This window comes from Oenanthe melanoleuca, chromosome 24 (assembly GCF_029582105.1).
Source record: "Oenanthe melanoleuca isolate GR-GAL-2019-014 chromosome 24, OMel1.0, whole genome shotgun sequence".
Taxonomy (NCBI): Eukaryota; Metazoa; Chordata; class Aves; order Passeriformes; family Muscicapidae; genus Oenanthe; species Oenanthe melanoleuca.
Genome location: NC_079357.1, coordinates 3,505,332 through 3,647,374, shown reverse-complemented (window position 1 = coordinate 3,647,374; position 142,043 = coordinate 3,505,332). Strand labels below are relative to the sequence as shown.

The 142,043-nt window shown below is 47.7% G+C and overlaps 3 protein-coding genes across 10 annotated transcripts in view; 1 reads left to right on the top strand and 2 right to left on the bottom strand.

Moving 5' to 3' along the window:
• Nucleotides 1–9,106, bottom strand: part of ATP12A (ATPase H+/K+ transporting non-gastric alpha2 subunit) — a 19,975-nt gene extending 10,869 nt beyond the window's left edge. The window contains exons 1-10 of the mRNA XM_056509562.1: nt 8,859–9,106; nt 7,041–7,187; nt 5,663–5,722; nt 4,661–4,864; nt 3,989–4,102; nt 3,343–3,477; nt 2,711–2,828; nt 1,948–2,216; nt 789–987; nt 280–389 (exon numbers count right to left, since the gene is read on the bottom strand). Coding sequence (XP_056365537.1) covers nt 280–389; nt 789–987; nt 1,948–2,216; nt 2,711–2,828; nt 3,343–3,477; nt 3,989–4,102; nt 4,661–4,864; nt 5,663–5,722; nt 7,041–7,187; nt 8,859–8,867 — 1,365 coding nt within the window. The 5' untranslated portion in view covers nt 8,868–9,106. The remainder of the gene's footprint in view (nt 1–279; nt 390–788; nt 988–1,947; nt 2,217–2,710; nt 2,829–3,342; nt 3,478–3,988; nt 4,103–4,660; nt 4,865–5,662; nt 5,723–7,040; nt 7,188–8,858) is intronic.
• A 25,254-nt stretch (nt 9,107–34,360) lies between these two features.
• Nucleotides 34,361–48,026, top strand: SCN3B (sodium voltage-gated channel beta subunit 3). The gene is made up of 6 exons (XM_056509532.1): nt 34,361–34,793; nt 36,205–36,368; nt 37,517–37,742; nt 38,847–38,985; nt 39,535–39,622; nt 40,032–48,026. The coding sequence occupies exons 1-5, from the start codon at nt 34,739–34,741 to the stop codon at nt 39,596–39,598; spliced, it is 648 nt and encodes a 215-aa protein (XP_056365507.1). The 5' UTR covers nt 34,361–34,738; the 3' UTR covers nt 39,599–39,622; nt 40,032–48,026.
• On the bottom strand, nt 42,470–141,025 carry GRAMD1B (GRAM domain containing 1B). 8 transcript variants are annotated; one of them, XM_056509524.1, is made up of 20 exons: nt 140,037–141,025; nt 128,563–128,640; nt 82,354–82,564; nt 74,232–74,252; nt 66,456–66,540; nt 64,697–64,800; nt 64,469–64,564; nt 64,077–64,157; nt 61,476–61,591; nt 60,211–60,367; nt 58,731–58,920; nt 58,125–58,268; nt 57,450–57,568; nt 56,030–56,172; nt 55,411–55,514; nt 54,496–54,699; nt 53,542–53,632; nt 51,601–51,708; nt 49,201–49,318; nt 42,470–48,567 (listed from the first exon to the last, which is right to left on the bottom strand). In XM_056509524.1, the coding sequence occupies exons 1-20, from the start codon at nt 140,396–140,398 to the stop codon at nt 48,478–48,480; spliced, it is 2,622 nt and encodes an 873-aa protein (XP_056365499.1). In that variant the 5' UTR covers nt 140,399–141,025; the 3' UTR covers nt 42,470–48,477. The 8 variants fall into 8 exon arrangements, with proteins under 8 accessions (XP_056365499.1, XP_056365500.1, XP_056365502.1 ...); XM_056509525.1 differs by having other exon boundaries at nt 128,563–128,637; XM_056509527.1 differs by lacking the exon at nt 140,037–141,025 and adding an exon at nt 137,100–137,119.
• Nucleotides 141,026–142,043: the final 1,018 nt, after the last annotated feature.

Sequence of the window (142,043 nt, the reverse complement as noted above, 5' to 3'; positions counted from 1 at the left end):
TTGGACAATGCTCTCAGGCACGGGGATTCTTGGGGCTGTCCTGTGCAGAGCCAGGAGCTGGGATTGTGGATCTCCTCCAATTCAGGATAATCTGCATTTCTGTGCTCCTGGCTGTGCGGTTTTTTATCCTGTGTTAAATTTTGTGTGAGTGTATAGCAATAAAACCACAATCAGTAGGAACTTAGAGGGCTGGAACAGGAAATGGAGATTGTTTAAGACAGACAGAAAAAATTGCTTTTTCAGAGGAAGGGAACTAAGCTGATGTGGAGTCAGCAGTACCTTCATGATGGGGAGATTTTCCTGTCCTGGCCGGAATTCTGCCCGGTTGCAGAGAGTGACAATTTTTGATAACGCTGTCCATGAGGGGGAACTTTGATCAAAGGGCTGGGCTGAGAGAAGCAAAGCACACATTGCATCAGACAAGTGAAAGCTTAAGAGTGAAAAAATTGAATTATTTGCAGAAAAAAAATTATTATTTTGACAGCTTCTTTTATAGAAAAAAATATTGATACAAATTTTCCCTCTAGCATTGCTGGCAAAGGGGTTTGGGTGATGCTTCTCTGCTTAATTCCCTACTAAATGTACTTTTGGCAAAAGGCTCTGGAGTAGAACCTCCTCCAGGTTTACTTCCTGTGAGGAATTCAAATATTAATTCTACTTTTTCCACATCTCCACATGGCTAAGGAGGGATTTCCGTGTGTAGAAGGAAAATATGTCTGATTTAGCCATCAAACGTTTACATTGCTCCAAGGATCTGCCCCTTCCCACACCCCCATTTTCCCATTTACTTGTCTGATCTTCACTGGTGTCAGCTGAGTAGATCTGGTTGTCAAACCAGAGGTGGGCAACAGTCATCCTGTTCTGGGTGAGGGTTCCTGTCTTGTCAGAGCAGATGATGGAGGTGGAGCCGAGGGTTTCCACGGCCTCCAGGTTCTTCACCAAGCAGTTCTTCTTGGCCATGCGCTTGGCTGTGAGGGACAGGCTCACCTGCAGGAGGGAAGGGGTCCAGCTCTCACCAAGGTGTGGCTACACTGAGATTGCATTCTCCTGAGAGATCTTTTCTGGGCTTTGTTGCTTACTTGGCTGGGTTTTTTTAAGAGAATATTTTAAATTTCTCATTTTTGTTGGCCACTGTGTGTTTTTTTTCTCCCTATTTTAATTTAGAATCTGAGGTTTGGCCGTAACTAGCACAGGTAGATTTGCAGCTGATAGAAACAAGGATGTCTTATTTCTAAGAGAAAATAATTCTATCATTTTAATAATTCTATTATAATTCTATTATTTCTTAGAAAATAATTCTAAGATGTCTTATTTCTAAACTGTCTGAGATAGAAACACCTGCAAATGGCAGGGAGCTCCATGCATCCTGCAATGATTCCCTTCATTGTTTGTCAGCAGTGCTTAGCAGGTATGCTGCTCCTCAGGCAGGGATTTCAGTGTTGGACATGTGGTAATAAGTGGAGTTTTCATGTGACTTTCAGGGTACAATGTCCCCACTTCCAAGTGGGAATGAGTGGTGGGGAAATGAATCACGTCATTGTACTCAGCAGCCGTTGAGCAGTACTTGAACTTAAACCCAAATTGGGTTTGAGATGGATGACTCTGTTACACCAGAATTCCCAAATTGCAGTGTTGGACAGGGATTTCAGGGATTGGATTTGTAGAGGGAGTTTCAGTGTTGGCCATGTGGAAGTAAGCGGAGTTTTCATGTGACTTTCAGTGTACAATATCCCCCTTTCCAAGTGGGAATGAGTGGTGGGAAAATGAATCACGTCATTGTACTCAGCAGCCATTGAGCAGTACTTGAACTTAAACCCAAACTGGGTTTGAGAAGAACAACTCAGTTACACCAGAATTCCCAAATGAAGGATTTATCCTTGGAATAAGAACCCCCACCCCTCTCCAAACCCAGCCCAGCTCAAGCAGAGACTCCCAGCCCAGACTCACCGTCACCGTGGCCAGCAGCCCCTCGGGCACGTTAGCCACAATGATGCCGATGAGGAATATGATGGAGTCCAGGATCTTGTAGTGCATGGAGACGGAGATGATGAAGAAGAGGACACCGATGGAGATGGCCACTCCTGCCACCAGGTACACAAAGTGCTCGATCTCGATGGCGATGGGCGTCTTCTCGTTGCCCACGCCCGAGGCGAGGGAGGCGATGCGGCCAATGATAGTGCGGTCCCCGGTGTTGATGACAATGCCAGTGGCAGTGCCTGCAGGGACAAAAACTGTCACCTCTGGGGCACACAAACACTCAGGGGCAGCTGCAGCCTGACATTCCAACAGGTATCTACCAGTCAATTCAAATCCAGATCAATTCATTGGTGCAGCCATTACCACGCTGTGCGTTGGAACAAACGCTAAATGTGACCGACCCCAAGGTCACACTTTTATCTGCTCAGGTCACAGTTCTTGTGAACAGTTAAACCTCTCTGAAGTTCCTCAAAGCAGAATTGTTCAAATGAGTTAGCAGGACCAAGCAAAGTGCCTTTTTGGGGGCCCTTCTCTCTGTAAGCTGGTAAATAATAGAAATTAGAAATGTTCCGTTCCCCTGAAGTTGGTGAATAGAGGTCAAAGACTAGCTAGAAAAAACGATAAAAGGATGTAAAGATGTGCACACAGGATGATAAACGTGGCTGGAGCCAGCAGAGAAACAGATAAAGAGGATAAAATGGGATTTCCTTGCCCAGTTTCAAGGTCAGCTCACCTTCCACACAGGTGGTGGAGTAGAAGGCAATGTTCCTGGTCTCCAGGGGGTTCTCATGGGTGAAGTCACAGGAGCGGGACTGTGGCTCTGACTCCCCTGTGAGTGAAGAATTGTCCACCTTTAATGAAAGGGAGATGTGCTCAGATTAAAGTCAGCAGTACACAGTGGTGTCCAGCCCGTGGTGAGGTGGCTTCTTCCATAATCAGACATCAACATCTCTCAGTGCCTCTTCTCTGAGCTGCTGCTGACCCTGAGAGAACCTTTTCTGTGGGAATTCACTTCAGCCAATGCTGTGTGTCTGTCAGTGGCATTTTCAGCAGCAGGCTGAGGAAACCCCACAATTTTGAAGATTTGCCTCCAGTGGAAACTCACAAATTTGTATTGGTGCATCTGCCCTGTCCTGGCAAAGAGCAGAGCCAGAACATGGCATGGATTTTTGGGTTTTCAGGGAGGGAGGTGTCAGTCCCAGAGGAGCTCAGCGTCACATTCCAGCTTCTGCTCTCTGACTTCACTAATTATGTCAAATCAAAGCTCTAATAACTCATATTGGCTATATAGTAATTATTTCTATGTAATAAACCACTCCAAACTCTGTTTTCCCTCTTTCCTTTTCTCTTCCAAGCCCTGTTTACCTTGCAGCCCTGAGTGAAGATGAGGCGAATGTCTGCAGGGATCCTGTCCCCACCCTTGATCTCCACAATGTCCCCAACCACCAGCTGGTGTGCTGGCAGCTCCTTCTTCTCGGCATCCCTGAGGACAAGAGCTTGCTGGAAGACAGAAATGGGACAAAAATCAGCTTTGTGCCACTCCCTAAAGTGAGATCCTCCTCTCTGTTCTGGGAATGGTCCAGGGCAGGGTGATGGAGAAGAAGTGTTAGCATATTTGACATCCAGCTGGACTGCTCAGGCTGGAAGTTGGGGGATTTCAGAAGGGAAATGGGCTTGGAGATGGGGAAATGTCTTCCAGGGATGTGCTCACATGACACCAGCTCTGTGGGTAAAAGCAGTGGGCTGCAAAGTGTGAAACCCAGCACGTCACCCTTTTCCAGGTTTGAACTGGGCACTGAGATCTCTAACCCAGAGCTGGATGGAAAACAAGGATGTGCATCCTACAATCCACAGCTCCATCAAAACAACCACCATGTGCTTTTCTGCAACACTTTGTGATTCCGGACGTTTATCTGGGTCATTTGCCAAGAGATAAATTCAAGCTTGGCTTGCTGGGCTTCCTTCATATTGGGATGAATTTTCAACTTTCAGTTGAAAGGTTGGTTCTCACCTGTGGGATCATCTTGCTGAAGCTGGCCATGATGTTTGTGCTTTTGGCTTCTTGATAATAAGCAAAGATACCAGTGAGGATGACAACCAGAGCCAGGACAACTCCGAGGTAGAGCTGATTGATAAAAGATACAATCTGGTTAATTTAACACAAGTGCTCAGCAATTCCTCTGTTAGAATAAATCTGCGTTGTTTTAAAATGAAGTGTTGGCCAGGTTAAAAGACAGGTTAAGAAAAGAACTTTTGGGTGTTGGCCTGCAAATGATCAATTAGGTTTTTTGTGTGTGTGTGTATAAAAAAAGGTTTTTAATAGTGATTTTCCCATCTGAAATTCTTCTCTAAACTAGCACAGTGTCAAACAAATTAGAGTGTAAGAAACAAATATAATTTAAAAATAGTATAATTAAAAAAGGGAATTAGTCAGAGACTCTTTAATCAGAGTCCAAAGCCTTGAGACTTCTTTCCTGCTCTCAGAGTACTCCAGAATTGTGATTGTGCCCAGTGGCTATAAAACCTTTGCCCAGGCACTCTTTAAGCTCGAGGTGTTTGAGTTTTTATCAGAAGTGCTCAGCAGCAGTAGAGTCCCGTGAGAACGAGAGGCCCCCCGGTAGTTACTGAGTAACCCTGCAGTATTGCCAACAGCCGGACCCTGCTGGGCTCCTCATGCACTCACATTGTCAAAGGCTGAATCCACCCCCTGTGCCAGCTGGATGCCGAAGGAGATCCAGGAGAAGGCAGCCCCGATCCACAGCAGGATGGAGAAGCCCCCGATCATCTGCTTGAGGAACTTGACGATTTCGGGGGTGGCTTTGGGAGGGGTGAGAGCGTTGGGGCCGTCCCGAGCCAAAATCTCTGCTGCTCTGGCACTCGAGAGACCCTGCAGAAGGAGGGGACAGGTTCACAATGAAATCACAGGCAAGCAGGCTTTTACCCCAGCTCAGAACCAAATGCACATGCTGCTGCTCCTTTAAAGGTTGTGTGTGTCACAAACGAGCTGCAGCTCTGATTTCCAAACCTCCTGATTTCAGAGTGGCTGCTATTACTTATCTGCTATGGAGAAACAGCTCTTTCTTTACTGGAGCACTGAATTTGGGAGCACATCCATCCATTCTGCTGGTTATCAATCAAATATACCTGGACTAAGTGTTTGGAGCCAGGGAAAAACTGACTTTCTTTTGCTGCTTTTTCTGCATTTCCACGAGGTGTTTGCAGCTTAGGGGGTTCTTGAAATTCTTGTCTGTGCTCTGGCCATGCTCAGTGCTTTGATATTCAAATGTCAGGTGTCAGAGGGACTCAGGTGTAGTTTCTTAAATCTAGATTTTCCTTTAAAATTAGCTCAATCCACACAGTCTTTGGCTGTAAATTGTGAAAAGTGAATTGTGGTGAAATCAAAAGATCAGAAAACAGCTTTAGAGAAAAAGAGATCCTGGTGCAAAAGCCTGAGGTCCCATTTTAGATTTCAAAGCAGCAGCTCAGCCTCCCTCCTCCAGGCTGGAGGTAAACTCCACTTTCAATCCAGGCCAGTGCTCGTTGTCTTGCTGGTTTAGGCTTTACTGGGAGCATCACTGCAGGCACCCACACACATCAAATAATGCAATTCCTGCTCCTGGGGAGCTCTGGGGAGGCCAGAGGTGCCTGATTGAGGCAGCTCCTTAAGGAAGCCCTGTGGACTTACTTTGTCAATGCTGGTACCATACTTCTTCTCCAGCTCTGAGGTGCTGAGTCTGTGGTCATCCTGCAATCCAAGATACAGAAAATTACAGTGAGCAGAGCATCAGACTGCTGGCATTTTTATTTCCAACCTGTCTGGATCTGGGAGCATGGGTGAAGTTGCTTGCATGACACCCCACTTTCATTAATTAGACAAATCTGCACATTGATAAGCAAAATATCTTCCACTGGAAGATGATATTTTTTTCCTTTTGATTTGCAGAGTGCTTTTGTAAATAGCTCCCTCCTCCAGCAAATCTGTCACAAGAACAGGGTGGTGTGTTCGTGTTTTTGCTGCTTGCCACGAGGGGCTGTGCTTCTTGTGGATAAATCATTTCCCTCTGCATGCTGCAGGGCTCAGAGTGTGTGTGACAACAACCTCTGCCCTCGATTGCCAGGGCAGGGAATGTGAATTATCCTTCTCAGTCTAATGGAAAGAGGCAACAGGTTCTAAGCACAGTTAAAAAGGGTGTGGGAGAGGGAAATCTCAAAGCTCTTCTCCTTGGCCTGCACTGACACCTCTGTGGTGTCATTGGCCTAATTATATCTTGTGCTGAACAGGGATTTAGAAGCCAAGAATTTGAGAGATCTCCCAATTGTTTTCTCAGAGTGATTCATGGGTACTTGGGTGAGTCAATTCTCCTGTCTGTGCTTTGGTTTCTCTTTAGAAACACAGGAGTGGAGTTACATCCCAAAGACAGCACGGGCTGAGAAATATTTACCTGCTGCTGGGCAGATCTGAGAGAAACATGGAATCAAAGCTTATTTTGGTGCTCTTTGGGCTCTGAAATGCCATCCAGCCTGTAAATAGCCTCTCCTCTGAGCTGCTCTCACAGCCATCCCAAAAAGAGGTCAGCATAATTACCCTCCTGTCCAGATTGGGAAACTGGAATGTGTGGAGAGGAAGCAACATTTCCAAGAGCAGCCAGCAGGTCAGTGGAGAGCCAGGAGTAAAACACAGATTTCTTGAAGGCCAGAGCAGTTAGTTTGGGTGAAAACCCCTGTGTTTAAAGCTGAGAAATGCTCTCAGCTCTGGAATCTCTGGAGCACAATGCTCTGGTTCTGCCTCTCCTCTGACTCCTGGCTGTGCAAGCTGTCAGGAAATACTGATGGCAGTGATTCCATCTGGGGAACGGTTCCTTTTTGGGCAGATAATGTTCTGTACCACTGGTGGCTTAATCATCCCAGAATCATCCCCTCACTTTAAATATTCATCTTGCACAGCATTTTTCTGGCACACTCCAGGAGTGTGAGGAAGTAAATCCTCCCCTGTGCCAGGATTTTCAGTGCTGGACATCCCCTGGATTTCACAGAATGTGTAATGGAAGATCAGCAACACTCACCAGGTCCAGTTCCTTCTTAAGATCTTCTGTCTTCTTTTTCTTCTTGTTGCCTTTTAAGTCTTTGTGCTTCTCCTCTTCGTCTTCAGTCTCTGTTTTATGCAGATCTTTTGTCCCGTAGATCTCAACTGAGTAAACAGCAGACTTTTTCTGTAAAACACCACAAAAAAAGTCAAAATTTTGCAGATCTACTTTTTTAGATAAGCTACAGATTTCTGCTGTTTCTTTCTCCTGGCTACTTAAGGTGTTTTTTCCATCTTATCCAGAAATCCATCCAGTTTGTGTTACTGTGATTGTGGTCAGGACTTCATCAGGTGCAAATTACAGGGATTCCTTTAGGGATGTGCAACACTTCCAGCAGTTTATGATCTAAAACAAGTGTAGGAAAATACTGTCCAGGACCTCAGCAGTGAAAATTATTAATTATTTATCAGCTCCAAGAAGAGATCAGTGGAAAAGCAAAATATTCATGAAAGGAAAAGGGAGGGGAAAATTATCCAGTGAGAACTTGCTTGTTCCTGGAGCTTTTCAGATCCATAACTCCAATATTTAAATTTGAATTACAACTAACACCTACAAATACATATTTGCACTGAATCAAAGTCAGGCTTGAGGCAAACACTGGACTGAAAGGCAAGTAGGAGCTGCTCTGATTCTGCTCACACAGAGCTCAGGGCTGGCAGGGATTTACCACCAATTCCCTGGTTTTGCCAGTGGAATCTCAGGCCCAGGGAGCTGTTGACCCAGGGAGGCTGCTGCACCTCAGGGAATGTTTTGTTTTCAGTGATATCTCAGGAGTTGTGCTGTTTCCAAACCCAGGGTTAACTCTGAGCAGGGCAAACTTCCCTCCCGTGCTGCTGATTAGCAGCTGCACAACCACAGCTCCCAATTATCCAGGAAACCACGTGCCAGAGCCACTGGGTGACCCCATTCCAGAGCTTTCCTGATGGATTAAACCCCAGAGGTTCAGCAGAGCCCCCCTGGATGTTCCCTGGTGGGACAAAGCACAAAGGGGCTCTGCCAGTGCTTGGCCTCCTGTGAGATCTCATGGATGAAGGAAGATCTCTCCATAATATAAAGAAAGCTCAAATAGTGGAAACAACAAGAAAAAAATTGTATAAATAAATATCCTATTATTTCACATTGTTCTGAATTCAAAACTGGCATCTTATCTTCAGCTGTCCTGTACATAAAGGAGGATTTAAATCTTGATGTTGTCTCTTGATGAAGGGGAAAGCAAAGAGCTGCTGAGCAGTTTGGGGACTTTAAAGACTGAAATCCTCTTCCTAAATTGATTTTACTTGGTGGTGCACACCCAGAGACAGAGCATGCCTGTTGTAAGTTCTGATTGTTTTTCTGCCATGCTGAAGATTCAAGATCTGTTTTATTATTGGGATTTTTTCTCTTCACGTTCCTCCTCCTTCTCTCTTTAACTCCCCCACCCAAAAAAATCTGTTCAGCTTTTCAAATCCTTATAGGGCACAGAAACCAGGAGAGAAAGGCAACAGCTCTCTGCTGGGAGAACTTAGCAGATGGGAGAGAAAAATAAAGACAATTAGAAAATAAACAAATAGAAAAATCTATTGCTCACTTGTAAGCAAGTCCTATGTTAACCTTTAACCTTCAGAGTTTCAGAAAATCTCAGAATTTGGCTCAGATTTTTGGCTCAGCCAGTCCAAGAATCTTTCCCAATCCAAACTGTCCATGCTCAAGAGTGTCTGGTATTAATTCAATTTTCCACTTTGCCTGTACTTTTAGTATAGATTCACAAAATAAAGCTTAAGAAGAAACACAAGGACAGTTCCTTGGGCTTGTACCCACCTTGACCATCTTGGTGAATTTATTCCTTTCCTGATGGAGAGAAGCAGCCAAGTCAAAGCCTCTGGATCAGAAGCCAAAATCTGTAGATGGAAAGCCCAAGGCCAGCTGGGGCTGTGGTGGCTCAGAGCAGTGCAGAAGCTCCCCGAGGTGCTGCTCCCTCTCCTGTGGCCAGCAGGCGTTAGCTGCAGTGCTGCTCCCACCTCAGCATCCTCCAGGCAGGACCAGCTCCCTGTCCCAAGCCTGTGGAGAAAGAGCTCTGCTTGCTGCAGCTTTATAAATCAGCATCTTGTGCAGCCACTCCACCCCTCCCCTTCCAGGTCCAGCCCATCTTCTGTTTCACCTGGAGGAGGTGGAAAAATACCACAGTAATGGGCATGTGGGTTTCAGGTCAGATAGGTTCTAATTATTTCTTTGTAGTGTTTGCTCACAAGTAGGGAACAGGTGTATTATTCATCTTGCTGGAAGCAAGGAGTTTCCTCCAGAGACTTTCCAGCTCTGGGCTCCCCTGGGGATCCCAGCTGTGCTGGGCTAAAGGAGGGCTCTGCACATTGTCTCACCTGCCCAGGTGAAGTTCTCTTTGCTGAGGTCCCTCACAGTCAAATCCCTGCCTCATCTGCCTGCTGGCAGGGATTTAATGCAGTGGTTCTCTTTGAAACTTCATAGCTTGGACTTCACTCTTAATCCTTGCATTGTACTTTGTGTGTTTTCCACTTCAATGCTGAGCTGGAGAACTGAACTTCCTGGTGCTTTTCCAGCAAGGCTTTTACCTGAACTGTTCTTGGTTTGTCTTGCAACAATTACCAGCTTGCAGGTAGGAGTGATAATGAGATTTGTGACACTTTTGGTATCTGTCTGGTCTCATCACTGAGGAGCAAAGCTGCTTCTTCACCTCTGAGACTGAACTGATGAAAAGTGAAACACGGGGAATGGTTTTCTGTAGTTTAACATTATTTGGGGAAAGCCTTGTCTGCCATCCATCTGACCTGCTGTTCAACAGCATTTGGTCTTTAATATTACAATCTTTAATCTTTGCTATTATACAAAATCTTTAGTACTATGCAATCCATAAACTTTAAATCTATTTGAGATACTGTGTGGTGCCACCAATAAATGACTCAATTTGTGGTCAGAGATATGACGTGTTAATGGAGATAATCAATGCCGACTTTATCAAATCATAGGTAGAGGTTATTAGCAGAAGGAAAATCCAGGGGACATCTATTACCTCAACAGGAGCAGGAGTTATTTATACTCAAATCAATTTCACAGAAATGTGAGTGTCAGCCCTCCTCAAGCTGCTCCCACTTCACAGTTTGTGTGTGTTGGGCTTTTCCCACAGCATTCCTCAACCCTGGAACATTGTGCAAGGTGCAGGAGTGGGTCTGGAAAGGTTTCATGTTTGGTTTCTGCTGCTTGATGTACTCAAAGCTGGGGTTTTGTCCTGGAATATCAACTTTTCCCAGTGTGAGCAAGAGCAGGGATGTATTATCTGTATCCAGGGAATCTGTGTTGTGTGACCCCAGCACTGAGATCGTCCTCTGTGTTCTGGGAATGATCCAGAGCAGGGTGATGGAGAGGCAATGTGAGCATATTTGGCATCCAGCTGGTCTGCTCAGGCTGGAAGTTGGGGGATTTGAGATGAGAAATGGGCTTGGAGATGGGGAAATGTCTTCCAGGGATGTGCTCACATGACACCAGCTCTGTGGGTAAAAGCAGTGGGCTGCAAAGTGTGAAACCCAGCACATGTCACCCTTTTCCAGGTTTGAACTGGGCACTGAGATCTCTAACCCAGAGCTGGATGGAAAACAAGGATGTGCATCCTACAATCCACAGCTCCATCAAAACAACCACCATGTGCTTTTCTGCAATGCTTTATGATCCAGGACGTTTATCTGGGTCATTTGGGCAGTTTTTGTATTTGCCTTCTACAAACCTCGATGACTTTTGCCTGGGGACGAATGTTAGAAATGCAAATGAGAGAAGTGTTTGGCAACAGAGCAGCAGGTAACCCTGCTGCACACGGGATATTTACCCTGACACCTCTGCCTGCTGAAGGATGAGCTCTGTGACCAAGGAACCCAGCTGGGAAAGTCTCTGTGGACAGTTCCATGGCTCAGGATTTACAGAGAACTTGCTGCTGGCAAAGCCCCTGTGTGGAGCTGCCAAGTTCAAAGGGCAAATTGGATGTTTGAGTTCTGTGGCCAAAATTCCATTAAGTCTGTCAGCTGAAGGACTTTTTTCCAGCTAGTTACAAAGCAGGGATGAGGAGCACTGTAAAAAAGATAAATCTTTTGTTTTTCATGAGCCAGCACAAGGTGTCTGGACAGCTGGAATCCTCCTTGTCAGCTGGAGTCACTTGTCATGACAAAATTTGTGTTTTGTCACCTGGCTGTGCTGATGAGGTCCCAGGAACAGAACCCAGATGTGAACCCAGGATGAATTTTTGGGGAAGAGCTTCTCCACAACCAAATCCTGCTTGGCAAGACGTGGCATGTCCTGAGAGGAACATAGCTGAGGGCTGGGATTGTCACGTGTGCTCCTGGTGTGGCACAACAGGCACAGCTGGGCCCTGCTGAGGGACAGAACGAGTTTTTGCACTGTTCTAGTTCCTAAAGATCAGCCTAGAAAAATAACGTGGCCCTTCTGGATTATTATGTCTCACATTTATTCATTGGAATTAAGAACTGTTTGGATCCTGTATGATAAAAAGACAGCCAGGAAAGTGTTTGGATGTTATTTAGCACAGAGATGCCACATTTCTTAACTTACAGGAGCTGATCCCAGTGCTCAGATTGTCAAATTCCTTCAGGTTTCAGAAGTGTGAATGTTTGGGAAGCATTTTGTGGTAAGGGGAATGCACTGCCTCTGCCTGATGAACTTTGCTGTGTTGTTTACGTGTCTTTGGTAAAGCAGGACTTGCATGAGCGGTGGAGGGACCTGAAGCCGCGGTAAATCGATGCCAAATTTTGCTAAATTTTGCTTTAATTTGCTCAAATTTTGTAAATTTGCTCAGATTTGTGTAAATTTGCTTTCCGCAGGGGTGGTGCGCGCAGGCTGCAATTCCCGGGCTGGCCAGCAGAGGGCGCAGGACTCCCTACGCTCAGCGATTCCCACGGTAATTCCCAAAAAATTCACCAAAAATTCCCCAGATTCCCCAGAAATGAGCGCGACTCTGCCTTGGTGTCCCGGCACATCCCTGCCACCTCCCTGCACTGCTGCCCCAGCGCAGGAGGGATGTGGGGGAGCCAGAGGAGGCTCCAGGATGATGAGAAAATGAGGATTACTCAGCCTTTCTGGAGAAGAGAGCGGGAGTGACATCACTGTGACATTCCTGTGCATGAAGTGAGCCCGCAGGAGGATTCCTGCAATGGTCTGGAGTGACAGGACACGGGGGAGTGGCTTCAAGCTGAAAGAGAGAAGGTTTAGATGGGATATTGGGAAGAAATTATTGCCTGTGAGGGTGGCAGAGGGTGCCCAGTGGATCCCTGGCTGTGCCCAAGGCCAGGTTGGACATTGGGGTTTGGAGCAGTCTGGGGCAGTAGGAGTGTCCCTGCCATGGCAGGGGGTGGCACTGGATGGGATTGAAGGTTCCTCCCAACCCAAACCACCCTGGGGTTCAGTGATTCTACAAGAAAGGATTTGTTTGGTTTTGTTTGGGGTTTGTTTGTTCATTCCCTCCCTCAAGGCCAAGGGTAAAACTGACCCTGGGCTCTCCAGAGTCAGACAAGTGGAAGACAAGAATTTATTCTGGTGCATCCACTACCCAGGAGAGAAGTTCTGAGTTCCTTGTTTTTCTGCTCAGTGTAGAGCAGAACCGCCCTTCCCTCCAAGTGCTGAGTGCTAAATCCCACCTGTTTTTCTCCTTAATTTAACCCAAAGATGTTAAACTGTAATTCAGAGGCCACAAGTAACGATCCAACCTGTAAAAATCTCCCAGGAGCCAAATTAAGACAAAGCTTAAGTGGTATTTGGACAGTGGTAATTTAGGTATTGGCTGTAAACCACTCCTTGTCTGAGCATTGCACATTCTGCTTTACATGGAGCTCATGAAAACCTCAATTTCTCTGCTTTTCTCCCTCCCAATTCCTCCATTCTTGTTAATCAAAGATAATTAGGGAATGCTGAGGAGCAAAGGGATTCTTTCCCAGTTTTCAGGCTGGCATTTGAAATGCTGAGCTGTGTTATAACCTCACTGTAAATGCCATGGTGGCTTGGTGTCCCTGCAGACCTGGCACAGCCACCACAGCTTTAGGTCATTTCAGGGCAAGATTGATTTTCCAGAAGGATTTGGCCTCTCCCTCAGCCTATTGAGCTGGGGTGGGTTCTGAACACCCACAAAGTGCTGTCACAGCTGGAATTCAGCATTTCACATATTTCCACATATCCTTCGTTTCTTCCCATCACCTGAAGCAGAGCTGGTGGATCCTGGGGGGAGTGACTGGTTCTACATCTCTAGCCCTTGTTTACTGAGGGGTTTTTGGAGTTTTACAGCAATATTGGTCACTTTTTGGTGTGGAAACTGCTCATTCCAAACATTTTCATGTGGGCTATCAAAAAGCCATGTCTGTCTGTAATTTATAGATCAGAGTGTGCTGAGCTCACTGCTGCCAGCCCAAAGAGAGCTCAAAAATCAGAATTTGCACAGTTCCTGTTAAAGGGAATATCACTGAGAATCAATTTTCTGTCAATGTTTTCTGTCTGTGAGGAAGAAAAAACAGATCACAAGGAAGTCACAGCATCTAGGCGTTAAACTTCTTAATATTTTATCTTCCTGCTTCCTCAGGCTCCTAAATATGAACCATTACTGGATTCATATTGGTTTAAAGAACAGCAAAGAAAATTGATTTTCCTCCTTGTAACTTCCTGAGGTTGTCAGGAAGAGCCAGGACTGGAAATTGGTGCAAAAACACAAAACTTCTTTCCTTAAACATGGTGATATTCCCAACATTTCATTATTTCTGAGAATTTGTAAATCCCAGTCTTTCAAACAGCTGCTGTCTTGATGTATTGATCATTTTCAGGTGAAAAAAGAAATAAAATATTTCCTTTTAAAATATATGTGATGTGTAGGATAAGGAGCTCAGGGAGCCAGGCTGTGGTTTGCAGTCAGAATCTGCTGCTCAGAATCTGAGCACACCCAGCCTCATTCCTGAGAGGCATCACAGCCTGGAGAGTGGCAGAGGCAGGAATTCTTTGGGATGCAATCCCAAATGTTCTGGGATGGTTAAAAGAAGGATGTGAGTTTGGGTTTCTGTGCAGCTCAGTCTGGACACACAGGAAGAGAATTATATTTTTTCAGGGGTGTGTTGACCCCAAAACACCTCTGCAAATCCAGGGGAAGAAGTGGCCAGGCCTGTAAAACCCTGGTATGTGTGATGTGTCCTGAGCCATCCCAGCATCACGGAATCCTGGGATCCTTGGGGTTCAAGGGGCCTTAAAGCTGATCCCATTGTCCTGTCCTGGGACACCTCCCTGGGCCAGGCTGCCCCAGGCCCTTGGTGCTGTCTACAAACAGCTGCTGGTGCTCAGCAAATTGTCCATGTCCAGGCTCTGGAAGAGCCACATCCATTTTTCACCAAAAATCACTTTGAGTGATTTTTTTGAGAATTGCTTCCTAATTTCACGTGGAACCAGACTGGGTGTTATTTGGCAAAGATTTGGTTAGGAAATCTCAGTTCTGTGGCTTATTGAGAGTGTTTTTGTGATGGAAAACAGGCAATGTGGCTGCACAAACAATTGGCAAAACTATTGTTAAAACAATTGAACCAAACTGAGCTTTATTTGGAAAGGATCTAGTTAGGAAATCTCAGTTCTGTGGTTTTCTGGGGGTGTTTTTGTGATAGGAAGCAGAACTGTGCAGAAATGTCACTGCACAAAGAATTGGCAAAATGACTGGTAAAACATTGAACCAAACTGAATGTTATTTGGCAAGGATTTGGTTAGAAAATCTCAGTTCTGTGGTTTTTGGGGGTGTTTTTGATAGGGAAAGCAGGTCAGTGGCATTGTGCAGCAATGTGGCTGCATTTGGCAAAACAATTGAACCAGAGTTATTTGGCAAGGATTTGGTTAGGAAATCTCAATTCTGTAGTTTTTTGGGAGTGTTTTTGTGATGGAAAGCAGGTCAGTGCAGCAATTTGGCTGCACACACAATTGCCAAGTGCTTCAGCAGGACGAGACTGGCAGGATAATTCCCCCTGGAAGTGGCTGAGGTGCCAGAGCCAGATGTTTACCAGCTGCCTGACCTGGAAAGGGATTAATCCTGACTCAGTGGGTTGGATGTGGGTCACCCCAGCAGCATCCCCTGCCACCCTGCACTCTCCTGCCCTGTCACCCTGCTGAACTTGTCACTTGGTCAGGGCACAGGTGCCCAGGGTTTCAGTAGGGAATGCCAAAATCCTGGCTCACAGCTTGCAACAGCTGCTGGCAGAGCCAGGCAGGGCTTTAGTCAGGGCTTGCAGGGGCTAGGACTGGCCCAGGGTGGCTCGTGGCTCTGCCAGCCCCAGCCCTGGCACTGCCAGCTCTGCAGGAGGAGGCAAAGTTAAAATGCCAGGGCTTGAAAAGGGTGTTGGGAATGGTGGGTTTCAGTGGGAGAAGGAAGTGAGCCACATTTAGAAATGATTGCTTTAAAGATATTTTTGTGTTTTTACATTCCCAGAAAAGTGGGTGGATTCTGTGGAGCTGCTCCTGGAAGGCATCTATGGAAGCATTTCAAGAGAAGGCTGTTTCCTCCTTTTCTTTAATTTTCCTTTTTTTAATTATTATTTATTTTTCTCATTTCCAAGCATTATCCTCACAGTGGAATTTCTGTTGGCTGCTTCCAAGGAAAGGAAGGAAAACCTTCTCCACTCAGCTCCTCGTACCTTCTGAGAAGGTATTTCAGACAATCTGGATTTTATTTTTCATTTGTATTTCCTCCTGAAACCACATCCTGTAGAAACTCTAGAAATTCTATCTTCTTAAAATTAGTAATGGTCATGTTTGTGCTCTTGAGCAAAATTCAGAGAACGCTTCTGGGGTCAGAGAAAATGATCTTGAAATAGTTCAAGGTGTTGCACAACTGGGCTGTGATCTGAGCTTGCAAACAGCATTTTCCTTGGAATTTGAGGATCACATGGGTTTGTTGCACAGCCCAGTGTGAAATCCTCCCTGCACTTGCACTCTGCCTGCTGCAGAAAATACTTGGGGTCAAGAAAAACTTGTTTCACGTTTGTCCAAGCCATGGAGGGGCTGGGTACATCTCCATGGTGGCTGCCAGGGCATCCAAAGGTGCCAGAGCATCCTTTAACCCAGCTAAAGCTGGCTCGGGTGCCACAGTCTGGGGTGGGACAGAAGAGCTTAAAGGCAAAATGGGGATGTGGAGAAAGGGCTGGAGAAATGAGAGTGAGAGCAAAAAATTCACAGGGAAAATCCTCTCCTGCTTCTGCAAGGCCAAATATTTTTGCTGGGTGCTCCAACTCGTGCAGGAATCACCATGGAACAGCTCCTGGCACTCAGGGAGGGAGGAGGTTTGGGTGCTGTGGGTCCCTACATACAGAGCTGAAGGGGTTGATGCCATTCCGTTGGAGTGCCAGCTCCCTCCCAGTGCCCTGGAAGGTGGCAGAGGCAGAGATGCCCCAGCCCAGTGCTTGAAGAGAAGAGGAGCTCCCAGCCCTGCCCAGCAGTGTCATCCTGAACTGGCGCCATCCAAGGGCAGTTCTCACCTCCCACTTTCAACCCTGAGCCCCTCGTGCTGCAGGAAAATCCAACCTCACCTTTCCCCTGCTTTCCTCCTGGGAAAATGCCCTTGACTGTGATTGACACTGGGCATTGTTTGAGTACTGCTGAGAACCAGTCCAACCACCTGCTCCATGCACACCAGAATAAAGTCACTTAAGTAAGAAATACATAAAGCTGCAGCAAAGAATTCCCTGATTTTCAGTGTGCCTGGCTTTGGAAGTGGCTCAGGATAACATTTTTTAAAACTCTTCTACCCACAGAGAATGCCAAATTTTTAGCTGCAATGTGTTCAGTGTTTCCTAGCCTTGTTTCGGTGAAGCATTTTGTGTCAAGCAGCCCTGAAATGTTAAATAGAAAAGGTTAACTGGGTTTAGATTTTCTCCCTGCAGTTCTTTTTTTTTTAATACATCATGTCTGTGGGATCTGTTTTTACTGTGCTCAGCTCAGGGAAGATCACAGGTTTTTATTGACATGGTTTAAAAGAAGCATGAAAAGAAGTTAAAGAAGTGAGAGGTAATATCTGTGTTAGGATTGGGGTTCTTTTCATCAGTAGAGTGAAGAAGAATTGGCAGAGGGGGTTGGGAGCATCATCTCCACTCTGCAGATAGAGAAGGAGCCATTGAGAGGAGTGACCTGAGCAGGATCAGCCAGGTTGAGAACTGTGTCCCCTCCACATGTGACCCTCAGCAGGTCCCATGAAAGGATGAGCCCTGACTCTCCTCCTTGCCTGATTTCTGTGTGTCCCTTGCCTGCTAAATTTGCTAAAGAGCTGCAAAACAAGAGTCCAGAACCTGGGATGGGATGCAGCTCATCCAATTCAACTCTGCACTCATCACTCAGGTTGTCTTTGCAGGCAAGAGGAAGAAAGCAGCACCTCCAGCCAGAGTTCCAGAGTGGCAGCAGAGATGAAATTATAATTTGCCCTGTGGAGGCATTCTGTGCTCTGCCTGGGTAGAGGGAGAGCACTGCAGCTGAAAGAGCTGCTCTCAGGGCAGGCACACACTCCTGTCCTGAGGAACTAATGCATAGGGATGAGCCCAGATGACATCATTTCAATATTAAAACAGGCTTTGATTTGGTTTTTGTGTTCAGATGGGAGCATGCGAGCTCCTTGGACTTCCTGGGATCACATTTTTCTGGGAATTGAGCTTGTGCTGGTCACACTGATTTGCTGCAGAAATACTTGCAGTTAATGCTGACTTTTACTGAAAGAGGATCTGGCAAATCCCATCAAATTTTGCTCCAAGAGTCAAAATATTTTGAATGCATCAGGGGTGAGATGATTTGTGGAAAAGCTAAGGGTGAATGAAAGTCTCTCTGTGTGTCACCAAATCCATCTCTGTGTGCGAAGTTTTGTGATGAGTAAGTGACTCTGCTGGGAGCTGCGAGCCAAAATAGAATCCCAGGCTGGTTTGGGATGGAAGGAACCTTAAAAATCATCTCATCCCACCCCCTGCCACTATCCCAGGTTGCTCCTACCTGGCCTTGGACACTTCCAGGGATGGGGCAGCCACAGCTTCTCTGGGCACACTGTGCCAGGGCCTCATCACCCTCACAGGGAGGAATTTCTGAATATCTAAAATTAATCTGATCTCCTTCATCTTAAGGCTTTTGACAAGAGGGAAAATAAACAGAGTCCTTTTGGTGGTGGCTCTGGCCTGGGTGGTACCCAGTGTGCAGGAGGCTTTTCCTCTCCTGGGACAAACACTGATGCTCCATGGCTTTGGAGGCGGAAGAGAGAAGCCAAAAGAAAACCAAATTACAGGAGATGCTCTGAGCTTAATAAGGACTGTGAGGTGCAAAAGGTTTTTATGTTGTTGATAACCCTGGGAAAAGATGGAAAAAGCAGGGGGTAACTGAGTGATCCTGTGAAATGAGCTTTGTTGTGTTTCTCTTGCTGCAGAGCTCCCACACAGCCCAGGCATGGGGGTGCTGCAGTGTCCAGCCTGGATGGTTTTTGGCTGCCAGTCTGGATGATTTTTAAGTGACACTGACTGCAGGCCTGTGTTGGGTTGATGTGGCCAGAAATGTGAATTCTGTCCCCAACTGTTGCAGCCGGGTGGGGCAGTGACCCTGATCTCCTGGCACATATTATCTGCTAATGGGCCATCTTTAAACCAGCTGGGCAATCATCTTTATCTTTCCCACAGCCCATCCTCCCTCCAGGAGATATCTCCTGTTAATGGCCATTGAGTCCCAGTGCATGACTGATAAAATTCCATCATCCCACTGGGAGATGCTCCAGCCAGGGGAGGAGCCAAGCCTTTCCTACCCAGATAAAAACTGACATTTTGGACACCAAGGTACCTTCTTTCCACTGGATTCCAGAGGAAAGCCAGACCTTTTCACATCATCCCTGGAGCTTCAGAGGAAACTGCACCTTCTCCAGGAGCACTGCTCCAGCTGAACCACATCTGCCCCTGCAGGAGGATGCAGCCACCATTGAATGGGACTGTGCCAACACCCTGACTGACTGACGGGTGTCAGCTTGGATTCTGACTCTGGCAGGGTTTGGGATTGTTCTTTGTAATACTGCATTTCTATTTTAATTTTCCTAGTAAAGAACTGTTATTCCTAATTCCCATATCTTTGTCTGAGAGCCCCTTAATTTCAAATTTATAATAATTTGGAGGGAGTGAGGGGGTTTCCATTCTCCATTTCAAAGAGAAGCTTCTGCCTTTATTGGCAGACACCTGTCCTTCAAGCAAGGACAAGGCCCTTCCCAGGGCAGTGTGAGGTGCTGGGGTGTCACAGAGCAGGGATGGAGCTGCAGCTGGAGGGGATCTGGTCCCAGCAGTGCTGCTGCCTCCCAGCAATAATTGGTGTTTGCACAGCACTCTGCAAATAGGAGAGCAGTGCTGAAATGCAAATGATGAATTGGCTGGCTCCTAGCCTGCCTCTGGAGCTTGCCCTCCCTGCTAATGAGGCAGGCAGGCATTTGGGATGAGTGGGAAATACGGGATTGGATGAAACATGTGACAGTGGGCTCATTCCCCTTCAAAAGCAGCTGAGCTCAGAAAACTCTGAGGAGAGGAACGTGCAGCATTTTGGGACCCTGATTCCACAAAGTGCCCTAAAAGCCATGGAAACAGCCGTGCCCTTGGTTAATTCTCTGTGAGCTCTTGTGGCATGAGGGTTGCAGTGTTTGAGTTTTCACCCTTGGTGCTGACATCCATTTAATTCTGGGGATGTGCACAGCTCAGTTACTGACCCAGGGATTCATTGGACATGAACCATGTGCTTCTCAGCAATGAGAAACTCCATCTTTATCTCCTTGTGATTGCTTGAAATTGCAGAGCAGCACAGAGAGTGCGGTGGGATGACTAAAACATATCTAAAATGTGTAATATTATTATCATTATTCCTCTGCCCTATGAAAACTGTAATCAGAGCAAATGAAAATACGTGAGGTAGTGCTTTCCTCCTTGGAAGGGAAGTTGGATACTTCAATATTTCATGTGCACAGAATAATACTTTGAATTTAGCTTTTCAGAACCCTGAAAATTTACACTACTTGGCACTGGCTCCCCAACATATAGAAGTTTAGGCTGATGCATCATTTGGAAGCAGATTACTCTTTAACATAATATATTTTAAGATTAATAATTTCAGAAGTTTCCGGGCATCCATTCAAGAGAACAGCTCCTTGGAACAAAGTCTGGTTTTATCAGGTTACTGCACAAAATCAGCATTGCATTCAGATATTGCTGTCTTGCAATATCCCTGAAGGATTTTATTCAGCTACTGATGTGATACTACAAAATGAGCATAATTTTACCACCATGTGAAACCAAACAGCAGAAAGGAGGAATTTATATGCAATGCTAGCAGGAAACAAAAGCTGGAACACAGCAGTGAAACAATTTTGCAAAGTTCAGAAAAAGAAAATTGCATCATAAAGAAAATCAGGCTTAATAAATTACCAGTCCTGTGGGAATTGTCTTGTACTCTGAGAAGTAATTCTGGGTATTTCTTCTCATCAGGATGATGAATGGGCTGGTTCTGCCTAAGGGAGCGTGTTTAAGCACAAGGTAAGCACTAAAAATGAAAGCTCTGTGTTTCTGCAGCTGCCCTTTGTGAAATTGGCTTCTCTGAGGAAGAGGTAGAAATTAGGGTGGTTCTAAAGGGAGTGAAATAAAGCAGTTTCATGTTGATCCATCAGGGACAGAGATTATCCCTGGAGAAGTCCCTGGCTTGTGCCAAATCACCTCAGCCACCTCAGGCATTAGATTGTGGATTAAATTAAAAGCCAGGAGCTCTCCAGCCTCCTGCTGGAGGTGTCAGCAGCAGCCTTTATGTCCACACAGACCCTCCCAACTAGGGAGAGTGAGCTGGAAATCAGTTCCTGGCATCCCTGGTGTTGCTGAGTCCCTTTTCTGCAGCAGCAGGTGGCACCTGCAGGGCTGTCAGCTCCAAGCCTCTGGATCAGCTAGTGATTCCACCTGCCTGGCTTCCTCTGGGGCTGACTCAGAGCCCAAAGAGTTTCAGTCCAGTTTCTATTTTAAGTTGCTACATGCTGCTGGTTCCTCCTGAGAGGGGCTGGATCTCGTAGCTGATATCACTGACACCTCCAGGGCTGATCTGTGGGGTGCAGGGTGGCAGCAGAGTAAAAATCCCCAGCTTGGGCTGCAGCAAATGGGTGAAGGCTGAGCAGTGCCCAGATCCTGGGGGTCAATTCCCATCTTTTTTTGGGGTGTTCTCTTTGACATAATTTTTCTTTTTCAGTTTCTAGGCTGTTGAACACTTTTCAGCTGGAAGAGAAATCACACGTAGGTGCTGTGACCCTACAAATGCTGCAATGAGTTCAGAAATACATTTACAGCCACGGCAAGCCCGAATATGGATTTAATTTTGTGCACTTCCCCTGGATTTTTGCTTCAGCAAAAGCCTGGCTGTGGCACTGGGTGTGCTGTGCAGGAGAGGGAGCTTTCACTTCTGGATGTCACAGCCCTGGTTGTGAAGGATTCCTTTGGTTTTGTGAGTGTGTGGGGTTTGTTGCATTACAGAGCTTGTTTAGGGAGATAATCCACTTATCAGGCCAAGAACACCTTCTCTCCCTACCAGACAACAAATTAGTTCTTCCCTTTCTGAAGGAGATAAAAAGGGATATCCTAACCCAGAGGAGCAGGGCTGTGGCATGGGGCTGGCAGGATCAGAACCAAAAGGAGAAGAAAGAAGAAGAAAAACACATTTGCTGAAGAATGGCTGCAAAATCTGAGTGATTTACTGCAGCAACTCATTCATCAGGGGAATTTGGCCTTGCCTCACTCTAATCTAAATTGAATCTAATTTAGATTCCAAGCAAGGGATGGGAATCCTTTCCTGAACCAAAACAAGCCTTGCCACCTCCTACCTTTTCATTACTCATTCCTTAATTTGTTTGGGTTTGTTATGTAGGACACTCAGGAAGAATAGCTTAAAGCTGTGAGTGCTGGGCTGGATCTGGTGTTATAATCTCTGCTTTGCTGCACACAGGGTTGATTTTTGATTCAGTTTTGATGCAGGGTTGGTTCCATGCCTCTGCCTGGGGCCCCCAGGAAGCAGGGTGTGAATATCTTCCTTTTTTTCTTGGGTGCTGAACTGCCTGGGGGAGAACACTGCAGCCTGGGGCTCAAAGAGTTTCTGTTTTTTCATTAAAAATCAGCTCTGCTCATGCAGAACCATCAATCAGAACCATCAGGCAGAACCTTCCTGGAAGGAGGGACTGGAGGATGGTTCTCTCCACCTTTGGGGTGTCCTGCCCTCTGATCTACTTTTAGTTCTTGCTTTATAAGTCAATAAACAGCAAATCTTGGCCTCCCAGCCCGTGCATGTCTGGGGATGGTATCATCCCTTCCCTGGAGCTTGCCAGGGCTGCCAGCACCTGCACTGGGCTCAGGGCATTGAAAAATCCTGATCCAGGGCTCTCTTGCTGATTAAAGTGTGTGCCACCTTTTTTTCTGAGCCTGCTTCTTGGGGAAAGATGAGATTTGGGCATTTTTTGGGCGTTGATTCCAGCAGAGGCTTCTGTAACCTGCAGTCTGTCAGGGCTGCTTTAGAGCATGGCCCAAACCATGGTGCTGCCTCCTCATTTTTTTATTCCAGGCTGATTCTTTGCTTCTCTGTGCCTTCCCTGCCTCCTTCCTGGAAATTCATCTCAGTTCTGAGGTGTTTGCCTCCCTGGGAATTCTCTGCTGCCTGCAGGGATCTCCTGTGACCCCTTGGGGACTTGCTCCATGCTCTGGTCACTGTCTGAGTGCCATAAATCCTGTCACACCCACAGACATCATTCCCATTAGATTAATTTGTCTCCTACTGGCTCTGAACAAAACCTTGGGCTGTGCAGGTTGTTAAACTTCAAGGATAAAGGGGTGGATTGTAAAGTCAAGACTTGGGAAAAGCCCTGCCTGCAAGCAGTGAGGGAGAAATAGGAAAACGGGAATGGGAAAAATGAGCAGCTCAACAGGGATGTGAGAGTGGCTTGCATTTGGGGGTATCAAGATTCCTCTGGAGAATTTGCTGGAAGAAAAAGAAAATTACCAATTTCCCTGCAGAAATTGATAGAAAGGTTTGGGCACCCCCAGAGCATGCAGGTTCTTGTTTGGAGCCCTGGCTGGAGTGGGGTTTGTGCCATCTCTGCCCTGCTGCTCCTCTCTGTGCCCTGTTTCAGAGCTCTTCACCAGCTGCCTGCTCATGGCAAGTATCCCCAGCCACGTGAGGCAGGTGGGGGATGAATCCCAGCCAGCTGGTGATGGAGCAGGGATTGTGGCAATGCTGCTTCCTGCAGCTGCACCTAAAACAAAAACCTCCAGCACATGTGAGCAGCTCCAAACAAGGCTGGGGAGCTTTGCTGGGGTTCAGGAGGAAATTCCAGTGGAATCAAGGCTGTCTTGACCTCATTAGAGGTGTCCAAACATTTCCTTTAAAACCCAAATATCTTTAAAACCCAAACAGCTCCTTTAAAACCCAAACAGCTCCTTTGCCAAGAAACCTTCCTTGTAGCCAGGTGAGTGTTGGGGTCTGCTGTTCCACGCCTCCAGGCACTTCTCCTGAGCAGAAATTCTCTCTTCTCCCACAGCCTGCTTCAGTCACGCCTCTCTCTCCTGCTTTCCTCCCTTCTGAAGTCTCCTCTCTGCAGCTGCTCAGCTCTTGGATGCAGTTTGGCACATCCAATCTGGTGGCACTGTCATTTGGAGCTGAAGGCAATTTGCATCTTGGTGTTCAGGGAGATTTTTTGGGAATGTAGAGCCACCCCATGAAATATGAGTTGGTGGAATCAAAACTGAATTATGTTTTTCAAATTCTTAATAATTACATTGAAGGGACCTGCTTTTTTTTTTTTTTTTTTTTTTTTTTTTTTTTTTTTTTTTGCAAAAGTGGCTTTAAATTGACTCTAAAAGTGATGGACATTAGGAATTATGAACTAGCAATGCTTTCCTGCTTTGATTTCTGCAGGTACTTTCCATGGTTCAGTCTGAGATCTGCTGGGCCAGACAGGACTGGGGTTTGGGTTGGACCTTTCCAAGTGAGCTGAGCTCTGTTTTCTCTTTTCTGGGACAGATTTTCCATAGGATCAGGAAATGCTGCCACTGCCAGAGTGAGCAGATCCTTTTGGTGGCAATGTCAATACTTGGAGCAAAACCAGGACAAGACAAGGAGGCAGCTCCTCCTCACAGCTTTATCTGTCCTGTGTGAACCTCCTGAGGCAGCATTTTGGTTTTGAGACTAAAATAACCCACAGGAGGATCTATATTCTGCTGGAAATGCTCCTGGCTGCAGCAGGTTTTCCTGAAAAACCTCAGCCTGACTTTGGGATCATGCCATGGATTCCCAGATCTTCCTGAAAAACCTCAGCCTGACTTTGGCATCATTCCATGGATTCCCAGACTTGGGGTCAGCCTTGCTCCATTCCATGCTGAGTGCGAGTCATGGGATGTTTTTCAAGCTGCCTGATGAGCATTTTTTTTTTTTGCTGGAGAATCCTAAATTAGCAGGCCATGGATCCAGCTTATAGGGAGTTGTGGCTATTTGCATATTTAATAACTTGTAAATCATGAAATGCAGGTGATTTGATGCCTCAAGAAGGAAAAACACATGGCAAGAAGATGAAAACCACAATGAAACACACTGCCAAGAGGAAAGCTGATTTCAGTGCTGGAACCCAGCTGGTCAAAGACTCTCTGAAGTTAAAAAAACAAAAGTTTCCAGTACTTTAAAGCACTAAAATGCTCCCTGCTGTGTGCTGGCTCCTGTCTGCTCCAGGAGTGTGTTACAGGGTGGGGAAGAGCCCATAAAGCTCTGCCTAGAAAGGGAAATGAGGTGAGGAGGTTTTGCTGAGCAAGGTGAATGAGGGAAGGGGGAAGATTCCTATTGCTGAAGCAGCCTTGGTGTGGTCATGGGCAGCACTGGAGGAATGGGGTCAGTGTAGGGGTGGAGGTGCCATAAACTGGTCATTACAGCAGGAAATGGGAAGTGCAGGGCCCTCACCCCAAGCCCAGGTTTAATGTGTGGCCTTGAGCAAATCACCTCGCCTGGATTTACCCCACTCTTCCTCCTGGGAGGGAGGGTTTGACACTCTGTGGGTTCAGGAGATAAAGGAATTTATTATTTTATGAATGGATGTGCACCCAGTGCCCACAGAAGGAGGGGCAGCGCTGACCCTGCTTCTCTGTGTTGTCCCTATGTCCCAAATTCAGTATTAATTGGCCCTTCTTGTCTGTGTTGTCCCCTATATCCCAAATTCAGCATTTATTGACCCTCCTTGTCTGTGTTGTCCCTATATCTCAAATTCAAAATTAATTGACCCTTCTTGTCTGTGTTGTCCCTACATCTCAAATTCAATATTTATAGACCCCAGAGTAGCTGGGAAAGGAAAATCATCCTTAATACTCTTAATACTTAATACCCTTTATTCCAGCTGAGGAGCTCTCTGGCATTTTAGTGGAAGCACATTTCCCTGTAAATTGAGATGAGCTCTCAGCTTTTCTTGAGGATGTGTGAAGTTTTATTGCTGCTGTCTCAGAAATGGCTTCAGAGCGTGCACTAATGTGCTCTATTGCCTCAGCTGTCACAGAAACCCCCAGTGTTGATATTTACTTGTGTGCTGCTGCCCTGAGATGCTGGGAAAGGGTGGTGATGCGTGTGGTACGTGAAAAAAAATGCTTTTTATAGAACACTTCATTTCTTGGGAAGTGCCATTCCTTGTCTGATTTGCATCAGGAGGGGAGGGAGGAGGAGGAAGGACTTTTGTCAGGGCAGGGAGTTCCCTCTGTGCTGGAGCATCTGCACAAGGGTTCCTGCAGGAGATGAGAACCTGATCCTGCCAGACAAACAGATCTCACTCAGTGCAGCTGCCTGAGAGCTCTTCTCTCTGGGTCATTGCTTGGCTCTTTTTGGGATGACCCTTCTGCCATAAAGCTTAAGTGTTCTAGAGAAAAAGGTCTTTTTTTTTTTTTTTTTTTTTTTTTTTTTTTTTTCCTCTCCCCTGCCCCAAAGGCTTTGTTCAAACACATTTGTGACAAGAACTGGACACCTCCCCAGGCTTTTCTCACCATCCCTGAGGGTTCTGAGCTCTGCCTCCCTCAGCTTCCCAGTATTGCTCTGCTGATTCTGTGCAGAAAATCCCAATAATATCAAATATCTGGGTTTTTCCAATGAAAACTGCTCTTCCAGAAATCTTTGTAATCAAGATTGTTTGCACTGTGTGAAGGAAGTCTGAATTAGGTGCTGTTGATGTGCTGTGAGCATCCTGAGTGCAGGAATGGTGAGAATCCAGTGACTGCTGGGGCTGGCTGTGTGTAGTGCCATTGGAATGGGAATGGCTGTGCTCAGTGGGTCACACCTGTGACCCTTCACCTCCTTCTTCCTGGGCATTTGTGGCCCTGTGGATGCTCCCAAGATATCCACTTCTATAGAAGAGCTTTTATCAGTGTGAATATATTTCATTGTGCTGTGACTTGGCTCCCTGTCAAAGCCCAGCTGTTATCACTGGCTGATTGTACCTGCACAAGGATCCTCTGGTGCTGAATCTACACAAATAGGGAAGAAAAAGAGATTACAGCCCAAATGGTTTCCATTTTGATTATTCAAATGTATGTGTTAGTATAAAGAAAATGTTATGAAAGTAGCAGAGGAAATTCATTCTTTCAGGACAGCACAAACAAAAACTTTTCTCCCCATTAGTAGGAATTTTTGCTCAAAATAAAATCCTTCTGGGAGCATGGTGCTGATATTCTGCATTTCTGTGTGTGTGGCATGATCAGGACTAACCCTTATAGAGTGCCTTTGTCCTGGAGCATCTCCAGCACCAGAAGGAAACTCCACTTTTCCAAAGTACCACCCAAAAAGCTGCTTTGGGTGCTGTTAATTTTGGGGCAGGGCAGGCAATCACACCATTAGGGTCAGGAAGGCTCCTGAATCCCTTGGTTCATCCCCCACACATCGCTGGCAGCTGGCACCAGTTTTTAGCTGTGCCCAAAACAGCAGCTGGAGCTGCTGCCCTGGTTCCTGCTCCCCTTGAATCAGCAGCCTCGCTGACCTGCAGGCAGGTCCTGAATGTTGAATCTGCCCTGGGGATGCTCTGCTGGGGCAACTGAGCTGTTGCCCAGAAAACCATTCCTGCCGGAGGGAGAGGGGAGGCAGGAGCGAGGCAAACTCTCTGAGTGGGGCAGGGTGGGTGTTGGATGCCAGGGTTAACTGCAGAGGAATTTCTGCATCTTTTATTGTGCCGTGGAAATCTAATCCTGAAGGTTGCTCAGAGATGATGATGCATCACTTAAGTCCTTTATGGCCAGATGCTTTTAGAATGTGTCAGAGCTCTTCTGTTGCAGACATTTCTTGGCTTTGCTAAACCGAGAAGAAGCTCAAATCGTTAGTCTGGAAGGGGACAATTTCTATTTCCTCACCACATATTAATTACTAGAGCTCATTAGTTGTCGTGTAATGTAGATTTGTACCCCCAATTAATTCTTTTTTTAAAGAGAATTGATGTATTTCTGTAGCGTTTCACAGCAGCTGGGGGAAAGGTGTGATGCAGACACCTCAGCTGTTTGCAGATAAATTGAAGAGAGTTTTCCTAGAGAAGAGATTTCCAGCTCCTGATTTGCATCAGGAGGGGAGGGAGGAGGAGGAAGGGCTTTTGTCAGGGCAGGGAGTTCCCTCTGTGCTGGAGCACCTGCACAAGGGTTCCTGCAGGAGATGAGAACCTGATCCTGCCAGACAAACAGATCTCACTCAGTGCAGCTGCCTGAGAGCTCTTCTCTCTGGGTCATTGCTTGGCTCTTTTTGGGATGACCCTTCTGCCATAAAGCTTAAGTGTTCTAGAGAAAAAGGTTGTTTTTTTGTTTTTTGTTTTTTTTTTTCCTCTCCCCTGCCCCAAAGGCTTTGTTCAAACACATTTGTGACAAGAACTGGACACCTCCCCAGGCTTTTCTCACCATCCCTGAGGGTTCTGAGCTCTGCCTCCCTCAGCTTCCCAGTATTGCTCTGCTGATTCTGTGCAGAAAATCCCAATAATATCAAATATCTGGGTTTTTCCGATGAAAACTGCTCTTCCAGAAATCTTCGTCACTGAGATCTCAGTCAGTAAATGCTGGGATTTAGAAAGGCTGCGGTGAGCATTCATCCCGGGGTCTGTAGAGGTTTTTGTGGGGGCTCTCTGGTGAGCAGCAGTGACCCCAGGAGGGGACAGGGAGAGCTCAGGGGTGGCCCCGGGGGCACAGCGCTATCTGCCGGGAATGTGGGAATGCTGCGGGCTCTGCACTGCTCCGGGAACGCCTGCCCTGGGTCTGCAGGGACGGAAAACACACACACGTGCGCTCCTCCCCTTCCACAAGCCACACACAGCATTTCTCCATCAAATGTCTTCCCTGAGAATATTTAGGAATGGAAACATTCGATGGATCTAAATACTTTTATTTATTTTTTTTTTATTTTCCCTAATTGTTTCTTTGTTTAAAGTTAATTAAACAATCACTAAAATAAACAAACTGTAGCAGAATACCCACCCAGGAGGAGGTGCAAAAGTGTCAGCAAGAAATTCCCTTTGGAAAATCAGTGTTTTGGGGAAAGAAAAGGATATTTTAAAGATTCACAGCTCTGGGTAGTGTCTGCTGTTTTACACAGCACCTTTAAATATGACCAGGGAGATGTTCCTCACTGTCAGAAAGCAAAAGACCTTTAAATTCAGTCATGTTTAAGCTGGAAAACGGTTTGTCTTCCTCCTTCCTCCTCCTTCCTCCTCCTTCCTCCTCTTTCCTCCTCCCCCTCTTCTGTGATGTCAAATTTATTACCAATGTGTTTGTCATTTTAGGTGAAAGATGCTGGCCATGTGCTACAAGGAGGACAAAGGTGGGAACCCACAGATGGTGGCAAAACACAGCCAAAACCCCAAAAAAGTTTCTGTTTTATAATGGGGGATTTGACTGCAAAACAATAGGGTGCATCCAACCAAAAATCTCCATTACAAAGTCTCCTGGTCTTTTAAGGGATGTGGGAATGATTAATGGCCGTGTTTATTGACAGCTGGGAATAGATTCAGCTTTATTTCCTTTATTCATGTTTAAGGAAAAGCAGCAGCCAAGGTAAGACAGCAACATTTGCTGAACAAGCTTTCCTCCCCAAAAACACAGTCCTCACACAGAGCTGGAATAATTGATGCACTTGTGTGTTTTACAAGCAGTGAGAATCCCGAAATTAAATGGGCAGCTGTGAATGAATATGTGTGGCAACCTGACACGCTAATGGGTTTTATCCAGCTGAGGTGAACGAGCTGGGGAGAGGCCTAAAAGCAAATCTGTGGAAGTGCCACCTCATTAGGCTGGGATGGGTGAAGCAGCCCTTCAGTTCCAGCACACAAAGGCTTCCCTCTGTGCACAGCCACTGTCTGATTTTCTTGGCATCCAGTCCCAGAAAACAATGCCCAAAAGCACCTGGAGTGACACCAGGGCTTAGAATTTCCAGGATGTTTACAGTAGCACACCTCCAAATATGGCCTGGATTAAAGATCTCGGGGGGGGGGGGGGGAAAAAAAAATTAATTGCTGACCACATGACATTAGCAACGTGCAGGAATGTGCTCCTTGCTTTTATTGGATGTGGAAGGGGAAATTTCAGCCCAGCCTTCAGTGTGGCTGCTGTTCCAAGGAACCCCTGACCCTGCCAGGCTTCTGTGACTGCGCAGGCTCTGCCTGACTGAGGCTGCTCCTGATGGGAGGAGGCATTTCCCTGGCTCTGGAAGGGAATGAATGCTCTGGGAATGCTCACACACAGGGAATGCTCTGGAAGGCAGGAATGCTCTGGGAATGCTCACACACAGGACAGGGAATGCTCTGGAAGGGAATGAATGCTCTGGGAATGTTCACACACAGGGAATGCTCTGGAAGGCAGGAATGCTCTGGGAATGCTCACACACAGGGAATGCTCTGGAAGGCAGGAATGCTCTGGGAATGCTCACACACAGGGAATGCTCTGGGAATGCTCACACACAGGGCAGGCTGCTCACAGGGGCAGCCTCTTCTTGCTCACAGAGGGGAGGGCTCACTGAAATCCAGCCCCTCTTGTTCTCTGTCCTGATGAAAAACCAGCCCTCAGAGCCAAGGATAAATAGAGGAGGTTGAACATGCCTGGGTTTTGTCTGGGAGAGGAGGATGTGACTGGTGGGCCCTCGGGGGAAGCAGGAAGGGAGAACAGTAAATCAAGGACAAGCTCAATCTGTATCTAATGGAGAGAGGTCCTGCAGGGTGTGTGTGACAGAAATCACAGGGGCTGCTCAGGATGGAGCAGAGTTTTTGGGAGTCATGGGGATACTCACATTGTTACACTCCATGGGGCAGTGTATTGGCAAAAAAAACCAGAAGGTGCAACACAAATGCAGGCGAGGTTTTTGTGTGAGAGCACACTGGGCAGCAGAGGCACTCTGGGGACCTGCATCTTAAGGCATTAATGAGGATCTACCCTCTGGAATATTGGCTGGGAGGGGGCTGGGTGCACCTGGGAACTGCAGATCAAGCCCCCAGCATCAACTCTGTGCAGCAGCTGGAAATGAAGGTGCAAAGGTGTGTGAAGAGCAAAGCTGGAGTTGCCTCCAATTTAGAACATTCAGAGGTTCCAGTTGTCGGCAGGTATACGGGGAACTCATTTTAAACCTCGAGTGTGAAAAGAGAAACCTGAATGAGCCTTTCTAACCCCCCCAGGCAACCAGAAAGCAACCAGAGCAGCCCTCCCTTGCCTTGGAATTGTGTCAGACGGATGCTGGAGTGAGTGGGAAGGATGCCTACACCTATTAAATCCAACATCTCTAAATTGGAATCTCTATCCTGTAGGGCTCCTCTGCAAAGCCCTGCTGGTTTCATACAGGCTGGAGGCTGCTCGTGGGGAGCAGAGCAGAGTGAGGAGCACAAGGGGGTCTCTCAGTTTTGGGGCTGGGGGGTGCAGGGGACTGTCAGAGCCCTGCAGGGCTGGGCTGGCAGCAGCTGCTGGTGCTGCTGGCTCTGCTCTGCCCCTGGAGCAGGGAGGGGCTGGGCTGATGTGATGGGGATGGCAGAGCAGCTGCCAGACACGCAGGGCTCTGCTCCCACTGCCCTGTCCCAGCCTCAGGGACCCTGACAGGGAGGGATTAGTGGGGGCAGGGTGCTGAAATTATTTTTATCTCCTCGTCTTGTTGTGCCTTTGCACAAGTGCCAGCCTTTTCAGCCTTTTTTTTTTTTTTTCTTTTTTTTTCCTCCTGTGAAGCATTAACTGGGTGGGTTGCCATAGCAACCCCTGCATGATAAGTTGGGCTGCTTCTTGCAGAGATTTCTCCCTCAACAGTCAAGATTTCTCTTTCTCTCCACATTGCATCCTCTTCCCCATTTCCATTACAGTGCCAGTGCCAAAAAAGCCCCCCTGCCCTCCATCCAGCTGGATCAAGGCAGAGAGGAGCAGCCTGTGCATCATCCTGGTGTGGGATGGGGATGGAAGAATCCCTGCTCTCCATCCCTTGTGCAGGGCTCAGAACTGAAACAGGCTCCCAGTGTGACATCCCAGCTATTTGCAAGTGTTCCTGAAGAGGGCAGGGAGGTGTTTGTTGCTTGTTCTGAGCAGGCACGGGGTGACATTGGACTGGTTCCAAGAGAAGCCCCAATTGTAGCAAGAGTGAAAGGATGTTATCCTTTCATTCAGTCTCTCTGAGCAAGCCCAGAGCAGTTTGCTTTGAAAACAAAACCCAGCACAGCTTGTGGCAGGTTAAGAAACTGGATGGACTACAGGTATTTATTCCTAATCACCTTGGATCATGTCTGTGGTACACAAGGCAGGCTTGAGGTGAAAAATCACAGGTGAAGAATAAATTTATCCAGAGATGGAGAAGAGGGTGTGACCTCCCTTACCTGTAACCTTTCATCTCAAAATCCACCCAAATCCAAGGCCAGTTTCACCAGAGGTTTTCTTCACCTCAGGGCCTCATTTCCCTTCTTTAAATAGCAGCTACAATGCTGGTCTGGAATGAAGTAATTTAGGTTGGTACCTGAGTGATTCTGAGGGAAAACTCATTACTTTTTCAGGATGTTTGTTTGCCACTGTAATTTGAATTGTTGGGCAGGCAGGTTCTGAGGTGCCTGGGGTTAGAGGAGAAAAGGCTTTTGTTTCCACCAGGCAGGAGCAGAAAGGGCTGGGGGGTCAGTCAGTGATTCTGACTGAGTCAGTGTGGTGGAGCTGCTGCTTCCTCTTCATCCTGTTGGCCCCTGAGTCTCATCCCTGGCAGGATTGTCTGCAATAGATGTAATTAGAGCGGCAGCAGCACAAACAGTGCAGCCCTGCTGATCCCTGCTCTGTGTTCTGGCAGGGCACCTGGCTGCCCAGGAATAGCTCTGATTTCCATGGTGCTTTGTGGAACAGGTGGTTGTCAAACGAGAGCCAGGGATGTTGTCCAGCAGCTCCTGTGGCTATAAAAAACCCACCCCAGCACTCTGTGCTGTGCATGGGATGGATTGTTCCAGAAGGGTTAGGAGCAAATCCTTGTGGCTTAACCTGCCCTTCCCTTTGTGCTGTTGTGATGATAACAAGGGGCAATGGGACAGAAGGCTCAGTGTCCTTCATGCAGCTCTTGGTATCACTTTTGCTGTTCTGTCTTCCCAGGGAGAAAATCAGATTTTGAATTTCTATATCCATGATGGATGACTTCTAAGGGGGGGGATTGGAATTGTGGTGCTGGCATCAGCAACCTGCAAACTGTTGGTCTCCCTGGCCACACCTGCCTCCTGCAGGTACATTAAATAGGTTTATTTTCTTTTGGTAGGTTGTTAGAAGAGTGCACAGGAGTCCAGAGAAGCCTGGGAGCAGAGGGGACAGCGAGGACAACCTGACAGCCAGCGTGTGCCTCTGGCCAGTCCCTGCTGGAATACTTCAGGCTGCAAAGATTTGGGGATTGCCAGGCAGCTGTGGGCTGCAGCAGGGCAGAGCAGCCAGCACAGAGGGGCAGGAGGCACAGGAGGGTGTCCTGAGCTGGGAATGACTCGGAGCAGCCCCCAGAGCCCGTGCAGGGTGACGTGCAGGCAGCTGCTGCATGTGGCCGCTGGCAGATGATGGATGCAGCCTGCTGACACAAACACAATTAGGTGATGTCTAGGAAAAGTGTTGGCTTTGTTCTGTGCCTGCTTCACTCCAGCATTGCAGGGACCTGATCTCACGTGTGTGCCCCTGTGGCCACCCCTGGAGCTGTGGCAGTGTGTGCCCAGCTAAGAGCCCAAGTTCTGCTGAAGCTGATTTTTCTGCTGGCTGCAAACATCTCTGGCTGGGTCTGGCCACCTGCACGCTGAGTTTTGGCACTGCCAGTCACTCCTGTGTCATTCTCTGGTGGGCCTGGTTGAATTTACCCCAATGGATTGTGCTGTGTATGGAGCTGCAGGTGCTCTAAAAGGAGCACATGGAACAAATGCTTCATTTTCCCCTTTCTATCCACTGTGACCTTCAAAGCTGGAGGAACCCTCCAGGGCATGGTGGCCTCTGTCCAAGGAGAGAAAGCCCAGCCTGCTGCTGGCATTAAATTCCCTGGAATCAGGCAGGAACATGAGGCAAGAGGATTTCCCAGTATTTCCAACTGTGACCTTCGGAGCTGTGCAAATGTAAGCATTAAACTTATTAGCAGCAGAGGCCTTTCTGTGACCCTGCAGGGATAACTTCCCCCGTTTCCCCCCCGCCCCTTGGCTTTTTCTGGAGGCAGGACAGTGATGCTGATCTGTGGTTGATCTGTAGAGACAGGGCAAGGAGCGAGGGGTACAAATGGAAGGAGGGGAAATTCAGATTTTGGGAAGAAATGCTTTGCTGTGAGAGTGGGGACAACGCGTCCAGAGAGGCTCTGGCTGCCCTGGACATGCTCAAATGTTGGATGTGGCTTGGTGGGAGTTGTCCCCGCACATGTCAGGGGGTGGGACTGGCTGAGCTTTAAGGACCATTCCAACGCCTGAACACTCCCTGATTATGTGACATCCTCTGTGTGATGTCTCCAGCCAAGCTGGGCGCTGCCCGCGGGACCACCGGAGCTCCAGGCTGCTTGTGCTGAGCCGGGAGGAGCCCGGCGCGCCCGGGGCCGGGGGAGGCAGCCGCGCATGTGCCGGCCGTGCCCCCCGCCCGGGCTGCTCCAGCATCCCCGGCATCATCTCCGGCATCCTCCCCGGCATCCTCCCCGCCGAGCGCTGCGCCCCGCAGCCCGCGCAACAAAAGCGCCGCGGCCGCGCCCCGCGGAGCCGCTCCCGGTGCGGGGCACCTGCTGCTGCTGCTGATCCAGCGGTGCTGCTACTGCTGCTGATCCAGCGCTGCTCCCACTTCGCTCCGCCCGCGCCCTGCGCAGCGCCGGCCGCGCCCGCGGAGCCCCGGAGGCGGCGGAGGCGGCGGAGCTGCCCGGGCTCGGGCTGTGCGCTGGCTGGGGCTGTGTCCGGGCTCGGGCTGTGTCCGGGGCTGGGGCTGTGTCCGGGCTCGGGCTCTGTCCGTGGTGCTGCCGCCCCTGCGGCCGAGCGCAGCCCCCGGACCGCGCCCGCCGCCCGGCATCCTGTTGCGCCGAGAGCGCGGCGAGCGGGGAAAGGGCATCCGAGCATCCGAGCATTCCAGCATCAGAGCACCGGAGCATCAGAGCATCTCAGTATCCGAGCACCGGAGCACCCGAGCATCCCAGCATCCTGCCGAGGAGCCCGAGCGCCGGCCCGGCTCGGAACAATGGCTGCGCTGCCGCGGCTGCTCTGCGCGCCCGCGCTCGCCCTGCTGCTCTGGGGTAGGTGCTCCGTTCCCTCTCCCGCCCCAGCCTCCGGGGCTTGCCCGGCAGGAGCAAGAAGGGAGGATGCTCCCTTGGAGCCTGCCCTCCTGATGGGTTTTTTGTTGTCGGGAGAAGGGAATTACGCTCGTGCAGAGTTGGTGTGATTGTGAAGGAGTGAATGCGAGCGGGGAAAGCACCTCAGCGCCGAGCACAAAGCATGTGCTGGTCGGTCACTGTTTGCTGCTGGTTTGGGATTTGCAGTGTAATTTAACATCGAGTTGCCTCGGGGAGGGTGTGCAGCCCATTAAGCGGTGTTTTAGTGCCGATTTCCTGTGCAGTCTGTGTAAACTGGAGTTAATCAATCGATTGCAGCTGCAGTTTGATTCCTGCCACGAGAAGAGGTCGGGTGGCTTCACCACATCTGATGTGCGTGTGTTTTCAGCCCTGTGTGTGGGTGCCTGTCTGTGTGTACAGATCTCAGAGCAAAGCAGGATCCAGGAGCTTTTCCTTATTTCTCCCTGAAAGCTGCTGCTGCCCGTGGAGCTGGTAGTACGGCAGAATTGGGACCAGGCTGCTTCCAGGAACAGTCCCGGCAGAAAATGTTGCTTGAGAGAGTGGGTTAATGGTGCCTCAGAGGCTGGGGAGGAGGGAGCAGCCAGCAGAGTCAGCGTCTGGGCTCTGGAGACAGCCTTGGACAGACAGAGCCCGGGATTGTTTAGCCCAGGGGACAAATGTCAGCAGGGATTTGCTCGGAGATGCAGTGCTGAAACGATCCCTTTCTGCTCGAGCGTGTGGCTTCACATGCAACCATTTCTGCCCTGTTTGCAAGAGCAGTATTTGAGAGTTGCCAGTCTTAGCACAGCTCTGATTGGAAGCGTTTTGAGCAGGAATTTCTGGGAAATCAATAACTCCTTCTGCTGCCAAATTCATTCCTGTCCAAGCCCCTTGGCTCCCAGTAGTGCCCACATAGCCCAGGGACAGGAAGGGGGCTGGACCCTCCCAGTTTTGCTGAATTAAAGCATCCAGACCTTCCAACTGAGCACAAAGAGCGAGCTGTTCCTCCTCTCTGGAATTCTGCGCTTCCCCTCATCCCAGAGTGTAATTGCTGCTCTAACAGGAGCATGCCCAGCATGCATGGGAGAGAATGAACCATGCCTTTAAAGTGGCATTAATTACCAGGGAAAGATGAAAGTTGTGGCAAACCAGATGCTGGAGAGGTGAATCTGTGTGATCACCCTATTAATTATTGTGAATTATTAATATCTCAGGAGAAGAAAGCTTGGTAAAATTTGACATTTGAGACTTAATCTGTTATCAGACAGCATTAGAGTAATAAATCAAACCATTTTCCATTGAGGACATTAATGTCAAGATGTGAATAACTGATTTTTCTCTAACTTCTTCTTCCTCTGCTGCTCCTCTCCCCCAGCTGGACTTTGTTCCTCCGTGTGTGTGGAAGTCCCATCTGAGACAGAGGCTGTCCAAGGCACAGACATGAAGCTGCTCTGCATCTCCTGCATGAAGAGGGAAGAGGTGACAGCCAGCACGGTGGTGGAATGGTTCTACAAGCCCGAGGGGGGAAAGGATGAGCCTGTATGTATGTCTGGGACCTGAGCCCTTTCCACTTCTTTCCTTGCTTATCCCAGTTCCACATCTGGGCACAGCATGAACTCCTGGCAGGAAAAGCTGCAATCAGTTGTTGAGTTCAGACATTTGGGTTGTAGATTCATCAATGCTAATTTCCAGCCCCATTGCCTCAAATATGTCAAATATGACTGACACTTGGTACTCTTGTCTGAATCAGTTCTGAACCCCAAAGCTGTTCTTTCAAATGTGAAATTGGCCTCCAATAAATCTGCAGGGCAGGATTTACTTTTTTATTTCTCAGAGAAAGCAGTGTTATCATCACTGTGGGAGGATCTTTGGGAGTTGCTTTGGATCCCTGTCAGGAAAAGGTAAAATTGATTTTCAGAGTGAATCAAAATGGAAATTGGACAGATGAGGGGCAGCTGGAATTCAAGAGAGAATGGTGAAATGGAGAATGAGATAAAGGCTGAGTGCACATTTCTTTCTAGCTATTTTATCTGAGTCTGAAACATTAAATCAGTGGCTGTGGTTGAGAAGGGCCCAGGCAGGATAACAAATATTCTCCTTCTGTCTGAGAACTAAAGGGACCAGGCTAAGCAATGAGATGGGAATTCACTTCCAGTGCCCTGGGAGATCCATTTGCCAGTGGCAATCCAAAGAACACCAAGGAAAGTGAGCTGGGGAGGGCAGGGTCGTGATGTGGTCAGCCAGAATGTTACACTGCCAGATTTGTCCTGCAGCACTTCCATCCCAACTGAATATCCCAGGGCTTCCCAAAAAGGGCTGTTTGTTGTGAGGATGTTCTGTGGTTCATTCCTCAGGTGATCTCGCATGCACTGACTTGCAGGAGCATTGCAAGGCATGAAGAATCCCAGTTTTCTGTCCCATTGCTGATTTTTTGTGTCCACATGTGTCTGTGTTTTGCTGTGCCTTAGTTTTTCTCCCTCTCTGATGGAGATATCAGATTCCTGATCACTCATTTTCCTGTCTTTTGTAAAGTCACCTGATACTTCGAGGCAAAGGATGATGGAATATGAATAGCTGCTGTTACCAAGAGACCTCAGAACATCCCTGAGTGTAGCTGGAGGGGGATGCTGTGCTGGTGTTGCCCAAGGCAGAGATTAACCAGCACATCCCTTTGTGTTTCCCCACAGATCTACGAGCACAGGAAATCAATCCACGAGTTCCCAAGCCGCTTCAGCGGCCGGATACAGTGGAATGGGAGCAAAGACATGCAGGACGTGTCCATCACCGTGCTGAACGTGACCCTGAACGACTCGGGCGTCTACACCTGCAACATCACCCGCGAGTTCGAGTTCGAGATCCACCGGCCCCTCTTCCAGAGCTCCAGGAAGATCCACCTCACCGTGGTGGAGGAGGGTAGGAGGGGCTGCCAGAGGGGCTGTTTTGTGCTATCACTGGCTGTGGGTGTTGGAGTTTTTCATGGAAAAAGTGATAAAATACTGGGATGGTCTGCCCAGGGAGGTGGTGGAGTCACCATCCCTGATGTGTTTAAAAAAAGTCTGGATGTGGCACTTGGTGCTATGGTCTAGTTGAGATGTTGGGGCATGGGTTGGACTCAATGATCTTGAAGGTCTCTTCCAACCTGGTGATTCTGTGAATTCTGTGAATTCTGTGGATTCTGTGAGTTCTGTGGATTCTGTGAATTCTGTGAGTTCGTCACTGCACAGCAGGAGATGGCTCTGAGCTTGTCAGTGACAAACACGGCTCAGGAGGTAAAGCCTGTCACTGGTTTGATGGCTGGAGGCTCTTTTTAGGCACAGGCAGGTTGTGTGTGAGTGGGGAAGGCAGGATGAGCTGGGCACAGCTGGGCACAGCTGGCACAGCTGGCCATAGGCAGCAGAGGTTTCCAGCTCCTCCCACAGCTGCGCTGGGATGTGACAGCGATGGAGCCGCAGCCTTTCCTTGCTGCCGCCCCCTCCCTCCTGGAACAACCACTCGTTCTCCATTTTGATACCACTCTCCTGCTTCTCGTCCTCCCCTCTGTGATGCTCCTGAGTTCTTCCTCTTCCTCTTCTTCTGTTCCTCTTGCTGTTGCTGGGTTCAGTGCTGATATTGTGGCTTTACAGACCAGTGGGATTCTGCTGCTCTCTTCAAAAAGGGCTGGGAGCTTTTAGCCCTTCTGCCTGCCCTTCCCCTCCCTCTCCCTTACAAACACTCGGTGTTCTGATCCTTTGCAAACCACTGGTGGCTCTGTAACACCAGCGAGGGGAGGAATCAGAGCATGAAGATGAGATAGGTGAGCAGTGGTGAGGGCGTGGGGGTGGCACAGCATGCGAGGCACAGACTGAGCTGTGTGTGCTGGATCCCGCTGGGATCTCTGCCTGTTGCAGACCCCTCTGTTCTGCCCCCTCCCAGCACCTGGAGATTCTGGCAATGTGGGTTAGGAAAGATGACACAAGGCTGGAAAATGTCCATGGAGCTGCATGGAAATGATCAGGGGTTATTTCATTTTATTCACAGCTGGAGAAGACTTCACCTCTGTCATCTCAGAAATTATGATGTACATTCTGCTGGTCTTCCTCACGCTCTGGCTGCTGATTGAAATGGTCTATTGCTACAGGAAGGTCTCCAAGGCAGAGGAGGCTGCCCAGGAAAATGCGTAAGTGTGGAACCCCTGGAGATGAGATTTGTTCTGCAGCAGCTCTTCACATGTCCCAGAGAAGATTGCAGCAGTCCTGAGATTTGCTATGGCATGGGCTGGTTGGTGTTTCCTCCAGAGCAGACTGCAGCACTGAGATTTGCTATGGTATGGGCTGGTTGGTGTTTGCTCTGTCCAAAGTGCTTGCAGTGTTTAGAGCACCAAGATTCACCACACACCAGGCAGGGAGTGAGCAATATTCCTGGGTGGCCTGGTTTGGACTGTGTGGAAATGCTCTCCTTGAAGGTCTGGTTTCATCCTGGCCCATTCTCATCTTTCCACACACTTGGCTTGGTTAGAGCACTCTTTGTATAGAGGAAGGCTGGCTGTGCAGGATTTTAGAGCAGGGTAGACTTGATGTTTGCTCCTGCCAGTGCCAAGGAATTTCCTACTCTGAGCATCTACAGGTGACGTTTGTTACCTCAGAGATGCTCCCAGGCATTCAGCAGAGGTGAGTTTGCCCAAACTGGGCTTTACACTGTGTGCTTTCCTCCTTCTCTCCACCTCCAGGACAGACTACCTGGCAATTCCATCGGAAAACAAAGAGAACTGTGCAGTGCCTGTGGAGGAGTAGCAGGGAGGAGGCAGCGGCACCAAGGTGGGTCATGCAGAAATGGCCACTCCTTGTGTCTGGCCATCCCTCAGCTTCCTTGTGCTGGGGCTGGGGACTTCTGTGCTCCTCTGGAGCTTCCCCAGCGACCTCAGAAGGTGTCTTTGGGTGTGGGGTGTGCTTGCATGTTTTGAACCCCCAAAGCAGCACAGGCCATGATGTATTTATGTCCCCTTTACTTGCTGCTGTGGAGTTGGGAATCTTCACTTTCCCCTGCACAGGGGCAGCTGTGCCTATGAGGACTGTCAGGGCTCTATGTCCAAAGGAAGCACACTCTAGAAAAGAGTTTGTGTGCTAAAGATTAAAATCTGGATTGTTTATTCTCCCATCAGTTCCTGTGCTGACTCTGCTGTGATCCTCACTCCAGTGAGGTCCAGAGGAATTGTCTCCCTTGCAGGGCTCTGAATCCAGAAGGACCATGCCACACCAGCCAGGTTTGAGGGGGAGCTCTGCGCCATCAGGAGGAACACAGGGAAGTGTAAATCCTCTTCCATTTGCCTTGGACTCTGTACAGCCTTGACTCTGGTCCTGTGACCCCTCTGAGCTGCCAGCCCGGTGCTGAAGGACTCCTCAGTGAAAGCATGCTGAGCAAACAGCACGGGCGTGGGCAGCACGGCTCCTTCCCGAGTTCCAGTTCCATCAGCACCTCAATGGCTTTGTAAATGCTACCTGTCACTTCTTAGCTGCTCTCACCACCACCTTTATTTGCTAAATATGCTGCTTCTCCATTGCAGAGGTTAGGGGTATGTGTGGCACACTGCTTTGAGCTGCAGGACTGTGAGCAAGGCTCTCTTAGAGGGTTATTCCACCACATGCTGTGGCCCAAGCAGTTTTCTTGGTGTTAAAACAGGAAGATTTTAATTAGGTAATGAAATCACTCAGAATTTTAGGCTGTCCATGCACAAGCTGAGTAGGGTGAGGGCTGTAATGCAGTAAAATTGGAGATGTATAATAGGAAGGACAGGTCCCTGTGCCATGTTCACACTTTCTTCTGGAGGGAATTGAGAATACAGATCCTGAATTATTCCTGCTTTGGGAAGCACGATGATGTAAGTATAAGAATCCCCTGTGTCCCTCTCATTTATCAAGTGTCAAAACCCTCATCCCCTTCCACCTGCCTGGCACAGCAGGTTTGCTCCTGGAGTTCACAGTGGGAGGAGGAACCTGAAGAGCCAAGTCCTACAACAGCTGGCAAGGCAGCAGGACAAGGCACAGGATCCACCTTTTCCTGGGAAACCCCAAAAAACAAGGCAGCCTCATGCTGGTAGGCAGGAGAAATAAATAAGATGTAAAGCCCTCACAGGATGGCAGCTTAGTAAAATGGTTGTAGTTTTATAATTGGGATGGTTCTCTGCTGCTGTAGCAGCACCATCTAGAGGGACAGACAGAAAACACCCACTTTTCCAGTTAATCCTAATTCTCTCTTGAGGTAATTAATCACCAGTATAAATAGTCTGAATTCACCTGAAATGATCCTCTGTTGTCCAGGAATCACCCTGGAAATTCCATCTTTCCTATGCAAACTTACCTTTTCTGAGGGTTAAGCAGAGTAAAAATTGTTTTCTGCCCTTCAATGCAGATCAGTTGAGCTCAACAAGCTGGGATTGGAAGGGGGAAAGGCAGGAACACTGGCCAGGGTGGAACTGTGCTGTAAAACCAGGTGGGGAAGGTTTGGGTTTGTTGTATGGCAGAGTTGTGACTTCCCTGCTGCAATGGAGCCTGTGCTGCTTTGCCAGAGCTGGCAAGTTCTGCTCCACTGTCCTCTTTGTAAGTAGTTCCCAAGTGCTCGTGACTCCAGGCATGCTCCCACCCACGGGAACCCCTCTGCTTTGTTCTGCTGCTCTTTATGTGCTTGCTAAAATCACAGAAATTACCCCATTTGGAAGTCAGGCCCAGGCCAGATTTCCAACTGGCACTTGCTCAAAACCCTTTTTTTAGAGTGGGTGTCAACTTTAGGAAACTACTCCAGTGCAGGCTTGGTAGTAGGATTGCTCCCAAATGCAGAGCCAAGCCTGGCAAGGGGAGAACATTTTCCAGACAAAGCACACTCATAGTCTGGGCACCAGCTCCCAAAATCCTGATATCCAAAAGGGATATCCAAAGGAATATCCAAGCAGCTCCTCTTTGAATTCAGCTGGATGTCATCTTTTTCCCTATCCCACTTTGCCTGGCAGAATCCTGAACTCAACAAGGGACTGGGTTGTAACTCTGGAGTTTCCAGCACTGCCTGAGGCATTGAGCCCATGGTGAATTTTAGGACACCTCTCTCCCACTCCAGCTCTGCTCCTCAGTCCCTGTGAACCATGGATAACCCTCTGGTGTCACACTGTTAAATCAAAAAAGGAGTGAACCCTTGATGAACTTCTTGAGAGCTACCTCAGGTGGTAAAGAAGGGCCATCCCCTTGTCCTGCACCTCCCTGTATACCACAGGCACCTTCTGCAGATGCTCTTTTTTTGGACAAATCTTTCACTTTTCCAGTTCCTGCAGGCAGAGGTCACCACTGCCACGTGGTGTTCCAAGCAGGAGGAAATGGGGTGCAAAGTTCTGCTCAAGAATCTTGCAGGAAAAAAAATAATAATAATTTAAAAACTGGTGATTTTTCAAGACCTGGAAGAGATGGTCCTGGCAAAGACTCTATGTGTGTTTGGAATGAGAGAGGAGACTCCAGAATAGGCAGGATAATAAAAAGAACAAAGAGCCACGCTGGTTGTTGGATAGATTTTTTAATTGATACCGTACTTCCATGGTACTAACTACTTACAGGGAGTTTGGCTGCAGAGCCTGTACAATTCCTACATCCCAGCACATTCCAGTATCGTTTTTTAACCACGGGTTGGGTTTTTTTGTTTTTGCGTTTTGTTTTGTTTTGTTTTGCGCACAGCGCAAAGTTTCTGACAGTCGGGACAACTCCTAAAACAAACCCACAATCCTTCCCCCACCCACCCCAGAGTCACCTCAGCCATCAGTCCCCTGCTTCCCAGGCTCTGGAGGGGATTTCTGTGGTTGTAGGAGCTGCTGCTGTGCTGAGGAGAGCAGAGCCTCGCTCAGCATCAGCCGTGTACAGGAATTGCAGGATCCAGGTGGGGAGAACACGCCCCAGGGTTTAGCAGCTCCCTCCAGCCCTGGAGCACGAGGTGGGAGATGCAATCCCCCAGGAATGGTGATGTGCCAGAGGTGCCATGGGAGGTTGTGATGCTGCCACTGCTCTGCTGCTCTTCCCTCCCTCCACATCCAGTGGAGCTCCATCCATCCATCCCTGCTCTCCAAGGGCCATTTCCCAGGAGCTGGGAATGTGGAGATGGGGGTGACGTGCATAGCACAGGCTCCACCTCCCTGCTGGATGGAGCTGGAACAGCTGCTGTCCCAAATCTTAATGGATAAGTGGCTCCAGAACCTGGGGTTTGTTCCTTCCCTACTCTTGGGGTTTGGGGCAGGGAAGGTGGCCTTGAAAGTTAGCAATGGAATTGGCCTAAATGAGTGAGGTAACAGAAACGGCCAGAGGAGGAACCTCCCCGAGCCATGTGCAAATATAATTCCTTCAGCAGAAGGAAGTCCTTTTCCCTACTGAAAAATAAAATAAAATAAAATAAAACACATTCACTTGAAGAGCATACAGACTGCAGGAGGGGAAGGCAGGCAGGGACAGCACCAGGTCAGAGCATCTATGACACAGGTAATGATTGTCCAGCAGCAGAGGTGGGAGGGGACAGGGAAAAGCCATAGCCAGCACTGCAAAACATGTGGGAGAGGAGGAGGGCATGGCATGCCATGGATCCATGCTAAGAGAAGCCCAGGCTGTCTGCCTAGATCTGGGAATGCCTTGACCAGCAGTCACCCAAGACACGAGATTATTTGGCCAGTGTGCACATCTAGAAAAAGAGAGGTTTTATGGCACAGAGAGACTCGTGCTGGAGAGACTGCAAAGCACAGAGATCAGAGAGTGTCTGGGGAACAGGCTGGAAAATCAGCACAGGAACCACTGGGGCACAACTGTTCTCTGAGCCACAGAGATCAGAGAGTGTCCAGTGGGGAACAGGCTGGAAAATCAGCACAGGAACCACTGGGGCACAACTATTCTCTGAGCCACAGAGATCAGAGAGTGTCCAGTGGAGAACAGGCTGGAAAATCAGCACAGGAACCACCCTGGCACAGGTGTCCTGTGAGCCACTTCCCTCTGGGGCTTTGGTTCCAGAGTCCCTGTTCTGAGTTGTGTTTTAAGTGAGCCCCTGCCAGGTATTTTGAGTGGTGCTGGGACTGAAAAGATGAAGCAGGGTCCAGTGGCTGTGCCATGGACTATGGCAGTGGCAGCCTGGCAGGGATCTGTGGGAGAGCCCCTTGGAGCTGAGCAGGCAGTGCAGAAAGCACTGATGTGTCAGAGCTGGGGTGCAGCAGCTGCCTGGGCAGACAGCACAGAGCTGCCTCCCCCGAGCCAGGCACTGCTGCTTTCAACAGTGATTTTAAGTCTGATTTTCTGGGTAATGTGGAAGCAGACAGCTCCAGCTGTAAATCAGGCAGGAGTTTGTTTCTGTGCTCGTGGGGAAGAGCAGGTGCTGCCTGACACTGCTTCTGGGGAGAACAGCTGCTGCAGCACACCACAGCAAACCCAAAAGTACCCAGACCAAAAGCGTCTCCAGCCGCTCTCTGGGAAAGAAAACATTCTACCTTCTTGCATAAAGGTAAGAAAAGCTCCTATGTGGCAACCAGGACAGTGCTGAGGAGCCAAGGAGGCTGAAAAGTCTGTCCTTATCTACACCCAGGTGAGCTGCTGAAGCTGTCTGATAAGGACATGGATCAGCATTCCAGGATTAGCATTCCTGGAGGGGATCTCCCAGTACATGCCCTGTTATTTCAGAAGCAGCTTTGTGCCTTCAGGGCTCCAAATCCAGCAAAGCCTTGTGCTTTGAAACCTTTCCTCTTCCAATCCAGGGTCACACTACACTAAAATTGTTTCCTAAGGTCCCTAAAGTTTCTGTTTTTAAGATCAGAAGCATCCAAGCAGGGTCAGGTGTCACCCAGCAGACAAGGGCAGTAGCCAGAGGTGAAAATGCAGCCTGTGTGTCACAGCAGGACAGGCAGCTCAGGGGAGATCAAAGTCATGTGCCCTTCGTCTCTTCTCCCAGAGGACTTGAGGGAGCCAGGAAGGATTTAGACAGAAGCTGGTATCAGTCAGTATGAGTTAATAGCACAGTTTTCTGACTGAAGGGAGAGCCTGAAGTACAGAGAACCCAAAAGCTCGTTGTCCTGTTAATCACAGCTAACACCTTCCCACTGCAAGGGCCTTTCTAGCCTTTATTTCCCCAAATTTACTATCTGGAATGTGCAGGCCCAGCAGTGGGCAGCTCACCACCTGGAATAACCTGGTTTTTGGTCCTTCAGAGACTTCACAGGCAGCTGCTGCAGTAGAAACCTGTGGTGCCTACTCTGGGAATGCCTGGTTGCACAGCAGTTACCCAGGACTCAAACCCATCCCAGCTGCCAGAACTCCCTAAGATTAGCACTGGGAGGTATGTCTTTATCAGAGGTGAGGTTGTGACAAGATCTGATCAGTGAGGATGTCACAAACTGGTGGATCAGAGCCTCCTGCTCCCCCTTCTCCCTCCTCCCAGTAGCAGGCATCTTCCTTGACAGGAATTAGGCTACAAGCTATTGGCATTACTCTTGCATGCTTGGCTGGAGAAATGCCTTTAATTTTTTCTTTTTAAATCCTTGTTTTTGTGGTTGTTCAGATCCTGCAAACCAAAGCCCAGCAGATGTGGAAGGGTCAGGCTGGGAGGGGAAATGCACCTGCTGTAAATAGAATCCAGGGGGATTTCTGGCACAGGTGTGCAGGGGGAAAAGCAAAGCTCTGATGGTGGGAGCCAGGCTTGGCTGAGAGTGCTGAGGGAAGCACCACCCTCTGTAACACTATTCAGGCCTCTCACTCCTAGAAAGTGCTACTGATCCCTCCAGGAAATGTAATCCAAAATTGTCTCTGGCTCCAGAAGGAATTAACCTGTCACCTGGGATGGGGCAGGGATAGCTGATTCCTATCCCAGCTCTCCAGAGGAAGGGAAAACACTCCAAGCTTTTGTTTAAACCCTCACCACCAGTGCATTAAGACCTTGCTTTTCCCCTTTTTATTACTATTGTGAGAGATTAAGAGGCAAAAAAAGATTGTGAATCCCATCCAACTCCAAGCCAGACTGGCTGCCAAGTGGGAAAAAGAAATAACTAGGAAAAAAACCCAACAAACTAAGGCCTCAAAGAGAAACCTCCCTCAGTGTGAAGGACACTGCAGTTCTGCTTGGTGCCCACCACCCTTGTGCTCTTCCTGAAGGATTTCACATTGCTGAGTGCCAGGAGAAGGAGCAAACAGGTTCAAAACCCACTTTAATGTGCAGGTAGCACAAATATTAGTGTTGAGGTTGCTACAGCTGCCTGGCCTGATTGATTAAACAGAGCTTGTGCAGTTCTGTCTCTGGGGCCCAGCCCGAGGCTGCAGCTGGAAATCTGCACAGGAGAAAGGATTCAGGATGAGAAAAAGGGTTCCTAACAGAGAGAATGTGATATTGGTGAGCAACAAATACTGATCAGCAGCATTTATCTGTGAGCCTCTCTGATTTCTCTGTCTCTAGGTGGAAGAGACCCCACTTTCCAGGTTCCTCTTTCACTGTGTTCTTTCTCTCTCCTGGCATGGGCAGGATGAATCCCAGAGCTTCCTCTGTCATCCTGCTTGGTGCTTGAAATTAAATTCTAGAAGAGGGAAATTCCAGCAGTAGGGGAGATTCGTGTGCTTAGTAATTGTCAGAGTGACTACAAGGGGAAAGGGGACTCTGGGGCAGTCTGCTAAGTCACAGTGGGGAAAATGAGCCACAGAAAGCCCTTCCCAGGCCCTAGCACCTCAACTTCATGGTACAGCAGCCATTTCAGCAGCCTCCCTGCAAAAAAATCAGGGAGCAGTACAGTAGTCAGCAGCATTAAATTAAATAAATAGTCATAAATACACTTCACTCTCTGGTTTCCCCCAACTGGACCTTGCTTTCACAGTCTGACATGTCCTTTTGATAGCCTGGCTTCATCCATGCTCCTGCACATGTGAGTTCTGTGTGGGGCATGTGTTCAGCACGTGGTTGTGGGGATTGCAGGCAGGCTGGGAGAAATCACCAGGTTATTCCTGCATCCTTTGGAATGGAAAGTGGAGCTTGAGAGGGTTTTCCTTCAGACTGCACTGGGTGTATTCTGTGCTACTTAATGGTGTGAGACCAAATATTCATCCTGGAGGTAATGCAGGAGGTAAAACTGCACCATTTCCAAACTGGGAATGTGCAGCTGCCTCCCTCCTGCCAGTCAGCAGGTGGAAAAATCCCAGTGTTGGACGAAGTGGGACTCACATTCCCCTAATCTACCTGGCTGGGGAAGAGGCCAAAGCATTTATTAAACACTTCAAGAAGCAGCCTGCATCCCCATGAGTCCCTGTGGAGTTTGTGCATTGCACAGCACAGCCAAGCTGCCCCTCTTCCTCATCTGGCTGCTAATGGAGTCTGGAATTATCGCCCAGAAAAAATGAAAATGCACAGTGCATTTTTTTAGTGCAGTTCTACCACCTGGCTGACTCCCAGCTGAGTCCCAGGGGAGACACCCCTCAGGTGCCTCACACCCAGCTCTGTCCTGCCACCCTCTGCTGGGCCCTTTTTCCTCTCCTCCCTTGGTCCCTGTGACCCTTCCTGACCTCTCCTGGATTTTTGGAAGCTTTGTTGCTCTACAGATGCAATCACATCAATATGCACAGTGATGGCTGTTGCTGCATAGATACAATTATATCAATTTATCCCAGGCAAGGAAAGGAAGCTGCTTTACCCTGTTTTCCCACAGATTTTACAAGACAAGGGCTGAGCAAACAGCAGAGAGATTTGCTAAGCTGGGTGGAAGTGGTTGCAAATCAATCCTAATTTTGGTTTTCTGCTTAAATGTGGGTCCTCCCAGTGTGGTGATTCCAGCAGCAATGCAGACCTGCCGCACAGGGGTGGCTCAGTGGCAGGGCCAAACACAGAGAAAGCAGAGAACAGCTAAAGGGGACACTGGCACAGGAGTGGCTCTGCCCTCCCACAGCCCCTGCAGGGAGACGCTCCCCTGCTCTCACTGCAGCATCCAGGGCACAAAGAAGCAAATCCAAACTGGGCTTATGGAAGGGATTGCAGCTCGGTCACACTCTGTGCTTTGCTCTCTGAGCCAGCCTGGCTGCCCTGACAGCACATTTCTGCTCCCAGGAGGGGCCTGCCAGGGGGATCTGCCCTCCACAGACCCACAGCAACTCACCCTCCTCTCCAGAGCAGTTCTGCAAGGGGTTGACTGTGATTGCCAAAACCTCTGTGCCCTGAAGCCAGCAAGGTCAGGGAGGTGACAGTGTCCCCTTTAGAGATAAACAGAGTGAAGCAGGGATCTCCATGCACAGGGAGGGGATGGGGACGGGCGGGGGGGCCACTCACGCTGATGCTTCCCTTTGAGACAACAGAAACAGAACAGACAGACAGACAGACAGACAGGAATATTACAGAGGAGCAGTGCACAGGCCCAGGAGCAGAGCTGGGCACAGCCCCAAGCACACCTCAGTGCTGGGAGAGCACAGCCCTCCCATACACACACACCCCAGGGACACTCCAGTTCAGCCAGTGTTGGAGGTCACTCCTTCCCCTCTTTAGGCTTTTTTTTCTGGTTTTTTTTTTTCAGTTTTTTTCTCTTAAAATCTGTATATAATATATATATATTTATATCTGTATATATATATATATATTTATATATATATTTATATATCCTATTTACACATATTGCACACCGTCCTCTGGCCTCCTGCATTCCTGCCTGTCAATGGAAACGTTTCCGTTTCTCCTCTGGATCTGACCCGAAGTCCCGGGACCCGATGCCATTCTGGAGATTTATTAGTGAATCCTTCATCTGCAAGACAAGAGGTTTCTCCACTGTGGTGCAGCCCCAGAGGAGAGGACTTGGGGATTTCCTTTCTCCCCTGTAAAGGGTTGGTGTCATAATTGTGGTTTTGGGAGCAGGGTGTACGAATGGGGACCGGGAATGTGGGGCACCGTTCTCCAAGAGAAGGGGTGAGCAGAGTACAGGGAGGTCTCTCTCCTTAGGGGAAGGCAGCTCACGTTTAGGGACTCATGAGGAGGCAGCTCATTTCTGGGCTGTTCTCAGCAGCCCTGGGTGCTTTTTAGAGAGCACACCCTGAAACTCCTGGCTTTGTGCTACGAGAGCGTGACCCCTTCCTCCCTGAAAGCTGCATGTAAATCCAAGTTCATCTAAAACCAGTTGGCTCTCCAAGCTGGGATGACAGACATGAGATCCCAAATGTGCCAATATGAGATTTTTGGCCCTTTAGGGTTCTGTCCTTGACATGCATGGACCCCTGTGATGGGAAAGTGGCACCCTGTGACAGCCCTTGTGGCACCCACCACCAGCAGGAGCTGATCTGAAGGAGCTGGCACACCTGAGGGGCTGTGGGGGAAGCAGGAGGTGCTGAAGGATGGGGAGCAGGGCTGGGAGGACACAGTGACCCCCTGGGCACAGCCTCACCTGGTCCAGAAGCATCACCGAGGATTTGATGATCTCGCGCCATTTCTGCAGCTCGGAGTCGTGGTACTTCTGCTGGGACTCCAGCAGCTGGGCCCATTCTGTCTGAGACTGGGGTAACCTGCCAGGAAACACAGGCAAGGGTCATAAAGTCACACCATTTGTGCACAGATTTCTCTTCATTGTGAGGAATAGCTGCACTGGCTCTTTTCCCCAAGCCTTTCTCTTCAGGCCCATTGAAACCCCCCAAAGCAGAACTGAGGGGAGTGGAACCAGGATAGATGGGAGCACTCCAGGTGCTTGGATGGATTCAGATGCTTCCACAGAATCGTGGCTGCAGCATAAAAATTACCCATGTGGAGCCACCCACATAATTCCAGTGCTTGCACATCACACTGTGCAACCAAGATGCAACTTCTAGACTTAAATAATATTGTAGTTGTCAAAAAAAAACACCAAGAGCACCAGAGAAAGATAAAATCACTTAAAGTATCTATAATCATTTAAAGTATCTATCTGTAGGGAAGTAGCAGGGGTGGTATAGGGAATATAATAATTCCTTTTCCTAATAAGGAGAAAAGACACAAATAGGGCCAACACAGTGGCAGCACATGGCTTGAAGTTAAACACAGTGTAGCAAAGGGGCAACTGGGACTCCAAAAAAGGGACACAAGGGGACAAAAACACCTCTGAAAAGTGGATGCAGGATGTTCTCAGCCTCTAAAAATAAAACTCTTTTTTTTTTTTTTTTTAAAGACCATAGACCATTAGAAATAGACCATTCAGGCAGGACATGTTGTGACATCTGGATCCACATCCTCCAAAACACAAAGCTAACAGACCCAGTGCTGTGTGTCCCAGGCCCAGATTCTCCTCTGGGTACAGAAGGATCATTCTAAGATGCTGCTTTCCATACGGAGGGAGTTTTGGCCATCAAAGGAGGGAAAGTGACCAGCTCAGCCCAAAATTGCTGAACATGTATTCACAGAGCATCCTCTGTGGCCTTAACTCTGCTCTTCACTGCAGGGAAAACACAGCCTTCAGCTTCAGCTCTTTTACACAAAAGTGAGAGCCCAGAGCTGTGGTGTGATGGGAAAAGCCTCTGACATGCACAAGGAAACAGCAGAGAGCCAGCAGGTGTGGTGTTGGATCCCAGAAACCAGGAAATGTTCAGCTTTCTGTGCTTTCAGGCACAGACCCCTGGAGAACACTGCTTTTGACCTGAGGTCTTGGAGACAGCTTCTAAATGTGAGTGATGAAGTAAAAGTCATGAGTGTGTAGTGAATTAGAAGTGTGTGCTTTCACAGGGTGATGAGTTTTAAATCTGAGGTTTTTACAGTATAGTAATAGGTATGGGACAACATGGAGGTTTTTGGGTGTTGTCTCTTCATCTTCCTTCTTCTTCATGGATTTCAATTTCTGGTTGGTCAGTCAGTGTCACTCTAAAGGGTCATGAGAATCTAATTATTGGGAAAAAAGTATAAATAATATTGGTGTTAATTCCCTATTGAACTGTTTAGTCTTAAAAGACCTTGTAGCAACTGCACTTGTGGCCATTTTTCCTCACTTGTAGCAACTGCACTTGTGGCCATTTTTCCTCACTTGTAGCAAGGAGCTGAAAGTGCTGCTTTACTCTCTGTACTTTCTGATAAGATTTAATAAACATCTAAGCCCCAGCACGTAAAAAAACTGCTTTAGTCGTGTTTTTGTTAATCCTGGCTCTGAAGGAAAATAGATGAGACTAATGACAAAGTACTAATTAAGTGGTGCAAAGTCCCTGAAACACTAATTTTAGAAAATTAGGATTTGAGTTACCTTGCTGAAAATAGTTAAAAGTTAGAAGGGAGTAGTTATCTGAAACTTAAGCAATTGATTGTCATTTCATGTTTGCTCAGCTGTGCTTACAATGGGAAAAGATGAAACTAGTGAGCAGACCCAAAGGAACATAGACAATGAACCAGAAACCCATTCTTTGAAAAATTGGACTGTCCCCAGAAATCATTTGTATTGTCATTGATAGAAAAGGTCAAGAGTTCAGGGTGAGGAAGGCTCGCCTTACTTCCTCCTTTTAAGACCCCTCCCCACGAAAACGACCCCAGACTTAATTTAAGAAGTCAATAAATGCTTAATAGCTATTCAAGCTAATTACCATGGGAAGTGGGGGATGGGAGGGGCTGTTATTATAAATATGTATTTGTTTGATTCCTTTGTCAATAAATAGACTCTGTGATCACCTGTGATTTTGCAGTGTGTATCAGAGGGTTACCTATAATGAATAAACACACACTTTCTAACTTGAAATTGTTAGAAAGTCTTTTGTCTGTCACAGTATGGTATCAGTATTAGACCAATACTCGTATTTTGGTAAATCACCCCCACAGCTCTGCTGCAGTCTGGCTGTACCTCTCCTGCAGCCTCAGGCCCTGCCATGCTGTCAGTGTCTGCGTGGTGTACTCCAACATCCAGAGTTTGTAGAACAGCATCATGTTGAGAATGACAAGCAGCACCAGACTGCAGAGAAAGGGAGAAAACAGCCAGGTTAGGAGCATTTCCCAGCTCACTGCTGTGACATCACCCAGGCCTTTAGGGAGGTGTCTGAGGCCAGTCCATGCTGTGAGTGGGGATTTAATCTGAGTGAGCAACCAAAACTTCACCTCGTGAGAGAAATGTGTGAGCCAAGAGGACAGACAGACAGACAGGAGTGACAGAACAGGCTGGGTGAGTGGATGTGCTGAATGCAGAGAAAGGGAAGGAAATGGGAGAGTAAAGAGGTAAAAAAAGAGAGAGACAGTACCTGAAACAGATCCTAATGGGAGCAGGGAAGAGAAAAGACGGAGCAGCTGCTGGTTAGAAACGGACTGACACAAGCTGGGTTGAGAGGAGGAGGCTCAGACAGTGCAGGAGTGCAGGGGCAGGAGGAAAGGAGCAGAGAGAAGAGAGGCAGGAAGGACAGACAGGGATCCATATGTCTGCACTGGAGGTGAAGCTCCCCCAGCACAGCTGAGCTCCTGGGGCCAGCAGGTGGCCGTGTCTGACACCACATCCAGCCTTCCCCACTGCCACCCTGGCGCTGGGAGCACACCCCAGCCATGCCCTGCCCAGCTCCTCTCACCCTCAGCACACAGGGGCATTCCTGCTCCTCCCCAGGAAGAGATTCCAAAATGCCAGCCTGGTGCCTGGCTCTGAATAGTGCAGTTCTTTTGCTGGAAGAATGGCCCACTATGACCAGTTCAGCCAGGCAATTGGCAGCTGGCCAGAGGAATATTCTGGAAACATCACAGAGGGCTGTGTGACCCAAGTGAAGCTGTCAGGAGGCACTGGCACAAAGCTTTGGTACCTCTGTGCCCTGTTCCCATCACGACAGCACCTCATTCACCTGCCTGGGTGCTGCTGCAAACCTCTGCATCTGCATCCCCTCTGGGACCAGCAAACACAGAAAAAGGCTCAACTGAGCTGTAATTTCAGAGCTGTAATTTCAGCTCTGAAATCCCAGCTTCTCCACACCTCTCTAAAAGCTTGGGTGGAGCTTGAGGAAAAGCTGAGCCTGAGTCAGAAGAGCCTGGATCACTGCTTTAGTGCTGCTGGCAGCACAAAGGCAGAGGAACAGTACAACCAGTGAGTTCAGGTATTAAACTGAGCCACAGGGACGTGAGGGGCCCATTCCCAGCTCACTTGGAGAGCACATCCCAGTCCAACATCACCAATCCTGAAAGGAGTGGCAGGAAAGACACCCAAACCACAGAGTTCCTGCTGCTGAGCTGATGGAATCACACCAACCCCTGGTGCTTCAGGTGTTTCTTTACTTATTGTGCAGCAATCATCTCTAAAGGCTCCAGCTGCCTTCTGGCTGCACCTCTCATCAAAATCATTGCCCAGGACCAGACATGAAAAGGAAAGATGTGACAGACATGTTGTGGTAGCCCAGTGACTCCCAGAGAGCTTTGCACAGCCACTGTCCATGATAGCAGCTCGTGTGGCAGTAATTAAATCACTGTTTTAAATTACCCACACACACAGCTTCTATGTGTCATTAAAAATCTGTAAACTGCGTCCTTGATGTAAAAAATTAAAAATTAAATGCTTATACTTGTTGGATTTCTTCTCTTGTAGGTATTGACCCCTCTCTTCTTGCACAGCTGCCTCTGTCCTGATTGTCACTGCCCCAGACAGGTCCCAAACCTGCCTTCAGGACTCCCAGAGCAGATCTGCAAAGCCCATGTTTGGCTAAAACAAGGGCAAAACCGAGGGGAAAGGAGAGAAGGGAGCACAGAACTCCAGGAACACAGCTAAACCAAAGGTGTTTAACACTGACTGGAAAGGGAACTAGAAAAACTCCTCACTTACACAAAGCTGATGACAAGGAGCAGCTTGGAGACACTCTGCAGGTGGAAGCCACTGGGGCTCTCCTCAGGGATGTGCCGTGTCTGAGTGGAACCTGAGGAGAGGGGATGCATTTGGGATGGGAAACAGGGAAAGATCCTCTACCCACCCCTCCCCCTCACCCAAACAACCCCAGCACATCCTACTGGATGTGGTAAATGTAACTGAGACTGATAGCACTGTAGATTTAATCAGCATATGAAGCTTGATAATCAGGATGTCTTGGCAAGAGCAAACAGAGTTTTGAAGATTTCAAGATTGGATCAAGTCTGGCTGACTTGAAAGATTTTGAAAGAAGATTTTACTAAGTAGAAATGTAAAGTTTGTCTGTGTGATGTTTAACTAAATGAATGTAGTAAAATATTAGTAGCTTTTATAAAATAGTATATAATACATATATATAATATATTTGTATTAGTATATAGTATTAGTATACAGTATTAGTATTAGTGTTAGTGTAGTATTAGTATATAGCATATAATACATATATATAATACATATGTATTAGTATTAGTATATAGTATTACTATTAGTATTAGTGTTAGTATAGTATTAGTATATAGTATATAATACATATATAAATACTAGATTATATACATACACACATATTTTTAAACATAATATAAATATAAATATAATAATATATTTAATAATATAGAAAAAATAGAATAGAATAGAATAGAATAGAATAGAATAGAATAGAATAGAATAGAATAGAATAGAATAGAATAGAATAGAATAGAATAGAATAGAACAGAACAGAAATGTAGCTCCCAGTAAAAGCTGGTTTCTGATCCCCATTCAGCAGTCCCTGTCTCTCTCTCAATCATCGATTGAGAGATTGTCTCCTCCCCACCCCACTGTGACCAAGCCCCTGTCTGTGCCCACCCCCAGGGCTCTGGGGGTGCAGCTGCTCACCTGCCACGTGCTTGATGCGATGGGCCACCTCCTCGTCGGTGGGAGTGGTGACGGGGCTGAGCACCTCCTCCAGGTGCGGCACCCGCAGGTGGGCGTGGCCGCGCTTCCGCCGCCGCACCGTGGATTGCTTGCTCACCTTCTCCTTGGGGGATTGTCTGTGCACCTCAGCCAGGTACGTGCTCTCTGTTTTGGTCAGCTCGCTCTCTGCAGCACCCAGGGGTGCATCAACAGGGAGAGAAAGGTTCAGCCCCTCTGCACAGGATTTTAGCTTTTTTATTTTTTATCTGTTTGTAACCCTGCTGTTCTTTAGTGCAGAACTCTAAACTCCACATCCAGTGGGAGCTGCTGCTCTCCCATTTTGGGCAGACACAACAGTTCCTCTCCAGGCCTGGCAATCAAGGACACCTCACTGCCTCAGGCCTGAGAGATGGAAACAAAAGTGAGTTGGGGGGAGCAAACTTGGAGTAAATGACTTCATTACCTGAAGCTCTAATTGGAAGATTAACCCCCAATATGCAAATAGCCCAAACTTACCAAAGTGTGAAACCTGTGACCCATTGTCCATTTTGGGTGCAGCCCCTGGGGGGCTTTGTCTGCCCTAAATGTACCTGAAGTTCAATACATAGAACTGCTTTTTATTCTTTTAATTTTACTTGCCCTATGTATTTAGATAAGCCCCAAAACAGCATCAGCTGGGCCAAAGAAGCTGGCAGAGTTTGAGAGATTTTTGCTCCACATTCTTCGAGCCTTTTACCAAAATTTGACCCCTAACTCCTGACAGGGAGCAGGATTTGATTCCCTGATTAATTCCAACTGGTAATTTATTCCAGCTGTGACCATATAAACCACCCCAGGGTTGGATCATGCTGCCCACTCCCAGGAAAACACGCGTGCCACTGGCATTGCTACTCTTACCCAAATGACGGAAATAATCTTCCAGGCCACTCCAAAAATTCTTCTCAATGAAGGATTTCACCAGCCCCCAGGGCTGCTTCCTGTAGCGTAATTCTGTGGAAACCCTGTGAGGAGAAAAAGGTCGTCATCCCCTGGTTCTGCTTCCTGGGCTGATGTCAGTTCACAATCTTTGTCAGTGTAAATCCAGGAAATAATCATGTACACTGTTATTTCTGGAATGGTCTCAGACCTTCAGAGGGAAGCCCTTCAAAGGCAGGAAGAGCCTCTCCCAGTGGTGCTCCTGGCAGATATTTGGATTATCATCATTCCCACAGAATCCCATGGATATAGCTTTGCCCAGTACCCAACTGCTCTGCTTCTCGCCCAAGCACAGCCCCAGGAAGTTCATCCTGCAGTGATAACAGGCTCTGCAAGCCCCTGTCTCCAAGAGAGAGGCAAGAAAAATCTGTAAATCTTCTCCTTGATGCACTGATATCAACCCTGCCCCTACTCCTCATGACAGGAATGTCCCAGCAACAGGACAAAGAAACAACCCCCTGAACCCCTCCTAACACTCCCAGACAGCAAACCTCCCTCCCAAAGGAGCCTTTAGCTCCCCATTCCCTCCCAGGAGAGGTACCTGAGTCTGCTCTTGTTCCTGGCCACACGAGTCAGCGTGTAGCGGTTGATGGTGTAGAAATAATCGTGGTAGGGGACGTCGTGAGTGAGCACCTCTGCATCTATGACATAGCACTCGCTCTCCTGGCTGGCTTTGTACATTGTCTGCAGGGAAAACAGCAGGCAGGGCAGCTCTGAGAGTGGCCAGGGCACAGCAGCACTCTGCAAGCAAGAGACACCCCCACGGCCCTGCCCTGCCTCTGCAGCTCTGCTTGAGCAGCTCTCCCTGAAGGGGAGGCAGAGGAACACAAGGGTTTCACCCAGGTGCTGCCCATGGGCACATTTGAAAATGGATTCGGTTCCAGCCTCCAGGATTTTGTAACAGTGGGGACCAGGTCACTGGGACTTTTCCAAGTGGCACCTCTCTTGTGTCTGGCTTCTCAGGGACCCATCTGAGCTAAAACCAGAGGTTTTAGCATAAATTCTAGATAAATTTTCTAGCATAAATTATTCTGTGATTCTAAACACCATAAAAACACACCACTTCCTTCTTTTAAGTGCTTCTGCTGTGTTTTTCCCTTTGCTCCAGAGCATGCCTGACCCAGAGGACAGACAGACAGAGCTCAGCACAGATCCCTGGACAGATCCCTTTTCCTGCAGACCATTCCCACTCAGCTCTGCAGGGAGGACACACAGGGGAGGCCCTGGTGGTTGAGCCAAACTCAGAAATAAATAAGCCATGGCTTGTTTATCTAAGAGTGTGCTGCTCCCTTTGCTCTCCCTTTTCCTTTCTGCTCCCTGCATCTTTCCTCACACCCTCACAAGTCCCACCTTGCTGCTGGCATCCTCCTCTCTGCAATGTGCTGCTCAGACCCCTTTTCCTGCCTCCCTCTAAGCAATCCCTAAAGCTCAGTCTCAGTATTTACCCTTTTGACACTCGAACACATCTCTGGATATGGAAAGGGGCTTTTCCTCCCTCTCCAGCTGCAGGCCCTGCTATATCCAGCCAGCCTGGCTCCTCCCAGTGCAGATTTTCCCTTTTTTACCTTTTTAAACAGATCATTTCACTGTCCTCACCACAATAAAAAACCCATAACATCCTGCAGAGCTGTGAGAAAGACTGCTCAGGCAGTATCTGACTCCTTGAGTAATAATTGCTGGGCTGAGCACAGCTCAAAAAACACCAGTTTGGGTGAGAAAAACAATTATTAAGATGTGCTGCCTTGTTCACAAACTCAGTTGCTTTTGCTGGGAAGTTTGTGGTGTTTCCACTGCAGTGTAAGATTATCTCTTCATGGCTGCAGTGATATTGGGCAGAAAGTTAAATCAAGGAAATGTGAAGAGGAAAATGGGCAGGGGCAATGAAAACATGCTCAGAACAAGAAAATAACTCTCAGAGCAGTTTCTAGCAAGCATCCCAGCCCTGCTCCACTGTCCCTTACCTGAGTCTCAGTGACTGTGGCAGTTTTGGGGGCCAGAGGGTTGGTGAGGGTGATGGTGTACAGGATCACTCTGGTCTGATTGCCATTTTCCTCCTTCTTCCAGGGGTGAAAGATAATATCTGAGAGGACAAAACAACATTCCAGTCAAATAACTGGGGGAGGATCTCTGGTCAGTCCCCTGGGGAAAGGTATAACCATATAACCAATCTGAGGATGGGATTTCCTTCCCCCTGGGGAGCCTGACTGCTGTGTGAAACAAAGGGCTCCTGTGCTAAATGTGAATATTTCCCCCTCTTTCAACTCAGGGAAAGAGGGAGAGGCTGGGGATTTACCTCCTTCAGCAAACCTACAGTTACAGGGAAAGGAGGACTGTGACATGCCAAGGGATTCTCTGCAGACCTGCCTGTGCCAGTGTCAGGTGTGGAGCTGGAACAGCTTTCCCCTCACACTGCTAAGCTTTGAACAGAGGATCAGGCCTTAGGTGATGATAAAACAAATAAGAAAATCTGCTTTTTCCATTAAAAAAGCTGCTAGAAAACGAAACCAGATGGGCACACTGCTTTTGGACACTGGCAGCATGGCCTAAGCTGTCCCAAAATCCACTCAGAATGTCACCCAAGCAGAGAAAATTGAGCCTGCAAGGCAGAGCCCTGCCCCAGCAGCAGCAGAGCTCACCAGAGAAGCGGCGCTGCTCCATGAAGTCCCTCTGGAACTGGGAGTCAGTGAAGAGCAGGTCGTAGAGCTTGTCCACGCTGAAGTTGAACACCTCGTTCACGTACTGGCGCCCGTTCAGGTCCTCGTAGAAGGCCTGGACTTCCCCTGGGGGCAGAGAGACCCTCAGAGCCCAGCCATGACCCCCAGGATGATGAAAAATGGGTTTCCACAGCAGCAGGACCTCCAGGTGCAATCCAGGATATCCACCAGGATATTCCAGAAGGAACCTAAGGAGGGACTTCAACCCTTTTCCTGCACTGATCCCAGGGCAGGAGTTGGGATATCAGAAGGGATAATTAATTACATAGCTGATTTCAGGGACATTCCATTTTTAATATTCTAATTTTAATATTCTTTAATATTCTAATGTTCTTTAATATTCTCTTCTATTTTTAGGCACATCCTAAAATTGAAACACATTTACTTTCTGCAGCCCACAATGAGAATTTTTTGCATCTTCAGGATCCAGAAAAGGATTTCAGTAGTCACCACTCCATTTCCTCACAGGAAAGGATGGGCTAAGGCTGGAAATACCCCTGCTGGAATGGCCTTTCCCCATGTAAATACCTTCATCATGGGTGTCTGAGGAGTCACTGAGCTCAGTGGGAATGTCCTCGTTGTCATTGAAGTCCAGGGAGGGGGAGTTCACAGGGCCAATGATGTCGATTTTCTCTCCCATGATGTTGGCAATGCCAAGGTCTTTCTCCACTGGACTCTCAGCCACTGCCTCCTCCTCTTCTGGGAGCACTCCATCGAACTGCAGCAAGGACAGGCCACAACAAGGGCAAGATCAGAACCTGGAAACGGGCTTCATTTCAAAACTCCCCACATCTGGGGGCCAATTTCTGAATATTGGCCTTGACATGTCCAGAAATTAAATAGAGAGAGGAGGACAATTGCCATACAGTGTTTTTAAAACCTGCTCTCAAAAAATCAGTGTTCAAGCTTTGGACACCATCAGGATTTTTTTTTTGTATAGACAAGAACAATATTATCCAATTCTGGTTTTGCTCCTGAATAAGCTAAAAGAACCTGAGGTGGTATCTAAACAAGGTCTGCTCTACCATGATACCAGGAGGGTACACACTGTTTTCCAGGGAATTACTGAAGGCAAGGAATAAATTATACTCTTTTATGTCCAAGACTTTTCATCTAGAAGTACAGAAAGGAAAATGCTCTTGCTGTTGAGAGTCCCAGCGACAAAATCACTGACCAAGGATTGAAATCAGCAGCAGTGGAAGAGGAGCTGGAAGATGAACAAACCTCACATAATCCAATTTCCCTGGATGTGTTGGGCTGATGTGGCCAGAAATGTGAATTCTGTTCCCATCTGTTGGGCCAGGTGGGGCAGTGACCCTTATCTCTGTGGCACGTATTATCTGCTAATGGGCCATCTTTAAACCAGCTGGGCAATCATCTTTATCTTTCCCACAGCCCATCCTCCCTCCAGGAGATATCTCCTGTTAATGGCCATTGAGTCCCAGTGCATGACTGATAAAATTCCATCATCCCACTGGGAGATGCTCCAGCCAGGGGAGGAGCCAAGCCTTTCCTACCCAGATAAAAACTGACATTTTGGACACAAAGGTACCTTCTTTCCACTGGATTCCAGAGGAAAACCAGACCTTTCCACATCATCCCTGCACCTTCAGAGGAAACTGCACCTTCTCCAGGAGCACTGCTCCAGCTGAACCACATCTGCCACTGCAGGAGGATGCAGCCACCATTGAATGGGACTGTGCCAACACCCTGACTGACTGACGGGTGTCAGCTTGGATTCTGACTCTGGCAGGGTTTGGGATTGTTCTTTGTAATACTGCATTTCTATTTTAATTTTCCTAGTAAAGAACTGTTATTCCTAATTCCCTATATTTGCCTGAGAGCCCCTTAATTTCAAAATTATAATAATAATTTGGAGGGAGGGGGTTTCCATTCTCCATTTCAAAGAGAAGCTTTTGCCTTTATTGGCAGACACCTGTCCTTCAAACCAGGACACTGCATTTCAAGGAAAACAAAACTCCTGCTGCCAGGGGAGGGGAAAACTCACCGAGGCTGGGGCTTCACTGCTGCCTGTGGAGGTCAGGGTACTGGCAGTGACAGATTTCTTTGGCAGCTGAGGGCTGGCTTCTGGCTTGGCCTCCATGCTGCTCTTGGAGGAGCTGTCGTTGACTTCATTCTCCTCCACAGGGATTTCTTCGCAGTAGCTGGGACGCCACAGAGAACAGAGGTTTTTATGGTTACCCCTCTCACAACAGCTACAGCTGCACACACAGAGAATGTTTCTGTGAAGTTTCCAGGCTGTCCAGAAGCAGGAACGGCTCAGTGCAGAGGAGAGCAAGCCCCAAATTTTTGGGTGTTTATACAGGGACTGACAAGCATCAGCATTTTCTGGCCATGCAGCCCTGCCTAGCCTTGTGACTGGGAAGCTTTGGCATTTCTAGAATTGCTCAGCTGGCTCAGCAGGCATTTCAGAGGAAATGTTACACTTCCAGCTTTTTAGGCACCACACACTCAGCAGCAACCACTTGGTCAGAGCCCAGAATATGTCAGGACTGTCACTGTGGGTCAGACATGACACACACACACTTGAAGAGAATAACAACTGTGCCCCCTTTATTCTGTGTGTTCTCCAGTTTATATACTCTTAAGTTATTGACTACAATAACTTATTATATTCATTGATGCAAAGCAATTAGCGTCAATATACTTGGCAAAAGTTTTGAAAAAAGTTCATAAGGCATGTATATGTTGTATTTTAAGGCTGTAAGAGCAGTGAAAAGGATAATGCAACATAGTTCCTCGTGTGATGGAGAAGCAAGAGAGAAAGAGCTTTATTTAAAGAAACACTACACATATATAAAGGGTAGTTTGTGAAAAACAAAATAGAAAAGACTCCCTGGTCAAAGAAGGCAACACCTCAAAAGCACACTGCTGCAAAACATCCCATCTTGCACACACCCTGCAGGTGTTTAATCATGGCTATAACTTCTTGACTTGTAAAGGCCTGAGAAAAGCAAGGCCTCAAGGCTGCTTTTTCCCTGGTTCCCAGTAGTATCCAACAACATGTACACATGTTTACTTTTGTAGTCTAAATACAAAAATCCTTCATGTACCTTTTTTAATTGATTTCCATGCTAACAGCCTTTTCTTCCTGGCTGTGGATACACTGGGAATTCATCAATTGCTGTTTCTTTTACTGACTCAGCTTGGTTTCCAGGCCAGCTGTTGAGCCCCTCCATAGTGGACAAGCAGTTTTTTGGGGCATGCAGCACATCCTGCTCTCCTGGCAGGAGCTCAGCCCTCCCCACTCACCCCATGGTGTTGAAGTCATCATCAGGAGGCACATAGTCTTCATCATCACTGGTGAGCCCCAGCTCGTTCCCATAACACTGGTGGACAAAGTGCCAGAGCTCCTTTGGACACAGAGGCTGAGACAGGGGAGACAGAAATTCACTTATTTGCAGCCAAGAATGCCAAAATACACTCAAAGTTTGGAATTACCATTGCCAGGACATTCCTTGCCCTGAAAGGAGAAGTGAGAGATGCTGATACTTAAGGTGAGAGCCTGTGTGCTTAGCTCTGTGAAATTCCATTTTATGGAGTCTATTATTATTCATTATATATATATAGTTTTATAATTACATCTCATTAATATTAATTATATTTTATTTTATATATATTTATATGTATACATATATATTTATATTAATATATAATTATATATATAATATAGAACTCTATAGATAATATAGAATCCTATATGTAATATAGAATATGTATATATGTATGCATATGTACATACATATATATGTATGAATATGTATATCTAATATAGAACTCTAAAGATAATATTTTATATTTTATATATAATATATAATATTTTATATGTGATAATATATAATGATATGTAATATATGTGATTATATGGAATGTTTTATTATTTTTGTTTTATTATTTAATTTCTGGCTAGAGGTTGCCCCCAATAATCCTCCACCATCAGCCCAGGGTCTGCCCTAAAATCTGACACTGGGATTTTTCCATGCCACAATCTCCTGTTAGTTAAAGAAATCAGAAAGTTACAGCCAGAGCAGCCCATGGGTGAGATTTCCACTGAACAGTGCTGGAATGAACTCATGGAAGCACTAAACCTGCATTTCCCTCCACAGATGTTTTCCCACTACTTCTACTGTGTCTCCATTTAATGTTTGCTGCTCCACCAAACCCCAAGACCTTATGAGTCTTTGGTTGTATCTTTTTCCCTTCAACTTTTAATTTAAATTAAAACTGTCTGAAGAATCCCAGCTGCAGGGACAATGATCTAAAACAGCAACAAAAACATTTCCTGCTGCACTTTGGAATCAAAAGGTGTTTGTGTCACCAGACACCACTGTGAAAAGTAAAAAAATGTAACAAAGAAAAAGTTAATTATCCAGACCATTGAAAAAAGCCCAAATTTTAGGGATGCAGGTCAGTGATCATCACATGACTGTGACATGAGGCTCTGAAAAATGGGGCAGGAAAACTTGTGATTTCAACATGTGGCACAGGCATGAAAGGAGATTTTTACCCATAAGAAACTTATGACCAAGGACAAAGATTTCTTGGTAATGAGGGGAAACAAATCCAGTGAACTTTTTTTTTGAGTTGCTGGCTTGAATTTCTTCCCATAGGAAAGATAAGGGATGAGGGATGGAATGGGATAAGGCAGGAATTTTTTAATGTAGCTCCTCGCAGCAGCAACCAAAAGTTGGGAAAAAATCCTCTAATGAGGAACTTTCATCCAGAAAAATCCAACTGTTCCACCTCCTTCCCACACACACAAACTCACATCCATGTCTTATCAGGAAATTTGGACTCAGCTCATTCTCCCCTTTTCCTGCCAGCCACAGATCCCACATTTGAGCTCTGGAAGTGCTTCCTGTGTTTATCACTCTGTCTCAGCTCCCATCTGCCTCGACCTTGAGCCCAAGTTCCCTGAATTTCCTTGGCTGCTCAGGTTACATGCACAGAACAGGCTGCCCAAGGCAAGGTGATCCCCTCTGCTCCTAAACCCCACCCTGAATTTTGGGACAGGCTATTCCTGGTGCCTCACTCCCCCAGCGTGGTCTGAATTCCAGCCAGGACACCCTGAGATGCTGAAACATCAGCTTAGCTTTGTTAGTTTATTTCTGAGAGCCCAGAAATACCCTCCCCACTGTGGCACAGACCAAATACAGGATTTACAGGCACAGCAGGAGCACATTTATTTCAAAATCCAACCCACTCAACCTCACCCAGTGCACCCTGCACCCACAACAGCTCCCAGTTGCATTTGGGATGCCCTGAACATTCATTTTCTGTCCTGTCTGGAGCTCCACACTTCTGGAACACAGAGTTACTGAGAGCTCTGCCTGCACACTGAGTTATTCCTGCTGCTTTTTGAGCTGCTTCCTTGAGGGCTGCTCCACTGTGGAATTACAAACTTCCAAAAAAACTTCCCTCCTGAGACCCTGATTCCTCAGCAGAGAAGAGTGTGTGTGATTTATCCTAGAAAATTGGTGATTTACCCCAGAATGGGATGATTTAACCCAGAAATGGGTGATTTACCCAGAAATGGGTGATTTATCACAGAAAATGAGTGATTTATCACAGAAATGGGTGATTTATCACAGAAAATGAGTGATTTATCACAGAAATGGGTGATTTACCCCAGAAAATGGGTGATTAACCCCAGCAAAAAATTGCCTGCAAAAAGAGGGAATTACATCTTCAGTCAGGAGCCTGCTCTGCCTAAACACTTGTGTTTAATGTCCCTACTACTTAAACTCTTGTGTTTGCTGTCCCTGGGAGTTTTTTTCAGTCAGAAGTGATGCTCCTGCCCATGCCCATCACCACCACCCTTCCATCCCAGCCCAGCTCTGAAGTTTCTCTCACCTTGTCAAGCAGAGCATTCTGCCAGAGTCTGAACATCATCATGTACGTCCTGTCTCGAGCCCCAAAGGAGGTAAAAAAGTGCTGGATGGGGAGAGAGGGAGAGAAAAATCAGCTCAGAAAAAGCCAAAAATAGGGGAAGAACACAGCAAGCTTGTTTGGAGTGAGCCATCCATACAGCACAGAGTGAAGCTCACGGAGAGGCTCTCACCAGGGAGTGAGCACTGAAACAGCTGTGTTAGAGATGTGCTGCTGTAAAATAATTTATTTTATCTGGCTCTCTGATCTCTCTAAGCTGAGCTCCAGTCTCAGCACAGCCCCCAGCCCTTTTCCCAGTTTGGAAAACCCCCACACACACTCCCAGAGCTCTGCCAGGCACTCAGGGTGGGATGTACCTTTTCAGTGTCAGTGCAAACTTGGATGGCATTGGGAATGAGCCGTGCTGTCTTCTCCTTGGTCATGGAGCAGATGTCCTTCAAGCGAACTGTCAGCTGCAGCAGGCAGGGAAAAAAACCACACAAAAGCACAAAAAGGGAGGAACTGGTGAGAGAGGCAGCAGGAAGAGCCCTCCCAAAGGAAATGGCAGCCCAGTTTGAGGTGCAGGAGCAGTGAGAGAGCCTCACCAGTGTCTCCCAGCGGAAGATGTTGCTGTAGAAGCAGATCCAGTTCTCGGAGAGGTAGAGGCGGCCCTGCAGCAGGATGTCTCTCTGGAGAGCACATGAGTAATCTGTGGGAGCACAGCACGTGGTCAGGGAGGGGCAGAGAAGTCACAGGATGCAACTGATGCCTTTATATTTTAGCCTTTATGATGTTTTAGCCTTTGTATTTTTCAAATCCTGTGCTGCATTAGTGCAGAACTCTAAACTCCATATAAAGTGTCAGCTGCTGTCTTCACACTTTGATCAGACAAAACAATTCCTCTGGGCTGTAACTCAAGGATACCCTACAGCCTCAGAGCCTGAAAATATCAACAAAAGAGAATTGGGGAGAGGAGAAAACTGGGGGTAAATGACTTCATTACCTGAAGCTGTAATTGGAGGATTAACCCCTGATATGCAAATGGACTGAAGTTATAAAAGTGTGAAAAACTTGTGTCAATCATCCATTTGGGTGTAGTCCTTTAGGGAGCCTTCATTTGCCCTCAATGTACTTTCATTAAATATATCCACTTAATAAATATTTGTTTTAAACTTTGTCTGGCCCCTGTTTCTAGGTAAGCAAAGGCATAGGAGAGCCTAAAGGATGAGCAGCAGCAGCAAGAGAAGCCACTGAGCACAGCAAGGCAAAGGCAGGGCCAGCAGGAGATGAGGCCACTGGGCTGTTTCCTCCAGGACTTGTCACAGACAATCTCTGTACCTGACTGATGACCCTCTGCAGCACATCTGCTGTTTCCAGACTTCATCTGTCTTTTCCTTTCTGCCTCCCAGTGTTACTGTGCATTTTCCCCCCAGTTTAAGCATCCCTAATGATTTCCATCCCTCTGCCAGCACAGGCAGCTCTCAGCAGTGTGGGCCACAGGAGGGGATCACCAGTTATGTGAGACACAGGATTTGGGAAGGGCAGTGGTGTGTAAGCAGGGATGTTGGGGAAAAGGGGGGAAAGGGGGGGAAAGGGGGTAAAAAGGGAGGAAAAAGGGAAGGGAAAAGGGAGGAAAAAGGGAAGGGGAAGGGGAGAGAAAAGGGGAAGGAAAAGGGGAATTAAAAGGCAGGGGAAAGGGGAAGGAAAGGAAAGGGGAGGGGAAAGGGAGGGAAGAGGGAGAAAAAAGGGAGGGAAAAGGGAGGGAAAAATGACATCATCCCCCACCAAATGAGGAAAACCCATCAGAAAATGCAAAACCCATTGGCAGTGGGGCTCTGCTCCAGGCTCACAAAACTGGCTTGTCAGTGGCAATGTCTGGAGAATGAAAGGAATGAGAGATTTGTCTTTACAAACTGACTGTGGGTCTGTTGATAAATAAGACTGAATACTGAGAGATCAAAGAAACAATGGGAAGAACCAAAAATTCCAGAGGAATTCCATTGATTGACACGAGGAAAAGAAAAAAAAAAAAAAAAAAAGAGGGGGTATACATTAAAAGGAGGTTTGTAGTAGGTGTGGTTTTGGGAATTCTGGACCCCTTAAATACCTCAGCCAATGGGACAGAGAGAGGGAAATGTGGCAGGGAAATTGGGATAAAAAGGAGGCTGTGTCCTCTAAAGACTTGAGATACCCCAGGAGAAATGCCCCATGGCCTCTCCCTCTAACTGAATAAAGCTACAGAACTGCTGTGTCTCCTTTTTGCAGACAAACCTGTGTTTGTGGATTAATTTTCCTGCCAAGAATTAAGATCTGGATGGGTTTGTGCTGATGTCCCCAGAGCACAGCACAGGGACCTGGCCTTACCCACGATGAGGCGCTCGGTGTCCGGGAGCTGCTTGAAGAGTTTCCTGAAATCCTCATTTCGCTGTTTGTACGTGGGACTCAATACCTGCAAACACAAAAGGGTCTGGTGAAGAGAGAGGCAGACAGAGGAGAGGGAAAAACTGCCAGAAAAACAGGAACACCTTGGGTGCAGGAGGAGAAGGGGGCACAGCTTGAGGCCAGGGTCCCATCACAGCCCAGCCGTGGGAGGGTTTGGGGTTTAGGGCAGGGAGTGAGAGGAAGAGGAGAAGCTGATTTGGAAGAGCAAATCCAGGCTGGAAAGGCTGCAGCCCTCCCTGCAGAGGAATTCTCTCTGCCTGCCATCAAAGCCTGTCTGAGGTACAGCATGTGCTCAGCTTGCATCAGCACCTGCCAACCCCCAGGAATGGCACAGCTACTCCAGAAAATGGGGATTCTGCACAGAAAATGGGGACTCAGCACAGAAAATGGGGACTCAGCACAGAAAGTGGGGATTCTGCACAGAAAATGGGGATTCACCCCAGAAAATGGGGATTCACCCCAGAAAATGGGGAGTCAACACAGAAAGTGGGGATTCAGAACAGAAAATGGGGGATTTACCCCTGAAAACAGGGGATTCAGAAATGAGAGAATTACACTAGAAAATGGACGATTCAACACAAAAAAATCGGGGGATTTATTCAGCCCAGGAAATGGGGGATTTACCCCTGAAAATGGGGGATTTATCCTAGAAAACAGATGATTCAGCACAAAAAATGGGGGATTTGGCCCTGCCAGAGGAGCTTGAGGAATCTGTCACTGAGCGCTCAGGATTCCTCATGCCCACCCCTCTCCCCAGCAAACAAACCCAGCCAGGTGCTGGGATGGTGAGAACACTTGAGTGGGGCCCTAAAAAGGATCTGCCAGGGACTGGAGGGGCACCAGGCTCCTCTCTGGGGTTTTTGGGGTGACTGTCCACACCTCCCACCCTGTGCCAGCTGCTCCCCACAGCCACAACACATCTGAAGGCTTCACAACAGAGGCAGGTGCAAATTCACATCTCCCAGAGAATCTGCAATGTTCTTTCTCCCACAAATGTAGAGAAGAAGCCACCTGTGGCACAACCTTTTCCCTCTTTATCCAACAATCCTCCTCCAGGGGCACGGATCTCCTAGGGCAGAAATGTGAAAATCTCCTAGCAAGAACCCCAAAAATCTGAGATTAGAGAAGGCAGTTTCTGCTTAAGAATGGTGGTGGAGTCACAGGGGTGGGAGGAATATAGAGTTCATTCAGAATTAGCCTCACAGCACTGCCAAATGCTGTCAGATCACAGCAGATTTGATGACAGATTTGGCTGTCAAATCACAGACAAACCCTCACCCCAAAAGCACTCCCTGCTCCTCACAGCAACTCAGTGGACTGAAAACAGAATATTCCAACACTGGCTCCAGCCCTGTGGGCCCAGAGGAAGGGATCTCACTCTGAGTAAAACCTGCCAACCAGCAGATGACAGAAAGATGAATTTTACTCACCAAGTTCCCAGCCTGAACATCTGGAAAAGATCTTGGTCTGAGATGGGCTCCAGCAAGAGCCCAAGGCCAAGATTTCTAGGAACTAGCAGACAGGATGGGGATGGAGTGGGGAACAGGGACTGTAGTCCCTGCAGGCTGAGCTCTGGGCTCAGTGCAGCCCAAGTCAGCAGGAGCTAAACCCTGCCCTAGCAGAGGCTCTGCTCAGCCCCAGCAGCCCTGCCAGGTGCACACAGCTCAGTTCAGGGACACTCACAGCTGGGATTTCATCAGATCCAGGGCTGCCATTTCCTTGAGACAAGTCCACAAGTCCCTCCAGCTCGCAGCGCAGCCACGGCAGCTCTTGGTGCAGGAACAGATCCCAGAGGGAGCCACACTCCAGCAGGGAATCCATCTCCTTCCCCCAGCACTGGCACAGCTCCCCGTGGCCAAACTCTGCTTCTCCTGCTCCCACTGCTCCTTGTTTGTGTCCAAAGTCGAGAGAGCTGCAGCAGCTGGGCAGGGTTCAGGTGCCTTCCCCTGCTCTCCTGCCCACATCCAGCCGGCCTGGGGCAGCCCCTGAGGGTCTGAGCCAGGATTTGCCCTGCAGAGGACTTTTCCCAGGGAGGCTCATGGGGGTGGCAGTGCTGGCAGGCACCCCCTGTGCTCGCTCTCAGTGGGCATCCCCTGCAGGAGCCCCAGCGCAGCCCAGCAGTGCCAGCCCCAGCCCCAGCCAGCTCCGGCCCCGCTGCGACTCACGCGGCTTCCAGGACCCGACAGAAGGCAAAGAGCTCCAGCTCAGCTTCTCCCCTCTTTGGATCAGCAAAGCAGCGATTCTGAGAGCTCAGAGAGCTTCTGGGCTCTCCTGCAGTCCCTCTCTGCTCTCAAAGCCTCTCTCTGAGTGTTTCTCATGGAAGGGGCGGGTGGGGAACATCCCAAAATGACTCGCACATGCCTGGAGTGACTGGAGCTGGGGAATTCTGGCGGCCAATGCCCTGCAGTAACCCAGCCCTGCCTCCCAGCAGATGTTTCCTGTAATGGAAAGTTGCTGGACAGAGTGTGCTGGGGCAGGCAGGCGTGAGGAGACACTGGGATGTGGGGCCCTGCAACCCTCAGTGCAGATTTTGCTCTGCCAAACACAGGTGGGCTCCTGCTGATCTGACTGGGACAGCAAATATTCCTATTCCTATTCCTATTATATATATATATATATATATATATTCCTATTCAATACTATTTCTACTATTCTAATAATTAGTATTCTAATATTTAGGAACACCTGAAAGAGACAATTGGTGTCTTCACTGCTCAGGTCGGTTAAAGGAAGAAGAAAAATGTTCAGGCATGTGATAGATAAAAATAAAGGAGGTGGTTGGAGGAACCAGCTGTGGGAGATACAGGTAGAAATCTGAGGGGCTGCACCACTCCTGGGTGCAACTCTGAGCCCACTCTTGTTCCCCCCAAAAATAGGATTCATTCCTTAGTCAGGCCACTTTGGAAGTTAAGGGAATGAACTCCCTGCATGTCCAGGAGACTGCTGGGGGTGCTGGAATTCCCTGTCCCTCTGCCCTGAGTCCCAGCCTCCCCATCTCCCTGCTCAGGTGTAAAAGTGCCCAGGTAAAAGTAGGGTGCCAGATCTGCTCAGCTGTGAGCAAACACTGAAATAAACTCCTTATTCTTGTAGAACTGGGCACACAGATCTCAGAAAAGCATCAATCAACTAACCCAGCCTCTGCAGAGGTGCAGTTTGTTCCCTGCCAAGCTCTGGCTGCTCAGCTGCACCCCAAAATCATTGCTGCTGCTGGGAGCACAGAGGTCTCTCCACCTACCACTGTAGCAGTGCACCCCAAGATGAAGGATTAAAAAAAAGGCATTCTGTAGCCTGTGAAGGACAAAGAATTGCCATTACAGCCACTTTACTGAGTGACCCTCTTGGCTGGAAACTTCAAATGGGATTGAATTAAAAATAAAAAACCACCCCCAGCCACCTGCCTTTGCAGAGATGAGTGCCAGCAGTGATGGGAAGAGCTGATCTGGAGGCAGCAAACATTAACTCCACTGCAAACAGAGAGACAGGACAGGATGGCACTGCCCAGGTGAGGGACATGGGGACACCAGGGTCACTCCCCGTGGTGGCATCTCGCTGTCACACACAGACAAGTCCCCCATGGGAAACCTCAGGCAAATACTGCTGGGGGATGGGACAGGATACAACAGGAATGTTGAGTCTTGGGCAGCACAGAAAACAGGGAGCAGAGATGGCAGGAGGCACAGAGGAGAGGGGGGAAGGAAAACCCCATCCAATTTTCATGGCTGATGGATTTCTGGGATTTACACTGCTTCTGGAAATTTATTCTGGAATAAACAGAACACGTTCCCTGCTTGTGTGGGAGAGTTTAGACCCCACTGATATGAAAAACCAGCAAAGGAAGTGGCCACCTGTCCCACAGCACCTCCTCTAAACCCATTCTGGTCACTCTGATTTTCCATCTTTTTCCTTTTTCCCCCTTTAAAAGCAAATGAAAAGCAGAGGAAGATGCTTTAAAGCAATCACTTGCCATCTGAGTTCATCATCACATGAGTTTGCACCAAAAGTTCACTGCTAATTTAGTGCCTACAACCCAGCAATTCAGCCAGGCTGGTAATCCACATGTTGAAAATCAAGGAAAATCTGGCAGGATGAAAAGTACCTGAAAGGCAGGGAGTTAACACTGATCCAGAAATAATTTGATGAAATGGTTACTGGGAGTTAAAAGATGATTGTGCTGATTTAAGAGAAAAGGGCTCTTCAACACCTGCTCACCCATCAGGCCTGGATTTTTGAGTTAAACTCTGTTCCCCTGATTGCTGCTGCTGAGGGAGGCTCAGCCTGGGAAAGCTGTTCCTGATGTTCTCCCTAAAGTGAGGCACAATTCCCCTTTGCCTTTATAGGGAACATTTTACTCTGTCCAGTAGCTGAGTTTCCCCTCCACTGTGGTATCCACAAGAAAAAACACAGCACTCTGAGACCAGCCAGGGCTGATTCCTTATCACCCTTGTGATGTCTGGTTATTCTTGAGAAGCTCAAGAGCTGCTCAGAGTTCCCTTTGCAGCACCACAATCCAGGGCAGATCCTCAGCCAGCTCCTCCTGCAGGAGCTTTCCCTGCATTTTCCCAAAGGAGAACTCTGGGCTCTCCCCTTTCCCTGCCTCCCCACTGGCATTTTGGGTTTGTCTTTGTCCTGCCAGGCTGAGGGCTGCCCTGTGTGCACACATTTGTTTGCAGAGCTGCAGGAGCAGGGCTCCTGCCCCACTCCCTGCAATCCTCAGTCCAGACTTTGCTCTCCCAAACACCAGTGGGCTCCTATTGATCTGCCCAGACTGACTGGGACAGAAAGGATTTCTAATATTTAGGAACACCTGAAAGAGACAATTGGTGTCTTTTTCCTGCTCAGGTCAGTTACAGGAAGAAGAAAAATATTCAGGCACGTGATAGATAAAAATAAAGGAATACAGAGCAAGCCAGACCTTGGAGTGTAAATGCTAAAGTGAAAACCTCATGGATTTAATCCTCACCTCTTCCCTGGTGTCAGCTGTGTTTTCTCTAACTTTTCAAGATCATCTTATTCATTCTCATTTCCAGAACATCCTCTGGCTTCTCCTGATGCCTGGTGCTGAATTTAAGAGGCAAGCCTTGCTACAGAGCAGCAGAAATGCTGCAGGATATTGAGACACACACCCTGATTTAGGAACAGGGAAGTGGAAGGATTCACATCCCGAGTGAGACAGAATGAGGCAGGAAAATCATGGCAGATTTGCCAGGCTCAGGCCCTCAATGGTGACACAGAAATGAGAGCGCTCCATGCTCAGAAATGGGGCCCCTTGCACAAAACCCAGAGAAAAGGAGAGAGATTTTATCCCTGGCAGCAAAACATCTCCATTTGTCTCTCACTTTTAATAACATCTGCTGGGTGACAAATGCCTTCTCCCAAGTGTGGAGCTCCTGACACCCACAGACAGAGCAGCTCCTCCTTGGTGTCCTCAGGGAAACAAAACACAAATCTCCCACCTCCCTGAGCACCTCAGGGGTACAGAGTAAGGCATGTCTCTGTTCCAGCATACAAAGCTACAAAGAAAGTTCAGTTTTAAGGTCTGATGTCTATTTTTATAAATTATTTAAAAAGAATTAATTAACAATAATTCACCATGCAGACACACAGCCCAAAGCAAACACAACTGATGGCTAAACCACAAGTGACCAACAGATTTTTTCCCCCTAAAAAACAATATTTCCAAACCAAAGTCTTCAATTCCTCACTAAAAGCATGAGAAGCAACTTAGGAACTCTTCCTTTTCCATTGACTTTCTCCTCTTCCACCAGGAGGACAAGAACACAAAGCAAACCCCAAAAGTCTGAGTGCATTTAGTCCTAAACTGGGGTTCTCTTCTCAGTCTCACAGTGCTCCTGCACCACTTTGCATTTGTCCTCTGCCAAGCCAAGAAGAGAAAGCACAACCAGAGACAGGGGCAGATGTGCCAAACCAATCCATGACCCCACTTCACCCCTTTCCTCCCACTTCTCCACGGGACAGGGATGGCAATCCCAAAAAAACACTGGTGGGATCGAAAGGAGAACACACAAGCCAGGAGGAGTTGGTGGCATCTTAAGAAAAAAAAAAATAAATAACCAAAACAACAGAGAAAAAGGAATCCAGGAGAGGGGAAAGGAAAGGTTGTTCCAACTGGCAAAGAGGAATGAAGTGCTCCAGAGACAAAAAGACCAGTTAAAAGCAGCAGAAAAGTGAAGAAAGCTGGTGATGCCCTGCAGATCTTCGAGGCAGGGATTATCTTTTGGGTTGGGTTTGCACAGTGCCTGGCACCCAGGGCTCCTGAGCTGGCTCTCAGAATGTGGAGGGAGTTTGCTCTGGCATGGTGGGGTTTGTGTAAAATGAGAGTGGGGGAAAGTGAGCAAAGGAAATTGTGAGGCTTCATGAAGCGGCAAGATTCCACAGATTCATTTCTAGAGATGCTCTCAGAGGGGAGAGGAATGGAGGAATCAGAATGTCCAAATGGCAGAAAAATCCTGCCTGGAAGGAGCTGGCAAAGAAGGGAAACTCAATCAGGGGGATGCATTAGCAAATTTTTAATGGAAATGACACTGCCAAGTAGGACTGACTGACTTCCTGGAGTCTGTGGCTCATCCATATTCTCACACTGCTGCTTTTATCTGGCCAGAGTGTCTCTGCTAACTAGAAAATGGGTTTGTTTTGTTTTGTTTACAAAGGAAAATAATGGAGTGGGGTGGGGAAAACCACAAAAAAATGCAGCCAGTGCTTACTCTCCGGATGTACTGTCTCTCATGCTGAAAATATATGGAGGAAAAACAAGAGAACAGAAAGATAAGATAGAGAGGACATGAAAACACAAGAGACCCATAGAAGCAGAGCACAGCAGAGCATCATGCAGCAGGGAATGGAGTCAGCAGCTACAGGCAGAAGCAGTGAGAGCCAAAAAGTCACCTCTAGCCTGGTGACAGAGCCAGGGTTTGGCAGCAGCCAGGTCAGGCTGGGACATCTGCTCACAGTCCTTATCTGCCACACTTTGGCCCACCTTGGTTTGTATTTTATTCTTGAAGCCACTGCCTGTCCCAAATCTCTTCCTGCCCGTGCTACACCCAATGCTGCTCACCCCCAGCAGGTTCCTACCCTGCCTCTCCCCTCTGTCACACCTGACCTCGCTGCTTCAGCCAGAACCACACATCCTGCTGCCCCCACTCTGATTTTGCAGGAGGGCAGGAATTGTGCCTGGCTGGGGATGGCTGCTGCATTTGCCTATGGCTACTTCAGAGCCTGCAGGGTGGGGCCCTGACCGTGCACAGGTGACACAGCTTTGTGCCTGGAGCAGGGAACAAAAAGAACACTGAGGCAGAAGCAAAGGGTGGTTGGTGTTTCTCTGGGGTCGCAGAAAATAATTCCTCTGTTGCCCCCACACCTCCCTGAAAGATGCAAAGGGTTTGCAGGGTGGCAGCTCTGTTTGTCACCAGTGTCACCACATCCCAGCCTCCCTGTGAGAAACCAGGGGTGCAGGATGTGGGGAGCATCACCACAGTGACTCAAAGGACAAAGCTTCTGCTCTCTGACCCTGGCATCCCTCTGCTCAGGATGTCAGCCCTCCTTTGCCAGTGCTGAGCCATTTCCACCTCCTCCTCCTCCTGGAAATGGTCAGAGTGCCCCAGTGCCACTGCAAAGCCCCTTTGCACCTTCCCCCCACCCAGCCCACAGCCACCCAGGGACAAGAGAAACAGGAGTACTTACATTATACCAACTCTGGCTTTTCTGTAAGGACAAAATAAAAGAGAAGCATTAGTTAGCACAGAGATCTTAGGATCAAAAAGAAAGAGGGACAGAGAAAGCAGGTCCAATCTGGTTTGGATCATTAGTGAAGTGAAAGTGGGATTAAACAGAAGATTTCAATGATTTCACAGTGTGGTCTAACACAGTTATCCCCAGTTACAGGAGCAAGGGACAAATCCAGCAGCAGGAGCCTGGAACAGGAGACAGTTCAGGCCAAGGTGTGCATGTCCACATGCACACACACACAGACATGCTGCCACCTTGTCTGCAGACCAGCAGTGCCAGCCAGCAACAGAGGAGCTCATCACCATCATCATCACCATCATCATCACCATCATTGCCAGCCACCTCTTTAGGGGCTTCATTCTTCCAACTCACATTGCCCTGAACAGCCCTTAAAGCACTGCTAAGGGCAGGGACACAGCTTTGCTCACAAAAGGCAAATGTTCCAAGGGTGTTTTGAACTTTAAAAAGGAGGCACACACACACACACAGAGCCAGGAAAAGTGTAGAAAATCGCTAGAGAAGCTAAGCAAGGAAAAAAAAAAGGCTGGGATTTTTTTTTTTTTCAGCATTTCAGTGCACAGTGCTTTGCATCATCTGCACATGTGATTGTGTTTTTTATTTTTTTTTTTTTTGTCCTTATCATGGCATTTCAGATGGTTGGAGAGGACAGGCCACACGTCACACTGGAGCACACAAAAGAGCTGGCTCAGCTTGGAAAGTCACGCTTGGCAATTTTCAGCTGGGGGTGAGATTTATCTGCACAGGGAGAGGAAGAAATGCACCAGGCTGGCTCTCACACACAGGACACTGGGCAGAGCTGCCAGGACACACAGCAATCCCCATTTATGCGGGGATTTGCCTCAAGGCAGTGAAGCCTGGGGCCACTGGAGCTCCAGCTGTGCTGTCCCCCTCTCCCAAACCCATCCATTGGTGGGAGCTGAGGATGACACACAAGGACAGCAGCAATAGTTCACTGCCTTTCCTCCTTTGAAGCCATCTTGCTTCTGACCTTGGAGAATTTTCCAGGCTTTGCAGCCAGTTTGGAATGGGAAGGGAAACATTCTGTGCTGTGGGAGTTTCACTGGGAATTCCCTGGAATATTCACAGGGCCACAGAAGCTGCCTGCCCATCAAGGACACACAGGATGTTCTGCCACAGGAAAGGAGGAGAAGTGTCCATGAGGTCAGATTGGACCAGAGATTTCTGTGAGGACACAGAAAGTGCTCTGTTCCCACCCCTGGATCTTCCTGCTCTGAGCTCCCTGTGAGCCACTCCAGCCACAAAACCTCACTGGATCCCACTTTTGGATCAGGATCCATAGCAGAGCTCCCAGTCTCTAATGAAAAGCCCCACAGTAATACAGCACACAGGCTAAAACACAAAATTTTATTAAAAAGAGGAACACCCCTTTTTCCCACCAAATCCTGGGGAAAGGAGATGAGCTGAGGGACTGAATAGAGTATGGCTCATATCTCACACTCATTCCTCCAACCAGAGGAATTTCCTCTTTCTTCCCACTCTTTTCCATACTTGGCCATACCTGATCCATTCATAAAGGATCTGGTTGAAGTCATCCCTCTCTGCAAGTAGGACGTGGAAAAAAGCCTTACGCAACCCAGTTGACACTAAAAAAAGCAGCAGGGTAATTAATCTGAACCCTGCACACAGCACCTTGTCCTCAGGAGCACAGGGCCTGAGATGGAGTGATTTTCCTGCAGATTTGTTTTGCCATCTGTCTGCCTTAATGAGCAAAAGGCGTAACTCAGAAATTCCTGGGCAAAAAAACCCTCATAATCAAACTAGAATTGGCACAGACACAAGAGAGGCACTGCTGTCACTGTGCCTGCTCAGTCAGGGTGCCCATGCTGTGGTGTCAGCACAGCCCAACAGGGTTTCAGTCCTCTCTGCTGCATTCATTGCAGGAATTACTTTTTTTCTTCCCTCCTCACATTCGAATTTCCCTGAATCAAGAGTCCTTTCTAAAGGAGCTCTGCAGGTTCTTCCTTAAGCTCTCCACACAAAAAAAATTATGCTGACATCCATAATTACACTGATACCTGTAATTTTTACCAACATCCTTAATTATACCACCACTCAAACCTCATCTTTTCCACTAAGTTCAAAATCCAAAACAAAAAAAAAACTCAGTCCTTAAATCTCTCCTCTATTTTTTTTGAACTCACTGAGAGGGAGATGTGAACTGTGAAAATCAAGAGACAGTAAAATGGAGAGGGGGGTGGGGAAAAGAAAGAAAAAGGAAAAACATATTCTTACTTTGAGCAGGTTAAGTCTGTCATACTGGAAAAAGAAACCAAAAGCATTAGAACTGAAAAGAGAAAATAAATAAGTAAGAGAAGGAGAGGGCTGCACACAGACAGGGAGAAGATGGGATTGGTTTGCAGAGATGATGCTACAGGAGCACAGAGCAGAGCTCATGGTTCCAAGGGGGCTGTAATCAGTAAGAGCTTTGGAGGAATGTGAAAAATGGAATATTTTCCCTAAGCTTGTAATTGTTGTCTCTAAGCAGCCATGGTTTAGTGACTCCCATCTGTGTGCATTGCTAGGGAAGGTTACAGCCCTGCAGGGCACTCAGGTCACACAGAACTCCACCCTGACAACTCCACCCAAACTGAGCTTCTGCCTCTCAGCATCACTGGCAGCAGCATCACAACTCACTCCCTGCTGCTCCCAGGGGAACAGAAACCTTTGGCCAGGTGAATGGCATTGCACAGAGCTCCAGGAGCATCCCCAAATCCCTTCCACACCTGGGCAGGCAGAGGCACAGAACCAGAGCTTGGGACAGATTCCAGAGCCCTCTCTCCTGATCTGTGCACCTGCAAAAGCTATGCTGCTTCTAAATGGCCAAAACTCCAGGAAACTGATGGAATTTATTCCCCAAACCCTCACCCCAGCCCCAAATTATCACAATTTCACTACCTACTACCTAAAGGGGGTTTGGGGTGAATGAGAAGACACAGCCAAACTCTTCCCCTTGTGGCACACTGGAAGGACAAGGTGCAACAGTCATGAGCTGCAGTAGGGGACAGTCTATTTGGAGAAGAGGAAGAAGCCTGTTCACAAGAGTGGTTAAGCACTGGAGCAGGGGCCTGGCCAGGCTGTGGCACCTCCAGCCTGGCAAAATGTGGCTGGATGAGGGCTTAGACCAAGCTGATTTAAGCCTGCATTGAGCAGGGGCTTGGGTGAGAAATCTCCTGAGATCCCTCCCAACATAAACTGTTCCACACTCCCCAGGACCTGCGCCAACACTCATATTTTCCCCCTAACTTAATATTAATCCTCAGCATTCACCATTAGCTACAGGCATTGGGAAGAATCTGAAGGAAACCACTTTTATCATCGGGCAAGAGCAAAATAGTTAAAAATATATATATTTCACCATTGACTGCTAGCAAAGAGATGGGTTTTTCCTGAGTTTGGAAAGATGCCCCAGAAAAGCCTAAGGCTGACTCAGCCTTTGGCACAGTGGTGGGGTCAGGGTGGCAAAGAGAGCTCCAGGAAATTCCCTCGGGATGCAATTCCAGTGCTTAAAAACTCCTGGTAGAGCACTCCCTCTGATGGCAGAGCTGCAGCACGACAGAACAGCATGGACAAAAGAGGGCAGGGAACTCAAGCAGATCTGTCAGCCATTGTACCAACACAGCAGCAAACTCATGGGCTCAGGCTGTTCCACCTCATTAGCCAGGTTGGGAAACCAAATTATTCTTCCTGCTGGAGATGGGTGGGGAGGAGAAGAGGCTGAGAAAGGAGAGTTTAAAATTTTTGCCCTCAAGTTGTTTTTGTTCCTAACCTCTCCCTGTATGAGCAGACAACAGAATCATCTGCATGGGGAGGAGCAGGGGGTTTAATGGCTGAAAATTCTTCATTTGTGCCAGAAGGAGCTTGTGGAGCACAGAACAGAGCTCCAGGCTGCACAACCATGATCCTCATGGGTCCAACTCAGAATATTCTGTGTGAGGCTCTGACAGGGGGTCCTGCCTGGGATCCCCTTCCCTCTGAACTCATCTGAGCTCCAGTTTCTCACAGTGGTTGGGTTTTTCCCTCCCACAGAAGCAGGGGCTGGCTGCAGGCACCTCCCAGCACCACTGCACACACATTATGCACAGACATCCCTCTGTTCCAGGCTTCTTCCCACCAATCCCTCTCCTCAAACCCTCTGCACCTCCAGCTCACACAGCCTGTCCTGCCCCACACCTCTACTCACCAGCAATCCTGTCAGGACTCTGCTACTCCAGACCTTCCACAGCACTTCTTTCACACCTCACCTTGAGACTTTAGTCCCACAGTGCTCCTTTGCAGTTATCCCAGCTACAGATACCAAGCACAAGACAATCTGTCTAAAAAAAAGATGTCAAGAAGCTTCCAGCAGACACCAGCAAACCATGCAAGGTCAGGCTGGTCACAGGGACCATGACCAAGGGAAGACAGTGAGCCAGTTTTTCTCTCTGAGAACTTGCCTAGAAGGAAATCTGAGGCATCCACTGGGCAAAGGCCAAGACAAGGATTTTGTGGATTTCTGTCAAGCCATCCAAGCCATTCTGCTTTCATTAAGTGGAAATGCCAACAGCCTGGCACTTTCTCCAGCAACATCCCACCTGTGTTTCTGATTTTTCCACCCTTCTGAGGGTAGCACAAAGGTGTGAGATCAAATCCCAAATGATCTTATCTCCAATTCAAGCACCCACAGAGGGATCTTCCACTTATCACCTCTCAGAGCGAGCCCATGAATTCTCACAATTCATTTGGGACAGGTCTGTTCTACCAGGTTCAAGCTGGGTCCATTTGACATCACGGATCTTTAATATTTACATCACACAGGAGAGCGTGCAAGGGCAGTAAGCTGAGATCACTGGCCACAAAAATGCTATTCATAATGAAAAGCTGGGAAGAAATAATGGAGAACAATTCTTGTTTCTGATATCATGGAGGAAGAAGACAGGAAAGAGAAGGGATCGTGGTTCTGCTCATCTCCAGAGGATTTCTCTGTGGCAAAGACAGCAGCTCACTTCAAGAGAGAGGGGGAAGCAGAACTTAAAGCTGAGATGATTTGGGAGCAGCTGAGGGGGTGTGATGAACAGGCCAGCTCTCAGTCTGTGTGAGCAAATATCAGCAAGATCCCAGTGATGTCAGTGAACCCAGCTTCAGCTACAGGCAGGGGCTGAGCTCCTGCTGACATTCTCACAAGAGAATGCCTGCCTGGGGTCAGCACTCAGCACCAGGGGAGGGCTCCTGAATGATGGGACAGCTCTACAGTGGGGGACAGGAGAGAAAAAAGAAGGCTTACTTTGGAGAGGCGCTTGTGTGACTTAATCGGAGAGAAAGCATGCAGGAATGAAAAGAGAGAAATTAGGGAAAGAAGAAAAATTACCTCACAGGTCAAGAGAAGGAAAACCCACACACCCAACAGAGAGCACTGGACCTTCTTCCTTGTGGAAAGCATCAGTTAAGTTAATTAAAGTTCAGCTTTAGTGTCACTCACTCCCATGACCTTAATTCACAGCATTTTGAGGGCCAGGGTGATGCAGCTCCTCTGTGAGGCTCCCCCTTCCCAAGGAGCCCGTTTCCCTGAGTGCATCCCCAGCCTGGCCCCAGCACACTGTGCCCTGCATCCTGCCTGCCTCCATCCCACAGCTGCCCTTTGGGAGCACAGAGCTGGCAACCCCGTGCTGAGGGAGGCACCCAGCCCTGGGACGGGGTTTGTAGGTCACTGTGTGCACAGGAAGCCAGGCTGACCTCAAGGGCAACCTCAGAACGCAAATGATTCAGCTTGAAAAACCCTTTCCCCCCTCTTTTGAACTCACAGAGTCCCTCCATACTGCTGAGAGACCAGAATGTGGGCCACTGAGTCCTGCTCCCTCTGCTGAGTGGCCACAGAGGGGAGGGGGTGAAGATTTCTTGTCTGTGACACAATCCAGCAATAAATAAAGATCTAACAATTCATTTTATACAATCCATCACAGTTCTGCTTGTGAAATTATTCAGGCTGAAACATCTCACTGCAGAATTCTGGGCAAACACAAGTGTTCCTGACAGCTACCACATCACTGATACCAAGGTTGTAATCAAAGGTTTGTTTGGTAGCCCAGGCTCTATGTGTGTGTTTTAGCAGGTCCCACTGCTCACACAAAAACTAGAGCCAAACCTGAAACCCTCTTCCCCTGCACAGCAAAGACAAGGCTGTTTCTAATACAGTCCAAAGACACAAAACCTTCCTGGGGAAAATATCAGCTACCCTGGGCAAGCCAGTGATAACATTGCAGCCATGGAAAGAATGGGCAGTGGTTGGAAAATTGATTCTGTGCAATTTGAACTGATCTCAGAGGGCTTGGATAGAGGAAATGCACAGGGGAAACTTTATTTATTTCATGCCCCTTCATGATCCAGGTGATAAAAAGTAATTGCAGCTGATTTTCAAGGTCTTTCACAAAACCACAGAGCTCCCAAGGAACAGGACCTTGGCTAAGGAAAGTTGCAGACTCAGAGCTGTGCTCCAGGTAAAGAGCTCTGAATTAGGAGAACCTTCAGGAGTGTGAGAGCTGGATGGAGAGATGGAGGCTTCAGAGGGCTCTGAAGATTCTGTTTATCGCATGGACAAGGTTACAGCAGTTGTGAGTGGGCCTAGAGCTGCTGGCTATAGGCAAGCTGTGTGTCCTGAGGCTCTGTTCTATCCATGCCACAAAGCATTTTATCTCTTTCTCTGCATCTTATTACATTACAACCAATCAACACCTTTACTATCACCTGTAGCCTATCCTAACTACTAACATTACCATATTCATGTTACTATATTCCAATCACCAAAAGTTAGTATGTTACAGTTTAAGCTAGAAGTTGTATTTCAGTTTCCTTGCAGCGGAAAATTCTGAGATCTTTCTTCTACCTGCATTATTTGTTTTCTTATTTGTCTGCGAAAATATTTTTGCTTGGTAAAAACATCTTTTGTTTGAGGTAGATTTTCCTTTGCTCAGTCATAAAGCCCATTCCAAGTAACTTGCTCTTTGCTTTCTAGTTACCCAGTAAGACTGGCTCAGCAATTCTTTTCCTCTATACCAAAACTTGCTATCATTTCTATTCCTTTTTCTATATCCAAACTTGCTGTCATTTCTATTCCTTCTTCTATATCCAAACTTGCTGTCGTTTCTATTCCTTCTTCAGATTCTGCATTCAAATATCTTTCTGTTTTATATATATATATATACATATGCACATCTGTGAGACCCTGCTGTCAAATCCTTGTCCTTCCCAACAAGGAGTACGATGGGGGAATGTGTTGGGTTGACGTGGCCAGAAATGTGAATTCTGTCCCCAACTGTTGCAGCCGGGTGGGGCAGTGACCCTGATCTCCTGGCACATATTATCTGCTAATGGGCCATCTTTAAACCAGCTGGGCAATCATCTTTATCTTTCCCATAGCCCATCCTCCCTCCAGGAGATATCTCCTGTTAATGGCCAGTGAGTCCCAGGGCATGACTGATAAAATTCCATCATCCCACTGGGAGATGCTCCAGCCAGGGGAGGAGCCAAGCCTTTCCTACCCAGAGAAAAACTGAGATTTTGGACACCAAGGCACCTTCTTTCCACTGGATTCCAGAGGAAAGCCAGACCTTTGCACATCATCCCTGGAGCTTCAGAGGAAACTGCACCTTCTCCAGGAGCACTGCTCCAGCTGAACCACATCTGCCACTGCAGGAGGATGCAGCCACCATTGAATGGGACTGTGCCAACACCCTGACTGACTGACGGGTGTCAGCTTGGATTCTGACTCTGGCAGAGTTGGGATTGTTCTTTGTAATACTGCATTTCTATTTTAATTTTCCTAGTAAAGAACTGTTATTCCTAATTCCCATATCTTTGCCTGAGAGCCCCTTAATTTCAAAATTATAATAATTAGGAGGGAGGAGGTTTCCATTCTCCATTTCAAAGAGAAGTTTCTGCCTTTATTGGCAGACACCTGTCCTTCAAACCAGGACAGGGAGGAGGGAGGGAGTCAGACAGAGAAGGAAAGGCAGAGGACAGAGGCACTGCCCCTGCCATGCCCAGACCCTGTGCTCGCCCTCACCTTGGAGTTCTTGGCGCCGCTGCGGCCGGACTGGGAGGAGCAGCTGCGCTGGACGCCCTGCTCGGGCGTGGACGGGGATTTGTCCGAGGAGTGCTCGGAGCCCTTCTCCACCATGGCGTCCCCCGGCGCGTCCTGCGGCGTGGGCGAGCGCGAGCGTTTGCGCAGGATGGGCGAGCAGGCGGGCGTGCTGCGGTTGGAGTTACTGGCAGTACTGCAGGGCAAGGGAAAACACAGCAGGGTTAGATTGTTCCAGGCTGAAACTGCTGCAGCCCAGCTGGGCAGCACCCACAGGGCTCCCCACGGCACTGCTTCCTGAGTAAACCAACCCCGGTGGATCCGGGTAGTTCCCATTTAGCAGAGGCACAGGAACTGCTGGCAGTGCCTTTCCCCACCCACCCTTCCATCCTCAGACCACAGAGCTGTGCCCACGAGAATGAGCTCCTTGACTCCTCTAGGCTCCTGGAGTTTCAAAAGTTGGTCTGAGCTTAGAAAAATTCAATGTGCTCCCAAGAGCGAGAGGTGTCAGTGTGTTCTCAGCACAGCCCCTCCTTTATTGGTGCAGCTCTTCTCAACAGGATGCACGAAAATGGGGTCACACCTTTCAGAAAACACCCCATCAAAGAGATGAGAAACACTGGGGCTCTGGGAGGGGAGTCGTGGTGACATTCAATGCAGCATTTCCTGTATGAAAATGGTTTGCTGTAACCTAAAAGCCTTTGTGATTAAAAAAAAATAATAAAAATTAAGTTTCTCTTTCACAATGGGAAAAGCAAGGCCTTTCAGAGTTATACAGAAATTATGAGGGGAATGGAACTTCTCATCCTCTTTCCTCAGCAAATGCTGCAGTACCTGGATCAGCAAGCCAGTAACATACATACTAATATAGAACAGGAAAACTCAGATTTCCTCACTGCTCCTTCTCTTTTGATGCCTCTCCTTCCTGCCAGACCCTTCAAAATACCACACACTACACCCATTTATCCCCTCCATCACTCATTTCCTTCAGGAGTCAAATCTATTTCTGACCAGTCCACACATCCTCAAGGCTTTTCCAGCTGGTCCTGCTCAAGTCAGCAGGTTCCAGAGCAGGCTGATCTGAGGATTGGATCTGTGCTAACTCCTTCAGGACCCTGTTATCTCATGAGCAGCACCAAACAGCAGAGGCAGCAGGAAAAGGATGGAGGAGTTACAGCTGCAAGGGACTGAATTAAAGAAGTTGTTACAATCAGACTCTTCAGGGCTATGGTTTAAACCAAATTGCATGCAGAAATCACAATGATGCAGAGCAAGGTGCTCCAAATGGATCATTTCCTCTCTGACAATCTAGAAGAACTGAACACATGCTTGAGGTTTCATTAATTCCCAGATAAAAAACATATCCATCTCCTCTTACCTCTGAAGATGCCAAATTTTACAAGCAGATAAGAGCAGCCAGTGTAACACACTCCTGCAGCAGTCACAGGTTTGGGTTGGTTTGGTTTTGGATGAACTGGTCTCGTAAATTATCCTTTATTTGCTCACTGCTTGTGTCAACACACAAGTGATGAAACTTTCCCTGAGCCCCGCAGGAAGCACACAGCCAAGCTGCTTATGCAAACAGGGCCAGAATCAGATTTCCTAGGAGCTGGCACGGGGCAGGAACAGCAGCATGGAGCTTCACAGGAGCCCCTGAAGATGCTTTTACCTCTATAAAGAGTGGAATTTCATGCAGATAATGAACAAACTTGGGAAAGTGGGTTTGCAGAATGTTCTGTAGGCAGGAAGGTGGACTAAGTTAAACTCTGTTCTGTTACCTATTTCTGCTCAGTAGGATGAGGAATATAGACCCATAAAAACCTGTCCAAATATCACCTAAACCACAAGGCAGCTCCAGTGCAAAGACAGGCAGAGCAATTCCCCCTTGGCTTGGGGTTCTTCACACTGAGCAATGGCACATCCCCAAGTGAAATATTGTCACATCCTGTCCTATGCCCTCCCTTTCCCTGGACAAGGCACAGGAATATTGAATGCTAAACCAGTGCAGCAATAACTGTAACAATATTCAAGATTCAATCCTCTCAAATAACAATTGAAGAAAAAGACAAATCAAAAAATACTGGACCATTCTCCCAGCAGCAATGTCTGTAGCAGTTTAGGATTAATATGAAGTAAAATTATTAGGGATTTCTTAGTTTATTGAAGTATTAAAAAGCATCAGGTTCCTTCACAGGTTTTCAGCTGATCCAGTAAAAATGGGTGTTTCACTTTGTGCTCCTGCTAAACTCAATTTTAGCACCCCAGCAGAATTTTATTAGTGACTCCAAGTTCATCAGCAGTGGTCCCAGAGACAGAAATGGTTCTGAATTGCCATTTTTACAGACTGTAGAAAAAGGAGACTTCTAGTTAAAACCTCTAAATTCTGAGCCTTGGTTGATCCCCAGCGTGCTTGAGGCCACATAAGCTGGTTTATGTGAGAGGCCCCCAAAAATACAAGGCAAGAATTTGGCTCCATTGTCCCTGACCAGCACATCACTGGGTTAAACCTGCCTGAACAGCTGCACTAATTTTTCCTCTACAGCTCTACAAAACCTGAGTTTACCAAGCACAAGCTCTGTCTCATTTTCGCTTCGTGCGAATTCACAGTTTCACTTTGAGCCTGAGTTTAGAGCAGCTCTGTAAAGACCAAGCCAAATCCAGTCCAGGCTCTCTTTGCTTTCAGTTTGCAGTTGTGAGATTCTGCTGCTGCTCAGCTAAAGCTCAGAATGAGCAGCTCAAAACCAAGGTACAGTTGCCATCAGGTGCAGGTGGAACTCGAGATGAAAAATGCTGGAAAGTTTGGTGTTATTTTAGTCTTTTTATGGTTTTACAAAGCTCCTCAAGGTGGGTTTTTCACCACCCAGCAAGCCCTGGCACTGCAGCTGCACTGACTTGCTTAGAGCTGGCAATTTGATTTTTGCCCAGCTCACACTGCCATAGCCACAGATTTTGGTGCCAGCTCTGCCAAACACAACCTTGGGCAGATTCTGTCTCCCAAGCTCGTTTTTTAGTTTAAAAAATTAAATCCATCCACATATATCATGTTAGGTGTGTGTGGATTCTCACCTTTGCAGAAAAATAACATCAAGGGCTCCTTTTTTGGCTCTCCCTGAAGTCAGTGGCACAAATATCAAACCCAGGAGGGCTGAATTCCCCTCCTCTCTCTGATGGCAGGGAAAAGCTGAATATTTCTGCCATGAAGGAGTCCACAGATAGAAAAAATGAATGAGTCTGTAATTTAATTCTGTGACAGTGAGGGTGGGCAGAGAGCACAGGGCTGCCCCTGCCCTGAGCCCCCCAAACCCTCCCTGCTCCTGCTCGTTCCCTGCAGTTTGAATCCAGCCCAAGGCACAGCCATGACGAACGCTTTCTGCAGTTGCCATGGCCACCAAGGCCTGCAATTGAACCAGCAATCAACGCCTGAAATGCCAAAACGGCTTGACCCACTTTGAAAAAAAAAATAATTGTAATAAATAACGCTTTAGAGACCTAATTGCCCAGAGCACATTCAGAGGCTCACATCCCCCTGCAGAGAAGCCTTCAGAGGGTGAGACAGATTAAGTGAGGGACAGAACACAAACAAGCCCACCTAAGCAGCAGCCCCTTTGCTCTGAGGTGAAATCCCCTGCACGGAGCATTTGAAAGCACAGAAGGCTGAGTTTGTCTCCTTGGTTTATGTCTTTGCTGTCCCTAAAGGAGAAAACCTCATGGAAATACCATCAGCAAGTGTGGGGTGGATGGGAAGGGGCCAAACTCTGCCCAGACACAGAGGAAAAGCATCAATGTCTGCAGTAGTGTAGTAAAGAATCTGGAGCCTGCCAGTTTCTTGAAGCTGGAGAGGATCTCCAGCAGGAATTGTATGGATAGGACAAGGAATAAGAGATTCAGACTGAAAGTGGGGGAGTTTAGGCTGGATAAATGGAAGAAATTCTTCCCTGTGAGGAGGGGGAGCTCCTGGCAGAGGGTGCCCAGACAAGCTGTGGCTGCTCCATCCCTGGGATTCCAAGGATGGGGTTTGGAACAACCTGGGACAATGGAAGGTGTCGCTGCCCATGGGACAGGTGATGTTTAAGGGCCTTTCCAACCCAAACCATTCTGGGATTCTACAAGCTTTCCTTCAGCTGATGAAAAGGAATATTTGGGAAAGCACAGACCAGCCCCTGGTCTGAGACAGCAGGCAAAACACAGAAAGGCCAAATTTCCTCCTCCCACAGAGTATTTCCTGCAAGGATCTGAAGCAGGTGATGAACAGTCACTTTTGGGAAAGCTACTCCACAAGTTAAGCTTGGTGCTCTTAAAACAATAAAGGAACTCTTCATAATGCTTTCATAGAGAACCCAACAAGAAATGTGACTTTGCTGCAGTCTGTTAAATGAATTCATGAATGACACCCAAGCAGTCCTGAAGTGACACAAAAGTTTGTCCATCCCACCAGATCTGAACCACAGAAATGCCTGGGACTGACACAAGCACCCTGCAGCAGCTCTTTCCCAAATCAAAGGTGCCCCAAGAGCCAGTAGACAGCCCCAGAAGGGCATTGTCACAGTACCTGTGACACAGATTAGCACAGCAAATCCCCTTGGCTCTGCCACTTGCAGGATATGAATTAGGATTCAGCCAGAAGTAGGAAAAGGACCAAGGAATTTTGCAACTAGAGCAGCTCAGCTAAACAAGCAGCAGATGAGTACACAGCACTCATCACCTTCATTGTGACCACCAGCAGCTTCTCAGGGGGTAAAAAAAGCCAGGTACACCATTCCCTGCAGTGCATTTCTCAGTCCTTCAGATTTCCTCAAGGAAGTCCTGATCTGGAAAGCTTAAAGGCCTCCAAGTCTTCCCCCAGTTCTCAAAATTCACTTTTCAAGAGTCATCCTGCAATTACTCACTTCTCCCTGCAGCACCAACCTGCTAATGAGTTCTTCCAGGCCCAGAATTGGGGTTTGTTCTGCAATTTGAGCTGAATTCTGGGAGTGCTGAGCAATATGTCCCCAAAGCAGCCAAGATGCACACATTGAAGCACAGATTGAACTCTGAAATCTATGGGCTGTGCAAAGTCAAGTCTGTGCCTACCCCTCCTGAACAAACCAGAGGAGACCCTTGAGGACAGCACAGAATTGTGCTGATAGTCTGGAAAGGAGCAGAAAGGTCAAGAAGGCACCTCAGGCCTGGCTGGAGCACTGAAAAGAGTTAATTCTCCTCAGAAACAGCTATTAGAGGGGTTCATTAGACGCCTACAAAGATACTTTTCTGCCATCCAGTCTGACATCAGTGGAAAACCAGGAGATTCAGTAGCTCATTATGCAGTCTCCCAAACAGCAAGCAGATGGTAACAACTTTTGATCACAACCTACATACACTCCCTTCAAACTGATAATCCAAGAATGAAAACCTGCACAGATCCTGGAGCAATTCCCTGGGCCAGCCATTGCTCTACAAGTAATAACAAAATGTTATATTTCTATTACATCTCCCAGCAAGAGAGACAAAAGAGAAAGCAATAAGTCAAAAAAAGCAATGACACCTGCAGGGCTGTGCAGAAACCAAGGAGTGTTTCATGACAAGTGCTTTGAAAAGAATCATAAAAAGTCTGCCTTCTGCATGTTTTTTTTAGCAGAAAAGTCCAGCCTTGTTTAAGATTTATTCTATTTTGACGTTTCGCAGAATGCTGTCCTCCCATGACATCCAATCACATGTTTACATATTCATGAAATAAAATTAATGCAATTATTATGCCTCAGAGGATTAGCAAATCACTGCAAGCATTAGGAAGGAATTTGCCTTCTGCCCACAGGCAGCAGTGTGAGGATGGGCAGATGCATTATTAACCATGTCATTGTCCCCGTGGATCACCCGATCCTGGTTACCACTGGAGACAGACCCATGGACAAACGGCCTCATCTCACACAGAAACTCCCCCTCAGCTGGCTTGGAAGAAACCTCTCCCTTCCTGCTCGGAATGACTGCAGAAATCCCGAGGAAAAGTTGGAAAATGTTTCTGAAATACAACAAGAGAGATTTTAATAATAAAGTCCAGTAATGCACAACTCACAGCTTGGAAAGGTCATGAATGTGCAGGGAACCACCATGGGTTATAAATCACACCCTAAACCCCTCCCTCAGTCACAAATTATTATCATTCCATTTGTTCCAAAGGAAAACAAGCCACATAAAACAAAGTAAGATGGATAACACAAAGAAATCTGGGAAGCAGTAAAGGGGAAACAGCACCAAGTAAGAATTACACATCCCTCTGAAGGTGACAGACACAGGTCACCCACTCTACAGCTCTGCTTCCCAAGGAGGAACAGATCCAGGCTTTGTTTCCCTCCCCTCCCCACCAACAAAGTCAACAGCTCTGGTAATTAACAGCAGGAACTGCAATGTCTGATTCTTCCATCAACATCTCCAAGCCTGGAACTTGGGCAGAACAGAGCTCGAAAGCCTTGTTTAAAAAATAAACAAAACAACAACAGGCACTGCTAAACCATCTTTGATGTGAGGAAAGTTTTGAAAACCTGACAGCTCAAAGGATAAAAATAAAAATTAAAATAAATCCAAGCCCGTTTATTTTAATCCTCGTCATTTCTAAGCTAACATCAGAATCTTTCAGTGCTTTGGGGATGCAGTGCTGCTGTCATATGTCCTTTATTTCAAGGGAGAGTGAGATAAAACAACAGAGCTGGTGACAAATACCCAGGTCCACTTTTGGGTGGAGATGTAGGTGTGATACAACTCCCAGACTCCCTCCAGAAGAGCTCAGGCACTTTTTCCTGCTGTAACTCCAGTAAGGCCTTATGGACTTTATCCCTGGCACATCATTGTCCCCTTGAGCACATCCCAGCCTCAGCAGGGGTTTCACCAACCCCAGATGAATGTGGCAGGGGTTTCACCAACCCGAGATGAACTGGCAGAGGTTTCACCAATCACAGCTGAACTGGCAGGGGTTTCACCAACCCCAGATGAACTGGTAGAGGTTTCACACTCTCCAGCTGATCTGGCAGGGGTTTCACCAACCCCAAATGAACATGGCAGGGGTTTCACCAACCCCAAATGAACTGGCAGGGGTTTCATGAACGCCAGCAGACCTGGCAGGGGTTTCACCAACCCCAGCTGAACTGGCAGGGGTTTCACACTCTCCAGCTGAACTGGCAGGGGTTTCATGAACGCCAGCAGACCTGGCAGGGGTTTCACCAACCCCAGCTGAACTGGCAGGGGTTTCACCAACCCCAGCTGAACTGGCAGGGGTTTCACACTCTCCAGCTGAAGGTGTGCCTGAGGAAGGCACCGAGCAGCCCCCCAGCCAGTGTGGGGGCGGACAGGGATATTGTGCAGCAGGAGACAAAGCTGGAGCTCTGCATCTCCCACTCACTCCCACAGCTTGTCAGCAGCAGTTGTCACAAGTTAATGGAAGATGTTGTGATCTTCAAAGCTGGGATCAAAGCCATTTCCTTTGTTCAGCCCTTGATGTTTCCTCCCTTTACCTTTCTGAAAATAACAATGATTTCTGATTGATCCCCTGTGTGCATTGCCCCTGCTTTGCTCCAGCCATGCAGCAGCGCTGGCCAGCTCCAAGTTAAAAACACAGAGGGCCAAACCCCGTCAGTGCAAGAGTCTGCCCTTTGTCCCTGGCTCAACCTTGTCCCCTCTTTAACAGATTCTCTCTTGCTCCAAGCTGTTTATCACCTGGGGGCTTCTCCAAGAGAATGTTGGGGATTTCAAGTCATTGCACTGCTGTGAAATACATCCTGAAGATTTGACATGAAGTTTTCATCCTACTGAGTCAAAATCACAAGGTCCAGCCTAAATCTACCAGCTTCTCCTGCACATGCACGTGATTTAATGGAGCAAAGGAACAGGAATATATTCTCTTTTCTGAAACAGCATTTCCATGATGCACAGGACAATGCCAGCCAACAGCAATCTACGAAAAAGCAATTTTTATGGCATTCAGCAGATTCTCCTTGTCTATGAACACACACAGTGCAATGACTCCTCTACTTCCTACTGGTCTCCCTTGCCAAAAAATATATATAACAAAAAAAAAAAAGCCACCTGTATAGACTCTGGAGCACAGCCTGAGAAAGTGACACAAACCAAATCCTGCCTCTCCCCATCAATGCAAATACACAAACACCGGGAGGGAGAGGAAGGCAGAGCAGAACCACGAGCCCTTGCAGAGGCAGGAGAGCACATGGGCAAACAAATCCAACCATATCCCTGCAGCAGCTCCGTGACGCATCCAACTCCGACCCCCTCCTGCCTCTCTCTCTGCCTGGACCCAGATGTTACGGCAGGAATAGCTGTCCCTGTGGGAATGGGGGATGGGGGACACAGCAGGGCGTGAAGGGGAAACGAGGAGGGGTGAGGGGAATGAAAGCTGAAAGAAAAAAAAAAAAAAAAAAAAAAAAAAAGAAAAAAAAGGACCCAAACAATCAGATTTGCCCATTGTTTTGAACAATCGAAAAGGCTGTTTTAGCAATTCCGCCCTGCAGGAGAGGCAGGGCACGTGCGTGGGGGAGAGAACAAGGAGAGGGGGGAAAAAAAATTAAAATATAACAAAACAATAAAAAAGGGAGCAGCCCGCGGAAAGGAAGAAAAACGAAGCATCTCTGCACCATGATGTCACACCGCCTGCTTCCCAGCCCCCCGGACGGAGAGCAGCAGCAGCAGCCAACATGGACTCCAGCTTTAATCTGCCTGGAGAGCCCGTGTGCCACGGAGGAGCCCTGCGAGTGCCACACGTGTGCCAGCGAGCGGGGACAGCGACAGCACTAACCTGGCAGCCATTCGGGAGCGTGGAGCGGCGCGCAGCAGCAGCAGCAGCAGCAGCAGCTAGGAATTCACCGGGGATCGCTCGGCATTCATGGGGTTCATTCATTCATGCACTCGGCAGCGGCGAGCCGGGACGGTACTCACCTCCTGCAGCATGGCACGGCCCTGGGGGGGCTCTCAGGCCGGACACGCCGCCCCGGCCCCGGCCGTGCCCATGCCCGTCCCCCGCCGCCGCCGCCGCTGCTGCTGCTGCCCGGAGCGGCCGCGGCGCTCGCACGGCTCCGGCACACGCCTGCGCAGCGCTTTACATAACGCGCCCACCCCTGCCCGCCCCGCTGGCTTCTGCCAGCCAGAGACCCCCGAGCGCTTTGCAGGATATAAACATCCCTAAGAGTTAAAATCCGGCAGGTTGGAAGTCTTGTGTTTGTCCTTGTGCGTGCAGCCCTTTATATAATGCACCCACCTCTGCCCGCCTCGCTGGCATCTCCCCCTCTAAAAAGACCCCCAAATGCTTTTCAGGATCTAAACAACCCTGAGAGTTAAGATCCGACAGGTTGGAATAGTTGTGTTCACATAATGTGCCCACCCCTGCCCGCCCCGCTTGCTTCTCCCAGCCAGAGAGACCCTCAAACACTTTTCATTACTTAAACACTACATGTTAAAATCCGACAGGTTGCAGACACTGCTTGTCCTCCCTGCACAGAGCTTTACACAGTGCACCCATTTACTCCCCAAAGAGACCCTCAAAATCTTTTCAGGATTTAAACATCCCTGAGAGTTAAAATCCGACAGGTTGTAATATTTGTGTTTATATAATGTGTCCACCCCTGCCCGCCCCGCTCGCTTCTCCCCCTCCATAGAGACCCCCAAACGCATTTCATTATTTGAACATCCCTAAGAGTTAAAATCCGACAGGTTGGAATAGCTGTGTTTGTCTGCTTTGTGCTTTACAAAATGCACCCACCCCTGCCCGCCCCACTGGCTTCTCCCAGCCACAGAAACCCCCGAGTACTTTTCGGGATTTAAACACCACTAGGAGTTAAAATCCGACAGGCTGGAATAGCTGTGTTTGTCCTTGTGTGCGCAGCACTTCACACAACGCGCCCCACCCTGCCCGCCCCTCTCGCATCTCCCTCTCCAAAAAGACTCCCAAGTACTTTTCATTATTTAAACAACCCTAAGAGTTAAAATCCGACAGGTTGGAATAGTTGTGTTCACATAATGTGTCCACCCCTGCTCACCCCGCTCCTATCTCTCCATCCCGAGGAACCCAAAAAAAAAGCCCTAAATGCTTTCCAAGGACTTCAACAAACCCTAGGAGTTCAAATCCGACAGGTTGGAAACGTTGTGTTTTGTGCTCCCTGCCGCACACACGCTGCTGGGAGAAAGTTTCAAAGCGTGGAAGCAAGAACAGCCAGGAAAATTAAACCCTAATTAAGTGGCCGCGTGGATTATCTGAGCTGAATTAAACAACGCTCATTCAGAGTTAAGGTGACCTCAACTCAATTTAGCCAGCTCCGTCTAGGAAGCTAATTTGGCTTTTTTTTTTTTTTTTTTTTTTTTTTTTTTTTTTTTTTTTTTCTCCGTGCTTATCCATGTGTAAACAGGCCTGGGATTTTTAAAGAAACATTATCAAGCAAAGTTTACAGATTTTCAGCATTAGCACCTGCTGTTTCTTTTGAGGACACTGTATCCCTCCAAACTTCCTTGGGGACGTCTTTATTCCAGAATAACGAGATGGACTTCAATCCCTCTCAGTACAATAAATAAGAGATAATAGGTTCCTCTTAGTACAATAAAAATTAGGATGAAGGACTGTAAGAGAGCAAAACAATCACCCAGCTTGCACTTTCTCTCCCAGTCTATGAAATTAGGCCTGGCGTGTGCAAGGAAAGAACTGGACTGGAGCTGTACTAACTCCCCTGATTTCAGCACAAGTGTCCACGTGTGGAATTACACTGAATTATTTGGCTCAGGATGCTGTGAGTGACTCCCTCTCTGCCCTTTCCCTGCTTTTGTTGCATTTTGCCTCTTCCATACCCAAGGCTGAGCATTTTCTCTTCTCTTTACAATCAGTCCCAGCTTTGAGTGCTAATTCCCAGAGCATCTTCCCAAAATGCTGATTATCCATCATGTCACTACAATCAAAATCAGTGGGAGCAGGAGGTGCTCCAGCAGGCTCAGACCAATGTGATTCAAAGGCTGATTAAAACAGGATTTGAAACAGAAACCACCACCACCATACAGGATTTGAAACTGAAAACACCACCTTTGCCTGGATACAGCAGTACCACCACCTTCATGTCACTCAGAGATCATCTAGGTGCACATGAATTCACAGTTTATGTGTCTCTGTTTTAGGAAGTTCACTGCATCCATCAGTCTCATGTCAATTTTGTTGTTTAAAATGCTTCCCAAAATTTGCCAGCTGGAGAATTAGAAATTTATTTCAAGGAAATGACATTTTACATTCAAATTTCCCCATTCCCTGTACCCAAGGCAGAACGAAGGATGGTGTGCAGCACCATGCCTAGGATTGTATCCAGGTTCAGTGAGCAGATAATGTGGATAAACCCAGAGAAGAGCAACCAGCCCAAAGAAAGCAGCACTGAATCCTTTCAACACAGCCTGGAGGCTAAGGAATGGCAAGATTTAAATGCTCACCTGGAATCCAGGTTTGACCCCACTGGGTACCAGCTGGAAGTGCTGAAAGCTAAACCTGGATGAATCCTGACTAGACAAGAGAAACCCATTTTGGGAAGCAAACAAAACTAACCACTGTAACTAATTCAAGGCTCAATTACCCATCTGTGGCAAACATTATTATGCAAGGATTTGTGTTATCCCAAACACTGTTCTGTACCTCGAACCAGAATCCATTCAAGCCTCACACTTTGCATTCAACAGGACTTGGATATCTGAATGGTTTAGAGCCTATGGATATTTCAGTGTTTTTTTTCTCTTCCAGAAAGCGAGATAATAGTTAAAAACATAATTCTTAGCCTCCACAAATTTTGATATATTTAGTCTGGATGATTATTATGGTTTGAACAGATACTATTTTTCAATAGTCACATGAGTTACACTGACCCAAATGCTGTGATAAATTCAATATAATAGCTACTTCAGGTCTGGAGCACATATAGGCTCAAAGAAGGTCATGGAGTGGCAGGATAAGACATGAGGTTAAGTTTAACCCACCCTTCAGACTGTCTGGAGAGAAGATGAATCAAACAAAAGTCCTGCTTCCAAAAGCACTGCAAGAGCAGAAGTAGAAATGCAAGATTTACTTAGAGAAAAGCTTCTTAGGCTTATTTGGTGTGGTGTGCAAGGGGCAAAGTTATGGGGAATTTGGAAAAATCATGCAGCACCTCAAAAGCTTTACAAACTTCCTCAGATCTGCAAAGTCTCACCCAAAATTCTTGGAAGGACAATCAGTTTTTACATTTCTGCAGCACCATCCCTGGCACTGACAGCTCGTTTCATGTGATAAAGGTTAGATCTCCACTGAGAGCGAATCTTTAGGAGATTTTAAGGAAGCTCTTCTGGACATAAAGCTGCAAGTTCCTGTCTTGATCAAGAGCTGCAAGGATGCATTTTATGCCAGCTGGGTTTGCTGGCACGTGTCTGGTGTTCAAGGCTCAAGACAAGGACTTTATTTCATGTGTGAAGGACAATGTCTGCCTGCTGAACATGACATAGTCACACACCTCAGCCTGGACACTACAGCTCCACCAAGCCCTGCAGGAGGACCAGAGTCACATCTGGTGACTCCAATTTCGGGCATGCTTGTGCCAAGCTCTTCAATGTGCAGACAGCACCTTCTCCTTCCCCAAACTGCCCCTGCAGTGCCTGCAGGGCTGCAGGGCTGCCTGTAACACAAGCAGGCAGCTTCTCCTCATGCATATTGCATCTCCCAGCCCCGAGGAAATGAGGCACTGTCCGAGTAATTAAAGCCCGGGGCTGATGACAGATCCGTGGGACACAGAGCAGGGCCTGGATGTCCAGGCCTGCAGAGCAACAGGTGGGGCTGGGATCAGCTCTCCAGGCAGCCAGAGCAACCCTACCCTCCTTGTAAGCCACACCAGGGTGCAGAACAAAAAGAAGCCTTTAAAAGTCTGTCTGCAGACAACAATGAGCCCCTGGATTGATAAACACGTAGCGTTTCTCATTTCCCCCCATAATTATTTGCCCACCTTTAATATGAAATATGGTTTGAAAACTCAAAGCCACTGGGGCAGCTGCTCCCCAACATCTCTGCTTGTCAGCTGAGTTCAGAACAGAACCAGAGGGACACACCTTCGTTGTATTTCCAGCCTTGTCTTTGAAAAAGACTCATTAGAAACGTGAAACCGTGTCCTGAGGGAAAACTCAGGGCTACAACCTCAAGATGTGCAAGCAGGATTAGCACTAGTGGGTAACTGGTGGTAATTAGCATTTTGCACATGTTGAATTTGCTTTTTGCTCATTCAACAGCTGCTTTTCTGCTGGTCACCCTTTTCAGGAATGAATGGGCAGGCTCCTGACTGCACAGCAGGGACAGGGAGAGTTCTCTGGCTGGGATATTGGTCCTGTTTGACAGCTCCTGCTCAGCCCATGGGTGCTGCTCCTCAAACCACACAGGATTCCCACCCTGTCAAGCAACAAGAAGCACTCTCCCTTTTTCCTTGTACAAAACAGGCTCTTAGACAGATGCTAGACCAAGCAAAACTCTTTCTGAGCTGGCAGTGGCATTTTCACAGAGTCCATGGATTCCTCCAGCAGTGGGGGCTGGAGGAGGCAGGGAATCATGTGCTCACAGGCATGGGGAAGAAGAGGGGGAGGAGGAGAACAAGGGGAGAGAGAGAACAAAGTGTCAACATCTTAACTGGGACACACAAAGAGCCAGTTCTTAGTAAGAACTTAATCCAGGATTAACAAGAGGTCAGCTACCTCTGCAAGGAGACTGCACTAAAAGGAGCTAATTAGCTCTCCTTAATTGCACAAGAGGAGCCACACAGAATTAAAGACATTCAGCAGCAGCAGGTCCCACCTCAGCTCTACCTGCAGTCCCCAACACCAGCTCAGACAATCAGCTGAGCAGTGGAGAGCAGGAGCAGGAGAGGTGCAGGGATACTTCAGCATCAACAAGTGCTGCAGTGAGAGCTGGAGCCTCCACAGCCAGGACAAGCATTTGTAGCATGGCCAGAATCTGTCTAGACAATTTCCTCACTGCCATGCACTGCCCCAAAATACCTGAGGAAACCACAGCCATCAGTTCACAAACAGAAATGTCCATGAGGATGTTTAATGCAGTTCTGGACTTCTTTAAATCAATGTGATCCCTGAAAATGAGGAGGAAGAGTACCACAAAGTGAGCCAGCTTTTCCCTGGAGGTCGAGGCCAAGAGAATCCCATCCCAAGGTGGCTAGGCAGTGCAGGATGAATGTCAGGATAAATGCAGAGCACACAGCATCAAGGACAGGCAGCAGCTCCCACCTGGAAGATGCCAGTTTGGAATGATGCAGTGGGAAAGGCTGGCTGAGCTGCCCACCCACAAATCCCCTGTTTGGAACTTCTAACCAAGTATTACAAACACATTCACACACCTTAATTTCCCTGTCAGCCTTTGCTTGGTATTAAACCCATCTGTTTTTTTCCTGTGGAGCCATTGCATGTTCTGTTCCCCTGCACTGGTGCATATTTCACCCCCGGAGTCCTTGCTCTGCTCTGACAGATAATGGATCCAGCAGTCAGTGTGCTTGAAAATGAAGATGAACAGGCACATCAATAATGCCAACAGATGTCTCTGAGATGGAGCACCAATAAAAGGAGCTCCTGCATTTATTGGGGTTATAGCAGCGTGCTGAGGGCTGGGGAGATCAGACAGACACAGGCCTGAGTGCATCTCAGCAGGATCAGCTCCCAGTTCCAGGGAGGATGAAGGGAAAAGCAAAACAGGTTGACCAGGGAAGGCTGTCCTACACACAAAGCAAAATAACAGAAACAGGAGGTCACACAAATTACAGATCATCATAGCAGTGCCTCCATTATTTATCCTTCTTTTCTTCCCTCAGGACAGAGTTGAATATTATGTCACTGTACTTCCAGTGACACTGCAGGGGCAGCCAGAAAGGACTAAAATTTCACCTCCAACCCAACCCAAACAAACGAGTTCTTGGGATGCCACTGGGAACATGAGACAGCCAGCCCCTCTCTGCTCCCAGGAGCTGAGCAGCAACCCTCAGTTGTGCTGCTCCTCTGCAGGCTCAGCACAAAGGGAGAGCTCCCTGCCATCTGGCTAAAGCTTCAATAGCTGCCATTGGGGAGAGCAGAATGAACACCAACAGAGCTGTGCCAGGGGCTGGGCTGCAGCAGCCTCCTGGTACAGACAGGCCCCATCCAGCACCCACCCTCTGCTCCCTATTCCCTGCTGCACTGAGCTGGAATAGCTCACAGCTCATTCACAAAGGGAAGGAAAATTGTCCTAATTGTCCTAAAACAGCCTCCGGTCCAATCTCTTTCTCCAGCACTGGCTGGTGCAGCATGTGCTTCTGCATTTGTGTTATTCTGATATGGCTATTCCAGCTTCTCCATTCCAATCCCTTTATCCAAACACATGCCAGCTCCTGCAGCCTTCTACAAAGCACTGCCCCAGGCTCTACCTTCAGGTTTGCCCTGTGCCACCTCTGATTTCCAATCCCAATCCAGCTGGATTCATCCCGGCTCCCACTGACCTCTTTAATTTTGCTTGGCCTCTTCTTCCAGATTCCTGCAATCTGCTGGGCTCACCCCAAAACTCACCAAAAACAGCTGCCAGTGCATCCCCTGCTCTATGATAGCAGAATATTTCTCCACCTTAATTCTTCCCCCCACATCCCTTCCACCCCGGCTGAGATTCCCTCATCCTGCTCCATCCCATCCCATCCCATCCCATCCCATCCCATCCCATCCCATCCCATCCCATCCCATCCCATCCCATCCCATCCCATCCCATCCCATCCCATCCCATCCCATCCCATCCCATCCCATCCCATCCTTTTTCCCGAGGAGCCGCCTGACCTCGCAGCTCACACACACACACAGGAAGGATTCCCCGCCTGCCTGGGCGGTGTGAAACGAGAATTAAAGGATTCCGGAGGCACCTGCCAGCGCATCGCCCTTCCCGGGAGGCTCCTCCCGGCTCCTCCGCAGCTCGGGGTTCTGCCGGGGGGACACCAAGGAACCAGCCCGGAGCCTCGCTGCTGCTGATGCTGCTGCTCCGAGGCATTTCAGGGCCGCCAAAGGAGCTGACAGAAAGATAACAGCTCTGATAACAGCTTGGCATGGCCGGAACCAAGCCGCCTCTGCAACTGCCCGGCTCTGGCATCCGAGCTGCCCACTGGGCAGAAAAGCTCCCGCTGTGGCTTTAAGGATGTCCCGCATCACCCATTAACCCTGGCTGCTCCTGGCTGCCATCACCGAGAGGAAATTCCAGCCTTTCTGCTCTTCTCCTGCCCTTACCCATCTGCCGTGCCGCCCTGGAGCAGCTTCCCTGGCATCCCAGCAGAGCTGCATTCAATATTCGGTGCTGCCGCACAGCCCTGGCATCCCGGCAGAGCTTTATTAAATATCCCCGTCCTCCCCGCCGTGCAAACCGCCAGGGAGCACTTCTGTGACGACAAAGGAGCAGAGCAGCCAGCGTGGACATAAACATCCCAATTACCTCGAAATTCCATTTCCTGGCTCCCACAAAGCTCGGGCTTTTCACCCCGAGGGGCTGCACACCCTCCTGAACCTTATCAGGCAACACAAACCATCGATTTCCCTGCTAGAACAACAGGCAGCAACAGGAAATATTTAGAATAAATAGAAATATTTGCCTTCAACACTCGGGCATTTCCAAATACAAACTCTGGGAAAGGCTGTCTCCTGCACGGAGGTTCTACAATGCAGAAGGTAACAATGTGACTCATCTTGAAAGTGTATATAAACACACTTAAAAACCTGTCTGGGGAAAATAAACAGAGGCTGTGCCTGATTCCCGCCTGGGAAAAGCAGGAACACAACCCTGCTGCTGTCCTTGGGTTTGTACCTGCTCCAGGCAGGTGCAACAGAGGAAACAAAGTCACAGCCAGCAATTCAAATAATTTAGAAAGCAAGAAATTGCTTTCTAAATCCACAGATGGACAGGAGAATAGGAAAAAGCAAATTAAAAATGTTCCTGAGATGATATAGGAGCAGGGAGGACTGATGTGACTCGGAGCTGATCAATCACACCTCATGGAATGATGAAATATTTGCTCTGTATGATCAGTTAATCCCAACCAGGAACATGTTAGAAGGATGGCAAACAAGCAGAGAGATTTTCTTACAGAGCAATGAGTTCAAAGGAAACCAACAAAAACATCACAGCACTCATGAGGCTCGTTTGTGAAAACAAACTTGAAGGGTAAACAAAGTGGAGTGGTCAACAAATATTTGAAGAATGTAAATGTTGAAGAGAAACAGAAGCTGTATTAAAAGGTCTGGGGGTTTTGGTTTTTTTGTTTGTTTGTTTGTTTGTTTGTTTCTTTTTTTGAACAATGAGCAATGGATTATATGAAATTGTGGGAAAGAAACAAGGCTGAAGTCAAATCCTCACAGCCAGGAGCAGGAGAGAAGTGGAATAAACTCATTCACTCGTTAATAAACAGCAACAGGTAACTGTTAATAAAGACAAAACAGAGCCATAGAACCACAGAATATCCTGAGCTGGAAGGAACCGCCAAGGATTGCTGAAATCCAACTCCTGACCCTGTAAAGGACACTTCATTGGCAGGAGCATGAATCAATACCTCAATAAAATCACACATTTTCAGTCTCTACTTCTGCTTTCCATTATTTCCATTTTTTCAAAGAGGCAGCAGCCCAGTTTGCAGCAATGCAGGGCTCCAAAGGTTTGCAATGATTGGTCTTAGGGCTGGTTCATTGTTACAATTCCAAGGACTGCTTTGACTTGCTGCATTTTTTGGCCCCAAAACTTCCAAGACACACACAGACATCCATGTGATTGGAAGTTCCATGTGGGAAATCTTGCAAAGTGACATCAAATCATCCCAAGTTCCTGATCTGGGCTGTGATCCTTGGGAGAACAGATGTCCTCAGATAATTATAGCATCTCCAAACACGAGCAAGGCACAGGTTGTTTTGGGACAATTATAAGGATTCAGTTTGTGCCTTTGGGCAAGTCCCCTGTGAGAAGTGCAGGGGGGATAGGGATGGATGTTTGCATTTCTCATCCTGGCTCTTACTTCAGTAGTTTGCTCTCTTCAGAGAATTGTTTAAACTATACCAATTTTTTTCTCTCCTAAGCCAAGCTTCCAGCAGGGAATTAATGCACAGCTACTAATAAATACATTAAAAAGAAAAACATTTTTAGTCTCCACGTGCCTCATCTGCAAACCAGGACTAATTCCACTTCCTTTCTTTTACTCTTTGTTCATCTTGACTAATTTAGGATGGAATTTATTCCTTCAGACTGGAGGTGGGGCATAAAAATCTCCCAGCACAGCAAATCTCTGTTTTCAAGAGCCTCTTTTGCTGTAAAACAACACAATTTTAGAAACAGTTCTGTTTCCCAGACCAGTTGTGCTATCAGCTGCCTCTAAAACAATCCATGGGGAACTTGTTCTTCCTGCTGGAAAAATAATCCAGCAGGTATTTGAAGCAATGCTGCAGCTTTAGTGCCCTGGAGCAGCCACTGAATATTGCTCAGCTCCTGAGCCCTGGCCTCCAGACACATCCTTCTTTCATGGCCTGCAGCTAAGCACAGGTTTGCCTCCCAAACCTCATTCCCAAAATGTGCATCAGGTTGTGCATCACTTTTCTCTAACAGCTCTGAAAAAAGCCAGATTCCAGCTCTGAGGGCTGCACAGCCACAAGCCAATCTCCTCAGCAGTAAAGGGCACTTCTTTCACATCTCCAGAGCTGCTTTATTTCTGCTCCTGTGGGGTCAGAAATACACCAAAATTACAGCTCTGCCTCTCCAGCAGCTATCCAAAACTCCTCTGTTCCCACTGCAAACCTTTTAATTCACAGCATCTCGAGTGTCCTCACTGCACCAGGGCTGAGACCTTGCAAATGATCCCTGCAGTGCTCAGGCCTGGCCACCTCCTCCTCCTGTCATTTATTTCATTAAGGGAATGACTCTAATTAAAGGGAGCTGTTCTAGAACTAAACAAGTTGTGTGTTCCCCCTCCAGCTAAGTTGTTCTAATTTGATTTTGCATATCTGAACATTCCTTCTGTTACCAAATCTTTGCTACCTCCCTTTTCCCCCAAAGTCTTTTTCATTCCACTCATTTTCTCCTCCATTTTTCTCCTTCCAACTCCAAGGCCTGGAATTAGCTGTGGCCCAAACCACATTCTACCAAACCTGGTATTCGGAGTGGTTTGAAAATTATTCAAAATATAGACCCCAAATATATGAATCTCAAAAAAAAAAAAAATCCACAAATTTCTCTGTCTGTGCTCCCTGCCACATGCATAGAGTGGTTGTGACATTGTCAAAGGAGAGTGGCAGCATTTTGCACCTTTTTTTAGTTGGGAAAAAAGCAGAGCATCTGCCCCCAGATCACTTGGCTGTGACCACAGAGAGCATTCTGTCCTGGAAAAATGGTTACAGAGGAAAAAAAACCACTGGAAAATGTAAAATATTATCAACAGCACAGGCCTAAATCTGGTCAAAAGGAAAAGGAGAAACTCAGAGAACTTTCCAGCATCTTGCATTCAGCAAGTGGCTCTGCAAGGGCACCCAGAGGGAAAATGAATTCTGTGCAGCATTTTGGGTTTGGTGTCTCCATTTCCTGAGCTTGGATATTCTATCCTTGGATATATTATTGCAACTTCTATAATTTACTTCAAACAGGCTCAAAATCCTGAAATGAGCAGTTACCAGTCATAATAAGCATCAATTAAAATAATAATGGCACTAAGATGCACTTTCTAACCAGGCCTGAACTCAGAATTGTTTAGAAGGAAGGTTCAAGCAAAAACACAGCAGCTGCTCAATTAACCAAAGGAGAATCATGAACTGGTTAAAAGATGGAGAAATCTGGAATTTCAGCTAGAAAAAGCAGAAAAGTTGACCAGGACACAGTGATTCTCTCAAGAAGTGCCACAAGGGTTTTGATGGCAATTTTTGCCTGTTTCAGGCCTTGTCCCTGCCCACTTGCTGAGCAGAAATGAAGCAGAAATTCCAGCTATGTGAGTGCTTCTCTTCAGTCCAACACAACTATCAACACACAGGGGGTGAATCAGACACTCAGAAACGTGGGACACTGTCCAACATCTCCTTCCAGCACTTGTCCCATGAAAATCCCTGCTCCAGGCAGAGGGAGAAGGAAGGGGAGACTGGTTTGCCTCATTTTTCAGGAAGGGAAAGTGGGGCAGAGGCAACATCAGGATAAAAATGATCAATGACAGATTCAGGACCTCTCATTCTCCCAGCTCCCACAGCCAGCACCTTCCCTTTCTTCAGAAGGGACTGAGCTGACAAACAGCACCCAGCAGCCTCAGCTCCATGTTTTATCTCTTCTTGACTGAATTTTCCACATTTTCAGGGTTTTCAAGGAGGAAAAGAAACTCTGGAACAGCCCTACAGCTGCTTCATTCCCCTCAACCCCTGAGTGAGCAAAGGCTGCAGAATTCCAGAGCCATTCCAAGCAGTCTGCCCTTCACTTGACATTTCTGAGGCTGCCCAAGGACTGGAGACAGAGAGCAAGGTGATCTTGCCATCTGATAAGAGGAAAAGGCAATTTCCCAGCAAAACAAACGATTAGGATTCAATTAGCCAAAATAATCTGCAGCCCAATGAGAGATCTGGGGGAGAGATTCTGGGTGCTGGCAGCAAACTGCAAAGTGCAGCTTCTTCATGGCCTGAGTCAAAGAACTGCTCTGTCTGGATGTCCTCAGAGAGGTTTCAATATGCACATATATATTAGAGAACAAAATTACAGATGTTTATCCAAATTTAAATCAAATCTCAATGCCAAAAGCCAACCACATAAGAAACAAAAATATTAAAGGGATGTTTTTGCCAGTCTATTATCACACAGTAAACCCAGTCTCAGATCAAGGGCTTCAAAATGCCTTGGTTTTATTTCAAATGATCTCCTTCCACTGTAATTTCATATTTTTACTAAAATAAAAGCTGTGCTTCACAGCCTGTTGCCACTGCAGGTATTAATGCAGCGTGGCACTGTGCAGTCACTGTGCTGCTGGGCTGATCCTGCTCCTATTTCTGCCTCTCTTGGTGCCCACAAGCACAGCCTGGCCATGGGAATTGTGTGCAAAGCTTTCCCTTGACTTTAGTGCACTCAGATTAGGCTCCTCACTGCTTCCACTATGGAAAAGGGCAGAAAAAATAACACCAAGGGCAGAGAAATGGGACAAAACCTGTTAATAACCCCTTGGTGACTGCATGGCACAGAAGCATCTATAAAATAAACCTGCCAATGCCGCTCCAAGTTGTTTTCCCAGGCACCTGGCACATCTTCTTGCTGGAAAAGGATAAAACCTGTACTTTATGGACAGCCAGAATGTTCAGGATGTATGGCCAGGTCAGAATGTTCTGGATGCAGGGGAAGATGAGCGACCATTAATGAGGTTTGCTCTTCCTACCTCACTGCCAGCCAACAGGAACATTGTGATTCCTCAATCCATTTGCAGAATTCATAAGGAGCTAAGGCCTCTCCTTTCCCAAATACCATATTTATATGTATGTGGGTCAGCTCTGGTGGTTTTTAGCCCAGGATTATCAGCACTATTTCTTCTCCCTGAATAAAAGGCACAAAGGAAGATGTAGGTGCAGAAGAATCAATGAAGACAGGAAGGCTGAAAATGCAACATTTGAACCTGTGACATGAAGGTCAAACAGCACAATGGGCACAGCAGCACAATTATGTAACTTTAACAGAACTTATTTTGCCAAGTTTCTCCAAAAACTGAGGAAGAATTGATTTGGAAATCCACTTTCATTTGGGATAATTTGCAGTGCCACAGGGTGAAGTTCACTGTTGCTGCACATAGCAGTTCTTTAAGGCTCTGCAGCCTCAGTAAGAAACTGAAAGTGATTTAAGCAGCTTCATCATTTCCCTGGGTAATCAAGGAGCCACAAATCCCAAACACCCACGTTTGTCACCCCTGTGTGTCACAGCAGGACTCCTGCCTGGAGGTGAGGACAGAACCATCTCTTCCATCCCTGTCTCACCAACCTGTCATTTTACATCTCAAGGAACTGCAAGGATGGAAGAGCAGAGCTGGGTGGGATGAGAGTGACAGCTCAGGAACCCCTCCCTCCCCTTCTGCACTCCCTGAGACACGGATTTCCAGAGCCAGGGAAGGGCAGGGGGCAGCCTGGTGGAGGCACAAAGTGCCCCTGCAGCCACAGCCTCCAGAATGCAGAACTGAAACTGCCTCGAGTCAATCTTCACTGCTCCCTGACATCAAACAATTTCTAATTTTAGCTCTGCTGTTCTGTAACCCTACCTAGTTCCCATCCCACCCCCACAACTACATAATAGATCCTTCCCTCAGATAAGTAGGGTGTTGGAACATTGAGAGGTTGTTGGGTTGGTTTTTTTTTTCTCACCCACAGGCACTAGCAGAAAAATGAATTACAGATTTATTTTTAGTGGAGCCTTTGGCCCCTTTTTTCTCTGTAGGTTCCAGATCACAGGTTCTGCAGCTCAGAACTATTCCAACCAAAACAGCAGCACAAGCAATGCAGAAGGAACCACAAAGAAAGGAAAAGCAGACAAGAAGAGTTTTATGCAGTATCCCATTTATGGGACATCAAGTTCAGCTACCAGCTTGCTTTTGTCCCTGCAATGCTCTTCTGGCATTAGATTCTCATTTTTCATCAAAGATCTAAATTACTTTCCATCCCTGCTGGATGATGAACTCCCCAAAACTCCTAAGAAGGAAGAGCAGGTCAAGCAGCACAGCCCGAGATGGAAGGGAGGGAAAGGCTGCAATGGTTTTTGGCTTTCTGACATTTAAAGCTCCAGGCCTGGCTGATTGCAGTCCCTGAGGAGCTGTGAGATAACAGTGATGTCAGCCTGGAGGCAAAAGCTCTCTCTCACAATGCCAGGTCACAATATAGAGATGCAAACAGCATTAAAACACAGAAATGACTGATTAGCCCCAGACACCAGACCTTGATGAGGAAAATCGCTGCTGTCATGTGCTAGCAGTGTCCTCGGGGCTGCAGCATCATTCCTGCCAGCAGGATGTGTGCTGGAGCAGTGACGGCACAGCAGGACTTGCATCATGCCACTGCCACACTCTGATGTCACCCAGCCCCTCTGGCTGTCCCCTGCCTGCTGCAGAGCCCCAGGGCTGAGGCCACATGGGGATGAGATCAGTTTGGGCAGGATGAGTGGGTGCTGCAAGAAGTGCAGGGCATGGTGTGAGGGGCAGCCATGCCTGGGCCAGGACAGGCCAGAGGTGGCCAGAGGTGCCCTGATGTCACACACAGTGGGATTTGGTGTGATCAGACAGCATGGGATGGATGTGGGGACTGAGAACTGGGAAAAAGCAAGTCCTGTTCCTGATGGTCAGAGCAGGCTGCTCTGCTGGCAGCTTCCTGTCCCTCCCTGGTACAGGCAGCAATCGTGTCTGTCTGAGCACGGCTCCGGGAGGAAATCTGGGTTAACCCCAGCAGTGCCTGCACCAAGCACCAGAGGATTCATTTGCATCCCATGCACTGGATGTTTTATCTTTATAGAAATACTAACCCCATAAACCCTTTTTGCATCAAGGCTGTCCAGCCCACATTAAATACCCCAAGCAAGTTCAGAGAGCCCTGCATTCATTCTATCCTTAAATCTGTGCTCTTCCAATCAACCCAGCAGGGACAAACACACAGATTTGGGAAAAGCAGGACCTGAAATAACATCCTGAACTCATCCTCCTGTGCATGGATGCTGCAGCACAACCAAATAAACAAAACTGCCTGTAAATATCCTAGGGGGAAGAGCATGACAGCTGCAGAATCCAGAATGCTGTATAATTAAATAAGGGAAGCAATCAGAATATTTAATTTTGGGATGTGGATGAAGGGGGATGCTGAATGAAGCAGGGCTTGGGTAATGCTTGTTAAGTGACTACAGGAGAACTGATGGGGATCTTTCTGGAGAACAAAGGGGCCCGGGACTGCCCAGAGCCTCCAGGGCCCTGCCTGGAGCCCGGGGAAGGCAGAGGGAAGAGCGTCACCTACTGAAGAGCAGCCAGCACTTCCTCCAGCCCTGTAATCTGCTTATGCCCCCAGGAATCCTCCAGCAGCCTCCCCGCCAGCTCCCAGCCCGCACCACCCGCGGGACGCTCCAGCCTGAGCTGTCACAGGCTGGGTTGAACTGGGAACGGCAGAACCCCCCAGTTCCACGGGGAGCAGGTTTGTGGGGAGGTGCAGTGGGGGCTGTGCCACTGCAGATCCACTCCATCCCAGCGTTCCCAGCATTTCCAGCACATGCTTTGCTCTCCTGGTACTACACTGAGCTATTATGCAACTCCTCGGCCCAACTGCACAGCACAGAAGGCAGCAAATCGCTGCAAGAGAGGCTTTTTTTTTCCACTTAAAAAAAATAAAAATCGTGTAATATTTCCAAATGCTAATATCCGTATCATTTGTACAGCCTGTGTGAGACAGAGCCATGTATACACAGGGAAAATTCAAAGGCTCTCAATGTAATTAAATAAAAGACAGAATTAGAGAAATTAGAAAAAGAGATGACCTATTGAGTCATCCCTGGCTTGGGTCTGTCCCCTGGGGCCCAGTACATGATGCTTCCTAGTGCTATACTGTAGTGCTTCTATTTTTTACACAGAAAAAAAAAAATTAAAAAAAAAAAAAAAAGAAGTTAAAATTAAGATAGCAACAATAAGTAAAATAACAAATGCAAAATAACTTTGCTGTTTTCTCACACTTTACAGGCGAGGATCTCAAAGCACCACATTCATCCTGATGCAAACCAGTGCACTTGAGAGGGAGGCTGTTATTTCTAGGATTACTTCCTTTTTCATGCCAGAAAAAAAAAGGATTAAGGAAAAGAAACAGGCCTTCCCCTTGCCCTTGTCATCCAATTCAACCCGAATTATGAAGTCACATTCCACTGTTAACTCTGGAACTGTTCCCATCTGATAAAGTTCTAGTTAAATCAATTTCATCATCATAATTCAAAGGCTATTTATTCCAACTAAGTGGTTTTGACTTATTGGAAATTCAAAATAGTTTTGATATACTCAGGACTCTACATAAGCCTTTTGTTGTCAAGTTTATATTATATTTTATATATAGAAATATATTCTCTATTACATTCTCTATTACACATATATTTACCTACCCCTATAAAATACAAACTTGACCAACAAAACATCTACGTGTGAACATTTCATACACACAGAGAGCTTTGTCAATTGCCTTTCTCCCACACAATGTTTTCTTTCACTGCCCACTTAGCCAAATCTCCTGAGTTTCCCCCCAAAACACCCAGGAACGATGAAAGAATTAACAAGCCTCGGTACCTCGCTGGCAGCTCTCGGTTCCCCGGAACTCTGCTGTGTTCTTACAGCACCACGCCAGCCAGGAGCATCCCCAAAAGCCGCTATTTAAAGCACAAGCCGAGCAGGAGCCATTCCACGCACGCAGCATCCAAAACACTTTTTTGTGTTTTATCTCCCCACCTTTCTTCGGCAAAAACTTATTTTCCTGTGCTTATTTTCCTGTGTGAGCGAGCAGCCGCCGAGCCCGGGGGATGCGGATTGTGCACAACCCGGAGAGGAGCAGGGCAGGGAGATGCGGGGCTGGGAGATGAGGGGCAGGGAGATGCGGGGCTGGGAGATGCGGGGCTGGGAGATGAGGGGCAGGAAGATGAGGGGCAGGGAGATGCAGGGCAGGGAGATGAGGGGCTGGGAGATGAGGGGCAGGGAGATGTGGGGCTGGGAGATGAGGGGCAGGGAGATGAGGGGCAGGGAGATGAGGGGCTGGGAGATGAGGGGCTGGGAGATGAGGGGCAGGGAGATGCGGGGCAGGGAGATGTGGGGCTGGGAGATGAGGGGCTGGGAGATGAGGGGCAGGGAGATGCGGGGCTGGGAGATGAGGGGCAGGAAGATGAGGGGCAGGGAGATGAGGGGCTGGGAGATGAGGGGCTGGGAGGTGAGGGGCAGGAAGATGAGGGGCAGGGAGATGCGGGGCTGGGAGATGCGGGGCTGGGAGATGCGGGGCTGGGAGATGCGGGGTTGGGAGATGAGGGGCAGGGAGATGAGGGGCAGGGAGATGCGGGGCTGGCAGATGCGGGGCTGGGAGATGAGAGGCAGGGAGATGAGAGGCAGGGAGATGCAGCCGGAGCACAGGGAGGGATGCTCAGGGCATCGCAGGGAGGGAGGAAGGCTCAGGGCATCGCAGGGATGGAGAAGCTCAGGGCATCGCAGGGAGGAAGGGAGGCTCAGCGCATCGCAGAGCGGATGCGGAGCTGCCCGGACAGAGCGGCCCAGCGCTGCATCCACCGCCGGAGCCTCTCCCGGTGCCTCCCTCTCCGCCGCATCCCGCACCCAGATCCCCCCAGCTGTGCCGCAGCGGCGGCCTGGAGAAGCACATCCCTTTTTTCCCTACATTTCAGGGAGAGGGTCGCAGCATCCCCCTCCGCCCCTTCCCCGCTCCGCGCGCTTACCAGGCGAGCTTGAACCCTTTCATTAGTACAGCCACGATAATCCGCTGCCCGTGTCCTTGTCTGCCCGCTGACAGCTCCAGAGGTCCCAGCACATAGTGGAGCAGCCGCGGCCGGCGAGCGTCCCGCGGGGAGCTGCGAGCCCCATGCGCCGAGCCCCCCGCGCCGGGGCACGGCCGCGCCCCGCGCCCCCGGAGCCGCGGCGAGGCGCGCAGGGCTCCCCGCAGCAGCAGCAGCAGCGCCGGGGGCTGGGGCTGAGCCGGCCCGCTCTCTGCTGAGCATGTGCAGCAGCGGCGGGACCGCAGCATGCCATGACACCCGCGCCGCTCGCCGCGGCAGCGCCACGGCGCCGTCACAGCTCCGACGGCCCCCACCGCCAGCCCCACTCCGCTCCGCTCCCCCGGCGCCGTCACAGCTCCGACAGCCCCACTCCGCTCCGCCAGCCCCTTCTCCAGCCCCACTCTGCGCCCCCGGCCCCGCTCCACTGACCCCGCTTCACCAGCCCCGCTCCGTTTTCCCGGTCCCGCTCCGTTTTCCCGATCCCACTCCGTTCCGCCAGCCCCACTCCACCAGCCCCGCTCCGCTCCCCTGGCCCGGCTCCACTAGCCCCACTTCTCCAGCCCCGCTCCGCTGCACTGACCCCGCTCCGCCAGCCCCGTTCCTCTCCGCCAACCCCACTCCACTGACCCCGCTCCCCCGGCCCCGGCCTGCCCACGGATGGACAGCAAGGGTTTCCTTGTCCCAGCCCCCTGTTCAATGGGCAAGGACAGAGCCTGCCAGACCCTTTTGTCCAGCCTGGAACACTTCCAGGAATGGGGCATCCACAGCTTCTCTGTGCCCCACTCACAGTAAAGAATATTTCCTATTATCTCATCTAACCCTACTCTCTGTCAGCATGAAGGCATCCCCCCTTGCCCTGTCACTCCATATCCCTCACAGTAAAGAATATTTCCTATAAACCAACCTAACCCTGCTGTCTGTCAGTGTGAAGCCATTCCCCTTTGCCCTGTCACTCCATACCCCTCACAGTAAAGAATATTTCCTGTAATCCAGCCTAACCCTACTGTCTGTCAGTGTGAAGCCATTCCCCTTTGCCCTGTCACTCCATACCCCTCACAGTAAATATTTCCTTTATCCAGTCTAACCCTACTCCCTGCCCAGTCTCTCCTTGCCCTGTCACTCCAAGCTCTCATCAAAACCCCTCTCCATCTCTCCTGCAGATTCCCCTCAGTCCTGGCCATGCTTTACCACTTGTGAAATCAGTTTCTGGGGCCAGCAAGAACAGGTGGGAGCTTTGAAGGCTCCTCATACACGTGGGTTGTGTTCCCTTGGCCTTTTTGTGCAGCAAGAGGTTTCTCTGCTTTTCTCTTCCAGCACCAGCTCCTGTTCATGTAGGGGAGCTGGAGGAGGAGGCAGAAGGAGCCCCAGTTCTCTCCTCCCTCTTCCAGAGCTGCAATGTTTGGTGGTTGATGCTTGTGGGGGGATTTTCCAAACCACTCCAATTCCCTGACTATCTCAGAGCAGGGATGAGCTGATTGTTCAGACCAAAAAAGAGAACTCCATCCCTGGTGATGCTCCAGCAGCTGGGATGTGTAACCTGAATTTCCCCTCTTTCAATTTGTACCCATTTCTCCTTGTTCTATCACCACAGCTCCTGACAAAGATCCCCTCTGCAGCTTCCTGAAGGGAACAGAGTCAGATCCCCCAGGCTCACCTGAGGACTGTGAAAACTAATGGAAAATAGAATTTCCTAATGGAAAATAGAATTTCCTGAATGAAAACCCAAATTTCCTAATGGAAAACAAAATTTCCTAATGGAAGTAAAAATCTTCAGTGATGCAGGGACCAAGTGCCTGCTCTGAGCTGAGGGAGTGGGATCTTATCTGTCAGCTCTGGCACTGGGGGAACAGCAGAGCCGTTGTTGCCCCTTCTCTTATCAGAGCAGAACCAGAGCTCTGCCTCCCCAGCAGCAGCAGAGAGCCCCTGCACCTCACACCCACAGGGCAAGGCCTCAAGGGAAAAAAGCCAATTATTGCATTAGCAGCCTCATTTCCTGCAATACACGCTGCTTTTCCCTGGAATTCTTCTATTCACCTCCCAGGATCCCAGCACAGGCTGCTGCTTCTGCAGGTTGGTAGGCAGCAGTGGATTTCAAATCATTTATAATGTCATTATTTCTTCATAAAGTGCTTCAAAAAGTGAAGCCTGGGAGTGTCCAGGGATGGACACCCACACTTTTATTCCACAGAGAGTTCTGAAAGGTTTGGTCCTGGGATAGCAGCAGTCTAGATTATAAATCCTGCAGGAATTCCTCAGTTTTAGGTAGAGGAAAGAGAGCAGGCACTCTGTGTAAATCAAGATTATACTCTCTTGAAGGCCTCTAAATGGCATTTTGTCTGTTTTTTGTTTGTTTTTTTTTCACTCACACCCCCATCCCCATGGCTGCAGATAATTATGAGTGGACTGATACAAAAACCTTAATTTGTAAAATCACCACCTTTGTTCAGGGAGTGCTTGGGGCAGTTCCACAGCTCTGTCCTGGTCTGCAAAGCTTTCAGAGACAATTTTCCAGGGAAACACTGGGATTCTGCTGCCCACACCCTCTTTGGTAAGTAACAAATGGGCTTCTTTGCTTTCCTACTGTGCCTAATAACAACAAAGAGATTTTTTTTTCTGATTTTCCCAAACCCTGAAGAAGTTCCAGTTCTGAACTCAGCAGAAAGTCACTTTTGGAGGGCTTGGACCATTCCAGGACAGGTGAAATGAAACAGCATCATGGGCTGAAGTTTGAGAAACTGGGGAAGTGACACTGAAATTGGGAGTCTGCAGGAGAGCCCCAGGGCAGGAGGGGAGATCCCAAATCCCTGCTTTGGGAATTTGCTCCAACAACCTTGCAATGGATTTTCTGTTTAATTCTAGACAAAAAGCAGTCACTTAAAGTCAGGTTTCCTCACAACAAACAGCATGGAAAAAACACCTTCAAATCTCACCTCACATAATCCCAGACTCAGCCCTTTGTAGGTCCCACCCACACCAGCTTAGGCCAGGCTTTGGGCTGGGCTTTTCTCCAGGAGCAGCTTTGCAGCTGTGGCCTGCAGGTTGTCAAGGAGGGAGGCAAATCCCAAATGCTGCAAAATGGGTCAGGAGACCTGCAAGCTTGGCAAATCTAGGACAGACTAATGCTGCAGAGTCACATGTTTGGAAATCAAAGCTCAGGCAAGAAAGGTATTAAGAGATAAGCAGTCATGCACTTTTTCTTTTTTTTTTTTTTTTCATCCAAATGACATGAGGGGTGGGGAAATTATCAAAGGAAGAGATGGCTGGGAAGGTATTTAAATGTCTGGCTGGCCATTTCTGGATGTGCTGTCCAAAATCCTCCCAGCAGGAGCCTGGAGGGGCTGTGGGTCACTCCCACTCAGGTATTCCCAATCCTAACCCCAGATTCCCAATTCCAACCCCAGATTCCCAGCCCAACCCCAGATCCCAAAGCCCAATCCCAGATTCTGGCTGATCCAGCTGTGCCAACTGTATGGATAACTTCATTTCCTCCCCCATCCTCTGCACTTAACTATTCCAGTAGGGAAAAAGAACAAAAAAACGTATTAAAATTGCAATAAGGCAACCCAAAAGCAGCTGTGGGTATCAGGAGAGATGGGCTATGCACAGCCACCTCCTCAGAGCTAAAAATACCTGTCAGTCACATGCAAGATGAATTCCAGATTAATTATCTACCTACTCCATCCCACTAAAGGGGAAAAAGGAAAAAAAAAACAGTCAGAGCTGTGGCTGGAGGGGTCCAAAGCCATTTCTGGCCTCTGTTTTGGAAAGGGAAATCCTATAAATCCCTGGCTTCTCACTGCTCTGTGCAACTGCAGGTTGTAATTCAGAAAATGGTTGTAAAAAGCATCATTGATGTATTGTCCTCATCTGTATAAATGTCAATTTAAGTGGCAAATATCTTTCATGATCTTGTTTTGCACTTAAAAGAGTTTTCCCAAGTATTTTGATAAAAATTCTTTTTCTGTACAAAATAATAAAAATAGGCATAAAAGGGTAAATACTGGGTATCCTTAGAGTTTGTTTTGATGTTTTGTGAAAACAAACATAATAGCTGAGCTGAAGAGCAGCTCAGAAATGTGTGCAGGTGCCCTCACAGAGCCATAAATACACATTTTCACCGTTCTCATCCTTCATACAGGATGTTAGACCAGAGGTTCATTTTCCCCTCCCAGCCATAAAATCTGCGATTTTATTGGAATGCCATTTGGATTGTTTGGGGGAGGGAATCTCATTTTTTAATTAGATGCACCATTTGCTCAGCACAAACAATAAATAATAATAAAACAAGTACATGTGGTTGTGTTGTCCTGCCTCATCCCTGTTCTTTCTCCCAGGAAAAAATTCTCATAAACTTCAAAAAGAATTAAGATAATTTGGATCCTGGCCTTGTGCCAGTAACATTTTGAGTATTCCTGGTCCAGATCAAGAATTCCATTAATAAAACCTCCCTTGGGGCTCCTGGTGGCTTCTAGCACCAGGCAGGAGGAGGAAGTCAAGCAGCAGCACACACAGAAACACTAAAAACAGCAACAAAGGCAAAAGCAGGCAGAACTTTCTCAAACTGAAGAAAAACTTGGGAGAACTGGAGCAGCAGAAAAAAAAACAAAAAAAAAAACCACCAAAAACCAACAAAACAAAATAAAAAAAGAAGGGTTGGAAAAAAGTCCGGATGTTTTTCCTGACCTGTACGTACATACTGTCAAGGCCTCATGAATTTTAGAAGTCAGGTTTGGAATACAAAAAAACAATTTTTCTGGTTTTTTTTTGTTTTTTTTTCCCTGGCCCCCTACTTGGATGAAAGAAATAGTGGGTGGTGCTGTCCAGATGAAACAGGGCTGTGCAGAGGCAGGAACATCTGCACAAAGGGACAGGCAGGCAGGAATTAGGGCTTGGGGCTGCAGGAAAAAAAAGCAAATTTTTGCACAAGATTTTATCACCATCCCAGTCAGGGCCTGTGGGGAAGCTGGAAGCAAAGAGGCAACCACAGAAAGTAAAAGTCAGGCAGTAATGTTTAATATTAGCACTATTTTATCCACACACAGCTGGTTTGTTCTTCTCTCCTCACAGATATCTCTCCAAGCAATCCCAGGCAAGTGCTGCCTGCTGAAAGCCAAGGAAATCATCTCTAAAAATCCCTGTGATGCTGTAAAAAGGCACCTTGGCTGCCTTCACTCATCACCCCCTTACAGCTCAGGAGAGGAACACATTTTCCTCAGGATGGAACAGGTAAATCAGCTTAAACACCTCTCACAACACCCCAAAATGCAGAATTTCCACGTGTGTGTTTGCAGGGCAGAGCAGCAGAACCTGGCAGTGGCAGGGGTGGAAGGAGCTCACTGATTTTAAAATCTTCATTTCACCCCAGAGTGACCCCTGCTTTCTCAAGAAGCTCCACATTGATTTAGTTTTTCCCCCATTCTCCAGGAGCTGAATTTGCTTTTCCCTCAGAACTGAGCAAGGAGCAGGGACGGGACAATCTGGGGTTTCACTTTCAGCAGGAGGTGACACAGCCCCGTGTCCCTATCCCAAAGCAGCTCTCCAAGCCCCCAACAGTTCTGAAAAGCCCCAAGATGAGAATAAATGATGAATTAAAAGTGCTTTTTTTTTTTTTTTTTTTTTTTTTTTTGTACAGGACATTCTTGGCATGGCAGGAAATGCCAGTTCTTGAGACAGCCTGGAAGGTGCCTCAGCAGGAAAGGAAGCACAGGGTGACACAATGGAGAGCAGCTGGGACAGAGCACCCTGACATCCCAGCCCTTCTGGAGCATTCCAGCAGCAGGAAACAAATCTCTTCAACCTCCTCAGAAATTCTTCCAGACTCACCCCAGCAGAAATCAAGCAAAATTAACATCCCTTTAATGCTCCAAACTTCTTACAGGGGTAACTGGCTCAAAGTCAGCAAAGAAAACAGAATTTTGGGTTTTTAAATAAAGAATTGAGAACTAAACTTCAGCACTCGCCAAGTTTAACTCAAATAAACCTGTGCACATTCCAGGAATGTCTACATAACTAATTCCCAAGTCATATCTGTTTTAGAATGTTCAAACTCAACTCAGTTTTCCATTTCTCCAAATTAGATTTTTTTTTTCAGTACATTCACGCTAAGATGATGCTTTAACATTGCAGGCCACATTTCCCTTTAATTAAAATAAAAAACAGGTACAAAGAAAAACAATTTTCAAGTGACTGTTGTTTCTGTCATGGGAAACGTCTGTTTTTCAACCCAGAGATAAAACTGAGTTCCCCAAAATGCCACCACAACTCCAACTGAAATGCCACATACCCTTCAGCATCCTCAAGGGGATTTTTTTTCAAGCCCTACAGCTTGAAGAGGGTTTGCAGCAGTTGGGGTTTCAGCAAACATGATAGTGAGAATGAATTCACCTTTATAAAGCAACATTTATCCAGAAGCACATCATGCAATTTATTGATAAACACTTTAAAATCTCCAAACTTGCATCAAGGAGCAACCCCAGTCCCAGGGCAACACCTTCCCCGGTATTATCCAGGGAAGTGGAATTGGAAAGGATGGAATCAAAGGATGGAATTACAGCTGGAATCAATGACAGGGAAAACTCAGCTTGGATTCCAGATGAGACACAACCCTTCAAGAGTGGGGGGGTTTAGCCATGGAATTCTACACCCAGGAATGAGTTTCTCCCTGGAATACTGCAGGGCACGTGGCCATGCTCGAGGATCCAGCCAGAACAGCCTCCAAATCAGGGATTTAGAACCATTAATGCCCTTGCCCATCTTTGCAATCCATGGCTCCCCCCAGCCAAGCTGAGCTCCATCACTTTGTGACATAAAGCCTCAAACACGTCCTGCAGACACATCCTCTGCACTTCAACCCTGCTCTGACACAGAGTCCTTTTTGTGGCCAGGAAATCAAACCTGAGCTCTAAAGTCACCGTGCTCATCCACCCAGCGCTGCCAGCCTGGTGCTTCCCAGCCCTCCCAGCCATTCCCACCTCTGGGTCCACCCAGCTCCACTCCCAGGTTTCCAGGCTGCCAGCCCACAGGAAACCAGAGCCCACAGCCCGGCGAAAGGAAGGCACAGGCAACAGAGCAGCCTCTCAGAAAAGGGTGGATGCAGCCATAAGCTCGAATTACTTTCGCACTTGACACTCCCCCCAGATCCTTTCCAAAAAAAAGGAAAAAAAAAAGGAAAAAAAAAAAGAAAAAAAAAAAAGAAAAAGGCTGCCAGAAGAATTTCTCCTCACACAACGTCCCTGGGAGTGGAAAGCTGCCCCTAAAGCACCATCTAGTGTCACTCCCTCACTCAGCAGCCAGCATCCCTGCTCCCACCCTCAGGAGCCACGGAGGGACCACAAGCCCCCAGCTCCCTCCCATCCCCAGCACTCCAGCATTCCCTCCAGCCTCATGGCTGTGACATCCTCCCAGGAGTCAGACCCATCTCAGCCCAGCACTGGCTGTCCCAGCAGCAGGGAGGGGGCAAGGGGCAGTATAAAGGTCACAGGCAGAGTAAGAAGGTGCCAAGTGAAACCACTTACGCACAGTGAGGCCGGCAGCATTTCCATCCTACCTTTGCTGTCGCCATATCAGACGTCTCCATGCTTTCTGCTTGGCCTAGCAGTGAACAGGAGCATGGGGAGAAGGGAGGGAGCGGGGGAGGGAGGGGAGAGAGAGGGAAAGTCAAAAGAGGATGAAGAACAACAGGCAAACAACTTGACAGGAGGGTGAGCACAGTGAAAGGCACTCAGGGGTTAGTCCCAAGATTCTGCCCCCACAGAAGGGCAGGAAAAGCACCTCAAGCAGATGGCCCTGGGTTAGGAACTTGTTTGGAGCCTGGCACAAGACCTGAGTCACTGCCATGCCCCCAATTCTTCCCCCCTGCCACCACCCAAGGGTCCAGCAGGATGCTGAGGGACAGGGAGGACCCTGCTCCTCTTCCTCCTCCTCCTCCTCCTCCTGCTCCCAGCTTCCTTTCCAGGCTGAGCTCCTGCAGGGAGCAGGGGAACAACCCAGCTCCCAGAGAGCAGGGAAATAACCCAGCTTCCAGTGAGAAGGGAAATAACCCAGCTTCCAGTGAGAAGGGAAATAACCCAGCTTCCAGTGAGGAGAACAGCCCAGCTTAAAGTGAGTAGGGAACAAACCAGCTTAATGTGAGCCCAGCTTCCAGTGAGTAGGGAAATAACTCCCAGTAAGCAGGGAAATAACCCAGCTCCCAATGACCAGAACAGCCCAGATTCCAGTGAGCAGGAGAACAACTCAGCTTCCAGGGAGGAGAACAACCCAACTCCCAGGGAGCAGGGAATAACCCAGCTTGCAGGGACCAGGGAAATATCCCAGCTTCCAGGGGAACAGCCCGGATTCCAGGGAGAGGGAGAACAGCCCAGCTTCCAGCCAGCTGCTCATCCTCTCTGACTGTGCGGGAAGGGAGAGTCACACACCTCACCCCACCCCACCCATCCCCAGTGGGCATTTCAGGAGTCAGGAGGAAAGGAGGAAAGCAGGCGGGTTCTGGGCAGTGCACAGGTGCAGGAGCAGTGCTCAGACACGTGGGGAGGAAAGAGAAGAGTGAGGGGGGACAGGCAGGAGGGGGAAGCAGCGATGGTGCAGAACAGCCATACCAGAGAGCAGGCACGGGGACACTGAGAGGTGCAGAGTGCTGCAGGCTCCTCAGCTGCATCCCCCTGAGCACACTCACCTCACACAGCCCTCACAAACGATTGGGCCTGACCCAGTAACTCTTTGCTGCACGCTCAGCCAGGGCTGGAGGCACCAAGCCTCCCTGAAGGTGCGCTCGGTGCCAGCAGCAAGAGGCATCCGTAGCTGCGTGGCCCTGCCCGGATTGGCGCAGCACCGTGACTTCATTCATCCCCCAGCTTCTCTCCTGGCCTACTTTGCTCCAGTAAATCAGTCTGGAGGCAGTGAAACAGCCCCAGGAAGGCTGCTCACAGCTCCCCAGAGCTCCCTGGCAGGGCTGGGCTGGAGGGAGGCAGGGAAAACACTGCAGGGCTGAGGCAAAGCAAGAGCTCAGAGAGCCAGGAGCATCCCTGCCTCAAAGTGCTTATTCATCCCCCGGTGGTCAGAGCACGCAGCAGGAGCTGCAGAGAGCTGCAGATGGATTTATGGCAGGGTCTGAGCACACTGAGAGGTTTAAACACACCCAGGGGCAGCTCAGCCTCTGCAAAACCACAGCATTGCAACTCCCCTGGGCACAGGCAGTGGCACACACTCACCCCCAGAGAGAAGACCCAGAGAGGTTTAATATTCAGACCCATGGGGGTTTGCTAAATTCAGTATTTTACAGCCCTAGCAGACCCATGGGGATTCAGTATATTAAATATTTTACAGTCCTGGTAGACCCACAGGGATTTAGTATATTCAATATTTTACAGTCCTGGCAGACCCATAGGGATTTAATTCATTTAGTATTTTGCACCCCTGGCAGACCCACGGGGTTTACTAAATTCAATATTTTACAGCCCTGGGGGCCCATAGGGGTTTCAGTATATTCAGTATTTTACACCCCTGGCAGACCCAAGTGGATTCAGTATATTCACTATTTTCCAGCCCCAGCAGACCCAAGTGGATTCAGTACGTTCAATATTTTACAGGCCTGGCAGACCCATGGGGGTTTACTAAATTCAATATTTTACGGTCCTGGTAGACCCACAGGAATTTAGGATATTCAGTATTTTACAGCCCAAGCAGACCCAAAGGGATTCAGTATATTCAGTATTTTTCAGCCCAGGTAGACCCAAGGGGATTCAGTATATTCAGTATATTCAGTATTTCACAGCCCTGGTAGGACCCAAGGGGATTCAGTATATTCAGTATATTCAGTATTTTACAGCCCAGGTAGACCCAAGGGGATTCAGTATATTCAGTATATTCAGTATTTCACAGCCCAGGTAGACCCAAGGGGATTCAGTATATTCAGTATATTCAGTATTTCACAGCCCTGGTAGGACCCAAGGGGATTCAGTATATTCAGTATATTCAGTATTTTACAGCCCAGGTAGACCCAAGGGGATTCAGTATATTCAGTATATTCAGTATTTCACAGCCCTGGTAGGACCCAAGGGGATTCAGTATATTCAGTATATTCAGTATTTCACAGCCCTGGTAGGACCCAAGGGGATTCAGTATATTCAGTATATTCAGTATTTTACAGCCCTGGCAGACCCAGGGTATTCAATATATTCAGTATTTTACAGCCCAGGTAGACCCAAGGGATTCAGTATATTAAGTATATTCAGTGTTTCACAGCCCTGCCATCAGCCTGTGCTGGAGGGAAGTGGGACAGGTGTCACCCTCCTGCAGCTGTGCAGAGGCTCCAGCAGCTGGGAGCAGGGAACAATCTCCAGCAGCCACCCCAGCCTTGGAAAGGGCCCTCAGCACAGAGCACTGCTGGCACACAGGGAATGTGGGGTTGCCATGTGTTTGTGCTGGGATGTGCTCATGCATGCCTGCACAAACCCAAGCTGCCACACTGCGCCTTTGTACTCAGAATACAGAAATTCCCTGGAAGAGAGGAGGTTTAGGTGGGAAATTGGAAAGGAATTGTTCCCTGGGAGGGTGGGGAGACTGGCACAGGGTGCCCAGAGCAGCTGTGGCTGCCCCTGGATCCCTGGCAGTGCCCAAGGCCAGGCTGGAGCCATGAGCACCCTGGGACAGTGTCCCTGCCATGGCAGGGCTGGCACTGGATGGGTTTAAGTCCCTTCCATCCCAAACCATTCCATGATTCCATTAAATACAGCCTTATCAGGGACATAAAGCTCCTCTTCTGAACACTTATTTCAACCTCCAGTGCAGACACAGATATTCACAAACAGCAAATCCACACATGGTGGACAATCTGCTCCCCAATCCTTCCTTCATGAAGCCACTGATGTCCCTTAACTGACATTTCTATTTCTGTGATTTTCTCCAAGTTCACAGCAGCATGAGAAGGGAGAAAATAGAAAAAACCACAACAGCTTCATGAAGGACTTTCAGCAAATCCTGAGCTAAAGAATCATAATTTTGCAATTGAGAAAAAGTCAGATTTCCACATTTCAGCCTCTTTACAGCAGAGGCTCCCTGTGTCTGCAGCAGCTCCTGAATTTGAAAGCAAACAGGAAACATCTCCTGAGGAAGTGCAGTGTTCGGAAGGGAACAGCCCACTGTGAAATGCCTGAGCTCTGGGTAGGAATTCCAGGCTCTATAAATAGCCACAGCCATGGTTGTGTTAGCCCGGGGCTCTTGCTCAAAACTGCCTCCAAAAGGATATGTTAAAAATCAGAAAACATGTTTTTTTGTGAGTATTACCCTTCAAACAGTCACAACTCACAGCCAGCAGGGCATCCTCTGTATGGCTTCACATTCCCCAGAGCAGCCTCACCTCTCAAAGACTCCCAAGGACTGAAAATTTCCCTTTCTCAAGTGCCCACACAGTGCAAACAAAGGGCTGAGGAGGCTCAGACAGATTAATTTGCCAGGAAAGGTGCGTGACCTGCAGGCAGAGAATTCAGAGCTGCCTGCGAGGCACCACTTCAGCCACACTGAGATTCTCCCATATGGTAAAAAACCAAAAAGGCTGCAGGAGTTAGGGAAGCACCAAAAACCCTCTCTGTGGGTCTGTGAAATGCATGCAAAACAAAACCTGTTAGTGACAGAACCAGTGGGAGGGGAAATTAGAAACAAATGAGGAAATGTTACGGGGAGAGAGGAGCAACTGCTACAGAGAATGTCAGACTGTAAGGAGGAGAGAGTTGAATTGGTAAGCACCTCGGTTACAGGTGACAGATCCCCAGGAAAATGTGGCAGGAGGGCACAGTCCCGAGTCCTTCCCGAAGTCAGCAGTGAGCAGCAGCTCAGATGCCATCACAGCATCTGCCAGCTAGGGCACACCTCCATTTCCCTGGGAAAAAACCTCAGCAGGGACTCCCTCTGTGCTGCAGCAGCTGGGAAGTCACATGAGGCTTCATTTCCAGAAAAAAAAAAAAATCATGCATTTCTCTGTGTGGGCATGCTGGGAGCTGTAGTTCCACGGCCAGAGCACAGAGCCATTTCTGAGCTGTGGCTGCAGCCTCTGTCCTGAGCAGCCACATGGAGTTTAGGGTGCTGGGAGGAAGAAAAAAGTGAACCAGCAGCACAGAACCCTTGGCTACTTGGAACTGGAGAGTAGAGAAAAACACCCCTCCATCAAAAGGAGCAAAAGAATTCCCCAGAGAGACTTGGGAATAGGAAGGGTATTTGTGTTGGGAGAATGAGGGGCAGCAGCAGGAATGTAGAGAAACTGGGGTGATTCAGACTCTAACTGCTGCTCTCTTGAGCAATATTAGAAATAAAAATCCTGCTCTTACACTGGCTTTTGGCCCTTTCCCTCCCCTCACTGTCCTGCCTGTCTGAACTCAGCCTTCGTTTGCCTGAGGTGGTGCAATCCCTGCTCCCAGCCAGGGAAGGGCTCAGTCACTCTGCAAAGCTGGTAACAGAGCTCTGGGACTCATGGCACACCTCAGAGAGAAATCCCCCTTCTCATGTTCTGGTGGATTCACAGGAAAGCCATTTCCTAATTTTCACCTTCACTGCCAGGAACTTGCAGCCACGGTGAGAAGGCAGCAGGATGTCACTGCCTTGGGTGGAAATATTGTGGCCTGATCAGTTCTGTACTTAGAGACAAGGAAGTTCTGAGTTATCTCATGGCCTGAAATAATTCCCATCACACTACAGCCCAACACTCGAACAAGACAAGATTTACACTCAGCATAATTCTGAACATGCAGACTCCCCAAATCAGGGTCAGATAAAAGCCTTTAGACCTGTTGGAACTGAAGTCTTTCCAGTCCATCAAGGTAAATCTTTCCATGCAGCCCAACAGCCTGGAGTCCCTGGGCTGGCACTGCCTGAGGGATCATCCATGGAAACTCTGGAGAAACCAAACCTTCTGTTCTCATTTGGATCTGTGGGGTATCTCATGCAATATCCTATAAAAAATAACCTCCAGTTTCAGATAAAGTGGAGAAGAATGCACACTACAATATTTTTCAGCTTTAAGAATAAAAGCCACTAGAGGGATGACTGCAGAGGAGGAGAAAGATCCTGAATCCTTCATTTCTGAAACCTGAGACAGAAGAAAGCAGCTAAAGAACACAACTTGAGGCTGCAGAGAGGAATTTCAGGGCAGTACTGAAAGCCTCTCCCAGCCCCTCCTGCACATCCAGGGGCTCTCTCAGTGACAGGGACATCAACAACAGGACAAAACAGAAGCTGGAAAGAGGAACAGAGTGCAGAGGGTGCCCCTTCCCCACAGAGCCACACTCCCCTGGGGAGCCCAGCATCAATCCTGGCTTCTCAGGGCACTGATGGGTGGCAGGTGCTGCACAAAGCCCGAACTCACATAAAGAAATCTAAGACTGGAGCAAAGATCCTTTTCCAGAGTAAAGAAAGAATGAAATCATACAGTGCTGGAAGCTTTGCCAGACCCCCAAACAAGCTCATATTTGCATGGCCTGGCACTGGAACAGCAGGAAGGGTTCAGAAGAGCCAGCACTGAGCAGCCAAAGGTTTGGGGCAGGGCTCATCAGGGGAAAGGAAAGCAGGCAGAGGGAAAGCTTGAGGAAAAGCATGAGGTTAAAGTTGGAGGAGAAGAGAGAAGAAAAGCAGAAGGGCTCAAGGACACAGCTTGGCTAGTGCCTGAGCTTGTTCCACTCACACACACAGCACCTTATCACCAAATGCACAAGCAGAGCACAGGCAGGCAGGGAGGGATGGGCAGGCAGAGAAGCAGAAGAAGAACGGCAGAGGCCAGCGAGCACTCACACGGTTACAGTCATCGGCAGGAAGGGGGGAGTCTGTCCCAGGCCAGCTGCCAGCAACCTGAGGGAGCCTCCCTTCAGCAGCAGGGCAGGAAACACCGCTGGATTCAGGGAGGATAAAATCCCAGCTGGGTTACACACGCACAGTGGGGCAGGGGGAAAAGCAGCACAGAGCCGTGACCTCGGAATCCAGCGTGGCAGGAGGCAGTGCTGCCATGGGGCAGCCTGGGATGGTTTTGGGGTGGCTGTGGGCACTGCAGGCTGGCCCAGAGGAGCAGCAGTGACGAGGCTGATGAGAGGCAGAGCTGTGCACTGCTCTGCTCTGCTCTCAGATTTCTCCCATCACAGGCAATTCCATTTTAAAGGAGCAGCTGCCTCTAAGCCTTTTGCACTGCTACTGTGGGGTAAGATGCAGAAAGCTGAGAGAATGAATTATCTGGTGAAACAGAGTTGGAGGGTAATGATTAATAATTTCATTCTTGAGGGCAGAATTTATCAATCAGACTGTCCACTACCACTATCCCAGCTTTTTCCCTCCTGAAACACCTGGTGAAAAGTGTGGATGTTCAGCTCAGAGGGAAGCCAGGGGATGCCTTGCAGAGGTAAAATCCATAAAAGGATGTTCCCAGCTCCTTTTGAATGGTTGGTACCTCTCCTTTTTGACTGCTGACTATGAAATGTGAAGATGCAGATATTTCCCAAGGTACCCATTGCAAATCTTTTCATATTCCAAAGATTTACAGCACTAAAAGCACAGAACAGGCCGTGATGAAGTGTGTGTGTGCTGACTGCAAAGTCAGGAGGGAGCTGCTTTGTTCAGGGACTCACACTGACAGCAATCTCCACAACAAAAGAGCAGGAGGATGCTTCACCAAACTCAAATTCCCAGTTCAGACAGTGGAATTTTTCTGTTCCCACAGAGAATGAAGAAGAAATGCCCAGCAGTGAGCAGCTGCATTTCAGAAAGAGCTGATGGCTGTAAGATGCAAAGGTCTCTGTAAGGACAGGAGCACAGGATTCCAGCTGAAGGAAGCGATTCCCAGATCCCTTCCCAGCACTCACAACCTGCCCCAGTCCCAGGGGAAGCTGAGGCAGCACCAGTGTGGCTCAAGAGCAATTTCTCCTCCAGAAGCATCAGCATCCCCCTGTGCCTTCAGCTTCCCTCAGGCAGGGCTGTGACCAGCAAAAATCCAGTTTATTGTGGGCCCAGATTCAACAAAATTAAAGGGGCAGAGCAAAAAGAAATATGCCATAAAAAATAAATCTTCTGTTCCTGCCCTCCAGTCCTGCCTGCCAATTTATTGGCTCCACAAGTGGGTTTTGTCTCACTTATCCCTGCACTATTTCTCCTCACCTGTGCATTTATCCTTTCTCTGCCTGCTGCATATCAAACAAGTCACTAAATTCAGATGTTTTGCCCCATCTCATCCCCAAGATTAAGTGAAGCTCGAAATCTTTGAGATTTTATTAAAATCAGAAGCAGATCAAAGCTGTAATAACCCAAGGGGCTCCTACCTTGAGACACCCTTCTTGCCCCCCTGCTTTGAGTTCAAAATCTCTGAAAAAAGGATGGGAAAAATGGCATTTACTCCTCACAAACACCACCAGCAGCAGCTCCATCTGCTAACGACTCCTCAGCATAGAAGAGACACTCTATGGTCCAGCTGGATGCCTGACATTGTATTTTAGAGGTTTGTTAAGTTTCCACCTCCCAGGAAGTCTTCTGAAATGGGAAATTCCTTTTTAAATGGGAAAATGCACTTTTAAACTATATTTTGGCTGCAAAGAGGCCAAGGGATATGTTCTATTATTTGCATTCTCACATATTGTTTGTCTTCTCTATTGGTTAGACCCACAGATGGAGTTTGTGCATCTAAGATCACTTTTCACTTCTCCTTAAACAGCACACCAGGTCCCAGAACATCCCCCAGGAAATTCTATGCACAAATAGCATGAACAAAATACTTCTGTCACGACAGCAAAAAAAAAAAAAAAAAAAAAAAAAAAAGATTTGCAATGATTCACAAGGAAAAGGTATCAGAAAAAAGAGTTCCTGAAGAGCTGCACCCCATCCCACCCCGTTTCACTTGAGCACCACCTTTGTGTCACTGCACTCAGCTGTCACCCCACACAGGGTGGAAGCAAGGGACAAATGCACTCACAGAGTTTTGGGGGTTTTTTTGCACCAGGCACACTCATGGCATGACTCACATCTTGCTTCCTGATGCCAGCCCAGCTGAAGTTTCCCAGCATGAAGGAAGGTGGGTTTCTGTGACAGGCAGACAAAGAGGTCTTGCCCACACTCTGCTTTTGCTCAGGGAGCTCTGCACTCAACCCCAGCATCCATTCATTCTGTTACCATGACAGTACAGCCAAAATTCCCTAATCCTTTGGGTCTGGGCACATGCAATAAGGCTGGAAGGACAGTTATAACCTTAAATGTATCCCACACACCCTGTGGGATGAGGTGGGCAACCCTGACCTGGAGATTTAAAGCCAGCAATGCAAACCCCAAAGCAGAGAGCTGGCCACACAAACTAACACCAGGCTGCCCAATAAACCCTTCTGTGCATCTCTGAAAGCCCAGCTCTGCCTGGGAGAGGCTGGAACCAGTAAAGTCCTGTCAGACTCTCTGATGGTAAATTTTATAGCAGAACTGAAGTGTCAGTGCTGCAACAGGAGCCCACAATGGCCTTGTCTCTCTTTCCTGGTCTTGCCCTTGATTAAGCCAACAATTGGGCCCTTTCCAGACAATCCCAGAGAGCCCCAAACGGGCTGAGTGGCCACACATCCCCTCTCAGCAGCAGGAGGAGGAGATGCACAGGGATATTCATGCCCCTCTTCGTGCTTCCCCACTTCCTCCATTAGATATGTAAATCATTTGCATTTACAGCAGTGTAAATGTAAATAATTCCGTTTTGTTTGGTATTTTGTGTAAATAGGTTTTTTTTATTACTATCTCTTGTAAACTGCCACTCAATTCCCTCTCCTCCATTTCCAACCTTGCTCTCCATGCTCTTCTCTCTTCAGGCTGAGTCTAAGGACTGATTTTTTGCCTCTGGTTCAGTAGATTAACTTTTAATTAAAACACACTTTGCACCCTTAAACCTGATGGGTGCCTCAGTGCTGTGACAAAGAACAAGTCCTTGGGTCAAGCAGAGACAGGCTCATGAATTTGGGGTTAACTGGTGAAAATTTAAGGTGATTAATGAATAACTGTCTCCTTTCAGTGACCATGGGGTCTCTTATGTGCACATATCTCATCCAAATCTGTGCCTCCATCCCAGCCTTGCCCATCCCTGCAATTATTTCAAGTCAAGTACAATTATTTGGATCGTCTACCTCAGCTCTGCCTGAATTTGTACTTACCCAGCAGAGGTGCTTCAGCAACTCAGACTCAATCCACCACCTCTGTGAGGTAAAAAAGGAATTCTCCTGATTTCATAAATAGCAACATGAAGTGACTCACCCAGGCAATCAACAAGCAAAGAGCCGAGCCCCAAATTCCCACAAAAAACTCTTTCCAGCACATCCCAGTAAATCCCTCCTTCCAAAAACACCCAGAAAAGATATTGTTACATCAACCCAGGCACTGCAGAGACAGAACTTACACGGATTTGCAGAGGGAGAGCCTTTTCCTCAGGGAGGTGACACAGGGGTGGCACTGCCTGGCCACCGTGCCACACCGTGCTGTGCCAGGGCAGGGCTTCTGCACCATGGCAGCCCTTGCCAGCCCTCCAGCCTGCAGCAGCACTCACAGCTCTGCAGAAAGGACTGCCAGAAAGCCCCAAAGCATCCAGAGCAGGGCAGAATGTTCAATCTTCTCCCAAAACCTCCAGGAGCTGCAGTGTGGCCCTTGGAGAGAGGGGAGCTCCAGCAGCAGTGCCTTGGGTGAGGATCCAGCCTGGGAGGATTCCTGCCATCCTCAGCTGTGTGTTCTTCATTTTTCTTATCTCAGAACGAGCTCAGCAGCTCAGCACCCTTTGCTTTTGGCTGGACCAGCTTGTTTCAGCACTTTCCCAGCTGTGCTGAGGTGGGGGCAGCTCGTTCCCTGCTCCTTCTGCTCCTGCCCTGCTCTGGGATGCCAAGGCAAGGTGAACCTTCCAGGGCACAGCACCTGGCTCCCTGCCCTCCTCTCTGCCCACATCCTACAGCTCTGGTGAAATCCTGGCCAGTTGTGGGGTTTTTTAGGGTTTTTTTTAAGAGCTGATGTACAATAGTCAATGGATAAGTGAGCAGAACTGCCTTGGAGTTCTTCAGAACAGAAGCTCAGAGCTTCAAATCTGTGCTTGAAGGATTCTTTGTTATTGGTTGAAAAAATACCACTTAAAGCAGCAAAAATAAATCCTCCTCCTTCAGTTTCTGCAGGGTCTGAAAGATTCAAGATGCCACAGAGACAATTTTCATCTGTGTTAGTTATAATAGCAAGCAGCAAGCTCTCAGAGGCTCTGTCAGCCTTTTCACTAATTCCTGCCCAGCTTACATTAAAAGGTGTGTTTGAGTTATTTTTTGGTGAATTTTCATGAGCACAAATCACCAAGATCCAAAGGAAAGCTGTACCAGTGGAGGCTGAGGGAATTACATCAGCAAATGAGACAAAAAACCAGTAGAAAATGTAATTTACTATCCCTCACATGGATAATTTTAGGATCCATGAAAAGAGAAGGTAATTGTAATTAAATTTAGGCAGCAGGAATGTTGCTGGTCCTAAATATAAGAGGTCAGTAGGCTCAGCATTGCTCTGGTTTTCATAAACGGTTTTGAGATCTGCTGCTGAAATCTGCCCCTTCCAGCCAGGAAAATATCCTTATCACCAACCTAAATGTTCCCTTTAAAATCTGCCTGAAGCAGGCAGCACTTCCTAATGATTCCCTGCTGCACACCCAGAAGTTTATTAACAAACCCTAACCCTGTTTTACCTGTGGAATTCCAGCTGAAATGGAATAACCTCACACAGAGGTGATGCCCTCACTTTGCTGTCCCACTCTTTATTTCCTGGCTGCAAACAGTCACCTATCAGCCAATTAGGGGTGTTTTGTTAATTAGTCCAGGCTTCACAGCCATGGGAGATGGATAATTGGAGTGAAACATGGAGGAAAAGGTGAGTTACAATTCCCAAGTGCTGATTCTGAGCCAAAAACCCTCGTGGGATATTCACTGGCTCCTTAGGGTCACTCTCAAGTGAGTCAATTCCTGCTGGATGATTTTCCCACTTTCAAGCTGAAAAATGCAGCCTTTTAAACATTGCTAAGACCAACATAAATCACATTTCTTTATAGATGGTTCTGAGAAGTGCAGGGAAAATCAATCAGTGATAACCCAGTGCTCACAGTCCATGCCCAGTACAAGAAAACTCAGCAGACTCAGACTCAAAAGTTGACCCACAAGGTGCAGCAAAACTCCTCATCATGTGGCTCTGAGCAGAGCAACATTCATAAATCATGCACCAAAATAAACAACAAAAATCAGTTTTCAACAGCTTTTGTGCCAATGCTGCGATTTGAAACAGTCATTAATCAACCCAAATTAAAGTTTCTTCTGGAACTTCTCAGCAATTCTCACCCGGCTGCTGCACAGAAGTTTTCAACTTCAGGATTGACACCACACATCAAAAGTGAATAAAAGACCTTTGCTGAGGAGGGGACCCAGCCAGGAAATTCCATTTGTGTGTTTCCAAGGATCAGAGGTGCTCATTGCCAACACACTGATGGAGCTGCTGCAGCAGCTGCAGTCTGGGGAACGAGCCTCAAAAGACAATTCTGGATATGTCAGGGGCTGGATGCATTGTCCCCCTTTCAAGGTGATGAAAAATGCAACTTTTTAGCCATTGATAAAACCAATTTACACGCTCTTTTTTTAACAAGCTCTGAGAAATAGCAGGGGAATAAATCAGGAGCTGGAGCAGCTGAGCATGTGGCACAGACTCACCTGTCCTCACGCAGGAAGGGGCTCAGGAACCGCGCAGAGTCATCGTCGTGGCTGCTCTGCTGGCTGCTCTGCTGGCTGCTGCAAGAGACAGCACAGTTAGAGCTGGCCACACTCAGCTTCAAGCACACCACAGAAACACAGACACAGCTGGGCACCTCCTGGGGACACTCAGCTTCAACCAGATCACAAAAAACACAGACACAGCTGGGCACCTCCTCTGGAACACTCAGCTTCAAATCCAGATCACAAAAACACAGACACAGCTGGGCACCTCCTCTCAAATCCAGATCACAAAAACACAGACACAGCTGGGCACCTCCTCTGGAGCACTCAGCTCCAGATCACAAAAACACAGACACAGCTGGGCAACCTCCTGGGGACATTCAGCTTCAATCCAGATTGAGGAAAAAGAGATAGAGCTGGGGAACCTCCTCTAAAACATTCATCTTAAATCCAGATTGAGGAAAACAGATCTGTCTGACCTCCTCTGGAACACTCATCTTAAATCCAGATGCAGGAAAACATCTTTGTGACCTCTGGCACATTCATCTTTAAATCCACATCAAGAAAAACACAGACAGAGCTGGAGAACCTCCTCTAAAACACTCATTTTAAATCCAGATTACAGAAGATAGATCTGACCTCATCTAGAATACTCAGATTAAATCCAGATGGAGGAAAACATCTTTGTGACCTCTGGAGCACTCATCTTAATTCAGATTACAGGTAACATCTTTTTGACCTCTAGAATACTCAGCTTTAAATCCAGATTGAGGAAAACATCTGTCTGACCTCCTCTGAAACACTAATTTTAAATCCAGATGGAGGAAAACAGATCTTTGTGACCTCTGGAACTCTGATCTTTAAAACTTGGTCAGGGAAAACACAGACAGAGCTGGGGAATCATCTTAAATCCACATCAAGGAAAACACAGACAGAGCTGGGGAACGTCCTCTGGAACATTCAGCTTAAACCCAGATTGAGGAAAACATCTTTGTGACCTCTGGAACACTCATCTTAAATTCAGATTACAGAAAATATCTCTGTGACCTCTGGAACACTCAGTTTTAAATCCAGATGCAGGAAAGCATCTTTGTGACCTGTGGAACACTCAGCTTCAAATCCAAATTGAGGAAAACAGAGATAGAGCTGGGGAACCTCCTCTGAAACACTCATCTTTAAAATTCAGATTGAGGAAAACAGATCTGTCTGACCTCCTCTGGAACACTCAGCTTAAATCCAGATGCAAGAAAACATCTTTGTGACCTCTGGAGCACTCATCTTAAATTCAGATTACAGAAAACATCTTTTTGACCTCTAGAACACTCAGCTCTAAATCCAGATTGAGTAAAACATCTGTCTGACCTCCTCTGGAACACTCAGCTTCAATCTAGATGGAGGAAAACACCTTTGTGACCTCTGGAACACTCAGCTTCAAATCCAAATTGAGGAAAACAGAGATAGAGCTGGGAAACCTTCTCTAAAACACTCATCTTAAATCCAGACTACAGAAAATAGATCTGTCTGACCTCCTTTGGAAAACTCATCTTAAATTCAGATTGAGGAAAACATCTTTGTGACCTGTGGAACACTCAGCTTTAAATCCAAATTGAGGAAAACAGAGATAGAGTTGGGGAATCTCCTCTAAAGCACTCATCTTAAATGCAGCTTGAGGAAAACAGATCTGTCTGACCTCCTTTGGAACACTCAGCCTAAATTCAGATTACAGAAAACAACTTTGTGACCTCTAGAACACTCAGTTTTAAATCCAGATTGAGGAAAACATCTGTCTGACCTCCTCTGAACACTCAGCTTCAATCTAGATGGAGGAAAACACCTTTGTGACCTCTGGAACACTCAGCTTCAAATCCAAATTGAGGAAAACAGAGATAGAGCTGGAGAACCTCCTCTAAAACATTCATCTTAAATCCAGAACACAGAAAATAGATCTGTCTGACCCCCTCTGGAGCTTTCATCTTAAATCCAGATTGAGGAAAACATCTTTGTGACCTGTGGAACACTCAGCTTTAAATCCAGATTGAGGAAAACAGAGATAGAGTTGGGGAACCTCCTCTAAAACACTCATCTTTAAAATTCAGGTTGAGGAAAACAGATCTGTCTGACCTCCTCTGGAACACTCAGCCTAAATCCAGACAGAGAAAAACAGATCTTTGTGACCTCTGGAACACTCATCTTAAATTTAGATTACAGAAAACATCTGTGTGACCTCTGGAATACTCAGCTTTAAATCTAGGTCAAGGAAAACAGAGATAGAGCTGGGGAACCTCTTCTGGAAGACTTGTTTATAAATCCAGATTAGAGAAAACATCTTTGTGACCTCTGGAACACTAAGTTTTAAACCTAGGTTACAGAAAACAGATTTTGTGACCCCTGGAACACTCAAATCTAAATTCAGATGGAGGAAAACACAGCCAGAGCTGGGGAACTCCTCTGGAACACTCAGCTTTAAATCCAGATGGAGGAAAGCACAAGGCTCAAGCTTCACATTTGGGGTTGAAAAGAGGAAACAAAAGGAGATATTGAGTTTATATCTGACTCAAGACTAGCAGGAGGGTTTGGAGTTAATCTCACTTTGTGACATTTTCCTGAGAACTTTCTGATATATAAAAGTGACTTTGCACATCACTTGGGCAGCATCTGGTAATTTCTCACAGGCAAACATTCCAGCACCAAGCTGGCTGTTTGCACCCACATCAGTCCCAGGCAGAAGCAGAAAAGAGCAATAAAAACCAACTTAAAAGTGGCCAGAGCTGAATTTCTGGTGAGATTTGCAAGCTGAGCCCACAAGATGTCACTGTCCCCCCTGAAATGGGTGTTGGTGGGGGATAATTGCATTTCCTGCACATTTCTCCTGGGGAGTTTGCCTCAATCCCCCTCTGGCAGCTCCATGGGCTGCTCAGGATTGCTGCAGCTCCATTTCCCTGAGAGTTCTGCTGAGCAGGAGAGATGATTCTGCCTCCAGGTGAGGCTGGGGGGGCTCCTGGGCCAGGTTTCATCTGCTCTGCTGGGTACCATGGCTCTGAAATCATGGAAAGCAGAGCACAAACTTGTCTGGGAGCTCAGACTGGGATTAATTTCCCTGTTAGGATCTAAATCATTAAATCAAACTAGTTTAAGTATGGATCACCTGCTACACTGGACACAGACCTGCACATCACATTGTGCACAGGCACAGAAATACAAATATGGGATTAAAAAAACCCCGACAAATTACATCTTTTCATTCTAAAGAGGGGTTTTTATCCAGTAATATCTGTTTTGGAGGAAACAGTACCAGAACTGCAAATAGCACATTTCCATGAAGTGTGCTTGATACTTAAAACAAATATAGGGATGGGGTTTCTCTTCTCCCTCCTGGTAAGAGTCTTTGCAAAGAATTTGCAGTTTGCTGCAAAGAATAAAAAGCCAGTGAATCTTAATTTTATTCAATATTTTCCTTAACCACCTTCATTTTGACCAGCTGAGGCTGTCAAGGGCCCCACCTTATTGAACATGACCTTTCTGAGAGCACCACACCTGCCTTGGGGACACATTTAGCATTTTTGAGACATCACCTGGCATTGTTCATTATTTGTGCCTCTCCAGAGCACGAGACAGAACATGGTTAGTGCTATGGGAGAGAGGAGAGCAGGCTGAAGCTTTCAGAAAAGGTAATTAGTGACCAGTAGTTATAAAAAATCCTTGAAAAACTAATACAGAAATCAGCCTCTGAGGCTGAGCACAGGAAACCACAAAACTCTGCAATAAAGGAAGAAGAATTCTTACCTGGTAAGAACAACACAAAAGCAATTAAATCTTTTTCTTGCACTTCTGAGCTTCATTGTGGCCCAGAGTGTTGGGAAGGAGCACAGAGGGAATCACATTTACCCTCCTCTGCCAAAAGAATCCCCCTTTTGATCAGAGGAAGCATTGCAGGGATTATTTCTACAATTTCTTGTTTCTGCATAGGAAACCCTCCCAGCAAAATTTCTCATTTCAGTTCAGATGGAACCAAACTTACCCAAGGAGAATTCCCAGTCTATCCCAGCCCAGCAATGCTGGGAATACCACGTGAAACCTCCTTTGGGTCAGCAAAAATGAACCTTAGACCTCCTCCTGCTCATCCACCCCATAAAGTTCACATTCCAAATGAAGGTTTAAAATTTAACAGAACCCAGCTATTGCAGCTCATTGAAATACAACACCTCAGCTCGTGATTGTGAGCAATAAAAACTCTGAGAAAAATCACTTTTCACCCACTTGTCCCTTCACCATGAGCTGATCACCAGAAGAGTGCTTTGCATAAAACTTGGGGAGCTTTTCACACAACATGAAATTATTTCATCCTTCTGGTTATTAGGCAGGGAAGCTGATGAATTCACTAAAATGCTCAGAGTGGTTGAAATGCAGAGCCTGTTGTGTTCTGATGTTTTTCAGTCCATTTGAGGATAACCTGCTATTAAGTGTTCCTTTGGAATGGTATAATGACAATTTAAAATATGGGATAATGAAAGGAGACAGAGAAAGGTGGGATTTGTACTGAGGAATAACACAGCAAGAAGTATTCAGACAGAATTTTGAATCCACAGAGAAAGTCAAAAGCTGGATAAAACTCTCAGGAAATCAGAAAAACAAGCTTTTCTCATTCCAAAGCTCAACAGTGATAAACTTGAATTTGGACAAGGTTTAAATCTTCAGGTGCACAAGCCCAGGGAGTCCCTTTTGTTCCTGTAATTTCTAAGACAATAAAAATAATTTAAGCTTCGTGCCCTGTGCTTTTTCCCGAATTCTCATGCAAACTCATTAGTTATTACCTTAGAAAATGAAGAAAAATCTTCAACACAGATTAACCAGGCCATTTAACAATTAAATCTTTGAGGATTCTGCTTCCAGCACTCCTCCACCAAGCAATTTATTTGGTAACTCAAGCACAAAAAAACCCCATTTTTCTGCTGACTAAACCCAGGTGTTCTGATCCCACACACTTTGTCTGAAGCAAATCTGAATTTGCTGTTGTTGCCTTAAATATTTCAATATTTTTCTTCCACTTGGGAAGTTATGATCTATTAACTAGATTTTGTACTATTATTATTTATTTAAAAAGGCAGAGAAGTCTCATTTTATTCAGAGATTTCAGTCTCTGAAGGAAAAGGCAGAGCCAGGATCTCTGATTTTATGCATGAACTGCCTTTCAGAGCTGAGCAGGTCTCCCAGCAGAAGATATTTATCAAATTTCAAAAAGTTCAGGCACTCAGGTCAATGTTTGCACACCCAGAACCTTCTGGAGCTCCTGTGCCCTCCAGGTGTGGGTGATAAACCCACTGCACTTTTACACCTCCAGGTGTATTTTTCTGTATTATTCTCCAGGCAGAATTTTAATCCAAGGGATTTTTTTTCCCACAGTGAAGGGTGAAATGGGATAAGGAAAGAAAGAGGACAGAAATAGCTGTGTGCTGAAAAATGGGATCAGTTTAGAAGTTTGGAGCATTATCCAGAAAAAATCACATTTATTAGTGAGAATTCCACACCTGAACCCAGATGAGAATTTTGTATTCACTTTGTTTAATTAACACCTTTATTCATAAGGATTTGGGTTCAGTATTACCTGTTTTAAAAAAAACTGGAATAACTGACAATTGTCAGTCAGGGATACAAATTCTTCCATTGTTTCAACAACTTTGGCAACAGTTTTAAATTAAAATCTAGCAAATATTCACAACACATTAATATTTTCACCAAGGTATTTGGGAACTGAAAGATATACAGGTTATAATCAAACACATCAAGGCTTCAGTTAAAATCTACAATTTTTTTTTTTTTTTTTTTTGTTATTTGAACAACTAAAGGCTTTTTTTTATTCTCACTGCTGCAAGCACAAAGACTTGATTCTACCTGCCTTAAAATATATAATAAAATAATTAGGGTGCCTGAAAAAGCAGCCACAAAAGAAAAACATCAACACCAACCTCCCCTGCTGTCTAGACAAGCCCTTTCACCAACATCTTATTTACCAACCAACAGCAAACTCGACCTGGAAGCAGAACCCAAAATCACTGAGATAAGGAACATGGGAATTAATTGCTAAATTCCATCAGGAATTAATTGTTCAATTCCATTGGCAGGCACAGATCTCTGATGGCCCAATGGCAAATATTTGCTGACCAGATAAGATAAGAGCATTTCAGTCCCAGGCTGTTTGTAAATCACTCAGTTTAATACTCTTGGGTGACTGGTCACCCTAAACCACACAAATACTGGAAGGCAAATATTTTAAAAGAAAACGACAAACTACTGCACAAAGGCAGTGAGGTTCAGCCAAAAAAAAAAAAAAAAAATTAAAAAAAAAATCAGGACTGGTGGAATTCACATTCACTTGGCACAGACTACCAGAAACAAATGGCAAAAATCTGCAGTCACAGCAAACAGCACATCAGCACTTCCAGGAGAAGACATGCAGCAGCTGGAAAAGAAAAAAAAAAATCATTTTTTGGGAGCCCTTTAGGCCTCAATTGAACCTGCAGGTTCAGAAAGGAAAAAGTTACATTACTACTGAGTTGCTCCCAAGCCATTGTTTGTGTGTTTTGGAATCTCAGATTAGAAGAGACACCACACAGAGGGAAGTCTGTGCTCATGGGATTTCCAAAGCCACCAGAAGCAGAAAGGCAGCTGCTTCCCTCACACCAACAGCTTCCCCCATCTGACACTTGCCTTCCCAAAATCCTCAATTAACCAGCTCCAGCTGCAAGCAAAAATGGGGGGAAAAAAAGCATTTTCCTCTTCCATGATGAAATCCCAGTGGAGCCATCAGCTCCTTGCACAAACGAGATTTTAACATGAATTTTACCAGAAATGAGCAAGCCCAGCTCACACCCACTTCCCAATTCTTGCTGTGCTGCTCAGAGAGGAGCAGCCCCATTTCCTCCCCTCTGAGCCACAGCTGGGACGTGGAAGTTCAGCAAAAACTGAAAAAATGAGAACTGCAAAATTTGGAGTGGCTCATTCTGCATCTTCTGAGAACAGAGAGACCAAAACCCCACCAGAGCTCCCCAAGCACCTCCATCATATTCCTAAAGGCTTTCATCACTTTTCTATAATTCAAGAGGCTCTACAACCTTAATCTTGCAGCTTTTTGGGTTATTTTTACTTCCCAATATCAGCAGTTTCTTAGGGGAGGAAAAAAAAATCACATTGCTCAGGTTTTCTCCTCTAGAAAATACCACGATATTTTTCACATGGAAAAGGGGAATGACCATTAATTAAATGCTCAGAGTGAATTTCAATTTAATTAAGGAAAGCAAAAGTATTATGGGCTACTTGAAATTAAAGGCTCATTTACCTTTATAAGCCAATTCAAAATGCCTAAGCCACCAATTTGTAAATAATAATTTTAGCTCAAGTTCCAACAAATCAGCAATTCACTGCTAATTGGTTTATATCACTAGAGCGATCAAGAGAAAGTTTTTTAAAGAAAAAAGGAGAATTTTTACCTCTGAATGAGAAGAGAAGCAGCCTCAGAGCCCAGTGCTGAGCAGTTCTGGAGTCTCCCCTCATTTGTTGCACATTTGAGATAAGTTACCAGAATTTCATCTGAAAAAACCTCCACATGTGCGTAGCTGGCAGCTCAAGAAACACCCAGCTCCTCAGCACAGACACTTTTCTGGGCTGGGATGGAATTCTCCTCAGAATACACTTCATTTTTAATGTATTTAGGCATTTTAGGACTTAATCAAGCCTTTCCTTCTGGATAAATCCACAGTGAGTGTCAGAGTTTCCAGCAGAAAACCAACCTGAGTCAATTCATCCACAGAAATGTCAAAAGCTGCTCCCCACTGATCCAACAAAATCCACAGGTTTTGCATCTTCTGCAGCACCAACATTTCAGCCTTAACCAGTCCTGATCTTAGGCCAAAGGGAGAGCTGTCCTCAAATTTAAGCCTGAATGATCTACTCAGCAGTTTTTGGCCCAAAATCACATGTAGGCCCTGAAATTATGAGCAAGGGTGGCTTGAAGAGGTAAATAATAAATTAAAGCTGATCAACTGCCTTCTGCCCACATCTATAATGCATGCAGGTTGCATGCACAGCAAAATGCCGCCAGATTGTCCCTGAAGAGAGAAACATCATCATGTCATAATAAAAAAAAAAAAAAAAAAAAAAAAAAAGAAGTGCAGCTGTGTGCAGGGTTCATAGTTTATAAAGGTAAATAACTTCATTGTCTGGCTGGCAAATGATGGGTGAGGGGTAGAGGAGAAGCTGTCTGCATCCCTCATCAAAACCATCCTATTTGTCATCTCTACAGCAGCCTTGAGGTTTGGATCAGCACTCTTTGAACAAGGACACGTTCCAGGGACAGCCCCACCCCCAAGGAATTGCCTTTCTGCTCTCTCACCTTGAACAAAACAGTGTTAGGGGCAGGGAAGGCTCTCCCAGGCTGGGCTTTAATGGAAGGGAAAGAACAGCATCCCTCTGCTCAGGCAGCTTTTAGAGACCCAGCAGGTAAACAAACCTCCCAATCACCCAGGCTGTTAAAAACTAACCAGCAGGCCGGAGTTTCCGGATGAGAAAAGCAGAGCTGGAGCATTAGAGGCAGGTTTGGAGCTCTGAAAGCCTTTGTTTACTCACTTGGATGCTCGCTGTATGCTAATGGTCACTGAGCTCTTGCTCGGGGCCATGTGAGCAGAGCAAGGAGCAGCTCAGCTGGAGCACAGCCTGCTCCTGCCAGCTGCCAGCTTTCCTGGGAAAACCTGCCACCAAACAGGTACCTGGCTACAGAACGGGAATAAAAGCTACCAAAAATGAAACTCCAGCAGCCTGATGGCAGCTCAGCCAAGAAACTGAGTGATTGGGAGTAAACCATGTTTATTTATCCAGTGGGAGACACAGCCTGATGGCTGCTGCTTTAACTAGGTGAAATTTGGGAATCTGCAGAACTGAGGGGATACCTGCACTCCCAGCTTTCCTGGGAAAACCCTGCCACCAAACAGTACCTGCCCACAGAATGGGGATAAAACTTACCAAAAATGAAACTCCAGCAGCTTGATGGCAACTCAGCCATAGAAACTGAGTGATTGGGAGCAAACTGAGTTTATTTTTCCAATGGGTGACACAGCCTGATGGCTATTCTTTCACCCAGGTGAAATTTGGGAATCTGCACACCCAGCTTTCCTGGGAAAACCCTGCCACCAAACAGTACCTGCCCACAGAATGGGGATAAAACTTACCAAAAATGAAACTCCAGCAGCCTGATGGCAACTCTGCCAGAGAAACTGAGTGAAAAGAGCATCTTGCCCTAAAAAAGTTCCATTTCACTCATTGCACAGCAAAGCTTATCCCACATCTCTTACAAATTAATGCACAAAACCCCTTGGGGTTTATCACCCTTTCCATGGCCAGCTCCCCACAGATCCTGCTTCCTCTGTGCTGTTCTCTGCTGAGGTGTGAAAGCCCAGGGATGATCTCTGCACTCAGCACAGTGAGCACCAAACTGGGCTTTTTGGGAAAAATCCCCTCTGAAAACACCATTTTTCCACGGCAGGAGGGGCAGATCTGGAGCCTGCTGCCCTGAGGAAGGAGTGCCACACTTTGCTATGCTAATGCCACCTGAGCCACTTCACCTTTTTCCAGTCACTGCTTCAGAAACAGCACCAAAAAATCCCTTGGAGATGAATAAGCAGGAAGTTGTCAGCATGGCTGTGTAAATAATGTGTACAAGGAAATTTAGCTCTTTCTTACATCTTCAGACCAAAAGCAACATGTCTTAGCCTGACTGAAACTCATTTACCATCAATAAACCCAAATTAAGTCCTTCAGTTGAAGGATTGGATCCTTCATCCTCTGAACTTCAGACCATAACTTCAATATTCTGACACTTCAGCACATGCCTCATGCATTATCTTTCCCATTTTGTGGGCTGTGGCTGAATCCCTACTTGCACCACCATTTCTATGGGAAAATCAGAAATATTTCCTAAACCAAGAGATGTTTTTCAATGTTAACTTGCTAAGAGGGATTATCAGATCCTCAATGGCATGTATTCATTGATGAAAGTTTTTTAAAAATTAATAAGATGACAGACTGACCTTGCTAAGGGACCTAATGCAAGAAAAGTTATCACATAATCAGAGTGGATATTAAAAGCTCTGCCCTGTAAACACTCAAGCACCACAGCAGGCAGTGAGCCTGTGTGGTTGGCTGGGTGCAGAAATGCTCAAGGTTTCTCTTTTTCTGGAAGTGCAGCACATCCTTTAAACACAACCTCACAGCTCAGCTGCATGGGAGCTGCAAACAGTGGAAGAAAACTTGGCCTGCACTGAGCCAGCCTAAGGATTTATAAAGTAGAAATTTCTTGGAGAAATCTTTAACATGAATTTTGGGCCTTCAGGAAAGGCAGATTGTCGAAGGAAGAGTTAATTCCACTGCATGTGGGGTGCCCTGCAGAGGTTACATAAGGTGCAGCTTTATCTCTGTGTGGCCACACAATACAATGCCTGGGCACTCATTCCCTGTGCTGACAGGCTCTTGGAGGTCTTTGGGAACGATTTGTGCCCTTTCCAGCCAAAGGACTGTGTGACTTTCAGGTCTGGAGAGCTGCCAAGGACTAAGCTAAGATACCTTGACACACAGACCCACTGGGCTGCTTGGTTTCTCTCTCTTGTCCTCTCCTTGTCCCAGTACTGAACTAAGGATATCAAGTGAAATCTCACTTGTAGGAATGAGCATCACCTAAAAACCCTGGCAGAGGTTTGGCATCATCACTCCTGTACAGGAAACACCAGCAGAGAGCTCACTCCTCTCAGGATGTCCTCAGGACACAGTAGTGAAGTTAAATCTCACCCACTGGCTGTGTATCACCTGGAGGAACAGGAGCCAGGACAGAGCCTTGCCCTGCTGTTCCCAAAGAGCTCCCAGGCCTTTAGCTGTGGCACTTGTGTCACCTGCAGGACCAGTAGCAAAGACAGAGCCTTGCCCTGCTGTTCCCAAAGAGCTCCCAGGCCTTTTGCTCTGGCATTTGTGTCATTTGCAGGACCAGGAGCAAGGATAGAACCTTGTCTTGCTGATCCCAAAGAGTTCCCAGGCCTTTTGCTGTGGCATTTGTGCCACCTGCAGGACCAGCAGAAAAGACAGAGCCTTGCCTAGCCATTCCCAGAGACTTCCCAGACCTTTTGCTCTGGCATCTGTGTCACCTGAAGGATCAGGAGCAAAGACAGAGCCATTCCCAAAGTTCCCGGGCCTTTTGCTGTGGCATTTGTGTCACCTGCAGGACCAGGAGCCAGGACAGAGCCTTGCCCTGCCATTCCCAGAGACTTCCCAGACCTTTTGCTCTGGCACCAGCGCATCCAACCACCACCATGACACGTCCCAGACAGGAGGCGAGGACAAATTCCATGGAGAGGCACATCCAGGGGAAGCACAGACCCTTCCTGCCTGTTTTGGACAGCATCACCTCGGGGAAGGGGAGCAGCCAGAGGACCTACCTGCTCTCACTGCACTCCTTCTTCTCTCGGACGCGCAGCCACTTGCGCAGGAGGAAGCGCTTGCGGCGCGGGGAGGCGCTGGGAGTGGAGCAGTTGGACCAGGGGGTGTCCTCGTCACTGGAGGGGGTGATCTCAATGGATGGCAGCTGCAGGTATTCCTTGCTGGAAGAAGGAGAATCCTGGTACCTGCCGGCCTCCAGGCTCTGCTCCTGCACGTTCTTCATCCTCCTCATCTTGAAGCGCTTCCTGCGCAGGGTCGGGGTGGACGAGCTGGACCAGGCGCTGCCGCCCTCCAGCACCTGCTGCTCGGGGACCCGCAGCGCCGGGAGCTGCAGGGTTTCTGTCATGTTGGCAGCTGGCATCAGACGCCCTTTCTCCTTGTGCTCCCACCCCCAGGCACTTCCAGCTCTGATCCGGGTGTAAACCACACCGCAAAGCCACAGCTCGCCTTCCTCCTCCCTCTGTCCCCAGCGCTGCCCTCCCTCCCTCTCAAGCAGGAAACCTCATGTTCTTCACGTGCTCTCATTTAACAGCAGCGGGGCGGGAGGGGATGGCCAGGACACACACATGCCACAGGGGAAGCCAGTTTCGAGTTTCTTTTCTCCTTCTCTCCTCTAGAGAAAGCGCCTCCCCTGCCCGCTCTCTCTCAAAGCAGGTTTAGCACTGACTCAAGGCTTGCCTTGCCAGGCTTGGCCGGGGCTCAGCTCCCCTCCCCAGCCCCCTTTGCCGTCTGCTGGCTCAGGAAAGGAAAAAGTCTCCTGGGGCTGCGCTAGGAAAACTCGGCTGTGGTTCTTCTCGAGAGGCGAGAGCATGGAGTGGAGCGGCGTGGAGCTGTGGGGAGGGCAGAGAGAGAGACAAACAGAGGGAGGGGAGGAACAAGGCTGGATAAAACCCGGGGTCGGAGCGGCAGGAGCAGCGCGCTGTGTTTCTGTGTTGGGTGAGACACGCGGGCAGCTGGGCAAGAGAACCGCGCTCCTAATCCCAGAGACAGGGCTTGTGTTACCGGGAATGCTGCTGCTAAAATCCACAAGGGGAAGAGCCTTTTGTCCCACCCTCCTGCTCAGCCAACCCTCCCCGAGAGGCAGAGAGCCAACTTGGACTTTCAGCCTTCTTCCACAATAATTAATTTATTTTTTTTTTTGGTCCCCACTGACTGCTCAAAGGAGGAGGGGGATTGAGGAACAGCCAAAAAAGCAGCAGCAAGTGGCACCAGAACTGGTCACCAACCAGTTCTGAACTTTTAGCTCAGTTTCAAGCCAGTGAAAGCTGATTTAAAAGAGTTCTGGTGGGGCGATGCTGCTTCCAAAATGCCCGTGGGGGATGGAGGGTGTGAGGTGCAGAAACAGGGATACCACGAAGGACAGCGACACGTGCAGAACGGGTTTCACAAAGGGACAAAGGGACAATTCTCAGGCATCCACACACCAGGGAGCTCCACCAAGGGTGGGACACTCGGAGCAGCAGCCACAGGACACAGCTTGCAAAATTCTGGTGATGAAATCAAATCAGGGGAAAAGTGTTGTGACAGATTCTCCATAAGTATCCTCTGAATTTCGCTGACTGATCCTCCATGAGGCCCTATTTGCATGTGAAAATAAAGGGATTTAAAATTAAAATCCTCTAAGGCAGTGACTAAAACTCAGCTGTGTGAATTTCCACCGTGCTCTCTCAAAAAAAAAAAAAAATCAACATAAAAACATCTCTAAATCAACCTGACACAGCTTTAGTTTTCATTGTTCAACAGCCTGAACCTTTAAAAATATTAGCTTCAGGTTAGAAAATATTTGTCAACCCAAATCAAAATAGTTATTCTTGCACGGACTGCCTCGGTTTTGTTTGAAAATAAACTTCACAGGAACTCTGAACATCAGAAACTTCCATCTGGGACAGAGATAATGTGTCAGGAAAGGAAGATTTATAGCAGCAGGAACAAGAGGGAAGGAAACATTTCAATCAAGTGACAGAGAAGTTCAAATGCTCAAGTACTATATTTAATTTCTCCACTGT

What these genes read in the sequence shown, in the direction of transcription:
- SCN3B (XM_056509532.1), top strand. Translation starts at nt 34,739, where the DNA reads ATGGCTGCGCTGCCGCGGCTGCTCTGCGCGCCCGCGCTCGCCCTGCTG. An exon ending in GCTCGCCCTGCTGCTCTGGG is followed by an intron (nt 34,794 to 36,204) that starts GTAGGTGCTCCG and finishes CCTCTCCCCCAG; the next exon opens with CTGGACTTTGTTCCTCCGTG. An exon ending in GAGGCTGCCCAGGAAAATGC is followed by an intron (nt 38,986 to 39,534) that starts GTAAGTGTGGAA and finishes CTCCACCTCCAG; the next exon opens with GACAGACTACCTGGCAATTC.
- GRAMD1B (XM_056509524.1), bottom strand. Translation starts at nt 140,398, where the DNA reads ATGCCAGCTGCCAACATGACAGAAACCCTGCAGCTCCCGGCGCTGCGG. An exon ending in AAAGCCAGAGTTGGTATAAT is followed by an intron (nt 66,541 to 74,231) that starts GTAAGTACTCCT and finishes TTGTGTTTGCAG; the next exon opens with GTATTGAGTCCCACGTACAA. An exon ending in GGAGCAGCGCCGCTTCTCTG is followed by an intron (nt 57,569 to 58,124) that starts GTGAGCTCTGCT and finishes TTGTCCTCTCAG; the next exon opens with ATATTATCTTTCACCCCTGG.